Genomic DNA, 144179 nt, shown 5'->3' on the forward strand with positions numbered 1-144179 from the left:
GAGTTGCTTCACACACATTCTGTGTTGTGTCAGGCCTGCTAGTGGTGTCTCTAGGTACTGGAAAAATATTATGGGCCTGATTTTAAGGACATTTTAGGAAAAACACAAACTTAAAGGTCAAACAACTGACACTCCCTTTAAGAAAACAATAGCCCTGATGTGCAAAAATCTGCTCTTTACTGCTATAGAACTATTTGCTAATGCAGTATTTAGAAGAATTAACTTAAATCACATAATTTTTCCTATATTTAACCAATTTTCTTAATACAGAAATGTTAATAAAAACATTCCTATACCTTTTAAAATTTCTACTTTCAGATATCATTTATAAATATTGAAAATGCTTATTACAAATTCAACATTTAAAATCCATATGAGAAGTAAATCTGGAAAAAATGCTTCAGTCTTTACATCTTTTCTTACACTTGGAATCAACATTTAGCTAACAGATAAATCTGAAATACCTCTTTGTGATTAGCAATTCAATCTGGAAAAATAAATATTTTTTCAAAATAAATAATTATTTTCCAAGCTAAATCTGAAGCTAACATGCAAATAAGTCCCCACATTTAAACATCTGATGCAGGCAAACGAATATCCTCTAGAAACTGCCCTCTGTGCATTAGATGACTCTAGGGCAACTGTCCCACCTTTTACTTCCCGATCTCTGCTCCTCTACGACATCAATCCACCCTGACCCTAACCCAACCCCATCCCCATCCCTAACCCTTTAGAATCAGCTAATGCCCTGAGGACAGTTTCTCGTTGATATTCATTTGCGCTGCTTCCCTGCCTACTTTATGTGTAAAATGCCTATGTCAAACAGTAAAAATACATCTTAAAAAAGGCAATTTTAAAGGGCATTAACATTTTAACTTAAAAGGAATTAAATCTAAAAAGAAGATAAAATAAAATGAGAAAAAAAAGATCTTTTCTGTTGAAAAGGTCTAGGTCAAAGCTGTGCAGGAACAGTACTCTCGTAATTAATTTATTCAAACTTTTGGCCACCCAGAAGGATAAAACTATAAACTTTTATTTTATTTTATTTTTTTAAAGATTTCAATCCTTTGTTAAAGGATGCTAAAACATATTCATCTTTACTCTGGAATTGCAATGAGTTGTAAAGTAACATCTTTACTTAAGTTGTTTATAAAGTTGCACATAGTTACTGGTACACCTGTTGGTCCCTGCTGGAAACACTGCTACTTGAGGTGAAAAGGAAAAAAAAACACTGCTTTAGTAGACAAAAGTTATAAACCTGTTCGATGCGTCTGATAGATATGAATGGGCCATGCTCAAGTTTGGGAAAGGAAAGCTGCCGTTGCTGTGGCCAGTTGTCTGAATGGTGTAGGCCTTCAAGGTTGTTTGTCCAGATAGGACAGATAGATGGATGACGGCCATGCTCGCTTCATCATCATGAGCTCCAGGTAGCCTTTGCCGTCCAAGTTCAATAGCTTTAGTGAAATCTGCATACCTGTTACGGTACGAGACAGTGAGTCTTTCCAGTCTTTGTACAGTGAAGTAATCGTATTGAATTGGTTTCCAACCAGTGGAATCGCATTTGACAAGAGACAAGTGGTGCACTTCAGAATTGTTGAGGAGGAGAGCCACGTTGCCAGGGGAAGTGTACCAGACCGTGATGCACTTCTCGTTCAGGACGCTGCCACTGTTAGAACGGTGCAGCACGGAAAACGGGAAAGCATTGCAGTCACATTCTCCAGGGTCAATGCGGCCACACAATGACAGGGACCTAATGCAGGTGCAGTTGTAGAGACTGAAGTCTGTCACATAGGCCAGTTTGAACTCGCTCAACAGCAGAGCAGGTATTGATATCCATATAAGACACAGCAGGACTGACTTGCTGATTTTAACAGTGGGATGCATTCTGCTTTACGGTGTTTTTAAAAACTTTGTTCCAGGCAACCAGTCCGCATCCTGTCTAGAATTGTCTTTCTGTGATTTCATCAATGTTTTAATTCAACAGCATAACAAAGATGTTTGACTACAATAATAGAGTAAGTATGGAAGATGTTTAGATCACTTGTAGTTGCTCCAAACCAGCTTCTGTGATAAATGGCTCCATATGTCCAACAGGATCCTTGGCATAAGAATACTGCTGATTCTTTACTGTAAGGATAGTCTGAAAACCATATAAAAATAAACAGTGTTATTTTTTGCGCATAATGAACATTTGTTTCTTCTTCAGGAGGACACCATCTCACAAAAATGCTATTGTCACTTAGTTATGTGTTTTCAGTGGTATATCATTGAAGAGGTATGCAACACCTGAGCAAGCAATGCTTCAGAAGAGTGTCTACTTTGATAGAAGGTAGAAAACAAACAGGTAGAAATAAAACAAAACAAGCTATTCACAACACAAGCTGTATTCACTTCAAACTCGAGATCAATGTATTATATACAGAACATATTGTCCCCTGCCATGGATATATTGTGCCTATAACACTTTCCAGGTGAATATTATGAAGTAGTAAGGTACCAAGATATAAATCCACAGTATATAGAATCTGAAACAAAAACACACTGGGAATGTGAAAAAACTCCAAGTTATCAAAAGTGCCCAGCCATTTAAAGTAGAGATATCAAAAACACAAGCCAAGTTGGAAGAAACAATTGGGGCAACCTTGGCCAGCACCAATCAAATAGGCACAACTGTAAAAAGCGGTGCACGGCAAGGTTGTCCCAGTGGTGTCTTGAAACTTGTCTTCTGTTTTTGATCTTCACTTTAAATGGCTGGGCCCTTTTGATAACTTGGTTTTGTTTCAGATATCACTTATTTTTTCACTTGGAGGAGCGGCTGCAATCATTTACCAAGGGGTCATGAGTTAGTAAGGGGTTGAAGCGACGTAATCGGTTGCTTCCTTTTGGTTATTGGTAAAAGAACCTAGAAGGACCTGTATTGTGAATATACGTATCGTGAATGTTTGTTTGTTGTTTGTCTAATTGTTGGTTTTTATTATTAGACAGCTAACACGTTCCGGAGCTGTCACCAGAGGCCAGCACAAACCCGGAACAGCACTGCACTCATATCACCATAAACTGTATTTGCACCACAAGCACTAATTCACACACTAACAGACTTGTGTATGTGTTTTGTGTTTAATGTGGGGATACAATAACAGTTTACTGTTTGTTTTGCACTGGACATAAACTAAATAAAACAAACCTTTGCACCTGGATTATAATTGTCTGTCTGTGCATTGATCACCTGCACCTGCACACTATGAACCACTTTGCCACTATATATATATATATATATATATATATATATATATATATATATATATATATATATATATATATATATATATATATATATATATATACATATACACATACATATATATATATACACACACACAGCTCTGGAAAAAATTAAGAGACCACTGCAAATGTATCAGTTTCTCTGGTTTTACTATTTATAGGTATGTGTTTGGGTAAAATGAACATTTTTGTTTTATTCTATATACGACTGACAACATTTATTTGCAGAAAATGACAACTGGTCAAAATAACAAAAAAGATGCAGTGTTGTCAGACCTCGAATAATGCAAAGAAAATAAGTTCAAATTCATTTTTAAACAACACAATACTAATGTTTTAACTTAGGAAGAGTTCAGAAATCAATATTTGGTGGAATAACCCTGATTTTCAAGCACAGCTTTCATGCGTCTTGGCATGCTCTCCGCCAGTCTTTCACATTGATGTTGGGTGACTTTATGCCACTCCTGGCGCAAAAATTCAAGCAGCTCGGCTTTGTTTGATGGCTTGTGACCATTCATCTTCCTCTTGATCACATTCCAGAGATTTTCAATGGGGTTCAGGTCTGGAGATTGGGATAGCCATGACAAGGTCTTGATCTGGTGGTCCTCCATCCACACCTTGATTGACCTGGCTGTGTGGCATGGAGCATTGTCCTGCTGGAAAAACCAATCCTCAGAATTGGGGAATATTGTCAGAGCAGAAGGAAGCAAGTTTTCTTCCAGGACAACCTTGTACTTGGCTTGATTCATGCGTCCTTCACAAAGACAAATCTGCCCGATTCCAGCCTTGCTGAAGCACCCCCAGATCATCACCGATCCTCCACCACATTTCACAGTGGGTGCGAGACACTGTGGCTTGTAGGCCTCTCCAGGTCTCCGTCTAACCATTAGACGACCAGGTGTTGGGCAAAGCTGAAAATTGGACTCATCAGAGAAGATGACCTTACTCCAGTCCTCTACGGTCCAATCCTTATAGTCTTTTACAAACCTCAGCCTGGCTCTTCTTTGCTTCTCATTGATGAAGGGCTTTTTTCTAGCTTTGCACGACTTCAGCCCTGCCCCTAGGAGCCTGTTTCGAACCGTCCTCGCCGTGCACTTCACCCCAGCTGCCGTTTGCCATTCTTTTTGTAGGTCACTTGATGTCATCCTACGGTTGCTGAGTGACATTCGAGTTGGCGGTCATCCCGGTCAGTGGAGAGTTGTTTTCGCCCTCTGCCGGTCTGTAGCTTTGTTATCCCCAATGTGTGCTGCTTGACCTTGTTCTTATGAACCGCCATCTTTGAAATTTTAAGGATGGAAGCAACCCAACACTCACTGTATCCCTCTGCTAGTAAAGCCAGAATTGAACCCTTCTTTTCCTCACTCAAAACTTTCCTTTTCAACTCTTTGGGCATGGTCAATAGTTATTTTTTGATTCCAATTACTTTTGAGGTACTACTAGCACTGTTTTGCCATCCAGCTGGTTCTATTGCAAGAGGATAGTGATGACCACAGGAGTGGTTTTTATACTTTCCCTCGTTAAATAAGATTTGGTTCAGGTGATCCCCTAATCAGCACCTCATTCAGTAGAATGAGGTGTGCCTGTGTTGGAATTCAACAGACACTGGAATGGAATGGCTGCCATACATGTAGAGATGCTGATTTAAGAAAAATTTTCAGTGGTCTCAATTTTTTCCAGAGCTGTATATATATATATATATATATATATATATATATATATATATATATATATATATATATATATATATATAAATATCTTAGTAATATATATATATATATATAGATATATCTTTTGATCTGTGTATTTTTTGGTAGGGGATACTGAACCATCAGTATGAAAGAGGACTCTTAAGACAGAAAAATGCAGTTTAAGTGGGCACTTTTTATATTTGTGATGTAGCACACAGCAATACTTAATTTAGAAAATGAAAATAAATAAAAGAAAACCTGCCCTGTCTAAACTTCTTGCAGGCCCTATGCTCCACCTTGCATGAACTAATCTCAGTGCAAGTAAAACACAATCATTAAACTGAAATTGTTTGAGACCAGTCCAAGTTTTCCTGGTTGCCACCGGTCCACTGTGAATTCCTAACTAATAAATAAATAACTAAATAAATAAATAAAATAAAACAGTCCGTGTGACGGGGCGACAGGTCCAAGCAACCTGTCCACCTCGCATCTCAGGAACACAGAGACACTTTCTTTGTTTTGTATTTCAGGTACAAGCATTTCTTTTCTTTGAAGTAATATTAAGCACTGGTTCACATACAAAACACAGACATAGTGGAACAATGACATACGTTTACATACAAAACATAGACATAATGATCAAGAGACCATAGCTCTCTCATGAGCATTCGCTCTGGTCAGTCCTCTCAATTGATCGCCCCTCCTTGCACACAGGCTGCCTTTGAAAGAGCTAGCCTTGGCCACATTTTAACAGCCTTAATTAAACAATTTAGTACCGTTTCTTTTTATAACAGAAATATATATCTTTAAATAGTTACATATATAAAACATCACATATGAAACCTTATCATTTAAGTTATTTGTTTCTTTTTGTTTGTACTGTGCACCCACACACACAGTATTTTTAACAATGCATAATAGTACCGACAAACAAGTGTTTCATTTATTTTCTCGACATTAAATATTTACAGTTTTAATTATTACTGTTATTATACAATATACCATTATTGATATAAAATACTGTGGCTAAGCTGCACACAGAATTAAACTAACACGGCTTCATGTTGCAACCATAAAAACACCACCTCACAGTAAGTTATGTAAACAGTCATGCCCAAGTGAGGGTACTGTTGTGATTTTGTGGATACAGTCCATAGAAGTGCTCCAGCACTGCTTAAAATAAACCTGGGCGGTATTTAAAACAGCCCAAAAACTTTAACTGTGTGCGTATTGCAGTGACGTATTTACGACCGTGAGTAAAAACAGTCACCTCTATAGAATGATTTTTTTTTTTCTTTTTTAAATTTAGTCATCTCCAATTTTTTTACCCCAGTTTTCTCCCCAATTTAGTGTGCCCAATTATTATCTGTATCCTCGGCTCATGCTCGCGATTCCCGCCCCCCCCACAGTTGAACGGAGGCTGGAGGACGCGTCCTCCGAAACGTGCTCCTGCCAATCCATCATTTTTAGCACTGTGGATCCACAGCGAGGCCACCAGACCTATAGCGCCAGAGGACAACACAGATCTGGTGGCTCCACTGCAGAACCACAGACGCCCTATCGGCGACAGGGGTCGCTGATGCACGGTAAGCCATGGATTCCCCTGCCGACCTAAGCCCTCCCTACCCGGGCAGCGCTCGGCCAATTGTGCGCCACCCCCTAGGAACTCCCGGTCATGGTTGGCTGTGATATAGCCCGGACTCATTCCTGCGATCCCCAGACTATAGGGCACATCCTGCACTCCATGTGGAGCGCCTATATTGGATGCGCCACTCAGAAGCCCCCAGAATGGTTTTCTTAAAACCTTGTCACACAGAGCTTGGTTTTAATTCCATTTTTAATTAGTTCACGCAGAATAATTGTGGTTAAGTTTTTAGTACTCACAGACAGCTGCTTGCACTTCCTTTTCTGTTGTAAGTCACGAATCCACAGTGAAGGTAACACACCGAGATTCCTTAGGTCAAACTGGAACACAGCACTACCCGCCTTGGTCAAAGTAAATCCACATAGATACCATGGAACAATTAATGTGATGCCACCAACCTCATAACTACAAGTCAACTCAGGATTTTTATGTTCTCTGACTGCTTTTCTGCTTGCTTCGTTGCCTTCCTGCAACCGTGCTGCGATACCATCAATAGCTTGATTAGCCACACACTCCCACTCTATCTGCAGCTACCTTTTTATAAAATAATAATAAAATAATTTTTATTTTTATATAGCTCCTTTCATAGTGGACCACCATCACAAAGCATTTTACAAGATACGAGACTACAGCACAAACCAGGTTACCTGACTTTACAACCCAGTGTGTTCATGGGAATTGAAGTTCCAATATACATTACGTTATATACAATGACAAAATGTAACTCTTCAGTTTGGCAACAAAGGCAAGACATCAGCTCTCCAACTTATCTGATGTCTTCCCTTTGCTTTAAAGCAGGGGTTTCAAACTCGCGGACTGAGGGCCACATGCGGCCTGCACAGCGCTGCAATCCAGCCTGCTAAATAGTTACCCAAAAGTAATTTAATCTGGCCAGCATGGAGCTGCATGAGTAAAACTCGAGTAAGCAGTTGTAAAACGTGTGTAGGCGATGTTGTACATTGTTTATGGTTAGTTCTGTTGTAATACGTTGCTACCACTTATGAAAAATAAGATCGCCTTGGCAGTGCTGTCTATTTATGTCTTGAATTACTCCTCTTTATTTTTAGAATGGCAAAAAATGCCTCTGCACTACAGGTTGTTGGTTTTCTATTTGCTGACCAAGATAGGGAGCCCGAAAGTTGAGATACTCAGGACAGTTTAGCTAGCGAGGTAGGAAGAGACGAGGTAGGAGAGAGGGGAAAAAAACAAAAAACAGTTTGTGCTACAGATCTACCAAATGAAGACAAACAAACTGGGGTTTTCTTGTATTGTTGCATTATATTTGTATGGCTTACACTCACCTATCTACATATCTTTTTAGGCACAGTATTCTTTATGGCCACACTTTCTGTTAGAACTTCTCGAATCTGTAATTTACCCTTCTTCTATTTTATTAAAGTTCAGCAAGCATTTGAATCACTGCTCCCATGTTGTAAATAGTTTTGAGTAACTGCAGAAAATAATGATCAGACTTGTGAAAATTAGGCTACTGACAAGCTCATACTGTCCAAATTGTAATGTACTGACAAGCGCACTGTCCAGCCTGCAACATACTGACAAGCTCATACTGTCCAGACTGCAAAGTACTGTCCAGACTGTAACGTCCCCATTTTTCAGTGTGTGGAGCTTTTTGTGTTGAAAAAAAAAAAAAAGGCCAATTAATTAATGCACTCAAATGTGTCATTGTTAGATAAACTACTAATTTTATTCATTAATTTATTTATTTGTACTGAATGAAGTATGAATTCTATTATAATAGGGGTCTCTACAACATTTAGTGTTTGGGTTGTACAATGAAAACATTAATGCATTTCCTGAATTGTATATAGTACAATAATGTATTGTATATAGTTAATTCAATTATGCATATATATACACACACACACACACACACACACACACACACGCACACACAGTACCAGTTAAAAGTTTAAGTACACCTGCTTGAAACCAGGTTTTTCATGATTATCTATGCTTTTAACTGTATAAACTTGTCTATAAACACTTAATATTTCATTATATGATACGTGTCCTTATATAAGCTAATAATCATAAGTGAATTGCATTCGAAAATTTAATTTTTACATGAAAATGTCAATCTTGTCAATTAAAAGTCTGAAATGTGCACAACACAGTGTTAGAACACTGGCCTAAGTATAAAAGTGTCTTTGTTAGATGTTCTCTGAGTTAACTAGCATGTTACCTAATTTACCGTTTGTCACCAATTACTGTTAACAGGTGAGGGTCCATGATTACTACAGATATAGGTAGCATAGGCACAAGTTTGTCATTCCTGAATGTAAGGGAGCAGAAAATGGCAAAATACCCTCAGGTAAGCAAAGAAAAAAAGACAGTCTGTAATTACTTTAACAAAATGAAGGTCAATCTTTAAGACAGATCGCAAGAACTTTGCAGGTGTCTGTAACTGCTGTGGCAAGACCATCAAACAATTTGAAGAAACTGGCACTGATGAGGACCGAACAAGATCAGGCAGGCAAAGGGTGACCTCAGAAACAGAGAACAAGTTCATTCGAGTCACAAGTCTACGAAACCGGCGATTAACTGTCCCTGAAATACAAGCTCAGCTAAATGCTACTAGAAGTACAGATGTTTCAACATCAACTGTTCAGAGGAGATTGCGTGAAGCTGGCTTAACTGGAAGAATTGCTGCAAAGAAACCATTGTTAAGAGTGCAGAACAAGAGGAAGAGACTTGCCTGGGGCAAAAAACACAGAAACTGGACGTTTGAGGAGTGGAAGTCGGTCTTATGGACCGATGAGTCAAAATTTGAAATATTTGGGTCCAACCGCCGAGTATTTGTAAGACGCAGAGAGGGAGAGCGCATGAGTTCTGCATGTGTGGTTCCCACTGTCAAGCATGTAGGAGGCAGTGTCATGGTCTGGGGTTGCTTTGCTGGTGACAGAGTTGGTGATCTTTACCAAGTCCATGGCAAGCTAGGCGATCATAGCATACTTCAGAGGCATGCCATTCCATCAGGATTACAGCTAGTTGGGCAGTCCTTCATTCTTCAGCAAGATAATGACCTGAAACACACCTCAAAGTTGTGCAAGAACTATCTGGTGAAGAAAGTGAAGGACAACTCAATCTAATGACCTGGCCTGCCCAGTCTCCAGACCTCAATCCAGAGGAGTCAAAGCAAAGCTACCCACAAGTGCCCTACATCTCTGGGAATTGCTGCAGAAGAGCTGGGAAGACATGTCGGGAGATTTCCTGCTGAAACTTGATAACCGAATGCCTCGTGTTTGTGAGGCTGTTATTAAGGCAAAGGGTGGTTATTTTGAGGAATCCAAGATTTAGAGACAATTTTCAATTTTCTTGAAGATTGCTTTGATACTCCTTGTTTTGTGTTGTATATTCTAACATGTGTTTTCATTTTCAAGTATTTACAGAAATTCTCTCTTTACAGACCAATTCTCTCATATTACCGAATTACAAATGGTACATTTAAATTTCGTTCCGTTTGATATTTTATTTTAAAACACTTCAACTCAAAATCAATTACTGTAAGGTGACATTGGTTTTATGTTGGGAAATATTTTTAAGAAAAATAAAAAAAACTGAAATATCTTGCTTGCATAAGTATTCCACCCCCCCACACATTAATATTTGGTAGAGCCACCTTTCACTGCAATAACAGCTTTAAGTCTTTTGGGGTAAGTATGTACCAGCTTTGCACACAGTGTAGGAGTGCTTTTGGCCCATTCTTCTTGGCAGATTTGCTCCAGGTTGTTCAGGTTGGTTGGACGACGCTTGTGGACCGCAATTTTCAAATAGTGCCACAGATTCTCAATGGGATTGAGATCAGGACTTTGACTGGGCTACTGTAGGACATTCACTTTTTTGTTCTTGAGCCACTCCAATGTTGCTTTGGCCTTGTGCTTGGGATCATTGTCCTGCTGAAAGGTGAATTTCCTCCCAAGCTTCAGTTTTTTAGCGGACTGAAGCAGATTCTCTTCCAGTATTTTCCTGTATTTTGCTTCATCCATTCTTCCTTCAATTGTAACAAGATGCCCAGTCCCTGTTGATGAGAAGCATCCCCACAGAATGATGCTGCCACCACCATACTTCACTGTAGGGATGGTGTGTCTTGAGGCATGGGCAGTGTTAGGTTTGCGCCACACATAGCGCTTTGAGTTTTGGCCAAAAAGCTCTATCTTGGTCTCATCTGACCATAAAACCTTTTCCCACATCGCAGCTGGGTCACTCTCATGCTTTCTGGAAAACTCCAGACGTGCTTTCAGATGGTACTTTTTGAGTAACAGCTTCTTTCTTGCCACCCTCTAATACAGGCCAGCATTATGCAGAGCTCTTGATATGGTTGACTGGTGCACCATTACTCCACTCCCAGCCACTGAACTCTGTAGCTCCTTCAAAGTGATTGTTGGCCTCTCTGTGGCTTCTCTCACAAGTCTCCTTCTTGTTTGAGCACCGAGTTTTGAGGGAGGGCCTTTTCTGGGCAGTGCCTGGGTGGTGTGATGCAGCTTCCACTTCCTGATTATTGATCCAGCTGTGCTCACTGGGATATCCAAACACTTGGATATTACTTTGTACCCTTTCCCTAATCTATGAATTTGTATTACTTTATCTAACTTCTGAAGGAAAATGAAGACCAAAGAGCATTCTACAGATTCACAGCCTTACCAATGATCCTTCAACAGTGGGGTTTTTATCCAGAAAATGTGACAGCAACTTTAATGGTTCACAGGTGGAGGCCAATGGTAAGGTCATTGTGTCCTCGTTAGGGGATTTTTTATTTTTCTTAAAAATATTTCCCAACATAAAACCAATGTCACCTTACAATAATTGATTCTGAGTTTCAGAGTTTAAAAATAAAATATCAAACAGAATGAAATTTCAATGTACCATTTGTAATTCAGTAATCTGACAGAATTGGTCAGGTCAGGGATTTGCAAGGTATATATATACACACACACAGTGCCTTGCAAAAGTATTCAGACCCCTCACTGAAAGTGTAACCAGTTGGTCACTTCAAAATTTAAATATGTCGTTGACAAACGGTCCAACATGTTATATATGTTATAATAATAATAATATAATAATAATAAATAATAATAATTATTATTATTATGCTACAATATTTTTTTTAAATATAGCATAGCACATCCAATATTTTCTGTAACAATAACAACAACAACAACAACAACAACAATAAGAATAATAAGAATATTTTGTTTGCTACAAACTCTGAAAAAGGGATTCAAATGATTGCTAGTAAACTATAATGTAACCACGTCAAATAAAGTAAACTCTTATTTGGTATTTAAGATTAACTTTGGGGAATTTACTATTTACTGGAATCAACTGTATCTTGAACTGACTTGTTTTAAAGCTTGAAAAAACACACTAAGCTAATGCTTAATTGAAAACGATTGAGTGCAAACAGCCAACCAGCTTCCAGATCCAGCGGAGCATCTATTTTGCATAGATGCCCGCTGGAACATGGAAGTGCTTAACTGTGAATTAAATTTTAAATAAATCTGCGCAAAAAAACTGGATTTTTCCCTTAACATTCTAATCTAAAACTAATCTGATAACATAAAAACCTACCGTACTTAAACATACTTTCTGACATAATGAAGGCTCCATTTGCAGTTACTGGACAGCAAATCAACAGGGAAGACAAGATTGGTCCACAATTCTGTCATCAGCTTGATCCAAACAGCACCCTGACTCAAAACCAGCCAGTCAAGCTGCCAACCCTGTTTCAGTTCTTTCCGCACCAGCCAATCCACTCCTTGCCTGCTTGAATGATGCCCCGCCTCCAACAACAAGTTTTGAGTCTGACTCAATACTACACGGACTATTCAACAATTGTACATAAATTATAATAAGAAAGAGTACGACCACATTAAATAAATGTTAGCCAAATAATAATAATTTTAATAAATAATAATAATAATAATATAATAATAATAATAATAATAATAATAATAATTTTTTTAATAATAATTTTTGACTTTATGTGTATGTCGTTTTTCTATTCTAATTATGTTAGAGATTATTTCCTCAGCGGAAGGTTACCCGGCAAAATATCAGAAGTTCAAGGTAAATATAAGTTTTCAATTTTTGTTTAAAGACAAAATAAAGAAATAAAGTTTTCTAATAGCAACAGAGCTCTGTTGATGTAGGCTCTGCCACGTGGTAGATGACCTTGACTTTCGTTAGCGCCCATAACTCCAGTCGCGGTCATCTACCACGGCAGAGCCCGCATCAACGCTTAAGCAGATCCTCAGTCAGAAAGTGTGACAACAGAAAATAGGATTTTATTTATTTTTTTAATTATTTTTAATACAGGGTTGATGAACAGACCAGGCTAAATCTAGGAATGACAAACAAGCAAGAGTATTTATGCACTACATTGCTGAGGTAGAAAGAAGGCAAGAGAAAATAAAAGGTGCAAAGATCCTGTCAGTGATGTCAAATGGTTCAACCAGTGCTGTCATAGAAGAGGAGCTAGTATATGTTTATGATTCTGCCAGAAAGGGCTGGTGACTGTGCAGTTTGTGTGCATGCAGTCTGTGGACAGGGCAGATGCCCAACACATCTCAGAAGCTATATCTTCACTCATGAGGCAGATTGTTTCAGACCCTGTTGAGACTGCTCATAAATGTTGCTTGTTTTTGCATTTTCTTTTGTCGGAACGATGTTGGTTGGTAAAATGTCTGTGTGGCCGGCGGATTTTTCCATCCACTAGCCATGGTGTCTAGTGCAAGGAAAAGTTCATTTCAAGCCCTGGCTTGGTGATTCCCAGTCCTTACATAAAACATGCCTTTACTGTTAACAGAATGTTTACTGAACTAATATGAAATCACAGAAACATCATAATTTATAACACATCTGAAAGCACAACAATTGCAAACAACATGCATCTACCTGTAATTTTAGGCAACTTTAAAACTGAACAGGACTCGTTATGCACGAACCTTACATATTGTTAATGCTGTGCTCCTTTTTGCACAGCACATTCTTTTTAGTACAGCCTCCTTAGCTTAACCGTTTACTGTCACTCGCTGATGTTGATTTTACTGGAAATCTACAGATTCTAGTTACTGACGCTTCGTAGAACAGCAGGGGTCACAAATTCTAGCACATCATAAATGATATATTTCTAATTCCTCTGACTGCAGGTAAGAAGTATGCTCTGTGGTTGCAAATACATTACATTTTGCTGTGGAAGATAGCACTAGCCGCCATGGTTGTTTTGACCACCAGCATGTAGCCTGCTGGGGTCACGTGACTGCAACCCCTCACTTGGATTGTTTACATCACCTGGATATATTTGTTGTCCTCAGCATTATTCAAATGCTAGGGACAAAGTAGAATGTACAGATCAGTACTAAACAGTACATTTCTAATAAGACAGTGGGAATCGTTTAAGCAACTAATGTATGTAAAAAACGGAGATGATGGTGTCCGGGCTTGTTAATTCCTCCCACTCGGACACAGATGCCAATTCCCAGACTCTCCAGTCAAACACAGACAGGTGGCAACCGTAACTCAGGGAGACGGTGTTGAATTCTCAAAATGTTCTGCAACCCCTGTAAACAACAACACATTCTCCTTCACTCACTCTTTGTTCTCATGCTAACGGCGTGGCTCAGCCCTCTTACAATACACGTAACATATATTAAAGACTGACGAGACAAACAGAAAAGACAACAAGTCTGCAACATAGCAATTGTCTGCGTCATTACAATATATTTTTTAATTGGAAAGTAAAAATATATGAAAGCATGACAACCTTTATGTACAAAAGTCTTCACTAATATACAATTGAACAAGTGAGTATTTATTTTCGTTTCATACAGTATTAAATGGCAGTGTTTATATGACAGTGAAAAGTAAAATAAATAAATAAATGTTTTTATTTATGTGTTCATTTATTTCAATATTTATATGAATGTATTTATTTATTTATGTTTTACTTTTACCAAATATATAGGCTATCCTTCAACATAGCTAATTCTCAGAAATTTTTGTCCAGTGGGAACCAAAAATAGCATTACTCTCATCAACCATATCGAGAGAGGAAACCATACTTCCTTGTGCCAACAGGGACCACAATGAGCGTTACACTGACAGGAAACCAAAAAATTTCAGAGCTCAAGATCAGAATCTCAGAATGATGATGATGATGATGATGATGATGATGATGATGATGATGATGATGATTCGAGAATCTCAAAAATATAACTAAGTCCCGAGAATTCTCTGCTGGCTGACTTCATCTTTCAAAATACTACTTCCTTCAACTAACCGTTTTACACTGGCAGTAACAAAACACGCTTGCAAACTGAAGGCTACAGGTTCAAATTCCACGTATACTTAACCTTTTATATATTTATATAAAGAAAGATTTGTTTGCAGACACATGTTCCATTTTAAAATATAAATAAACCATTTAATATAAATTATACAGATGTAACAATCAGTGCATTCCCTACTACAGTTCCGTGTTGACAAAGCAAGTTATTGTCATTAAAATCACCCCCTTAGACTCAACAACTGGTTACGTAACCTTTAGCAGCAATAACTGCAACCAAACCCTCCCTGTAGTTATTGATCAGTCTCTCAGCGCCGTGGATGAATTTTGGCCCACTCCTTCATGCAGAACTGCTTCAACTCAGTGACATTTGTGGGTTTTCGAGCATAAACTGCTCGTTTCAGGTCCTGCCACAACATCTCAATGGGGTTTAGGTCTGGACTTTGATTAGACCATTCCAAAACTTTAAATTTCTTTTTCTTCAACCATTCTGATGTAGGACTCGTTCTTATTTCTCCAGGGAACATTTATTAAAATATCCTTGGGAGGGAGGGGGGAGAAGAGCGGGGAACCCTTATTACCATTATTCCATTTTTTCCAAAACTTTATTACGAGTTCTGTCACGTCAACCCATTCTAATTGTTTTATCACGTGTGTTCCTTGTAGAATCTCAGATTTACACTTTGAGACTTTCCTCCCGGGCGCTTAAAACTGCTTATTCATTCAGGGTCTTCATGTCACCCCTCCATTGTGTCTGTGCTCAGGTGGTTGGTAGATCATCACAAATTCTGCTGTATGTCCCCTTTCTGACACGAGCTCTTATTCGGTACGGGGACCCGGAATGGCCTTCCGACAAACTTTAAATTTCTTGTTCTTCAACCATTCTGATGTAGACTTGCATGTGTGTTTCGGATCATTGTCTTGCTGTATGACCCAGTTCTGATTCAACTTGAGCTCACGGACGGATGGCCTGACATTGTCCTGTAGAATTCTCCTATACAGAGCAGAATTCATGGTTCCTTAAACGGTGGCAAGTCGTCCAGGTCCTGATGCAGCAAAGCATCCACAAATCGTGACACTGCCACCACCATGCTTGACCGTTGCTATGAGGTTCTTGCTGTGGAATGCTGTGTCTGGTTTTCACCAGACATAACGGAGCCCATGTTGGCCAAAAAGTTCCACTTTGGACTCATCTGTCCATAGAACACTGTTCCAGAACTCTTGAGGATCATCCAGGTGCTTTTTGGCAAACTTGAGACAATCATTCATGTTTTTCTTAGTGAGCAGTGGTTTCCGCCTTGCTTCTCTGCCATGAATCCCATTTTTGCCTTTTGCCCAGTGTCTTTCTGATGGTGGAATCATGAGTACTGACCTTAGCCAAGGCGAGAGAGGCCTGCAGATCCCTGGATGTTGTTCTAGGGTTCTTTGTGACTTCCTGGATGACTTTACACCTTGCTTTTGGAGAGATTTTGGCAGGACGGCCACTCCTGGGAAGATTCACTACTGTCATAAACTTTCTCCATTTGGACAATATGGCTCTGACTGTGGTTTGGTGGAGACCCAGAGCCTTAGAAATGGCTTTGTAACCCTTTCCAGACTGATAGGCATCAACAACTTTTTTTTTTTTTTTTTTTTTTTTTATTATCGGAGGTCTTCACACATTTCTTTTGAACGTGGCATGATGTGCCTCTAGAACCTGTGTGCTGACAACTTCACTCTGATGGTAAGGGCCAAAGTTCGTCAGATTTATATTCGGCAGGGCTGGCCTAAATCAGGTCTGATTGTTAACCAAAGTATTCAAACAGCTGACCGTAACTATCCCTTTAATTGGGTTGAGTTAACTAGGGAGGAAATAACTTTTTCACACCTGAAGATTGCATGTGTGATTACATTGCACACCAAACAAAAGAAAGAAGCACCAAACTTTGGTGTCATTTTTTCTCTCGGACTCCCTCTATATACTACTACAACCCACAAAAAATCTGACCAAATTCAATAGGAAAAATTTGCAAAAATGCATAAAATCAGACATGGGGCAAATACTTTTTCACGGTACTGTACATATGCATGGATTAAATCTCCCTGGGGTCTTCAAAATGATTTATTTGCCTGCGATGCGTGTGACTAGTCAATTTTAAAATATCAATAAATTGTTTAATATAAATAATACAGACGTCAAAATAAATGCGTTCCCTAGTAAATTTTCTTGTTGATAAAACAAGTTAATTGTCATTAAACTTGGATGCCCTGTAATATACATATGCGTGAATAAATGTGCCTGGGGTCTGCAAAAACATACGCTGGGAGAAAAAGAAGTAGAAGGAGAAGGGCATTTTTACCTTAATTTAGCAACTTATTTCTCTTACTGTATGACAGGTATTGACTTTTTTCTACATTTCATCTAAGAGTGTTGGGAACTATAAATTAAAACTGAAATGGTGCTTTTGGCTGATTAAATTTTGTTGTGCCAATACCCTGAAAACACATAAACTGTCCTTGCTATATAGAGTCAGGCAGTTCTCACACTTTGCTGATTACTTGGCACAAGGAACTACCATTCCTCTCAATAGCATCTTGTACAAAATTGCTAAAGTTGCATAAACATTGGACAACTGGTTCCAAAAATATAGCTTTCCAGTGTCAGAACTGTAAAAAAAAGGGCACGTCACAAATGTCAATGCAGAGTTTTATCAAATTCACCATGTCACCAACACCAGCTCCTACAAAAACAAACCATGGTAAATCTGCACAGTAACTTTGCAGTTTTGTATACTTTATCATTATTGTGCCACGTACTGTGTTTACCAAGTTTTACCATTACTGTAGCTTACCATGTTTTTAAACAAAGTTACCTGTCCTGCTTCATTGTGCTTTCCCTACAACTAGGATTCGCAAACTTTCTTGACTCAAAGCCTCCCCCCTTGCAATAAACCCTTATATAATAATGGCACATGGCTTTCGGAATGAAGATTATGGATATATGATAGAGGTGACGTCAATGTAGTTCCATTCAAATTAACCCAAAGTACCTAACAGTAGAATCATATAAATACATTGATCTCCCAGCCTGAAATACAGCTTTACTGCGCTTTGCTGTTCATTCACTATGATATAGCGCAGTAAACGTTTAGAATGGTACATTTACAGTAAATGTTAAGAACATCTTGCAACAAATGCTCAAGACAGTTTCATTCAGGATAAAATAAGTATCTATTTCAAAAGCTTATTGTAGCCATGAGATTGCTTTTTTGTTTCAAGCCATTGGGACTTCAGGGTAGAGGCAGCTATGAAGCAGAAACTTTCTGATGATGTTCTTTCAAAGATGTATTGTAACACACTGAGTGACTGCCACATCTCAGTTGAGCTGCTATCATGGGCATCTTGCTATACGCAGCATGCACAGAAGGCCAAACAGTTCAAGTCAAGACTCAATGGTGGCAATGTATATACCCTTATATTTTCAAGCACTGGTAATTACTAAAGACTTACTTTATACTTTCTGATATGTCTTTTTATGTTTTTATTATCTAATTATGTTTCCTAATGGATTTTTATTACTCTGTCTACATTCAGGAATTGTCTCGACTGACAGATTCATCAACATTATTTTTAGTCAGAAAGTAGGCCAAAGTCATAAAAAAAGGAAGTTGTCCCTGCCACTAGGTGGCAGACCTACCGAATTTTCAAGTACAAAAGCTTGTTGTAACTGACTTGAACACCAGAGAACCTTAAAAATATTATTTTACATCCTAACATAAGAAAACTGATGAACAGAAGAAATACTCCAGAATTGTTGAGTTATTAGATGAATAAGTAAATTATCCTTATACATTAACCTTCCAAAGTAAAAAAAAAAAAAAAAGTGACTTGTGAAATACTGACTGAACTTACTAGAGAGCACTGTATTTGTCTGTAGAATGATTATTGCATTGAACAGAGATTCAGGCTACTAGAGAGTTACAGAATGGTGGAATATAGTAGATACTCCACAAGCATTCATTGGGTACAGTGGTTATTAATGAAGCATCAGGTAACTATCCATTAATAGCCTGAGACCACATTATGAAATGCAAACAATTATTTATTTAATTTCCTCACTGCCAGTCCTAAGTTGCTGCTTGCATCCCTGCCCTAACACTCTCAGCTCCTGAACTGGCACCCTCAGTCTGGCTCCTCCCCTCTAGCTGTAGCCCAAGCCCTGTTTCCAAAATGAACCCCTTTGCACAGACACACTCATAGTCCTTGTAGTCCTGAACCAGGGGGCTCACCAAAACTAGCCCAACTGGTGATGAAGCCAGTCTACATGGATCTGTCAACCCTTCACCATTTGGAGACACTACATTAACAAGTGTGAGGATGGCTAAATAACACACCAAACGGCTGTCCGAGGACTCAACTGTCATCTTGTCTGTTTGTTTGAAACACAATCAGGCACTGCCTGCACTGTGATCAAGCAACACATCCTAGCACAGATTGTAAATGAGCAGAGCCATTTTTAAATTATCTGTTTTAAGAAACAATTAAATAACAAGCAAAACAAGTAAAATTGATTGATCTGTGTCAACATTCATAGGGTCTTGTTTATAACTTCTGTTGACATGTACTCAAAGCCCATGCTTATGTTTGATGCCTGTGTTATCTAGCTATGTTTAATAAGAGATTGGTGACTGCTGTATGAGAATCACAGCTGCCCACATTAGAGCTGTTTTGCCTTGGTAAAACAAATTTCATCTTTAGGAATGTATCCTAAATCCTACAGTTACTCTACTTGTATGCAAACCTACAGCATAACTATAGATGATACCACTCCTGACACAGGATTATGTACAGTAAAGGACATCAACTGCTGGACATCTTGGCTGAGCTTGATTCTGAACTCTTGCTTGTTAACATCTTTTTTTTTTCCTCCTAACAAAACAAGGTCTAAAATAGAATATATGCAACAATTAAGCAAGACTATGTAAATATGTAAGAACTGGCACGTGTTCCTATCAGCTTGTGCAATGCAGTTGGTATTTTTTTTTTTTTTTAATGCATCTTACTAGCAATGGTTTGCAAATGTAGTTTGTTTAGGGTTTTCTGAACACATTAAAACAAACAAACACCTGCAAATGAGGTTACAATATTTGATAAGGCCTGACAATAAGTTGTTTTACAGTTATTATGTCACTACAATGTCTGTTTAGTTGTTTAAAATATGGAAATGCTGCTGTGCTGTATTTTTTGTATTTGGTGGCCCCATGGTTTTTTTTTTTTTTTTTTTTTTTTACTTAAATATACCGTTTACACGACAGGCTGCACTAATTCTTGGCTGCTGATTTGCAATTTTAAATGAATTTAAGCATTACCTGGCCAGTCTATATTGACGAAATTATCCTGTGGAAAAAAATGCTGAACAGTTCCTACCCTGGTATCACCTCTGCCAACACCTATAGATTACAGCATAAAAATATTTATTTTATTTTATTTTTAAAGAATGCTTTTTCTTACGATTGTTTTGTAAACAAAACACATTCCTATATATATATATATATATATATATATATATATATATATATATATATCTTGCTGTGTAGTTGGCATGTGATACGTATGACAATGATTGTTAACTACATTTAGAAATAAAATTAAAATCTCACGTGTTAACTATGACGAGCCAACGTTAATTAGTTTAGCATTAGTAAAGTATTTGCTTGAAATCAGCTGCATTTCACTGTAGCGCTGTTAAATTGCATGACCGTATAAATTCCAAATATAAACTTATAGATAAACTGTATATCTCGAGGAAGAGCTTATTTTGCTGGAAAATAGAAGTAAAAAAAATAAATAAAAAAAAACTAGTAGAAAATGACTGGCGTAGGCAGTAATTTTAGACTGAGACCAGCTTCCTCAAACAAACTGTTCTGCCGAATTAAAAGGCACACGTGGCAGCAAGAGAGGTGTCCCGTAAACAGTTTAAAATTCATGCTATCACTCAATAACACTTGCTCTTTATAAAGTTTAAATACAACGTAATTATACTTTTATAATAAACCTACACAAGCACAAATCTCAGAGCACATTAAAACGTTCAGTTAAACCCGCGCTTGTCGGTTCTTGTACTAAACTGTGTGTGTGTGTGTGTGTGTCTCATATATATATATATATATATATATATATATATATATATATATAAAAAGATGCATCTGTGTATGGCTACACTTACCAGGATTTGCCGTCAGCACAGCTGCAGAAAAGGTGTGGCATGTCGACGATTTTGGTATTTGAAGTTCGACAGACCTTATTCATTTCTCACTGGAGTTTAAAAATAAAATGAACTACTAGCCCCATAGCGCTGTGCAGCGCTTGCTCGTGGAGATGCATTAAAAAATGCGATCAAATTGCGCAATGAAGTATGGGACTTGTAGTTTTTATTTAAAAAAAAAAAAAATGATTTAAAGAAAAAATACAAAAATCCATCCAGTCTGCAGCAAGAAACGTATCACAATAATTACTAACGTTTTTCCAAATGTAGTACAGTTATTTATGTGTCACCCTGTTGTCCATAGCCTGCTTAGGCAATACAGTTCCCAGCTTTGTGTCATTGCGCAAGAATTTGTAAATACAGCTGAATTAAAATCCTAGTCTCTGAGTAAGTGCTTGTTTGGAAGGTGCTCTCATATCAGCTTTCATATATGACACATTTTTCATGAGGAACAATAAGACTTCCCCCAAGGAAGCTGTAAAGCTCTCATTTAGGAATGGTTACTTCTCCAGATCAATATAAAAGAAGATTTGAATCAGTGCCGTCCAGCTATCTTTGAAGGCCCTAATGCATCATATTGACAATGCTATGGTAAGTGTTTCCATGCGTTTGTCTTATACTTGCATATTTTAACTTGAACACTTTTTAAAAATAATTTTAAAGTACATGATGAAGTAATGAATAATTAAATATAATGCTGACATACATTACACAATGGTTTACAGCAGGTGATGCATTATTATGAGTAAGAGCCCAAGCAATTCTAAAGGTAGGGGGGTCAAGGTCAGTGTGTACTATGACCACTAGAAAACGTTTGCTAATTTATGAAAAAGACATGCTGATACACAAAGGGGGGAGGGTGGGTTGCCTGCTTTTTTTTCATATGCTGGTTTGTGTTTTTGTGTATTTGTTGATCATATATATGAAGACATTTAAAAAATAAGCGCTTTACAACCTGTACTATATACACATATATATATATATATATATATATATGATATATATATATATATATATATATAATATATATCTATATATATATATATGCACGTATGCTAGTTTTACAACCACATTTCAAGCCTGCATGCAGAAAATCACGTAGCAGTTATACCAAAACCATACCCCCCACCCCCCTTTCTCCCATCTTAGCTCTTTCAAAAAGAAATCTTTGAATTGGATCACTCTGCTCCCCATGTCTCCTCACTATCTACTTTACGAGTTGAGTGTCACAAAATTCAAACAGCCATCTTGCCCCTTTTACACACACAAGTCATGACATGTTATGCATTGTAGGGCATGTGCTGAATTGATGCTGATTAGAAATAGTGAATGCCTCCCGGTACGGGAGCGTACAGAAACAGCAACACGTGCCCTCAATTCCAAAATATCAGAATGTAGAGCAACTACGCCAGCTCAGTGCGATGAGGCACAGAACACAATAATTATGAAAGAATTTTGTTTTAAGAATACTGTAAAAATCGCGGTATTAGGCTAATTTCACGAGTTCCGCGCAGCCTGTGAAATCACGATTTCAAAACCAAGCGAAGGAAAAGATTTACGATTCTCCGGCCCCTTTATGCTATTACTCATGACCCCTTGGTAAACGATTGCAGCTGTCTCTATTGCCTGCAGCTACTACATCATTTACCTTCCGGGTCAATACGTTCCTGCAACGGAATCTCGCCTTCTTCCAGGCTGACTGACTTCCCGACCCAGGAAATGAACTGTCAGGCCAGCCCTTCCAAAGAATTCCTCTTTCTCTACTTTCCCTCCTGACCTGTGCCCTCACAGGTCGGGAGGGAGATTTACCACCAGACCTCATTATATTTCTGTCACAGGAAGAAATAATTGTCTAAATATAACTGGTGAAGTATCTGTTGCTGGTAATAGGTATTCAGAGATGATTAGAATTAGCAAAAAAAAGAAAAGCAAATAGCGAAGCTCTTTGGCCCAATGGAAGTATACATCTTTTGTTATCCATCTAAGTAAGCAATCATGAAAACAGAAAATTGTTATATGTTACACAACTTGTTCATAAAAGGCATTATTATTAGGCTTCCAAGTTGGCTTAGGAAGCTTATTGTTATTGTAAAAATGTATTTATTTATTTATTTATTTATGTATTTGTTATTGTCATTTTTCTCCCTAAACTTTAAACTGCTCCTGTGACAGTTATCATCCTGTGTAGACTGCAGTTCAGATGCAAATAGAATTGCACTCCAGCGTCAACCAAGATGGTGGCCTGATGCATTTTTTTGGAAGTTGCTGAAATACATTTTACTATCAAAATGGCTGCCACCAAATTCACCAAAACCCACCCAAACATCAAACTGCTTCTGTTTGTAAAACAAGATGGCAGCCAGAACTACATTTAGTTCTTAAAATTAAAACCGCTTCAGTTAAAAAATGGTTTATTTTATTAACTCCAAAGTTGACAAACATGATCCCTGTGACAATATAATTTGCTTTTTCAAAAATTGTGTTTGTGTGTAAACCTATATGGCAACCTGACGCATTTCTTTAAACACCTTTTAAAATCTTCGGTCAAATGTAAAACTAGCTTATAACTTCTTATAGTGCACATAGGGTTACTGTACAACACATTTAGGAGCCCATATATGCTCGATTCAAAAAGGACCTTGATCCTGACCTTTGACCTCTCCTTAAGGTTAAATGTAAAATTAGCTTATAACTCCTTACTGTGTGTAGATAGGGTCATGGTTACTGTGGTGTTTAAAGTTATAAAGCATCATGAGATAATGAACTAATACAGTATTCTGAATTGAAACCTCATGGAGGTGTATTATTATTATTATTATTATTATTGTTATATTATTATTATTATTATTATTATTATTATTATTATTATCTTACCCACTGTCATCAAATATCTCATCACCAATTTCTCCACTGGCAAAGCAATTGGCAAATATCACAATTTGCCCAAATAAAACTGCTGTTTGTACTCCCAGGTTATTAAACGACAGCATTTAACAGACATTTGGCATCTGAGATGGCTTGAATATTAACAGAATTAAAACCTTTCCTGCATACGCACAGGTGCTCTTTCAAAGCAGGGGGCTGTGATGGAAATAAAATGAATTCTGGTTGGAAATCTCCCTCCCGACCTGTGAGGGCACGAAGTAGCGAAAGGGAAAATCTTTGGACGGGCTGGCCAAACAGTTAATTTCCAAGGTCGGAAAGTCAGTCAGCCTTTAAGAAGGGGAGACTCCGTTGCTGGAATGTGTTGACCTGGAAGGTAAACGAGGTACCAGCAGCAACAATAAAGGCAGCTGCAATCGTTTACCAAGGGGTCATGCGTGATAGCATAAAGGGGTCAAAGAATCATTAATCTTTTCCTTCACTTGGGTTTTGTTCATTGACCTGTAGTTACTGCCTGTGAATTGTCATTTGTGAAAAGAGTATTCATGAGTGTTTGTTTGTTTTTACGTGTTGTTAGTAATTGTCTTGTTTGTTAAATCACCAGACAGTTAAACACGTTTCCGGAGCTGTCGCTATCGGGCCAGCACAAGCCAGAACAGCACTTCACAACAGTCACTAAAATTACCTGTTATCACCTACCACAAGCACTATTACTCACACCCATGTTTTAGTATTGTGGGGCGGATAAGGATTATTGTTTGGGACTGTAACCCCGTTTTCTAAATGGCTCCGCACAATACACATTGTTGTGTATTGTTGGGGCATTTTCTTTTGATCACCAGACCCAGATTAAAAAAATAAAGCTTTCCAAACCGGATTACAATTGTCTGTGAGTACTCCTGCACTGCCTCACCTCTACACCTGTGCACAATCGCCAGTCACTTTGACACAGGAGAAAAAATTGGTATTTAAGATCCTTCTATGGCAGATTTCTTGATCTAATTAATCGCACAGATTACAAATGCAGCACATGTACATTTTTTTATTTATATTTAAACATGAACTAATTTCGACACAGTGAAAACAAAGTTTGCTTGTGCGTACTGTCAGTGCTGCAAACCTGAGGGGGATACATGTATAGGTGTCTCACATGTAGGGCTATGTGTTTAAATCAACCTGGAAACAAACACAAATAAATGCATTTCAAGCCATATATCGTCCTTGCCTCTTGCGATGCTCAACTACATCTACAAGATAAATTTGCTGGACCTATATCCTAACCTCAGTAGTATTGACTTGTGTCTGCTTTTGGAAAAAACTTTTGGCATTTTTTTTCCCCCAATAAATACACGTGGAGGCTATTGCGGCAAAATGGTTAACAGTGTGCAGGTGCAGGAATGCAGCAGTGATCAATGAACAGACAGACAATGGTAATCCAGGTGCAATGATATTTTATTTGTAAATCCAAAGTCCGATGACAAAACAGTAGTAAACAACAACAATGAGAACAGGCAATACAGGCGTGTATGCTCTGTTAATCCCCGGGTTGTTCCCTGTGACAGAGAAAAAATGATTCTTGGTGATTAAATCTCCCTTCCATCCTGTGAGGGAACTGTGTAAAGGCAACAGAGTACCGTGGACTGGATGGCCCAACAATTCATTACCAGGGTTAGAAGGAAGTCGGCCATCTAGAAAGGGAGTGGAGCGACAGTACACTAAATCATCGACCCAGAAGGGAAACAATGTAGCAGCCTCGGATTGGAGGAGCGGTTGCACTCGTTAACCAAGAGGTCATGGTTAACAGCATATAAGGAGATACAGAGAGGTTATCTGTTCCTTTATTGTGGTTACACTAAACCAGAAGGACCTCTGATTTTGTAAACAACCGTGAGTGTTTTGTTTGTTTTGTCTGTCTGTCAAAAACCCTGTTATTTGTTCACTAAGACTATACAGCTAACACGATCCGGAGCTGTTGGTGATGGCCAGCACAAAACCTGGACAACAACACTATTGTACACATAGATAATTGTATTTCACCACTTGCACTTAAACCACTCACTCATGGGTGTATTTGTGTATGTAAATTGACTGTGTGTATTATTTGGGACTGTAAACCCTTTATTTAGAACAGTGCAATACACATTGCTGTGTATTGCCTGGGATTATTATTTGGATTTATGGATTATCGTTGTCTGTCTGTTGTCATGTAACAAAAAACACAAACAGTGATATATCCGGTTAAGTGCTGGCCTTTAGTGACAGCTCTGGGTCGTGTTTCAGCCGTCTAATAACAACAAACAGTATTTAGACACGACAAAAACAAACAAAACACTCACGATAACAACACAGGTTCTCCAGTTCAACATAACCGTACAAAGGAAAAGATCACTTCTCTTCGCCCCCTTTTCTACCTTCAATCATGACCCCTTGGTTAACTAGTGCAACCACTCCTCCAATCCGCAGCTGCCACATTGTTTCCCTTCCGGGAAATTCTAGATGACCGACTTCCTTCTAACCCTAGGAATGATTTGTCTGGCCATCCAGTCCAATGCATTCTGTTCCCTTTACATAGCGCCCTCACAGAATCATTCTGCCTATGTCATAGCTATGTACAACATTTTCGTGCAGACAGTGTTTGTTGGATTAGATGCACTGTTCAAGTCTGCTGTAGTTAGGTGCGCGTTATCATATTGCAGCATCAAATCCTGGTGCCAGCAAGTCTGTCAGCTTTTGCTACAAGATCTACAAGCTCTAATAGCTCCCTATTTGTATGGAAATGAACTGACTACATCTGTGGTGGTTGACTGTCTATGCGCAAACTTATAAAATATGTAATTTTGGTAGAGCATAAACCTTTAGACATTTTTTTTTCTTTTCTAATTACAACGAATTGGAAAAGGATGTAGCAAAACAATCTACATCTGGCATTCCACCTTAGAAAAAAAGTAGCACATCCACCTCGCCCCCTCTACCAGACAGAGTGTGTCCATCCCACCTCTAGCAGACATCCACCCCCACATCATCTACCTTTGTGGAGGTGGCAACTGTTCCTACAGAGAAGTGGAAAACAGAAGCAGAGGCAGGTGAAGCACCAAAGCAGCCAAACTTTGCTCTAGCAAGAACCCCAGGTGTTAAGCAATGCTACCAGCACATATTCAAGATCTAATCTGTTTCAGTTTGTTTTTCCAAAAGACACCCTCTGTGCCAATACAAATAAACAGGGTGAAAAACTTTTTTTTTCCTGGAACCCAGTGGGGCTGAATGAGTTCTACACATATCTGGCCATCATTTTATTCATGGGGATTGTTGGACTACGCAGTGTCAAAAGCTACTGGACAGGCAATGACTACTTTGGAATGCCATTCTGCAAACAATTCATGAGCAGAAACAGGTTTCTACCCATCATGTGGAATCTGCCCATGAGCAACCTTGAAGAAGATGATGAAAAAAATGACACTGTAGAGTATGATCGACTGTTCAGACTTCGCCCCCTTCTTAATGACTTACTAACCTCCTGTAAAGCATTTTATCAGCCAAGACAGAATGTCTCCATTGATGACGGATGGTTGCATCCAAAGCAAGAATTTTATTAAAACAGTATATGAAAGACAAGCCAACTAGAAATAATTTGTTTTGGCTGACTCTAATAATGGCTACACTTGTCAGTTCAACATTTATACAGGAAAGAGCACAAGTGTTACAGGGAATGTACTGAGTTCTGACTCAGTAATGTCCCTGATGCAAACATAATTTTTCGGACAAGGTTACAGATTATACCGTGATAACTTTTAAACAAGCCCACAGCTCTTACAGACATTTATCAACATCACTTTGTTGCTTGAGAAACCATCAGGGAAAACAGAAAAGGCTTTCCCCAGACAAAAATAATGCTCTAAAAAGGAAATCAGACAGAGGAAGCATTAGGTGGATCAGTGAAGTCAATCTCTTATTTGTGATGGATGGATTAGATGGATGCCAGAGAGGTGTCTTTGTGTTCCACAATTAATAAAGCCTTTTCTGGGGAGACAGTACAAGAAGGGTACAATCCAGAGCTGGCACCTGGCAATCCAAACATATCAGTACACCTACTGCCTTCAAGAAGCATAACAAATTCATGGGGGGTGTGGACTTATCTGACCAGCTAATTCACTGTGCCATGTGCTGCACAAAACACAAACATGGTATAAATCCTTCTTTTACTATTTCATAGACATTGTGCACAGCTTTTTGCTGCACAAGAAAATCAGTGAGCTAACAGGAATGCAACAGGATACCCAAAAGGTGTTCTGCCAGAAGTTGTGTTTTGAACACTGTGGGGAGCAGTTGGCAATGCAAGGCATGTGATGTCTCACTGTACATGAACTGTTTTATGGACTGGCACAAATAATTTGAATGTGTTTTTATTTTTTCTTATTTCTTTCACATGTTGTTGATATTTTGCACCTGGTTCAATTTTACAGGTTTTTTTTTTTTTATTTCGTGTTTTTGGTATATTTTGTATATATGGTCATAATTCCTTTATTTTTTTTTTTTAGCCAATGTTCAGTTCATGTTGAAGTTTCACTGTACACCGGTTTTGATGTCAGTTTTTACCTGGCAATGCTAAAATATTTTTTATTGAAATTAAAAATCATTGAATTTGTTTTGTGTTTTTTTTATCTGTACTAAACAGAGTGAGACTCAGACAATTTAAATTTCTGAACCCCCAGTGTATGCACATTCATTTCATGTGTAACATGTACCTATAACCTTTATAGTTAGAGTTATAACCGCAAATTTGTAAAAGCTATAAAAAAACAGGCGAAAATAGCTTGGACCCTAAAGGGTTAAAGGCATTAGAGGCTAGCACATTATCCTGCTTAGCCGCATAGCCCTCCTAAATTATTTGAACATTTCTCAACCCACCCTTTTGGTTATACCTTGCAACAAGATATGTTGTTCTCTTAATGACTTGCAACACACTTTATCTGTTGTACTTTCATTGTTCCTAATTTCTGGAAGTCAGGACTCCACTTCTCTTAAAATTTAACCCATATTGTTGAAATGTAATTTGAATGTGCACTTTTTATGTTTGAATCCAGTATGCAATGTTTCCCATCTAGGGGTTTTGGCTGGTTAGTAGCAATTTGCATTTTGATCCTTCCAAACCTTAAATCTGGAATATCCTGTTATTGCTAAGATAAAACATCCAGTCAAGGACATGTTCTTATCACACCCACGCTGAAAGGTTTATCATAGGCGTCATAATGTTCAATAAACAGATTTTTAAATTATCCCGCATAGGGGATGAAATCTCTGATAACAAAGATTTACTAGTGGAGACAGTTGAGTCACTACATTTTTCATATATCTGAAAAAACCTTTATCTAGTTGTGATGAAACTTGGCTTTAACATTATTTAGTTATTGGAAGTATCAGATTGTGGCAATGTATGGAGGGGTCTCTCTTTACATCTGTCTGTCCCTATCAGTCTGTTTTAAATGCTGTCATTTGAATACGATACAAAGGTCTTAAATACCACTTTTTCAATTTTCGTTCACTTATATGGCTGGAGGTCTTTGCTTATACTTACTTTCCTTAAATTGATAAATTGTTTCAAACTTGTTAATGCTAAAACTTTATAATATGCATCCTTTTGTTTTTCCATGCTTCCCTTCGACTCAGGTAAGGTCAGTTTTTTTATGACAATACTATAATCCACTTCCTGTGTTACAAGAAGTAAGGCTAAACCTCATCTTAACCCGTGTGGGGTCAGGTGGATTAGTAAACAATGGGAAACAATATCAGAAATCTAGTCATGTAAAAGGCTTTGGATTGAGGATTCAGGCTTGTTTGATCTAAGGACATGGATTACCCATTTTCCTATATCAAACATATTTCACAGTTGATATAAAAGCTATACACATTATCTTAGAGGATGGATGAAATATTTTATTAGGATTTTAACATGAAAGAGTTTAATACAATTGATATTGACTGCAATTTTCACCTTATAGTGAAAATCTGTTCAACCTGGGTTTGAGAAAGTGACCTCCAGTTTCAGGCAATATTATCCATTGTCTTTTCCTCTTTCAAATCCTTGTGGCAACAGTTTTCTAGTACATTATATCTGTATAATATACACTGTATATAAAAGAAGGAGACAAGCCTTATACTGTGTTTATTTTCTTTTTGCCCACTGCCTTCCCATCACACGCAATGAATCATTTCCTGTGTGGGTGCATCTCTCTTGTGTGCCGCTCCCTACTGAGACAAGAACGGAACACCTGGACCAAAGCTATAAGATTATTGTACAGTTTATAACTGTAGCCTGTTCCAAGAATGATGTGCTACAAGGCAGAAGAAACTGATTCAACACTTAAAAAAAAACTATAAAGAAACTATTCACACAATGCTTTAACTGCTCCTACCCACAACCAACATGTTCATCGACAGTTTTATGCAGTTATATTGGTTTTATAATGGATATCTTTCAGGATTATCAGTAATCCTGAGAGAAGTTCCAGCTCTTAGCAGCACAGTTTTAAACTGGTTCATTGCTGAACATGGAGGTTATTACACAACAAGTATTTTAGTCTTTCCTTGTTTTAAGGTGTTGTTTTTTAATTTGAAAAAAGTCAGTTTATTTCAGCTAAGTGACGTGCTGTTGCTATGCCTTCACTGGACTCTGTATGACCTTTACAGCAATGGCATAACTGGTTTCAAAAGTGGGGGGACAGTTTCTGTAGCTGGGGCATTATGACAAAGAAAGAATGAATCTTGGTTATAAATCTCCCTCCCAACCTGTGAGGGCATTGTGTATAGGGAACAGTGTGCCCCAGATTGGATGGCCTATCAATTAATTCCCATGGAAAGGTGGCAGTCTGCCATCTAGAAAGGGGGCAGAGCTACAGTACACCAGATTGAAGGAGAAACTATTGCACTCGCCAACCAAGGTGACGTGGCTAGGTGATTTGTTCCTTTTGTTATGGTTAAACTGAACTGAGAAAGGAGTACTATGAGTTACTTTGAGTGTTTTGTTTGTTTTGTCGTGTCTAAAATCTACTTGTTTGTTCTTATTAGATGCTAAAAGCCAGCACTAAACCTAGACAACACTATTGTACATAAATCAATTGTATTTCACCACAAGCACTATGGCACTCACTCTGGACTTGTGATCCAGTATGTGTCTTTGTGTGTGTTCTACTATGTTTAATCTTTGAAACTGTGTATTATTATTTCAGGACTGCAACCTGTTGTTTAGACAATATTGCCTGGGATTATTCTTTGTGGTTTACAGACCAGGATTATACCATAAAACCTGTTTGGATCGTGAACTTTGTTGTCTGTCTTCTGTTTCGTAATCACATCATCACTACACCTGCACACTGCAAACCACTTTGCCACAGGCATGCATGGAGATTATTCTATCTGAAATAATAAAATATGTTCAATGAGGAGAATCTTGCATTAAATAACCACCTTTATTATAATACAAAATCTTAAAGATTTCCAAAAACATTTAACCCAAATAATGGGTGAATAAAAATAAAAATAGTTGGAGGACAGCCAAAAAAACAAACAATAAAATAAAACATCTATGTGATGTGTTAATCCCAGTGAACAAATACGATTAGGCAGAGGGAGCATTGTATACCCCCCCCCCCCCCCCCCCCCCCCTCCCAGGACGAGGCTGGGAGTGAGGTGGTGGTGGTTGGGGTGGATGTGGTCATTCAAAAGCACTGCAAGACTGAGTTTCTGAAATAAGTATGTATAAATATATATTATAGGAGCATCGTATACTTCTCCCCAAAGGAACAGAGAGGCTGAGAGGTTCGCGGAAAATCCCTATTCCCTCAGAATTGGTGCGATGTGTTCTTCCCTGTGAACAAAAAACAAAAGCAAACCAAAAATGAAAGATAATATATGTGGGCAGAGTTCCACATACAACTAAAAACATCCCATGGGTAAGTAATTATTTCTTCTATTTTTCTTTAAATTATTTTAAGGAAGGCTGTCTCCCCCAGCCAGGCTTGCCGGGTCCTTATTTCAAACTGACGTCTTCTGTCAGTATCACTGTGTCTTCCCAAACACAGCCACCTGAATGCACAACCAAGCACAGTTCTTATGGGCCGAGCAATCTCCCAAGGCCTGCCTCTCAGCCACTCAGAGAGAGGGAAAGCCGCACACCCTCTTCCCAACCTCTTTGTTTCATCGCCATGACTGACAGGCGGATCCTACGAGACTGCTGCCCTCTATCTGCAGTACCATGCATGTGCCAGATAGTCTGTCCAGATCTCTCCTGTTACAATATGTAAATACATATATAATTATGGCCACCTACACCACTTCACACATTTTGCCGAATGTGAAAACTAAAAACTAAAAAATGTTATCACATAATGTGAGATCTGCTTTTGTGTGACTGAAGGCAATGGAAGGAAGACGAAACATACTAAAAAAGGAAAAAAATCTCCCCTCCAGGACTAAAAAAATTGCATAATTATGTATAATAGATGGCACCATATAACAAAATGCAGTTTGTTTTGTTTTTCTTTCAATATATACAAAGGGTATGGTAGGGTTGGATGCTGGAATAAAGTCCTTCTTAGGATGTTGGTTCCAGATGTTGTTGGGCAACGAGAATATCTTTAATACTGTTCCTTGTGCATATCGCATAAGCCTCTGAAGACCACCGACCAAGCTTTATGACATGCGCAGGAATATTTCGCTGAGCAGCTGTGGCTGCAGCTCCAATCCTGAAGGAATGCCATGAATAGTTTAAGAAAGAAAGAACACCTTTTTGTAGATCTTGGAGTGTTGCAGAAACCAGGACCTGGAGGCTGCCGGGTTATGCAGAGTTAGGATGGTGTGGATTGGGGTCTGGAGACCAGATATCAGCATGGAAGTGTGGGGACAAAAAATAAAATAAAAAATGGAATTAGTGTGAGAAATGTGAAGTTTCTCTTTCCCTTAATTTATCAGATTTATGACACTCTACATGCTCCAAATGCACAGAATATGACAACTGAGACTGAAGTTCAAGGTGAACACGAACTGCGGAAAAACACCTCGTCAGGCAGCTAGAAGCAGAAAGAACAATGAATATGATTAGTATGATATTTTTTATGTGTTTTAAAATGTGCAATTGAAGTTTAAGGTCTCCAATGTAGAAGTCCGATAATGGATCAAGGAACAGGTTTCGGTGGGGATTTTGCCATGCCGGAGGAACCCACAATAGCAGAGGTGACATAGTTTCTAGAAGGACATCCTTGAATGGGGAGAAGCATCTGGAGCGCAGAATGTTGACAGATCTCCAGAACTTCTTTGTGATGGGTGATTTGGAAGATGGTTAGAGTAGATCTTAGATGTCCTGCGGCGGTATTTGTAACCTGAATGTTGGAGCATATCCTTGAATGTCTTGCAGCGTTATTTCAAAATTAAAATAGATTTTCTATTGGATCCATTGGAGGATTGGTGTGTGAGTGAGTGATAGAACATCCAGTTTATCAGGCATTAGAGAAGCAAGTATAATGCATACAAAGGTTTTGTAATATAACTGTAGTAATTACCTTCTGGTAAGTTAGTCTAGTCTGTGGTTAGAAAAATAATACGAATGACGAAATTCAATGTCCCAGGAAAATTACTGTTTGAATTGTTTTTGATCTTGACTAATTGGCTGTGTGACTTACTTAGAAATCTGGCACATGGAACGAAATGATCACAGCATGATAAAACTGCCCTTTTTATGTGTTTATAGCTGAACATTATTGTAGTTAAATACTGGGAACACCTGTGTTATAAATGAATCATGATAGAAACATTTTTGATTAACTATGAATTGGAAATTTCAGACTCATGGTCCACTTCATATCAAACACGCAAAATATACTTTATACCCCAATCAACGTAATACAATTATGCCCTCTGCAGATCTGATTGGCAGCAACTCTGGCAAGCAGAACACAATTATTATTATTTTTATATATATTCCAAGGCTATATTTTAAGCAACAATCACCTACCACAAGATACCAGGCTGAATCAAGCGACACGCTCCAAAGTCTTGACCATCGTCAGTCAAGTTCAGCCCACTCTCACTCTGAGACAACACCAGGAGCTAGCTTGACTGCCAGCGCCAAGAAGGCGTTAACCAGTGGGAAGCAGCAATCCACCCCCCTGTGCAGATCTAGAAGTTGATCCCAACAACAATACAGACAAATGAAAGTCAAACCAGAGGTATCATTAACCAATGGGGTAATGAGTATTTCAAACGTAATATATGCTTATATAAATCAAATGAAACTCGAGATGCATAAAAGGCACATTTCTTTACCCCTTGCAAGCAGACAAGTGAGTGCAGCAATGGTAGAGACGACATGACTACGCAAACAGAGCGGCCGAGACAGACTGTGCACACACCAACAAGGCCAGAAGCAGACACAATTCATGAGGGATCCAATTATTGAATTATGCTAGACCACTTAAATGCATTGATTAAATGCACAATATTTAGTCTAAATCGGACCACATCTTCATATTACTTTATATAGACAGTCACATTTCCTGCCCCTCCCGTGGCAAATGCACGAATCCCATCCTGTAGAACAATGTTCCTCACAAACTGTCAATAAGCACAACATTGGTGTTATTTTGACCCCAAAAAATACCAGAAAACATTATACCAATAAATTATCGTGAAATAAAAGTTTTATTATTGTAATGTGAGGGGGACATTTCCCCATCATTGAAAAAGAGATCTGGACGTGTGCCCTGCGTTCCCTGTATAAATTACGCCTATGCTTTACAACATTTGAAATCCCAATGAAAGTGAGAGGCAGATAGAGCCCACTTGTCATATAATGCTGGTTAAAGAGCTACTTATGGTTGTTTAGTCCCTTTACTATAATATTCTGCATAAACAAAGTAGTAAACCTTTCTTAGGGTTTAAAAATACAATCTGAGTATCCAGTAAGAAACTAGAAACCATGCTTGTTCAAATTCCCCACTCTTGATGGTCACTACAGTCACCAGCAGTTGCTGGAATTTTCAGCTGGGTTTTTAATAAACCAGCTTTGTGACCACTAGTAACAAAACCAAAAACCAGACGTAAGTCCCCGTCAGATTGAATTCCCATAAGAAAAAGAGGAACTTTTTGTCAGGTGGCTTGTTTTTGACTCAAAATATTTCTTATTGTTTCTTAAAAAAATACTTTTACATAAATATTCAGAAGCAACCCTTGAGTGTTAGAGCTCACTTAAGTCTCAGTATTAGCAAGCATTAGCTCGATGCACTTAAGTGAGCACTGACACTGAAAGGTTTGTTTCTGTTGTCTCTTTTGAAAACATTAAAAAGTCGAAACTAGCCAAATGCACATGGCTGTATAACTGTATACATTTTCGTAGCATTACAGTACATTATATTTGCAAAGCACAGAAAATTTAAATTGACCAAGCAATTTTACCATTGCAAACTTTTTATTATAGGACAGTGTAATGTCCAGCACCAGCACTCGTCCAACCTGGTCAGAACTGGTAGCTTGCAGATTGAAGATATTTATGGCCATATTCAGAAACAACACTTGAATGTAGTGCTCACTTACAATAAACTGCTTTCTCAATATAAGCATCCAACAACTTGGTACAAGTGTTGTTTCTGAATATGACTGCAAATGCTGGTGGAAAGTTAAATAGGTTCAAGAGATATAACAGGGCAATAACTAAAATATTCACCATAGGAGAAGCAGTAAATAAAGTTAATTCTTAAATCTCACTGTCCAGGACATTGGCAGTTGTTGAAATTTCCAGCAGTAGCTATTCATAATTATCATTATATATATAGTACTGTGCAAAAGTTTTAGGCAGGTGTGAAAAAATGCTGTAAAGTAAGAATGCTTTCAAAAATAGACATGTTAATAGATTATATTTATCAATTAACTAAATGCAAAGCGAATCTACAGAAGAAAAATCTAAATCAAATCCATATTTGGTGTGACCACCCTTTGCCTTCAAAACAGCATGAATTCTTCTAGGTACACTTGCACAAAGTCAGGGATTTTGTAGGCATATAGTCAGGTGTATGATTAAACAATTATACCAAACAGGTTCTAATGATCATCAATTCAATATGTAGGTTGAAACACAATCATTAACTGAAACAGAAACAGCTGTGTAGGAGGAATAAAACTGGTTGAGGAAAAGCCAAACTCAGTTAACAAGGTGAGGTTGCAGAAGACAGTATACTGTCAAAAGTCATACACCATGGCAAGGCTGAGCACAGCAACAAGACACAAGGTAGTTATACTGCATCAGCAAGGTCTCTCCCAGGCAGAAATTTCAAGGCAGACAGGGGTTTCCAGATGTGCTGTCCAAGCTCTTTTGAAGAAGCACAAAGAAACAGGCAATGTTGAGGACTGTAGACGCAGTGGTCAGCCAAGGAAACTTACTGCAACAGATGAACGACACATCATACTTACTTCCCTTCGCAATCGGAAGATGTCCAGCAGTGCCATCAGCTCAGAATTGGCAGAAAACAGTGGGACCCTGGTACACCCATCTACTGTCCGGAGAAGTCTGGTCAGAAGTGGCCTTCATGGAAAACTTGTGGCCAAAAAGCCATACCTGCGACGTGGAAACAAGGCCAAGCGACTCAACTATGCACGAAAACACAGGAACTGGGGTTCAGAAAAATGGAAGCAGGTGCTCTGGACTGATGAGTCAAAATCTGAAATGTTTGGCTGTAGCAGAAGGCAGTTTGTTCGCCGAAGGGCTGGAGAACGGTACACGAATGAGTGTCTGCAGGCAACAGTGAAGCATGGTGGAGGTTCCTTGCAAGTTTGGGGCAAATGAAGTTGGGGATTTGGTCAGAATTAATGGTCTCCTCAATGCTGAGAAGTATAGGCAGATACTTATCCATCATGCAATACCATCAGGGAGGCATCTTATTGGCCCCAAATTTATTCTGCAGCATGACAACAACCCCAAACATACAGCAAAAGTCATTAAGAACTATCTTCAGCGTAAAGAAGAACAAGGAGTCCTGGAAGTGATGGTATGGCCCCCAGAGAGCCCTGATCTCAACATCAACGAGTGTGTCTGGGATTACATGAAGAGAGAGAAGCAACTGAGGCTGCCTAAATCCACAAAAGAATTGTGGTTAGTTCTCCAAGATGTTTGGGCCAACCTACCTGCCGAGTTCCTTCAAAAACTGTGTGCAAGTGTACCTAGAAGAGTTGATGCTGTTTTGAAGGCAAAGGGTGGTCACACCAAACCAAACACAGATTTTTCTTCTGTTAATATAATCTATTAACATGTCTATTTTTGAAAACATTCTTACTTTACAGCATTTTTTCACACCTGGCTAAAACTTTTGCAGTGTACTATATATATATATATATATATATATATATATATATATATATATATATATATATATATATATATATTTGCATCTGTTAGCACCTCATATTGGAATGTCTACTGCAAAGATAGATTTAGACATATCTCAAATTAATTTATAGATATCTCTAAATATTTTAAGATTTCTCTAAATCCTTTCCAGTTATCTAATTTTAAGATTTCTAAAATACATTTCGAGATATCACAAAATCATTTTCAGATATCTTTAAATCATTTCAAGATATCTTAAAATGAAATCTGAGATATCTCTAAATGATACTTTGGCTTGCCATACATGTCTGTTAACAGTACAGCAGAGCGCTGTGCTACCAAGCTACTCTTCTGTGATTTGTGCTCTACCTCTCTGGGAAAACTCCCACTCGCAGATGCGTGTTTAGCACGGGGATCTTTTATGTGTAATGTAGGAAGTGATCAGCCAGTTTCATCAGGCCTGCCGTTGTTTAATGGTCGTTTACTTACAGTTGTTTTCTGACTTGCTGGCAAAATATTTTTTCGTTGGCCGACGGAAAAACTGTTTCTGAATTCCGAGTGTGATAAAAATGCAAATTAAGGGAGCTGTGTTTTGGGGATTTGCGGTATTGTCCATAACTCTGGAGAAAGATGTTTCCGGTGGTAAGTTAAACAAAAATGCAGCTATTGTTAATCAGTGAAAATAATGTCTAGAACTAGTGACACTAGCATGTAGGTAGTCGGAATACTGCCGTAACGTGTATGTATAATTTGTAGTTTTATGAAGGTACATCAGCGAATTACCGTTTTTTTTTCGTTTGATCTGACATTTTTACAAGGTCAATGTAATTAATTTACTGTAATGTTACGATTATTTTAATTACATTATTTTCACAGATTAACATCAGCTTTATTTGTATTTGTTTTTACGACCTGTGTAATTAAATAACTGTATTACGATTGTTTTAATTAAATCAATTTCACAGGTTAACATCAGCTTTACTTTCAAAGACGTGTTTGTTTGACTATAACCAGGGGGTTCGCATTTGCGGTTAGTACAGCATGTTTTTGCTTGCCGGTACAGGTTAGGTGTACTGAATGCATATTTACGTTTGACGCGAAATGGGAATTTGGGCAAATATTTACAACTAGACAGCAAAAAATGGTCTATTAAACGTTGATGCATTGAATGTACACGAAATAGAACAGACTGTCAGATTGGAATGAAAAACAAGCACAGAAACTGGTCGTTTCCCTTTATGCCGAGACTTTGGACAAATTCAGCTTAACCCACTAGAGTTCCCGCTACAGACTCATAACCACAGACAAGATTATAGTTTTTAGAACTCATCAAGTAAAATAATTCTCTAAAATTATCCATTTTCGTATGTATGTAAAATCAGTAGTTGTTACATATACTGGTGTCCAAATGATTTTGACATTCTAGATGTTTGTTAATAGCGCTATATAGTAAATAGCTTTGATTTAAAAAAAGAAACCCAGCTAATTTATTAATTTATCTGAATTTATATAAATCATTAATCATTATTAATTTTATGTTTGGAATAATATTTGTAACTGAATTAATAATTTTAGTTGAATCTTCAATAAATTGTAATAAAAATCTTTGAAATACACCTCAAGGAGGTATAATTATTTAAAAGGTTGAACCAGGAAAGCAACATTATTAAAATGTCCTGCAGAATCAGACAATAATATTTTCTATCAGTACCATCTTGTTATGGTTGTGTACCTATGACCATTATATCATTTATAAATGTATCACATGGTGAACAAATATTACATTTTTCAAGCTTAGGAATCATGGCTTTGTTTGGGCTGAACAGATATCACTAGAAACAGTAGCTGAGGTTGTTTACATGCTCCAGGGGTGTGCATTAGGATCAGGCAAACTGAGAGAGATGAGGAATTGAGCAGCATATAGTTTTCTATATTTTAGACATGCTCAGACCAGGTCTAAAGATATGTGGTAAATAATTGATTAAACCAGCATTTACAGAAGGAAAGAGCAAGTGCATCCATTTAATATCCCTGCACGCAGTATCCATTTTGATATCAGGCTTCTTTATTTTACTTCGACAGAAACATGCAAAGCATCAGGCTGCTGCATCTCAACCTGGATTCTGTGCTGCACTGAGTGATACACATGCAAGAGCAAGCATATGTTACTTTTGTTTTAAATTATAAACTACTTTTGTTTTTACAGTTTTGTATGTATTATGCCTGCTTACATACTAGTTTCTTTGGAAATGTTTATTTTATTATATGTTTATTTAAATACAGCATTTCAGCTATGCAGATGTTTGATATGATGTGCTAGAATAAAACGTTTGAGTTGTATCTGATAGTTTCTTTCATTTTAGTATTGATGTTTAAAATATACAGTATTTTTCATGACAGCATCCAGTCTATTCTTGAAGCATCCAATAAAGTCTCTGCTTCAACAACTCTGTCCGGCAGCCTGTTTCAGTGGTTCACCACCCTTTCTGTGAAAAAGCTCCTTCTCCCCTCAGTTTTGAATATGCCCATCAGCTTCCACCCGTGGCCCCTGGTTCTGTTCTCTGTGACGTGAAAAATAATTCTCAGCAGTTATTTTGTTAAACCCCTTAACAATTTGAAATACCTCTATTAAGTTGCCTGACTCGTCTTCTTTCTAGGCTATATAGATTCAGCTCTTTCAGTCTCTCTTCATGTGACATACCCTTCAACCTGGAATTAATCATGTTGCTCTCTTCTGTACTCTCTCCAATGCCTCAATGTCTTTCTTATGATATGGGGACCAGAACTGGACACAATATTGTAGGTGTGGTCGGGTACCAGTGTATTGTATAATTTTAATGTAACTTCTCTTGATTTGAATTCAACTATCTTGGCTATATAACCCAACATTCTATTTGCCTTTTTTATAGCATGTCCGCACTGTCTAGTTGACTTAAGAGATTCATCCACTACTACTCCCAAGTGCAAGACTTTGCATTTATTTACGTTAAATTTCATCTGCCTTGCCCAAGTCTAAATCTTTTTGCATTATTAAAAGTTGTTGATTGGGAGTTGGCTACCCCTCCCAGTTTTGTGTCTTCTACAAATTTGTGTAGTTTACTGATTATGTCTTGGTCCAAGTCATTTATATAGATTATGAATAACAATGGTCCCAGTATTGATCCCTACGGTACCCCACTTGTTACAGTACTCCAGTTTGATACCTGGCCTCTAATTATAACTCTCTGCTTACTATTTTGTAACCAGTTATAAACCCATGCTGCTACTTTACCATTTATTCCTATTGATTTAATCTTTAGATATAATCTTTCGTGCAGTACTTTGTCAAATGCTTTTTGAAAATCTAAGTAGATGATGTCATACGCACTATCCTTGTCAACTCTAGTAGTCACCTCCTGAAAGAAATCTTGTAAATTAGTGAAACAAACTCTACTTTCCTAAAGACATGTTGGCTGTTACCTATAATGTTGTTGCTATATTTAATATTCTTCTGTTTTATACTTATTATAAAAAATAAAAAAAATCTAGTTTCCCTGAGGACTCCTGGATAGATTCCATTTAGGCCCTGAAGATTTGTTTATTTTAAGTGCTTACACTTAGTACTTCATTCTCTTTTGTAACAAACTGATAATTATGTTTGTGTACATTCTGTTAACTTTGGTGTATTGTAAATCCTCCTTTGTAAATACTTGTCTCTCTAATTTCTGTTTCTTTCTCTTAGTCTGCTTTTTAAGGTGTCTACAGGCTTCTCTATTTTATTTGTGAGGCTGCTCCCTTTGATTTAATAGAAATATGTTATTTTATTTTTAATACCCAGCTTAATAGATTGATTTATCCATAGTGGTTTATTCTATCGCACTTGACAGAGTTTTCTATGGTGCTTTTGTATATCTAGGTAAATTATAGCAAAGTGTAGTAAGGCATATAGTAAAATCACAAAGAAGTATGTAAAAATGACCCAGTAAATTTGTGTTTGAATACTTTTATAAGGGTATCTGGTGTTTGTCTAGTCATTGGCTGTGTGCTTACTGTCAGTGTGCAATGCTAAAGTACAAGTTTGTGCTTTAGTGAAGAGATGTGTAATCTTAGTCAATTTTGCAGATACACTTAATTTGCTATCATTTTAACTAAATAAGGACCTGACTTACTGTTTCCTGTGAACCTATAATATATCTGCTGTAGTTACAACAATCCAGCAGTACAGCACATAATGTGTACAGCTATGGCCAAAGGTTTTGCATCACCTTATAGAATTAACAAATTTTACTTTATAAAGTTGAATGAAACCTGCTGAATAATGTTACGTTAACATTATTGAATTACATACTGGTTTGTAGTTTTCCATATACTGTACTTAATGAAAAACTAACAAATTTAAAAGTGACATTTCAAAGTCTATGCTGTACTACTATTATGGCTTCCGGTAGACTTTAGCAATATCATTTTGTAGTTTCTTTGATTACATAATGTTAAATAAAAGAGCTAAATGATTTTCGTATAGTTATTTTTTATCTCAATTCTAAAATTCTAGGTGATGCTAAATTTTGGCCACAGCTGTACAACCTCTGGGTTACATTACTGGGCTGCCTCAGGGCGGGCGCATATTTAGGTGTGCAACCCCCTTCTCGTATGCAGTTTAAGTCACCTTTGCATGTTCACATATGTGACTGAAAAGCAGGCCTAAAATGTGGCGAATTGCTTGTTGGCAAGTATACGTGTGTGTGTGTATGTGTGTATATATATATATAGATATAGATATAGATATAATATAAAATTAAGTAATATCCTGTGAAGTAGTTTTTTAAAAGTAGTGAGTAGTTGTTTCTTGATGATTTCTTGGTGGCTTATTCATTATATACAGGTTTAATTCCCGAAACAAAAGGAATGCTCAAAGCAAAAGTCAGATCACGCTTTCATATGCAAACTGCACGGTACAAAACAAAACAGAACAGAACAGAACAAAATAATACAATTCCATTCTGTGGGTTTGATCCTCCAGGACTTTCTTGATCGACAAGTTTCCAAAACTATTCTTAATGAAAGAGAGAAGTGAGATGAGCTGAATGCACCTTGTAGCCACTGACCTCAGACCCCTCCTTCCGTCTTCATGAGGAGAGTCTCACAGTGCCTAAGATGGTGTTATCTTGGTGTGGCCCTTTGTTCCTTTATGCTTAACCTATGTTATCTCTTGAGCACAACAGTTCCTCCAGCAATGTGCGATTGTTTGTTTTTGTTCCAGCAGTCAGACAGTTATCGTCAGTGCAATGAAATGCAATCTCGCATTTACCAGTTACTATACCTCCTCTGATAATCTCCTTTTAAAACTAACAGAGTGTACAAATCTGCAAACAGGTAACTTATATTGCATTCAAATTTCTTTCCATGTTATCCAGTATATGACACTTTTAGAAATAAAGATGGGGGGTCCTACCGCGACAGGGTCGCCCACGAGGTACCCCGAGCCTCCTGCTGACTACTTCACTGGGTATGAATTCCGTATATGCGCAAGTCTAAACTATCATACTATGCTCATTACAGTATGTGTAAGTGTTTATCATGCTTTGTAGTTATGTGTCTCTTGTGTCTCAAGTTACAAAAGTTATCTTAAAAGTGCATGTTTCGTGACACGAGTGGCTGGTGGTGACGTCAGACCGGAAAGACAGTGAACACAGACAGCAGTGCTGGGGTAATGAAAGTGCTGCTTGCGCGTTTAATAAAGGAACAAAATAAAAGGTTGAACAAAACAAATACTTAACAAAACAAAACAGTGGCCAAAAGAAACGGATACAACAGAACTGAAACCAAACAAGTATCGTGATCAATCAATCAATCTGGAGATGGTCACATTCTGCAGTGGGTTTGCATGGATGGGGAAGTATAACAACAAAACATTGTAGTTTATACGAATTTGTATAAAGAGGCGGGGGAATACCCCGTCACATACCCCAAACATAAAAGCCAAAGATGGTTGCATGGTTGTTACTACTCCGATTTGGCTTGCTAAATTATTAGTATAATTATTATTTATTACTATTTGTCAGATAAAATAAAACACTAAACACTATCTATCTATATATATATATATATATATATATATATATATATATATATATATATATATATATATATATATATAACGATATCGCTATGGGATAGCAGCCTATATGTCATAGGAACTAAAGCAGATCGTCTACAAAATATCATTATACATAAAAAGGTTCAACGCAATCGTTCATCGTTAAAATACCATATATAATATTTTCCAATATCATAACTGAAAACTGTTACAATGTTATGATGTATGGAAAAAGGAAGTTAGAAAGACCAAGAGAGAAATAGAAATGAGCATTGCCAAGGGGGCTACAACCAATTCCAAAAAGCTTTTTCCAATATTATAACAGCAAAAGAAATTAAAGGAGGAAGTCAAATGTCGTAAGAAATACAAATGGCAACATCTAGATGAGAAAAAAAAAGAAGTTTTTACAAAGGAGGATACGGACAACATGCCCCACATGTCGACCTGTTCCTATCCAGTTTTAAATAATTTTAGCATAACCGAGGCAGAAGTGTTAAAGGAACTAGGAGCTCTTAAAATAAACAAATCCCCTGGGCCAGATGAGATCTTCCCGATAGTACTCAAGGAAATGAAATAAGTTATTTAAAACCACTAACCAAGATCATGCAACAGTCTCTTGACACAGGGGTTGTACCAACAGACTGGAAAATTGCAAACGTAATACCGATCCACAAAAAGGGAGACAAAACAGAACCAGGTAACTACAGACCAATAAGCCTGACTTCTATAATATGTAAAGTAATGAAAACTTTAAGATCCAAAATGGAAAATTACCTGTATGGTAACAGTATCCTGGGAGACAGTCAGTATGGAAAGGGAGATTGTGTCTAACTAACCTGCTTGGTTTTTTTGAGGTTGCAACATTGATAATGGACACTTGCAAAGCGTATGACATGAAAAAAGAAACAAGGACCAGGGGTCACAAATGGAGAATAGGTAAAGGGGCATTCAGAGCAGAAAATTGGAGGCACTTTTTTACACAGAGAATTGTGGGAGTCTGGAACCAACTCCCCAGTAATGTTGAAGCTGACACCCTGGGATCCTTCAAGAAGCTGCTTGATGAGATTCTGGGATAAATAAGCTACTAACAACCAAACGAGCAAGATGGGCCGAATGGCATCTTGTTTGTAAACTTTCTTATGTTCTTGTATATCAACGATCTTAATATTTGTGGATGAGAACAGTATTTTAAGTGTGTGCAGCTAAAAAGAAATGATCAGCATTTTAATGTAGGCACAGACTTCTGTAGCTGTGTATTTCGTTGCATGCAAAATAAACAATGGAGGCTGAATATGCCAAGTACCCACATTATTGATCATTATTGAGATCCACAATTCTGCAGTTTTTATATTTATCGCTTAGTTACTAAATAACAGGAAGAAAAGGTAATTATTACAAATTAAGCTTAATTATGATTGCATAAAATATCTTCTTATATTTTTGTGCATGAGTATGGGGATGGCTCTATGTACGTTTCTTAAGTATGGGAGTGTCTACTGAGCTACGTAACCAAATTGGTCGTGTGATACAAAAAGGCAGCCCTAAGTCTGCTTTGCATTCATATATATATGCAACGAATGGGCCTGGACCTGCAACGAATGGCCCTGAGCCACATTGAGGCGGTGGCCTAAATCTAGGGCTGCCTTTTCTTTTTTGGAGTGTTCACATATGAAAAAAGGCTGCCCTGAGGTGGCCCGGGCCGCCTTAAATCCTAAGTGTGAATGGGGTCTTAGTCTAGTTCCTTTATCACCACCATTGTCTCATAAAGCTGTTAAAAGATGATATTTAGAACACACATGTTCAACATAATTTAATGAGCATGATGATGTTCATATAAATTACACCGGAATACGAAGACGAGGTGGGTGGGAAGCAATTAGAAAAATAAAACATTTGGAGTGTACAAGATGTTACCACTTCTGATGGGCTGTGTTGTGTAAATTAAACAGGATTGGTAGCAAAAACAGTTGATAGGATTCATAGCATTTTGGTTAAATATGACAGTGTCAAGAACAGACTACACATTATTTCCAGAAGTAGTGTTAATGGAATTAACTTTTGGTATATAGTCTTGTGATATATTAAACCTGGCTGAATATCCCCATATAATAAGATGGAGCTGAAATTGTTCATTCACACTACAAATATAACCGTTTTGTTTCACATTTATTTCTGTTGCTGTATGCAGCTAACCTCTCCAAAAACACATATTGAAGTAATGGTATATTCCTATACCTTTGGCAACACTGTAGCACATATATTGTTGAAAATGAAAAGTACTAAAACTGTGGTTTTCATGTTTTTTTTTTTTTTTTAAATTTAGTTATTCAAACAGAGTAAGGAATATTCAATGTAGTGCACTACTTTTATGCAGAGCAAAAAGGTTGAGACAGCCAGATTCCTTTTTTTAAAAAATTTTCCTCAAGTTTAGTGAACACAAGCAGTAGAATGAGCACAGATCAGAAAGCGGTGCATTTATTTATTTTCAAATAATGCTGACTTAAAAAAAAGTCTAATTTTTAGAGATGTTTAGTATTTGTTTCACATTAGACAGCTGTTTCGGTTAATGGCAGCTTTGAAAGCGATGCTTTGTTTTGTAATAAAAGAAAACAGATAAATGTGAAAAATGCAGACTACATACATTTGGGAGTTGTTTGCATGCCACCTGGAGTTTACTCGCGGACTGCGGGTTGGGAACAATTGAGATAGATGCTTTCAGATATTGGCTTTCTACTTGGTACACGGCCATATTCTGTGGTTGACTGTGGGTATTGTAAAGAAAAAGTGTACCTTTTTGTGCCAGTTATTTTATAAAGCTACTGCCACAGTGGCCTCATATCGCACAAACCGCTCAAGGTAGTAACTTCATATTTGCAGGGTTTTACATACCCTCCATGTTAAATGTTTTGGTGACCATTGTAGTGACCCAATGTTTTCCACATTGAGGCCATGTGACATTTGAAGTTTCTTTTGTATAGTGACAGTACACTTTGAGATATTATCTTAATGTTTTGTACACATTGGATTTGTTTCACAAAAACTACCATTTCTAGTTTTGTTAAAGCGTCATTGACTGTCTTTACATTACTAGTTAATACGTTGTCTGTATGTACAGTAGAGTGTTGTTTATTTTTTCAAGAGATGTCTTGTTATAAAGAATTGTTCTGGCTGCTCAAACTGTGTGAAATGACTTATAAGAATAGGCAGCCTACACATGATGCATTAACTACTGTGTCAATTACAAAACAAATATTGTATTCAGGAGCTACTATAAAACATAAATAAATTGTATGTTTTATGCACATGATGGCATTAACAGAATAAGATTTTTGATAATCCTTAACAATGATTTCTCATATTTAATTTATACTCTGGACTGATAGGACAATTCGGAACAAAAGTATTTTATTGCTTGAGATTAAGGTCCCACTATTTACCCCCATTATCGTGACCAAGTCCATTTTTAAAAGAACAGAGTAAAGTTTGAAAACATTTCATCATCCATTCAACAGGCATGATATGTTTTTATAGATAGATTCAAGATTTCTTTTTGGACTACAGTTATTCCATTGTTATGAAATTGCTTAGGTTGCTCAACCATATACTGGATATTACAGTGCTGTAGCATAGAGTTGTTTTGTAAAGGAATGTGATGGAAGGAAATTATTGGCACTGAAAGACATTAAATCACAGTGCAGTCATTGTTCAAAACAGATGCTAATGTGGAGAGTCACTCAAATAGAACACAAACAAATGTTACGGTTGGCGGAGTGGTGCAGCAGGCCTGGGTTTAAATCTGCCTTGACTGTCTGTATCACAAAACCACCAAATGTCAGTTGTGTTTTTGCAGAGATGTGAGAGTGAGCTTGCATGTAGCCTGTCTCCCACTCACAAGCACCATGTACCTATTAGTGTGCATGTCCATTGAGAGTGAAAATACCATATATTGTGTTGGATGTAGATGTAGATGTACCCTGTGGAAGGGTAGCCTTGAGGCTAAGGCTGGCAAGTGTCAGAAATAGCAAATGCAAGTCAGGAATCAGGTACACTTTTAGCACACTTTTTTATAAATGACAAAATAAATCAAAACAATTCAGTAAAATCCAAAGCAAGGATCACTCAAGTATAGCTGTCTCAGTGCAGAGATAAGGAGCACAGTGACCTGCTACTCTTAATTCTAACTGCTTTTAACCTAGGAACTGTTTTCCAGTATATGTGGTCATGTCAGATTAGTTAACCAATTTGATTTGATTGTCACACACGTTTTTAAAGTACCCTTCCAATCAGGTCAGGCTAATCAGTCCAGCCACATTCTGACATGGCTGTCTTGTCTGCCTGTTCGAGGGGATTTAAAAAAAGACACTGTTTTAAAACACCAATATATTATTTATTAATTACAAGTGCATCTGTATATGTACATAGTGACAGAAAGGCAGACCTCCTTTTATCCTCAGGTTTTATGTCAATTAGATTCCAGTTATCTAGATGTACTGCATGTAAAAGTGTATCTACGTACATACATACATACAACACCTGAACTATATCTCTGTTGCCTGTGTAATGTCATTAGATTGTGCTGCAGAGATGATTTCTTTTTTCAGTTAGCAATATTATTATATATAGATTATCGATTCAGTACTTGAAAATAATCCTGATGACGATTATGATTATTGGTTATTCTAATAACAGGGCTCTATGTTTAGATTTTTAACTAGTGGCCCCTCGGGCCACTGAGCTAGTGTTTTTACTGGCCCGGATGCAATTTTACCTGGCCCGGTATATTTATATATTTTTTCATGATGGTTTTTATTTTCAGTATGTTTCTAACTGTGTGTGGTAACCAAAAAGCCCATGTCCCAAAAGAAAGCGGCTAAACAAAGCCTTTCAATATATGTTACTTCAGCCATTAAACGTGTATATAGCAAGTGCTAAAAGAAGTACAGTAATCTAAACTTGAGTAACATTGAAATTAGAAAGGTAATTTAACATTATGATGAATATAAAGACTAAATGTTATACACAAAATGCAGTGACTATAAGAACATGCAAGATACTTGAGTTGGAAAGGAGTTGTTTTTTTTAACTCTGGACTGCTGTTCAGTGTAAAACATCTACTGTTGATTTTCTGTGAATGGATGGAGCAACGGCAACATTTGTACAGACCGTTAAAAGTACAACCAGGTATCCTTGTTTTGAATTATTTACAGGTTATTAAATAATCAAAGTAACTTGACTTTGATTCATCTGATGTCAGTACTTGATGGCTACTTGTAATTAGTAATGTTAAACTATTGTAATGTTGGAATGTATTTTCTGTTTTGGCCAGGTTACAATATTTACACTAAGATTATGTTATAAATATTATTTGTTAGAATTAAACCGATGTAGAATATTTAGGTTGCTATATGACAGTTGTTATTTTATTCTGAATACACTACAGCAAAAATTATTATTTGGTGGTTTGCACAGTATTCTGCTACTGTTGCTTTAATTGGAAGGGATACGCGCTGTGACATTGCTGCTCACTGAGTTCTATGTATTTTAATTCAGTAAACAAAAGAAAATAACTTGCACTTAAGGAAATCTTGTCTTGTACATTGTTTGAACACTTTGTGAACCTGGCTAAACTTTACCGGCTTACACTGTTATGCTGTCTGCTTGTGCACACGCATTTGCCTTTTACCCTTAGTGGTGTAAGGGACCAGAGTTCGGGTAATCGAATACACAAAAAGGTTGCACCCTGTGTATTCAAATAGGAAACTATTTGAAATTCCCTCCTGTAATCCTAATAATAAACACTATTAAAACAATATTCATAATACAAAATAATAGCAGTCCAATATGGAGCGTTGACTCTTATGTAGCCTCTCCAAAGATTGCGAATGGCATTTTTGACCTGAACACATCACATCCCAAATCAAAAAGTTAGACAATTCAGTGTGTATCTGGGTATCCATCGGGACATCTTACTGTGAGACTGGATATGATGTCAACACAATGTTGAATTCACAACAAATAAAGCTGCTGTTTTATCTGCAAGTCTGGGAAACTGATGCCAAATGAGTCAAAACGTTACTTTTTTTTCGTCTTCATTTTTTTCATAATTACATTCTTTATGATTTTTTGATTTCAGCACTTTCCTTTTGGCTTATTGGTTGATTAGTTGAAGAAAACCCGATTTGTAAAAGATTTGCCGCGGAAACGAGTATCAACATAGCACTACGTTGTCTCAGATTCTGACTACAACAAATGTGACACACAGCGGGAAAGTTAGGATTAGTTCGTAGTTATGTTTGTAAAAAATGGTTTGTAAATTAATTTTCAGCATTTTGACACACTGGCATATTTTCCTGGATTCATGAAACGGAAGCATTATGCACTATAATGCATTATACTAGTTAAATGTAACCAGTCGGGCCTGTGGTGCTTCATAACTACCGGCCAAACTGCGGTCTCTACCGGCCCTGGGCCACCGGGCCATGGTTAATGCTGAACCTTGAATAACATCATTCTTAGGGGAAAACAGCCACAAAAAGGTTCTGATTTAATTTTTTTTTTATTTCTAATTAAAAACTACAATAAAACATCAATAACTTTTTTTCAGCAGCACTTTCAAATCTACAAAACATACAGTATGCATTAGAACATAAGACCATAAGAAAGTTTACAAACGAGAGGAGGCCATTCGGCCCGTCTTGCTTGTTTGGCTGTTAGTAGCTTATTTATCCCAGAATCTCATCAAGCAGCTTCTTGAAGGATCCCAGGGTGTCAGCTTCAACAACATTACTGGGGAGTTGATTCCAGACCCTCACGATTTTCTGTGTAAAAAAAGTGCCTCCTATTTTCTGTCTGAATGCCCCTTTGTCTAATCTCCATTTGTGACCCCTGGTCCTTGTTTCTTTTTTCAGGACGAAAAAGTCCCTTGGGTCGACATTGTCAATACCTTTTAGAATTTTGAATGCTTGAATTAGGTCGCCACATAGTCGTCTTTGTTCAAGACTGAACAGATTCAATTCTTTTAGCCTGTCTGCATATGACATGCCTTTTAAGCCCGAAATAATTCTGGTCGCTCTTCTTTGCACTCTTCCCAGAGCAGCAATATCTTTTTTATAACGAGGTGACCAGAACTGCACACAATATTCAAGATGAGGTCTTACTAGTGCATTGTACAGTTTTAACATTACTTCCCTTGATTTAAATTCAACACTTTTCACAATGTATCCGAGCATCTTGTTAGCCTTTTTTATAGCTTCCCCACGTTGTCTAGCTGAAGACATTTCTGAGTCAACAAAAACTCCTAGGTCTTTTTCATAGATTCCTTCTCCAATTTCAGTATCTCCCATATGATATTTATAATGTACATTTTTATTTCCTGCGTGCAGTACCTTACACTTTTCTCTATTAAATGTCATTTGCCATGTGTCTGCCCAGTTCTGAATCTTGTCTAGATCATTTTGAATGACCTTTGCTGCTGCAACAGTGTTTGCCACTCCTCCTTTTTTTGTGTCGTCTGCAAATTTAACAAGTTTGCGTACTATACCAGAATCTGAATCATTAATGTAGATTAGGAATAGCAGAGGGCCTAATACTGATCCCTGTGGTACACCACTGGTTACCACACTCCATTCTGAGGTTTTTCCTCTAATTAGTACTTTCTGTTTTCTACATGTTAACCACTCCCTAATCCATGTACATGTGTTTCCTTGAATCCCTACTGAGTTCAGTGTGAGAATTAAAATTGTAAACCTTAGCTTTAGTCATTACTTTTGGGATTTTAAAAAACACTTCAAATGAGACCATGTTGTGGTCTGAGTTTGCTAGTGGTTCTCTGACCTCAGTTTTAGTTATTCTGTCTTCGTTATTTGAAAAGACTAAATCAAGGCATGCCTCCCCTGTAGTCGGTGCCTTGACAAATTGTGTTAGGAAGCAGTCATTTGTCATTTCCACCATTTCAATTTCATCCATCGTGCTACCCACCAGGTTTTCCCATTTTATATGGGGGAAGTTGAAATCCCCCATTAGTATGGCTTCTCCTTTGCTACACGCATTTCTGATGTCATTGTATAACAGATTATTTTGCTCACCGTCTGAATCTGGCAGTCTATAGCATGCTCCTATTATTATGCCCTTTGAATTTTTGTCCGTTATTCTGACCCATATTGATTCGGCTTTATTTTCTTTGTCCAGGTTTAACACCTGGGCTTCAAGACTGTTTCTTATGTATAGCGCTACCCCTCCTCCTGTTCTGTCCTGCCTGTCTTTCCTATACAGTGTATACCCACAAATATTATATTCGTCCCCATCACTCTCAGACAACCGAGTTTCTGTAACACCTATCACATCAAAGTAGATTCAAGTACTAAAATTTTGTTTCTGATACTTCTTGCATTTAGATAAATACATTTAATGGTTGTCTTACCTGAGTTGTTGTCCTTGTTTTGATGCGGTCTCCCTTCTGTTTTTTTGTTGATTTCTCCCCCCTTCCTTTCTAGTTTAAATGCTTCTGAACCTGTTCGAGGATCTTTTCTCCAAGTAGACTGGTTCCCTTGTTATTTAAGTGCAGTCCGTCCCGTCTATACAGATAGTCCTCGTTGTAGAATGTGGTCCAATGATCAAGATAAGTGAAGCCTTCCTGTGTGCACCACGTCTTCAGCCATGCGTTTAGATTAATTATTTCCAGCTGTCCATATGGTCCTTTGCAAGGTGCCGGTAGTATACCAGAAAATACGACAGTTTTGGTTTTCTCTTTTAATTTCCTTCCTAGCTCTCTGAATTTGTTTTGCAGGGATTTTGGTCTGTCTCTTCCAATGTTGTTTGTACCGATGTGGACGACTACTACCGGGTCGTCTCCTGTTCGTTCTAGGAGCCTGTCCACGTTCTCAGTGATGTGCTTGACCGAGGCTCCCGGAAGGCAGCACACTGTTGTAGTAAGGGGGTCCAAACTGCGAATTGAACTTCCTGTGTTTCTCAATATGGAGTCTCCAACAATCATGACCTCCCTTCTTTTTGCTGTCTGGTCACCACTGTCAATAGAGTCCTGGATGTTGTTCCTTTCGCTCTCTTGTTGTTGGTTTTGCTCATCAGAATTTTGAAGTGACTCAAATTTGTTGGTTGTTTTGATTTCTGGTGGTTGTGTTTGACAAAGTTTCTTTTTTTCCCTGCTTCTGCCTACCTGAACCCAACTGTTCTGACCTTCTATCTCTCTGGTGGCTTTCATTCTGTGAGGGGTGATGCAGACTTCCATGAATTGTGGGTGTGCCAGCTCCTCAAGATCCTGTTGCTGACTCATTTCTTCCAGCTTCATTTCTAGCATACTTACTGGTTTATGCAAGTCCTGGATCGCGCGACACTTTACGCACACTTGGTTTAGCTCTGCTGGGTTTTCTTGGATTTCTCACATCATGCAGGTATCACAGATTACTGGCTTGAAGACCATGTTGATGTTTTTTTTTTTTTTTTTTGAAGTTTAGTTTCTTCTGCAGCCGTCAACCTGCTTTCAAACTGCTTCTAAACTGCTCTGCACTTTTCCACGCCTGTACTTTTCCCACGCTGTCGCTTCCACTCGCTGTCGCTGGGAAGACTGCCTCGTTATTAGCTGCGTTGTTCTGCTGTGCTGTTGGCTCCTCCCCTCGCCCATGTCTCAGAACAGAGCTGAATTTGAATCAGCTGCTCCGAGTTTCAGCTTGTTTGTTATCAGATAAACACACGCGGCTGTTTGTCTTTGAGCTGCAGTGTTTCCCCAATGTCCTGTGTTTTCTGATTAAAGCAATTAAAGATGCAATTTCTCCTTACTGCTTCTAAACTTCTCAGCACTTTTCCACGCCTGTACTTCTCCCACGCTGTCGCTTCCACTCGCTGTCGCTGGGAAGACATTATATTGAAGTCAGTAATAATTAATACATGGCTGACAGTTTATGACAGTTTATGAAATCATTAAATGTAACAGAATACAAGAAAGATGGCAACCTGAAACTAAATATTATAAAAAAAAGAATTGTAATTAGTAATTACACTTTTTATAATATTTAGTTTCAGGTTGCCATTCTTATATTATGTTTCATTTAATAATTACTAATTATTAAATGAAACGGAATATAAGAAATAGTCATTTGAAACATTTAATCTGCCTCTCTGACCAAAATAAAATGAGAAACCAAGTCATCATAACAGACACATACAAGTGAAAGTCCTAGTAAAACAATACAATAACTTTGAGCAGCTCACTTATAAATACATATTTATATCAAAATCCACGAACCTTTGGTTTCAAGGGTGATTGATCTGACATGGACTAACCCTATATTTTATATAATTTAATATCCACCTCTTTTCTCTTGTGGAATGAAATGTCATTGATAAGATTGTTGATTAATGTATAAATAAAATAAAAATAACTTGTATTTATGAACTTATAGTATTTAAACACTCGCTCACCTTCATTCTCTGACAAGTATTTATCATGAAGAGTTCTAATACTATGCTACACTCCCTGTATGTTTTTGTTTGTGACACCGTTTTGTAAGCATTATGGGAGCTTTAACAGAAGGACGGGTCTCGAGGTTCCCTTGGACTACAGATCCCAGAGTGAGAGCAGCTTCAGTGGTTTCCTGACACGAACCGCTAGAATCAAAAATGGTTGGAGTGTAGAAGTAACTTTTATAACGAGTGACCATAACGAAGAATTTTACAGTAGAATAATCGATTAAAATTGTGCAGTATATTAATTGTTCGAAGTCTGTTTCGGTGTTTCATTTAAAATTAACCGTATTTTACATTAATCGCTCATCACTAACGTTCTTCTGAATTAAAATTAAAAGAAAAAAATCGTCCAAGCATATTCATGCTTTGTTTATTTTTATTATTATTATTATTATAATGTACTGGATTGTGTTTATTTAAAACAGTATTGTTGGTTTACAGCATGGATGAGTTTTCAGTTCCCTGTGCAGAATGTGGTCAAGGGATAAACTAGGTAATTATTAGGCAGTTAATCCCGCGACCACGATATAAATTTTTTTTGCGTGGCTTTTTTTTTTTTTTTTTGGAAAGAAAAGGAAATGGTCTGGGCAAAAGGACTGGAGGAGCAGTACTATTGTGAATACTGCAGGAAGGAGAATCACCACCACTGGCAGGACTGCCCAGAGGTCCAGTATTGGCCATGTATGGCAGGAGTGCCTGCAGCCCGATGGGGGGTTCTTAGAGCTGGAGGAGGAAGTCCCTGTTCCGGAGCAAGTGCTTCCATGGTGCCTCGCCTGTGCTGAGCCTGGGCACTCCACCATGTGCTGCCTCATTCATGCCCCCCATTCAGCCACCTGCGCAGAAGAGGAAGAAGGGAAAGAGCGGCCATCCTCGGAGGAAGGCGAAGAAGCTGGTGTGAGCTCCAGCGCCCACGAGGAGGGAGCCTGAGTGTCCAGTGCACAAGCGTCCATTGCCCAAGAGGGTGGGGGCTGAGCGTCCTGTCGCCGCTGCCACTGCCGGAGTGTCCCGCACCAAGGGCAGCATTGATGCAGCCAGCGCCACTGCCACGTTCAGAGTGTGCCGCACCACTGTCGGCATTTCCACTGCCAGCACTGCCACTGCTGGCTACACGTCCGGAGGTGCCAGCATTTCCACTGTCTGAATTGCCTGGGCTAGAGTGTGCCGTCCCACTAGCAGCATTTCTGTGATACCTGTTTGCTTCAGTGTTTGGTGTCTGTTTTTGTCTGCTTATTTGTTTGGGTCAACATGCCATTTGTTTTGTGTATCATTGTTTTGTTTTGTATAAACTTTTATTTGTATTTAATAAATAAGCACTCAGCGTTTCAACTTGTAGTACTGATGACTGTGGTTCTTCCTGGTCTGACATCACCACCAAGCCATCTGCCACAGTGGAATAAAAAGCAAATACTGTACTGTGAAAAAAAAAGAAAGAAAGCTCTTGATGTTATTACATATATACACAAATGTAATAATCTTATTGGAATGTAGTGTGGTTTAAGAGGGCGAGCTGATTGCCATATAGTAGGTATCATAATAAATAAGATAAAACACAGAGCACTATTAAGCTGTGGAGTCACTAAAGTTTGTTCACTAATGTATACAGTACATGGTACATTAGGAACATACTGGCAGTGTATTTTAATATAATGCAGTTATAGTCCAAGCTACAGTACTTCAGTTTCATTATCGATTTTATGTGCCTGTCGAATGTGTGTGTGCCATGTGTCATCTTGTTTCGCTATTGCTCAATAACCTACTTGCAGTACTGGGAAGGTGGCGGAAATCTAAAGCAGATGTGTATTCTGTGTCTGCAAGTAGTGCACTAGTGGTCTGATCTCAGGCTTTTGAAGTCACAAGAAGCAAGATGAAGCTTTCAGTACAAACAACAGAGTACATTGAGTTAACACACACTTTGTAATACTGTATACCGTGTTTTTGAATGATTTCTGCTTGTTCTGAATGTGAAGCAAAGTGGAGCAGATGGAGGGGGAGGAGGGGTGGTCGTGTTGAAACCATGTCGGTTGATGTTGCATGTATTTTATTAGCTTTTTTTAGAATTTTGTATTTTATCATTCATCTTAATTTAATGTTTTCTTCAGTAGTCATTTAGATTTTTTCTGTATTATTATTATTATTATTATTATTATTATTATTATTATTATTATTATTATTATTATTATTATTTAACTCTTAGCTGATGCCCTTATCCAGGGCGATTTTACAATTGTTATAAAACATCACAGTACAACTCATCATTGTACAAAGTATCACATTACAAAATATCACACTATAAAATATCACTTTACACAATATCACATTACAGATAAGCAATAGTAAGGTACAGTGAAATAAGTAGGAAATAAGATAAAATTAAAATAAGAGCAAAATAAACAATACAGTAAACAATTACGTTTAAGAGCGAGTTCGATAACAACAGTTAAACTTATAGTTAAAATATTTGCTTATACGAGTAAAGTCCATTAAGAGCATGTAGAAATTACAATAAGTGGAGGAGAACGATTTCAGAGAACAGCAATTACAAAAACGTGAACATGGAAGTACCCATCAAGTACACAAATCAAGTGCCAGATACAGGAAGTAGTTATAATTAAGAGCAGTAGTAGAAAACAGCAAATTATGCAGCAGTTCAGTGAATGTACAAGCTGATGCAAGTACTGGAACACTTGGGTGCCATATAGTCGAGAGTTTAGTGAGGTTTACAGATGCTTTCTGAACAGGTGTGTCTTGAGGAGTCGCCAGAAGATGGTCAGGGACTGAGCAGTCCTGAGGTCCATGGGTAGGTCGTTCCACCACTAAGGGGCAAGTGTGGAGAAGGAGCGGGATCTGGAAGCGAGGGGGGGGGGTACAGCGAATCTGCCAGTAGCGGAGGGGGCAAGAGGGAGTGTAGGGAGAAATGATAGTCTGGAGATAGGAAGGAACAGAAAGGTTGAGACAACACTAGCTTCTTAATATTGCATACTTCTTTCTGTTTTAACCAAAACGAAAAGTTCTTTGAGTTCACGGGGCAGAACAAGGCCACCTGCTGTGTTGTTTTAAGACATAAAGTTAGTAACGTATAACATATCATATAAAGAGAGGCTCCGTCCTTCAAAAAGCCCTACGCATATAAAAAGGGTTTCCATCATTGAGGAAACACGACAAACAGGAGGGGGATCACCGTCTCTGAGATGATCCGACATAAGAAGAGGGGTCACCGTCACTGAGATGAGCCGACATACGAAGAGGCTCGCGAACCAGAAAGTAAAACAGTGATTAGTAATATTAACACATAAGAGGATCAGAATCTTCAATGGCCCAGCATATGCAATAGGGGGGTTTCATCGTTAAGGATACCTGACATGCAAGAGGGGGGCCACCGTCTTTTAGGTGACACAACATACAAAGAGGGGCACTGTCTCTGAGGTTACCCAACATACGAAGAGGTAGATGTTAGAACATGTAGAGCAGGGTGTTCTGCCTCTTCAAAAACCCAACATAATAGAAGGGGGGTGCCGTAGCTGAGGAGACCTGAAAAACGAGAGGTTCCGCCGCTTGGGGCCCTCACATAAATAGGGGCATGTTGCAAAGTGGCTGCTGATTGTAATTCAATGTGTAAAGCACGGAGGAAAATGATATAAATGGTTTTGCAAACCAAATAATAACACACGCTAAATAATTAAATAGCACACGTTTTCTGTCACAAGGCATCAGAACCTGAAAGAGAAGACAAAGGGTCGTGTTTGCTAAATGTGTTTTTTTTTTGGCCGGGGTACCCTCTAACTCAGGGAACCCTCCGTGAGTTAGGTAAATGAAGCGACGCTTAACAAAGGGTTGGAGAATGAGGAATCGCTAACCTCCCAGAGGAGACCGATGCAAGGGTAATTTGAGATTCTAGAGGAGAAGGAAACGAAAAAACACAAGACAACTAGGTGTGGGTGACAAAAGTTTAAATGGAATAGATTTAATTGGTGGAAGAAGATGATAGGGCGCAGGGGCCTAGTACCCCTGAACCACACATAAAGGTTAACACATACTGTGGTATGAAAGGTGCTATATAAATAAAATACTTTGAAATTTAAATAAATTAAGTGTATTCAAAGGTAAAAATGTAGATGTCTGTGTTTTGTGTAACATCATTTATATAGGGCTCTACCTGTCAGTATTCATAAAAGTTTTAAGGACAGTTTTTTTCAACTGTGTTTTAAAAAGCTTAGATTAAACAGTGCTTTGAAAATTAAAAAATAATGTTTTAATCCTCTCTCAAACATTTAAGAAAAGGCTTCATGAACTGTAAACTGTATTTTTTTTTAATCAATATGATCTTTGAAAAACAGTCCTAAAGAAAAAAACATTTTAAACAGTCCTTAGAATTTTATGATAAGGGACGGTAGTATATAAAAAGATGCCATAAAATAAAAAGGTAACTTAATTGTCCCCCACAGACGGAGGTGTCTGTTATTCGAATGTCACACTTTAGATTCGCATGTATTTAGAGAACCACGTTTTTAACAATATGTTCATTCTATACCCATTCTTTACCAATATTTGAAAGTGACTGGTTTCGAAAGCTTAGTCACACATTTGAAAGCAAGTGGTAAAATAATTTGCTGCTGGTTTCAAATGTGTTAAGTCAAAACCACACATTTAAAATACACACACTGATCTTTATACTTGAGTCAAGACTATGGTGCTAAAGAATCGTAGCTGGCACAAATACCATTTTAGACGGTGGATCACGCCAGTTGTCAGCATGTTTTGAAAACCCTGGCTACAGACTGCGACTAAAATTATCTCAAAGCAACAAAACATTTTTTTTGGCAATTGTCTTTTTTGGAGTTAGGTGCCATTGTCGCCTGCAACCCCAAAAAATGCTGCCTGCCCCTGTAAAAACATGTCAGTATTTATGACTTTTCTATGATGTCGGTCTGTTAATAATAATAATAATTATTATTATTATTATTATTATTATTATTATTATTATTATAAAAGCTTGCATATCACATGTTTTAAACTGCAGTGCGAGAAGAACGATAACAATCTGATCTAATACAAATGTATTGGACTTGGCAACATATTTTTTGGCCTAGGAGCCATTGGCCTAAGTCAAATAGAAATACATCTGAAATAACCAAAAAGTACATCATCATATTACAATATGAATCTTGATGTGAATTGTTTGCTGTTACACCCTGTGACAGGATGTGAGTGGTGTGGTGGACAAATTGACTGTCTATACAGTACTTTTCAATTCAAACGTCTGTGCTTATTGACAAATACTAAATAATAAAGCTGCCACTTTACCAGCGATGGTATTGGGGGTGGGTACAGAGCGGGTTACAGTCCCAAACAAAACAAACACTTCACAGCCACAATCCTCCATGCATGAAACTGTGCACTTCCCCACCCGGGAAAGTGGTGCGTGTCCGTGCCGTGCTGTGCAGTGAGGGTAGTGCTCTGGGGTTTGTGCTGGCTCCGTGACGGCAGCACCTGACTCCTAATCCTCTTGTGCAACAAGATGACAAAACAAAAACACAGTAACACAGCGCTCCAGCCAAGTATCACTTCCAGCATAAAGATGTTACTGCCCGAATACACAAACTGGAACTGACTGGTTGTCTGAGTGGCTGCCTGTATGTCATTTTTGAGATCAGGCAGTAATTTTCAAAGAAGTGACATTAGCTTCCTGAGGAATTAGAAAAAAAGCTTTTACAATTTCAGGGTTTTGTTGTTAGGGTCAGTTCTAACATATAGTACCAGCTTGGATAGATCCAAAATGCTGATCAGAGCTCCGTATTTTTCGACTTTACAGTAATTTAGTTTTAGCCCGTGTGAATAATGAAGTTCTACTTCAGGCTGGGTTGAAACAGTTTCCTTTCTGGTGTTCACAAGTCAGCCACAATGTTGCAATAGTGAGCGATGACATTTGTGGTTTGCATAATGTACTAAAACACTACAATGGTGTTTCCTGTGTTCCTGAGAGTATATGTGGCAAATGCTTTGAGTAAAGTAACACCTAAGCCCACCAACTTGCAGCAAGATCAAATCTTGGACCTGCTTAGTAATGTGCTGTAATTTTTAACAATGCAATTTGCTCTGGTATTCTGTCCTTGGATTCGATAGCTGGGAAAAAATATTTGCTCTGTAGTAATGAATGTGAAAAATAGTTGAAAGTAACAATGGATAAATGTTTTATCGTATACTTTTGTATCTGAACTGCCCCATATGTTGCCGTATTCTACTACTGCTCTTAATTATTAACTATTTTCTGTATCTTGTAGTTCATTTTACTTTTAAAAGTATCCGTATCCACGGTTTTTGTAATTGCTTTTATTTGAAATTGTTCTTATCCATTTATCGTCCTTAAAACATGCTCTTTATAGAATTTACTCTAATAAGCAAATATCTTCACTATAACTTTAACTCCTCTTAGTCAAATTTGCTCTGTTCTTATCTGTAAGGTGATATTGTGTAATGTGATACTTTGTAATAACTGTAAGTAGCCCTGGATAAGGGTGTAGGCTAAGAAATGAAGAATAATAATAATAATAATAATAATAATAATAATAAATAATAATAAAGTCATTAATAAGACCACATCTGAAATCTTGCGTTTGTGGTGCATTTTGTTATTTTGGTGATAGATTTCAGCTTTGCTGCAGAGTTGAAAAATCACATCTTACATGACTTGACTGGAATGATGAAGTACGGAAAACCCCAGGCTGCTTGGCAACTACAGAATTATCCAAGCAAGTTCAAACATCAAACAAGAAAAAATAAGAGATTGTGTAAAAAATCAAGTGGGATGAGGTATTTTGTACACATTAGAATTAAAAAAAAAAAAAAAAATTTACACAATGTTCATCGTAATTGCTGTTATTAAGCAGTCTATCTACAGTCTACTAATAATCCAAGTCAAGAGGAAGGATGTGGGTTTTAGCATCATCTGCTCAGCCAGATACCTGACCTGGATTCCAAAAAGGTAAACCAGCACAGCAGCGGATATCCCTCTTCTTTTTTGGTGCAGCACTGAGCTAGTCGCATTAAAACAACTATTTACAATTCTAAAATGTAGACTTTCATTTTGCTATTTTGTAACATCAAAAACAATGGTACTGTAGAATTAAAAATGTTGTCATGATTTTATGGGCACTGGAAAGGAGGACTTGTTTATGCATGTGTTTACTGGACTAATCTAAGAATACAGCTTTGACTGTTACTTTCCAGTATTTGCTACGGTGCTTTTCATTAAAATTTCCAGAAACATACCACAAAGACACAGCTGCATTAGCAATTTCAAAAGTTATTGCAAAATGGACTCATACTTCTATGACTATTAGGATAGTCCCAGTTGAAAAAAAACAAAACCATAGAAGGATGTCTACCACAATTTCTGATTGCTTCATTTGAATCAAACGCTACCTATCCTATTATAGGTACACAAAGTGCAAAATATGGTATATAACAAAGACATTCGTTCTACTGTATTATCCAGTTAGTACCGCAAGTCTCATAAATTAATTTTATTAGAGCTAAACACACATACACATTTTTAAGCATTTGTGGGTCAATAAAATATTTTTGTGATTTGTTACATTTGTAATTTGTTTAAAGTAGGTAGGGGGAAAAAAAGAATTTAAACAATCCAGTAAATTTTATCTTGCACCAGTATGTATTTCTATCACATGATACTGCAATTGGTTCAGGAAATCCCGCTCTTAATGGATTCTTTACGATCATTAACCAACCAGGTGCTTCCCCAATTAACTGACATGTTTAGAGCCAGTAAAATACTTTGACCCAGAAGACACTACTGAGGTGAAATGATCCAGGAAGTGTAAGTGCAAACGAACAAACCGAGAACAACTCATATAAACAGAGAGATTCGTTTTACCATAAGTAGTAGAATATACCGTGTTTTAAAATAAAATACAGTGTGCTGTAACGTGTTTCTTTCAGAACTGCACTTTTTAAAAAATCTATTTAGCTAATATAAATGCAAAACAGCGATAATATATGGAATTATTTTGTTTGCCACAGTTTACTTTGAATTTTCTTTACTAATTCTTTAATGGTATATTGTTGTATGAACATTGAAAACGGTCGTGAGAAGTTAGCAGTTAACTGAGGAGTTTCTTCTGGCAGTTTGTAAACAACTACCAGAAACACTTTAGCTTTCTGAAACCACTTTTAATAGGAGTTATTCCTTCATGTGACCTTGAGAGGTAGAACACAGGGATGTGTACAGAATTGAGATATCTTGAAGTGCGATCAGTACACTGTGTTCATAAAAAATATACAATTAAAAAAAGAAATACATTATGTACTATAATGGGGAAATATGAAACCAATGAGGCGATTCCCATACACATGAGGTTGGATGGTGTATAAAGTAGCTCTAAACTGCATGAAAAAAGACTTTTGCTTTACCAGATATTTTAGTTCCTTAAAATAACAGCTTAGAAAAACAAGAGCAGATGGCATTGATCGCCTGACCTTATCTTGAGTTTTAGTTCCCCAAACAAGAAAAACATCTTTTTTTTTTTAATGAAAGTTGAAAAATAAAGATGTTTGTCGTTCAGTCTGCAGCTTGTCATCTGATCAGTGCTTTTGGAGTTTCTAAAAGGACATGTTGCAAGACTACAGCCAACAACAGTTATGTGCTATTATCTGTACCCTATTTGTGATGTATATGTTCCAGCTCTCAAATTCAAGGCCTCAGTTTATGTGGAAAGAACAGTAGAAAATTGTGAAAATATGCAGAAAGTTTAAAAAAAAAAAAAAAAAACTACATGCAGTCTTCATGCAATAACATTTGCATAAAATAATAACACTGAAAGATTTAATAATCCGGACCACATACTGTATGAATTTGAAGTTATTGTTTTAAGAAAATAAAGGACATATTTTTAAAGCCAGTCTATAATTAACTCCTGTGAAAGGGGGGGTGGGGTGCTTTTAATTTGAAGCATTGTATAACAATAACATATACTTTTTGCCATTCGAAAATGGAGTTAATAAAATAACTGATTAATTTACCGTGTTATTCAATTGATCAAAATGACTGCAGCCCTTAAACGAGGTCGCTGATTATACGAGGACAGCCTTTATTAATAATACTATGCTTCATAAATGCTGCAATATTTTCTTACATGATTTAAGGCATTTTAGAAGTGACACTGTCAGACGCTCCGATCTGCAGCACTATACTCCTGTGTGTTTTGGGGCTTCTATACAGTACATTTACTGACAGTTAACGAGAGCCTATTAGGTGGGAGTTGGGAGGTCAGGGGAGTACTGTACCAGCGAATCAGGAGTGTGTATTGGTTGCTATGGGGCGGGACAAGAAGAGGAGAAAGAACGGTATTACCTCCGAATATTACCTCCGAATATATTGGTTTGATTTCTGTTAAAACTAAAATATGTCTTACTCAGTTATTTTTTTTTTTCTCACTGTAATTTACCTGCTTGTTTGTGATTTCTCTGTAAGAGAAACCAAACTAAATCTTCCCATAGATAGTAAGCACATTTTTTTTTTTTTTTTTTAAATATAATTGTACAGGACAGAGTAAAATTCCAATTCAATAACAAACAAAACAACTAAACCCCCTACAAGAAGATATCTTTGGCCAACTTTCAGATATCGCTAGAGTGACCGGCAAAGCTCTCTAAGTTCCTCTGAGTTTAAGTTTTCACCATCCAAGCTGAGGACTAGGCAAGGTAAACAGACAGCCCTTATTTTATCCCCTGCTGTGTTGGCTGACATGAAGGACTGTGGTGCTGTGAGTAATTCATCTTGGGTTGTCTGTCTGGACTGTACCATAAAAAAGAAAATTTGCTTACTAAGGTATGTGTACATTAGTTTGTATTACAGGGTGGATTGAGGCTGCAGTCTCTTAGGGGCATCACATGTACATAGCCTGAGTTGCGCGTTTCTATATTTTTTGAGCAGGTGTAGAAAAAAGATACCATTACGTTTCTTTATTGAGAGCGCTGTTTATTTGATCAGGTCGCCCTCTCAAACTGAGCAGCCGGGCAAGCAGGAAACTGGTTTGGGATGTCACTCTGAAGCCAACAGTGACCTTGAGAGATCTGCAAAGTTCTGTGTCTGAGATGGGAGTTAGTGTTCACACATCAAATAAGCCAGTCCTTACACAAAGCTGGCTTATATGGACGGGTGACAAGAAAGAAACCATTACTCAAAAAGCCTGCAGAAAAGTATGAAGATACTGCAGACATGTGGAAAAAAGGTTTTGTGGTCACACAAGACAAAAATTTAACTTTTTGGCCTAAATTCCAAGCGTTACATCTGGCACAAACCCAATACTGCACATCACCCAGTCAACACAATACCAAATGTCAAGAATGATGGTGGCAGCATCATGTTATGGGGATGCTTCTCTTTAGCAGGGACTGTGAAGTTTGTCAGGATAGAGGAGAGAATGGATGGTGCAAAATACAGGCAAATCCTTGAGTAAAACTTATTTGAGTCAGCCCAGACTCTGAAACTGGGGAGGAAATGAACATTTCAGCAGGACAATGACAAAAGCACAAAGCCACACTTGAGTTGTTGAACAAGAAGAGAAGTAACGTTCTTGAGTGGCCCAGTCAAAGTCCTGACATGAATCTAATTGAAAATTTATGGCAAGACTTGAAGATTGTAGTCCATCGACAATCCCCAACAAACTTGTCAGAACTAGAGCAATTTTCTGTGAAGAATGGGCAAAAGTTTTACCATCCTACGTGCAAAGCTAGTAGAGACATATCCAAAAAGACATAGCGGTAATTGCTGCAAAAGGTGCTTCTACCAAGTACTGACTTAAGGGGCTGATTACTTATGCAACCAGTAAATTTTCATTTTGTGCATTTTCTTTGCAAGTTTTGCTGACATTTAACCTCCTCCTCATATAACAGTGTTCAGTTAAACCACTACAGTGTTGAATAAAAATAAGTTTGTTTGAAAAACTGTGCACACATTATTTAGAATTCAGCAAGATGTGAAAACTTTGCAGGGCATACTTCTGCAAAACACTTATGTGTGCATACTGCAGTGAATGTACATCATGGTGATTTTATCTCTAATTTTCTCTTTACAGCCATGTTCTAGCTGATCTAGAGGAGACAAAATGTTAAAATTCGGGCTGAAAACAACATGGTTGGTTATTGAGACAGTCGCAAATGGCATGCAACCAATTTCAATTGTTGATTACAGAAAGCTATGTTGATTTTTTTTTTTTTTTTCACTGCTGCCAGTCAGAAGTACAAACTATTGCTATTAGTAAATTTTAAACAGAATATTGATTCTTTGAATTAACGTGATACTGTACTTGGAATAAAGTCAGTTTGGTGTGAAAATAACTAGTTCTTGTCTCGTTTATATACAGTAAGTAGGATAAATTAGCGATTTCAATTTTAGCACTGTTTGATTAATTAGATTGCATAACATATGTGTGATAATGCAATTAGTGATCACCCTCTAATAAAAACAGACCATTATTATACCGCTGATGCTGTTATTTTTTCATATTGCTTCACTGGTTTTACATATATATATATATATATATATATATATATATATATATATATATATATATATATATATATATATATATATATATATATATATATATATATATATATATATTACGTTAATTTAGAAATTAAAAAAACTTAAATTTGATTAAAAAAGGACAGTTTTTGAATTTACCCGAAATGACCGGTTAAAATAATGTAGCCAAGCCTTCATTTTTCATGTACAAATGAGATTGTAACTAATCGACTAATCTTTATTAAAGCTATAATGAAAAATAGTGTTTTGCTGGACACACTATTACAATCGTTATGACAACTAACTGTATTTAAATTAATAAAGATGAATCGCTTTGGCATTTAAATGAAAAAGTAAGACTTAAAAAAGCCCATTTAGTGGTTTCACAGAAAAAAAAAAACTAAAATTAAACCAATTTTACTAAATGCTTTTCTCAGTTATGTCTGAGATACACAAACAAGTATCAATTGCATTTAAGGAAAGTAGAAACACCTATTTATAGACATATACGCAGTAATTTATAGAAGGCTATTTATTTTAAAATGCTCAGAGCCCGTGAAGCGACGTGCTTCCCCCAAGATGGCCGACTTTCGTTTTTCTCCTGCTGTCGAGACTGCACATCGAGGGGGGCACATACTACCCCTCTTACACAGCGTCTTTTCAAAATGTTTTTATTTTAACATTTTAAAGTATATATTTTTTAAAGTTTAAACTTTTTTATATTAAATGGAATCTAGTACCCCTACTCTGCATATAGGAACTCCTCCTAAGAGAACACTTTGCCTAGCAGCACAAAGGAATATCCACTAGAAAGTGTCCTGAGGGTATCAGATTATTTTTAATGGTTAGGTTTAGGGTTAGGTATTCGGTTAGTGTTAGGTTTTAGGGCAGGGGTTGCTTTAGGTAGGGTTTGGGTAGGGTTAGTGTCAGGATGGTTTGATTCCAGAGTTGCCCAGCTCTGAGAGTGAAAGGTGGGAGTGGTTGGCAAATGTCGTAGAATCATCTGATGCCCTCAGGACACTTTCTAGCGGATATTCCTTTACCCTACCTTCATGTAACTTTGTTGTCGTTAAACGGATTGCGAGAGTGTCTTGAGGGACACTGTGGTTTATTCAATCTTTCCAGAACCAGTGTCATATTATTGCCTCATTTTTGTATTCTGATTTCCAAGAGTGCACCTCATCGCTACAAAGTGGCATGTAAACAAATAGCGAAATGCGTCGCTGTTTCTGTTGCTACAAAAAGTTGGAAATTGTTCAAGCTCCTGAAAAAAACCTGAACCAGACAGTCGCCAAGCAATCCGGTGTCTTGTTCTTGTGAGTTGCTTCACCATTCTGTTAAATAATTTTGTGCATGACTTAAATATTGCTCCTGTACAGGTTCATAATGAATCTAGAGCTGCTTCTGCATTTTTTAACATGTGCAGGGGTGTGTAGTAGTGTATAATGACTTTGGTATACAATTTATTTATATATAAATTAGTCTCTTAGGCGCACTGTTTAATAACGTCCACATGTTAGTAACTGAGACATACCATAATAGTTCGGGGATATCGTGTAGAACTCTGATTCCCTTGACAACAAAAATACAAAACAATTTATTTTATTTTGTTTATTTAAGGGAAAAAGGGGTGCACAACTAATCTAATATTACAGAAAGGAAAGGCTATTGGTTAGAGATATGCATGAATAGTAGTATGCAGTTCATTGATTCCATAGTCAAACGATTACAATGACCATAACATCATTAGCATACATGGTTAATGTCCTAATACCCGTTTCTTGTTGTAATCGATCGTGTCAATATGCACGAGAATTCAACTTCCCATTCAGAACGGAATCCAACATTCCAGTACCTAATTTAGCAAATTAGTTTTACCATTTTAATTTAGTTTAGTCGTGATATATCAAACTAATAACATTTTATCAAGCTCAGTTGATTATATATTCAAATTAACTCAAATGGGGCAATGATGAAATTCTATTGATTTATGAGGCAACTTCTTTTGAGTTGCACATTTCAAAAAAACATAATACATTTCTTACACACTCTAAAATGTGAAGTTATATTCTATTTCTAGAACAGTTTCCACTTGATAGCAGTTGCTTCAGTTACTTTCTCATAAAGTATTTAATATTAGACATGTTGAATACTTATCTATTTCCATATACAGACATCAATCTGTGTCGATGAATGCTGCTGCAATGCAGATCCGCAGTTCCAATGTAGACGGTACTTTGCAGTACGCATTGTATTGCGTAGGCTCGCAATAAACAATAGTTCCTTTTCAAATGGAGATCAGCTTGTTGATCTCCAAGGCTTGCAACATTATCTTTGTTGTTGGCAGACTGGGAGTAGTTCCGTTGATCAGACGTAACTCAGTTCAGCTAATGCGTTGCAATTGAAAAGTTATATAGTTTGTAAAAGTATTCTTGTGGCAATTCATCTATATGGCTTTGCTTCAGTTCGTTTCGTGCAGAGACGTGGAAACAACGACCCACTTTCCGATTAATGCAGTATCCCGTCAGTGATCCAGTCTCTTGTAGGACAGACGGCAAGGCCCTTCCTCAGAAGATGATTCTAGCCATTATTCAGAATATCGGTTCTTCCTTGCCTTCTGCAAATTCGATCATCTGTGTAGCATCCATTTCGTCCCTCCGAAGTTCAAGACAACTCTAGCAGTAGGACATTACTTGTGCACATTTCCTTTGCGATCAGCACACATGTCTAGGCACAGCAGCTCGACTGGAAGCAGCAGCACGCAGCAGAAGCTCGCTCACACAGCAGAAGCTCGCTCCAGTTCGAAAGTCGGCGGGTTTTGTGATTCTTCAACTCTGTGATTGGCAAGTTTGGTTATTTTGGGCAGTGCCTGAGTCCACGTGAAGTGTCTTTCATTGGTTGTTCTCGTACCAACGTGGCCTTGTTCTCCATTGGTCTGCTATTTCGACCCCTGTCGGCTGGATTTACGACAAGGACTGTTTCTCCTCCAGGTGTCAGGGTACTCAGAATTGTCTGGAAGTTGCCCTCAGCAAAATATTACTGGCGCCGAAATGACTCATTCAGTAATAGGTAGAGATAAGAGATTGTCCAGCAGTTTATGACACTTTCTAAAAACAACTCTCCCACTGACAAAGAATGGAGACCTGAAACCAAGAAGACACAGAGAATGGTTTAAGATTCCCCCCTGTGTATTCCAATTCTGTTATTTTCATGCACAAAATGATATGATGACCCCTCTTCTGACGCTACAGTGGCAGGGTAGGGGGTTAAATTTCTCCTTGTCAAAAAACATTGGAATGTGGCTGGAGCCATGAATTGAAGAAGTGATTAAATAATTAAGGCCACAGGTGTATAAATAGGGTGATAGGGTGTTAGGTGATGATTTGAGTTGATGTTGGTGAAAGGTGAAGGTGTTTTGTGTTCCATGCTGTCCCGTCTCGTTTTTTTGTTTCCAATTGTTGTTTTTTGTAGACCTTTTGTTTTTCCCATGTTATTTTTGTTTTTTTGTTGATTTTAATAAGTGCGTTCGCACATTTAACCTTGCAGTGTCTGAGTCTCTGTCCCTGCCATTACCATCTAGGCTGGGAGGCTACTGCGCCACAGGGTGCTGTGTTAATTTAGTTTGCCAGTCAGTTTATTAACGTTAGTTTGTTATTTTATTATTATAGTTTAATAACATACATGTACCTATTGCTTTTCTCTTATTGTGTTCATTTAATATGTTGAAGTACGTGTGTCATGACAAGTAATAAATATTTATTTATTTATTGATTCATATTGTGTCTGGTGGTCAACTCCTTCTTAAAGAACACTTCGGCAAAGGGAACACCTCACTTGTTTCCTAAGGGGTGTTCTTTAACCAGAGACCACTGTACTTCTCACATGGATGTCCAAATATTACATATTCAAGTTGCTTAGCCTCCCTGGGGTTACACATCACCAATGGCAAAATATAGTGGAAGCACTCAACATACACTTACATTTTTACTCCTGCAGTATCTACTGTACAGAACCATTAATCCAATTGTAATCAAAGCACTGTAGTACCTGAATCTGGCGCAATATGGAGGAACCTGTCCATTTGTCCCACTTCAGTTTCTATATGTACATACAGTGGATGTGAGAGAATTTTTCGTAAAACAGATAGCTCTAATTTTGTATTTCATCTGTGACGGAATGTGACCTGCTGTTCCCTGTGTATGTACAGTAAGTTTACTTAAATGAGAGGGGGACTGTGGTCAAACAGGGTATTGCTTGTAAACAAGTCAGTTATTGGTATTTTTTTTCTGATTTGAGGGAAAAATGGACGTCCAAGTAAATAACTTTTTTTTTGTTTCTTTGTAATTTTCTGTGTAATATGTCTTTTGTTTGTGCATCTGTGTTCCTTTTTAGTTTATAAATTCAAAATTAAGTAACAGTGGCAAATCTATTTATTTAGCTTATTGAAGTTTGTGAGTTTATGTTTTCATTCTTGTAGGTTCTGTTCCTCAACTAACCAACCCGTCACTGTCATGTAGGAATTTTGAGACATTTCTTTATTGGAACTACAGCGACACCTCTCTAAAACCAACATTCACTGTGGAGGTGGCACAGTATACGTAAGTGGATTCAAGCATCACTCTTTACCTTTCATAGCACTACAATATTCTATAACTGTTAATCTGCTCATGTTGCTGTAGCCCTTGCTATAAAATAGAATGTGATGGTTTTATCATTTGTAAAGCTATGTTTACTGATCTGTTTAACTACATACCTTCAAAATTATTACTGTTTTGTTTCCCTTTAGTAGAGCATACAACTACATAGCATCCAATTTACAGTACTCTGAAATCTTTGAAATCTTATTTTACAGCTCGAACGTTACTAATTCTGTTGAGAATATCCCACATCGTTATTGCAATGTCTCCTTCTTCGTCGATGATATTGAAGAACATTATTATTTGACCATAAAAGCTTTTGCCGGAGAGGAACATATCACCCTTTCTCTCCAAAGGTTTTCTTTAAAGGATATCTGTAAGTTAAGTGCATTGTAATGTAATTTCTTATCTTCAGCTGTTTCTAAAGCAGAACATAATGCATCGTGCACAAAGAATGTTTTGGTTTGAAGTAGCATAAGTGCTCTGTAGGGAAGTTTCTTATAGTAACTACAAAGTGGCACACTTCATGTATAGAACGGTACAGTGAAAAAAAGTAATTCAACCCTCAATGTACTGTATTTTCTCTGTGGAGGTTGCTGATATAGTATAAACCATTACTGGTACTGCACTATTTCAGATACAGGCATCTGTCTTGCAACGTTAGGTAAACACCTCAAGCTAACTGTTTAAATGACCTTCACCTCCAATTTTAATTAACTGTCAAGTGTGTTTTTTTGTTCTCTAGATGAGAATCTTAAGAGCTTTGTGATACTGGCTTCTAATTTAGTACACTGCATTTTATGATTCAAGTTTGCTCGTGGGTATCCTCCAGTAAAAACTGTATTGTACACCAGTGATGCTCGGTGCTACTTTACTAAATGGTTGTTTTATACTAATAATGACCAATTTGGTATTTCAGGCATGTTAGATTTTCCCCATGTGAATCTGACAACTAAAGGAAGAACAGTCAAGACACTATTTGAACATCCTTTTTTTTTGTACAAAAAAAAGAACCCATCTCTGAAACGAAAATTCAGCATTGACTATGAGTATACGGTTGAATACAGGAAGAAAGATGAGCCAGATCAGGTAAGCCAGTCTGGAAATGTATTTGGTTTTTCTTGAAGTTGTGCTGTAACTTTTTAATTAACATATGAGTCCTGACTAGTAGCCGCGAGATGTGTCCGGGAGCTCCACACACACCAGCTGGTTAAGAAATCACAAACAACCAATCTTCTGTTCCGATCCCCTGCAGTGGCGGCTTGCCAGAGGATGCAATGCTTTTTTACGTATTAATATGTAATATAACAATATATACATAAATTTAAAACAGAGGTATCCATCCTATCCAAATTATCCACTCAGTGACTGCTGTACGTTTGGAGGAGGCAGATGCACTCTTGTCTCCTCTGTAGCTATGATTTAACACGTTATTAGCCAATCATATTCTTCCATTTCTTCAGCTGGCTTGCATGGAATGCTGAGTAAAGTTGTCTAAAAAATAGCCAAGGGAGGCTTGACTGCCCTCCCCATTTGCCTGTTTTAGGCAATCGCTGGACATGAGCCCTCCCCCATTGATGACCTCGGATGCTAATACTAACGAGAGTGAAAGGAACAAAGTGTGTAAAGGACGAAGCGAATGCCTATAGATTGATTCATTCAAATTGTAATATACCTTGCTCTGGAATTAAAGTTTGTTTGAATTGCTTCCTTTTTTAAAAATAGATACGTTTTATTTGTACAGAAAAGTATATCATTATTTTGTTGGTCATTTATTTAAGTTTAGCAAATTAAGTCGATAGGATGTGCTTGATTTTTCTCTGCCTTTCTCCTGCTTTAACAACATTGTTTAGAAAATATTTTGTGCAAAGTATGTTGAAGTCACATGGTCTTGAAATTTAAATGCTGTAGTAATGTTATATACAGTGCATTTTTAAACATACATTGGCAGTGTGTAACATTTGAGAATAAACTATGATGAGATACTTTTTTCTTTTTTCTGCTAGCTAGTGGAGAAAATGCATTTAACAGCCAAATTGGGGAAAAACTTTAAGGAGATATGAAAACTGTTGTCAGTCAGAATAGAATAATAACATTCTACTGCTGCTGGGGGCTGAAGGGGACCCCTAGCCCTCTGCCGTTTTCTTTGCCCGTAAACAAAACTTAGCTTACAGTACGACACAGGCGGATCGTCTGTCTCTCTCCTGAAAACACACACATGCATTCGAGAAGCTATCCATGTTACACCAAGGTTATGTTTATTTCTAATTTGAAACATTATTGGCTTTTTATTCCACCTGTAAAAGTAGACAGAAGCAAAATCATTGTAAGGCCAACCCATTTTCTTCATACTACTTTAAAAAATTGTACTAGCAGACTAAAGCAGAGGACAGAGGTTGTTTTTAGTTTAGAGGATTTGGTATTGGAGATACATTAAATCATCTACAATTGATGTAATAATCATTTTTAGTGGCTGTGATTGACATGAAATTCATTTGCCTTTTTGCAGACATCCTCAAAACATTTTACATGCAAGAAGAGAGAATGTGAAAGCGATTTTTTGTTGCCAAAAGATGAAGATTATTGCCTGTCATTTAGTGGCAGCATGTCTGGGATACAAGTAATCAGCACAGATGAAAGCTGCACAGGAAACCATCCCAAACAAAAACCTCTGGGTATGTTCTATAAATAAACACTATGATGTTTCTAGTAGTTATTATTTGTGATGATGTAGGTTGCAAATAACTGCACAAACAAAAGTGTATTACAGCAGTAAAAGTAATACTTATGTTTGTTAACTTGGTAAGAACAAGGTGCATCTCTCAGCATGTAAACAAGTAATGTTCTGTTCCTGGTTCATGCAATTTGTAACATCCAGTTCAATACCAGCTATAGCATTTCTTGCGAGCAAAGGATAAACCACCCTTTTCTTCACTAAGCCTTAGGGGAATATTTTGCCCCTATGTTGAAAGGCTTTTTCCATGTCTAACAAATTAAAGGAGCCAAATATTTTCGTTTCTTGTTTTAAACAAAACTTAACTAATGCAGGACAATAAACTTTAACTAAGTCATACAGCATAAATATCCACTGTAATTACAGGTTAAGCTTCTGTGGTCAGATGCCCAGTCTTCCTGATCTGGTTGTCAACTCCTAGCTCGGCACAGGTTGAGTTGGAGTGTCCATATGCATTGCTGCAGGATTGCATGCTGATGAATGCCCAGGTTGTACTAGTGTTGCCACTGGAACACTGTTCTGAAGATTAGCATCAGGGGTTGCACAAGTACTGGCATCTGGTGCTAAAGGGCTTATTGGCAACAAGTTATGTCGATCACGGCACATCTACAATGTATGATTGAGGAGCAGAATGACTACGAACCACAGTTCCTGGTAACTTGACATCAGTCACTGTCGTCAGGTGCAAGTGGTGTGGGAAACAAAGATGTCCAGACAGCAATTTCTCCCAAAAGCAATCCGTGTTTTATTAAATGGAACAAAAGAAGTCATCCCTCTACCAGCAATGTTATTGGAGGGTACAAAGTGGGCTTGCAAACCCAAAATAATAACAACACAAATAATAACAAAAGGACTTTGTTCGTGTGTGTTGTGCCGTGAAAGGTAGTGCTCAGGGTTGAATGCTGGCTGTGTAGCGACAGCTCCTGGGTGGTCACTCCTATCCTAAAAAACACAAAAAATACATAACAAAAACAAACAATACAGGCTCCGGCTTTCTGTTTATATTTTCAGCGCACGGGGCCGTACTCACGCAAATGCATCCCCTTTGTATCACCAAACTCCTCCCTCCAATCAGCACGTTGCTATGGTTTATCCAATCACTGCCTGACTTGTATCTGACAGCAATGGAGTTGTTTAAAGTACCTTGCAGTTACGCACTTTCCCCAAGATGTCCCACTTCCGCTTTCCGCCCACCGTCGACCCGTCTATTGGGAAGTGTACTACCAACCTTACCCAGCGCCCTTTCCCATTTGGAGGGAGATTTACAGCATCAGTTCTTTCTCTCTTTATCACATATCTCACTCCTCACAGTGATGTCAAAGGAACACTCGGCCAACTCTACATCCCCCCCCCCCCCCCACTCCCCGTTGAATTAAAAAAAAACAGCTTTTTGATGCTCCGTGCACGATGTTTCACAGTGTAGTGGATGGGTTGCAATGCCAGATACCACAGAGTTATCCGGGCGATGTTGTCCTTCATTATGTATAACCACCTTAACTCTTTTCAGTCCTGTGTCAGACCAGATGTAGGACCCTGTCCGACATCATCAAAAAGACATAAAGCACATGTCTCTAGTTGTTTTTTCTCCGGAAAAAGATGAGAAACCTTTCAATGGCCGAGTGAGACAGATAGGAGCCGATTGAAACCGAAAAAAAGGCCGTATCTCGTAGACCTATGCACTACAGAGATAACATGGAAATAACAAAGGAGGTAGCTGCTTCTGCATCCAGCTTTTTGGAGACGTTATAGTAATAAAATAATTACTTGGATCGCATTATTGAGGAGTTTGGTGATAAAACAAGTGATCAGGAGAGGATTTAACAGTATGCACGTCTATAAAGAGGTATGTGAAAAATACAGTGAACAAGTGGTGAGGCTTGGCTGGAGATGCAATACTGAGTGTCCTTTTGCGATTCAATGCATTTTAAACCTGTTTTACTCTGAAAAAATATATATTTTAAACCGTGCATGTAAAATAAACAGTGAGTGTGAAAATAAATCGGACCTGACGCGCCTGACAAGCGCTGAATAAATGGACTGCAAAGGGTTAAAGGAGCATGATCAGTGACAAGAGAGAACGTCCCAACAAGTAATATAGAAGAGTGTGAGTAGCCCATTTGATGGCTAAACGCTCCTTCTCAATGACGGAGTAGTTAATCTCCCTAGGAGCCATTTGCTCAAGTAAATGATAGGGTGTTCTGCCCCGTCAACTTGTTGGGACAGGACCAACCCCCGACCATTCTGGGAGGCATCAGTCTGAAGGATGCGCTCTTTGCTGAAATCTGGGTGGGAGCTTGATAGAGTAGTTTCTTAGTCATATCAAATGCCTCCTGACACTGCCCTGTCCATTTAACTAATTTTGGTGCAGCCTTTTGGGCGAGATCGACCAGGGGGTTGACTATGGTGGCATACTCTGTGATGAAACAGCGATGATAGCTGGCTAACCCCAGTAGTGATCTCACCTGGGACTTGGTTCATGGATCACTCCAACAGCGCCTGGGCTTTGGAGACGATCGACTTTACCCAGCCATTACCCATAATACAGCCAAAATATTGGGTCTCTTGTTTGCCAAATACACACTTGCCCAGTTTGGCTGTTAGACCCGCCTCCCTTTAGAGACTGTAGGATGGCTGAAAGCCTAATAATATGCTATTTCCAGGTGGAGCTAAAAATCTCCACATCATCAATGTATATGTGTCTTTCAACTGAACGCCAAATAGTAATTAATTGTGAGATAATAGGGCCAAAACAAATTCTACAATGCTTGAGAGGAATGTTAGAGTGAATCAGATCTTGTAATCTGTATGGAAGTACCAGTTTTTCTTCCAGTAACCGACATGAAACAGAAGCATCGGGCTCAAGCCAAACAGTAAGTGGCCATAATATAAGTACCAAGAGTATAATTTAAAGTTTGGCAGTGATAAACCTCCTGAGATTTTCTCATGCTGTAAAGTCGAAAATTTTATTTGTGGATGTTTCCATATAAATTTAGAAATCATAGTATGCAGTTTACCCCAGTATCCAGGAGGGGGAAAAAGAAGCAGCATTGAACTAAAAAAGTGTATGTGAGGGTGTGGCAGAGCAAAGCTGTGCCCTTTTTAAATTGGCAGGGATGGGGTTAATTTCCCCTACCTGCCTGGGTTTATTATGTTCAGGTGGCTGGGGTTGATTAGTTGATTAGATTAATTAACGATCAATCAGCTCCCAGCCACCTGACATAAAAGGAGGCCTCTGCTTCTCATTTGGGAGGAGGGAGCTGAGGAAGCAGGTTGGTGGGGTTTTTTTTGGTGGTTTGTGGTTTTGAAATTTTGAATCCAGTGAGCATTGCCCAGCCTGGAAACCTTATTTTTGTAAGTTTTCTTTTCTTTGTTTAGGTATTTGTGTTTAAACATCTTTGTTTTGCCCTTGTGCACATTTATTTTGCGTTAATTTATAATAAAAGTATATATTTTTTGAACTGCAGTCTGTCTCTGGGCCTCTGTCCACTTGCCAGCCTGCCACAGAGGGAGTAAATTAATTTTAATTCTAGAGATTACGGGCCTGTAGCAAATTAGGAAGATGCTACCATCTGTCTAAATCCGCCTTCACCTGAGCAAAAATGTTGGTTGTTCGATACGGTGGATTGTAAGGATGGGACAATGCCTGTTTGGTATGTCAGGAGGCAGGGTTACACCGCTCATCGCAGAATAGAAGGGCATGAGATCAGACTTGGACCAGTTAATTTTGTAGCCCGATATTAAAGTAAAGTGATGAAAAATATTTAAAAGGAGGGGAAGTGAGCAGAAAACATTTTCAACAAATAATAATACATCATCCACATAACGAGATATGATTTTGGGTAGTATTGAGAGTGATAGGGTCCGAAAGCTCTGACTGGCGGAAAGCTTGGGCTAATGGTAATGCGAACTACAAGGGTGACGGGACAGCCCTGGTGGGTGCATCTGGAGATGATGAACTGGGAAGAACATTTATTTCTTATTAGCATATAAAACTTTAATCATATCAATGAATTCTGAACCCAATCCCATATGCTCCAAAACAGACCAAAGAAAATCCTATTCTAAGCTATCAAAGGCTTTCTCTGCATCAAATGAGAGTACTGCACAGGGAGCAGGGATTAATTACTGCAAATTACTGCAGACTCATCCACGCATTCTTAACGTGTACCTATCAAACATAATTGACACGCCCACAGCCGACAGTTGCTGAGCGATTCATTAATTAAAATTGTGCTAATTAACTACTGTTATATGATTGATGAATAACTTCTATGAAATCCACCACATATTTGCCGCTACAAGTCTTTTTCCGAGCATCAGTTTGTTTCATAGGGACAGTACATCGCTGCTATTATGACTGGTCACGGCCAGCGAAGAAAACAACACTTCCGAGACAGATTGTATTATATGAGACTTACAGATGAAGAAATAAAAAAGAGGTTCCGCTTGAGCCGAGGCAGAATATTGGAATTGTACAGGGATCTTGAGCCAGATATTCACTGTAAAACAAGGAGCCAATCCATTCCTGCGATTAATAGCTTGCTAGCTGCATTAATGTTTTATAGTTCAGGATCATTCCAAAGAAACAACAGTGATGCATTTGGATTCAGTCAGTCCACAATGGGTAGGATTGTAGAACAAGTTACCAATGCATTACTATCTAGAGTATATACTTGTATCTCCTTCCCACTTAATGCAAGGGAACACCATTCTATAAAGCTGGATTCTACGATATTGGAGGCAAGCCTAATGTTTTAGGGGCAATCGATTGCTCACATATAGCCGTAAGGGCACCATCTAACAATGGTAACGTGTTCATTAATAGAAAGGAAGACTGTGTTTTAATTGCACAGCTTTTTTTTAAATGGTGCCTGTCAAGTCTTGCCAACACTTTTGTACATCGACGGCACTGCGATGGTACACACTAAAGGCGCATATTTTATTTGTTATGGAATTCCAGATTGTTTTTCTTCTAACAGGTGATAGTTTGGTCCAAATAAAACGGAACAGTGTTTTACTACCTCCTCTATCAAAACATTGTTTTCATTTGACCTGCATTTTGGTTTTCTAGATATGGTTTTAGTTGTTTTTGGATCACTGTCAGATTCTTTCGGGAGCGTTTCCTTCAATTGAGGTGTGTGGGCTCTTTTAATAGAGCTTCTCCCATGTTAATTAGCCTTGGATTGGACGTTCCCATGCGGTGAAAGATGATTTACACAACACTGTTCACATAGGCGTTAATTTACTATTTCAATTAATGAATCACGAGTAAAGAGATTTGCGAAGTGATATCGCAAACCCTGATAATGAACTCTTGTTAATAATGAATAGGGCCCATTATCATATGCCAGACGGGTCTTTAATAAAGCCTGTCTGATCATGATGGATTAATTTAGTCATGTATGTCTCAAGACACTGTGATAAAACCTTAATATAATTTAGCATCCAAATTAATCAGAGAAAGGGGACAATAGCTCATGCAAAGAGAGGGGTCTTTTTTAAGTAAGAGAGAAATAAAGAAGTATTTACGTCTCTCTGAAAGGAAGCTTTATCTATAGCAGTTTGCATCATATTAAGCATCGGGTCCCAGTTGGGTCCAGTAAGTTAGAAAAAATTCAGGAGGAATACCGTTAATGCCTGAGGATTTCTCTTGCTCACGTCTTCCAGTTCACCTGAGGATAGGGGAGCGTCTAGTGCTGCAGATTCAGAGGCTGAGAGGCATGGCATTTGGAGATTTTGCAGAAATTGGATGCATGTCCTTATAAAGGTTGGAATAGAAGGATCGGAATGTAGAGTTTATTTGAGAAAGATCTGTTAGGCTATCTCCCAGTGTGGATTTTGACAGCTAAAATATCTGCAAAGCGTTCGTTTTTACATCTCGTCTCAGAGCAAGCAAGTGGGAGGGTCTGCTGCCATTTTTCTGCTTGTCCTGTGTATAAGAAACTTGGCCCGTTGTCTGAGCAACATATTAAATTCTTTCTTAATAAGGTTAAGTTCAAACTCAGTTGTTTCGGATGAGCATATTCTAAAAAGGCCAATTTAGTCTCCTGTTCAGAAATTATGCGAAGATGCGTTTTATTATGGTTGGAAACAAATAAAATAGTTTCTGATAAATCTTTGAACTGAATCCCATAAAATCTAGTGATCATTAACAGAGTCAATGTTAAACTGAAGGAATTTGTCAAGTTTACATTGAAACTGTGTACAAAAAGATTAGTTTTGTAGCAAAGTAGTGTTAAAGCGCCACCTAGAGGCCCGTCTTAATGTGTTTGCTAACATAAATTTACAGTAGGTCCCGCTATGATCAGACAAGGACATCAGTATTATCTCAGCATTATATACTTCCGAGATGAAAGGAAATAAAATCAATCCTCGAGAAAGATTTGTATCTTGATGAGATACGGGAACGAGTAAAAACCACCGGAGTGGCTTAAGGTCTTGCGGTGCTGTGCAGCTTGCAATATGACCTGATGGTCAGAGTACTTTAAGAGATTGAAGATAATAGTGCAGAGCTTATCTCTTGTTTTAGCTTAATTGGAGTATATGCGATGCACACACATTACCTCAATAGCCCTGCCGGATAGGCACAGGAATCACAGTGGCAGAAATTTTGTCAGAAACTCGATGGGATCAGAACCCTCCTCCCCCTCCTTCAGTCCATCCAGGCGAAGGTTGTTCCATCAGCTTCTGTCTGCGAGGTCCGCTAACTTCGATTCCAAACAATCAGTCCTAACTTCACAAGATGTAATCACTCTTATTGTGGTTTACAGAGGAGCGGAGAGCTATTGTGTCCGTGTTGAGGGCCGTGAATTCCTGGGTGAAAGTTAGGAAATCATTTTGCATGGTGGTAATTTTGGCAGCGGTTTCAAGACCTGTGTTTTCGATGTGTGAAAACAGGTGCTCATAGTACCGCTGAGTAGAGGCCTGTATGATCTCATATGGGTCAGACTTTTTCTTATACACCCCAGACACATACAACAGAGTTGGGCCTGGACCCAGTAAAACTTATTTGGCTTTCGTAAGGACCCTGGTCAATTTGCAACTCGCTGATTTTTTATATCTTCTGGTACCACCGTTATGCCTGCTTCAGTGTCGATTTTAAAATGAACAGCTGTTGTTTGCTTACTCTTCTGTGGGTCATCTCCAGTGCCAAAGAAAATACAGTCCTCAACAACGTGTGTATCTCACCAGATAAACAAGCATCGTCAGCTTCCTGGCTTGTGCAATATACATCTGGTTTAATACCAGCAGTAGCATAACACTACATTATTTACCTATTTAATATCCTACTGCAATATGTGTGTTCTCTGTCATTTTCTATTCCGGAAACACCATGAACAATCGCGTACTGTTAATTATCCCATGAATGAGAATGGCCAACTAACCAACGTCTCCTGAAAGGGTGAGGGCATTAATAAAATAATAACAAAAGCACTCCATTCTTTTTCTACCATGTATGGCAACAAAACTATGTTTACACATCTACAGCTTAATTCTAAAAATGACTTTCCTTAGATCAAGCTCTACATTTTCTTACTAACAAAGTATAGTTTGGAACAGTGCAACTGGCCAGGTCATTATGTTGTTGGAACAGTTAGTCATTGCTAGATTTTCAAACGATTATGAGCCCTGTAATCTATCTATCTATGATTAAAATGCAACATAAAAGCAAAGGAATAGACTGAAAAAGTTAATAACTGGTAAGAAATATTAATTGTAACTGTGACATTTGGTTGATCTAAACCAGGGTAATATAATGGCAATATATTTTAACAATATTTTTTAATTATTTATTCTAACCATGTAAATCAACACAAATGTTATTTCTCAGATTTCATGTTCATTTTTGTGATTGATTCTGTTATCCACATTAACTGGGTTTTTTTTGTGTTTTTTAGATAAATACATGATTATCATCCTAACAGTTATTGTCTGTGTGATTGCTATTGGTTCCAGTCTCACTGGGCTTGTCTGTAGCATAATGTGGAAGAAGAACATTCCTTTGCCAAGCTCTTTGGTAAGTACAGAACACCAAACAGATCTTCATCTAGGTAATCATGAACAGGAGACTTGAACTATATATACAGCTCTGGAAAAAATTAAGAGACCACTGCAAATTTTTCTTAAATCAGCATCTCTACATGTATGGCAGCCATTCCATTCCAGTGTCTGTTGAATTCTAACACAGGCACACCTCATTCTACTGAATGAGGAACTGAATAGGGGATCACCTGAACCAAATCTTATTTAACGAGGAAAAGTATAAAAACCACTCCTGTGGTTATCACTATCCTCTTGCAGTATGACCAGCTGGATGGCAGTAGTAGCACTAGTAGTACCTCAAAAGTAATTGGAATCAAAAAATAACTATTGACCATGGCCAAAGAGTTGAAAAGGACAGTTTTGAGTGAGGAAAAGAAGGGTTCAATTCTGCCTTTACTGGCAGAGGGATACAGTGAGCGTCGGGTTGCTTCCATCCTTAAAATTTCAAAGACGGCAGTTGACAAGAACAAGGTCAAGCAGCACACATTGGGGATAACAAAGCTACAGACCGGCAGAGTGCGAAAACGACTCTTCACTGACTGGGATGACCGCCAACTCATTCGAATGTCCAACCGTAGGATGACATCAAGTGACCTACAAAAGGAATGGCAAACAGCAGCTGGGGTGAAGTGCACGGCGAGGACGGTTCGAAACAAGCTCCTAGGGGCAGGGCTGAAGTCGTGCAAAGCTAGAAAAAAGCCCTTCATCAATGAGAAGAAAAGAAGAGCCAGGCTGAGGTTTGCAAAAGACCATAAGGATTGGACCGTAGAGGACTGGAGTAAGGTCGTCTTCTCTGATGAGTCCAGTTTTCAGCTTTGCCAAACACTTGGTCATCTAATGGTTAGACGGAGACCTGGAGAGGCCTACAAGCCACAGTGTCTCACACCCACTATGAAATGTGGTGGAGGATCGGTGATGATCTGGGGGTGCTTCAGCAAGGCTGGAATCGGGCAGATTTGTCTTTGTGAAGGACGCATGAATCAAGCCAAGTACAAGGTTGTCCTGGAAGAAAATTTGCTTCCTTCTGCTCTGACAATGTTCCCCAACTCTGAGGATTGGTTTTTCCAGCAGGACAATGCTCCATGCCACACAGCCAGGTCAGTCAAGGTGTGGATGGAGGACCACCAGATCAAGACCCTGTCATGGCTAGCCCAATCTCCAGACATGAACCTCATTGAAAACCTCTGGAATGTGATCAAGAGGAAGATGAATGGTCACAAGCCATCAAACAAAGCCGAGCTGCTTGAATTTTTACGCCAGGAGTGGCATAAAGTCACCCAACATCAATGTGAAAGACTGGTGGAGAGCATGCCAAGATGCATGAAAGCTGTGCTTGAAAATCAGGGTTATTCCACCAAATATTGATTTCTGAACTCTTCCTAAGTTAAAACATTAGTACTGTGTTGTTTAAAAATGAATATGAACTTATTTTCTTTGCATTATTCGAGGTCTGACAACACTGCATCTTTTTTGTTATTTTGACCAGTTATCATTTTCTGCAAATAAATGCTCTAAATGACAATATTTTTATTTGGAATTTGGGAGAAATGTTGTCAGTAGTTTATAGAATAAAACAAAGATGTTCATTTGACCCAAACACATACCTATAAATAGTAAAACCAGAGAAGCTGATAATTTTCCAGTGGTCTCTTAATTTTTTCCTGTATGTTATGTGTGTGTGTGTGTGTATGTATAATGTTTATTAAACATTCTTGAACATTTACTGATCCCCTTCTCAATAATATTAATAAAAACATATTTTAATAAGCAAGACTTCCTACTATTGAACCCCAGTCTGTGTGGGATATTTATTCTCCATCTAACCATATGAAAAATAGTTTTGGTAATTGAATGCTTTACCAGTCTATCAGTAAACTTTCAATGTTTTCAAATGTCGGAATGGTTTGAGATTCACTATACTGTATATACTATTTTGTTTTGTTGTTTTTAGAATTTTTACTTGGTGAACAGTGCCATCTGGCGTCCAGATGTTTAAACTGCAGTTGGCGTTGTCCAAAGTGAATTGATTGAGTAGGTTGTCTGGTACTTCAAGGGAAGAATTAGCCTACTGTACACAGTAGCAACTCATGAACAGCACCTACAGGTGCAAGGCAGGATAAGAATTCAAAGAACAAATGTTATCGTTTAAATACAATTTGGAAAGGGTCATGTATTCATTTTGATAAACAACTTTTTTTTTTGTCAAGTACCACAGTATAGACTTTGAAAACTGCTGTTTCTTGATACATTGTTAATTCCTGTGCTTCAAGTTAATAGAACTGTAATGTGCTGAAGAGCATTTGTTTCTTCCCACAGAGAAGTCAGGTTCCAATTTAGTAATTTGTTCTGATTGTAATCTGTTTTAAATGCAATTCTGTAGATGTTGCATTTCTTATGGACTGATTGCAGATAGACTAGTGGAGTTTGCACTGCAATACCTGAGGTGCTTTAAAAGCAGCATAAAGTTGTATTGCATTATCTTCAAAATATATGACTGATCTAGTGACTGGTTCTAACATAGAGTTCATGGCACTGATATGTATGTTTATGTTTTCTTAAACAGGCCTCAATGCTGACAGGAATGAAACCCTACATGAGCGTAAAAAAAGAGGACAGCACCTTTTCTGTTGCAAAACATGTCGAAACCCCAAATCAGGTAGTGGAAGAGGAGAACAGGGTGATGGAACAAATAAAAAACCTTGCTCCTGAACATGAAACCCCCCGCTTTAAAATAGGGTTAAATAATATTGACAGAGATGACATCATCATCCAACCAGAAGTCTGTGACCTTGTCTTGAACGTCAGCCTCAGTGACCAGACTGATGTGAAGGAAAATACAGAGCTTTTAACCAACGAACCGGACAACAAATCGGAAAACAGCTTCTCAACGTGGCCTAGTTGCATTTCTGGATATGACAAGCCTCATGTTTTAGTAGAGATGAGCACCGATGATACGGTTCAGGGATATAGGCCTACACAACTGGACTGAGACCATAAGAGTGATTGGATTAGATTTATCTGAATGTTTATTATGTGTTGGCCAAGGAGCAAAAGCACTAGTCGCTAGGATCACGAAAAACATTCTTTAGATGAGATAGTTAAAACATATGTAAAACTTTTAAGCAATTAAACCCATTTCCAAACCCCTTGAACTTATTAGTACACAAACATACTTCCCACAATGAGTAGCTCGATGTGCATTGTTTTTTTATTCATTTTGCATGGTTGATGGGTACGGGTTAGGTCGAGTTCCTTTTGTTAACCCTTTCGTGCACAATGTCCTCATTTGAGGACAGATACAAAATTGTGTTTTTCTTCATTCACAAATGTATCTTTTCTGCTATTCTCGTTCTTTGTGCTTACTCACAACCTCAGAAAGCGGTTTTCTGCCCCCTTGTGTTTAACATGCCTCATTGCTTTCCAGGATGTGTATTAGCTATTCAGTTGCCATTGTTTTGTACGTAAGCTTGTGATGCTGGTATTGTGTCATAAATCAAACAGCTTTCCATACAACACAGTCTTCAATTTGAATTACGAGTAACAAACGTATTCATATGTGTCCTCGTTTACAAACATTGCGCGATAGTGGGTATAAATACATGAAGCCTGGAAGCTATACGCTTTTGTTTGTGGTCTCCATCATAATTATTATATGCACGAAAATTGTGAATAGGTATTAAATTGTCAGGGAAATATGGTAATGCCATGTATTTTAAATATTAAACATTTTGTAAATCACCTGGAGATGCTGTACACTGGGTGGCCACTTTGTTAGGAAATAACTGTGTTTAGTGCAGAGGTGTCAAACATACGGCCCCTGGAGTGATGTCATCCGGGCCATAGAATATTATTTTTTTATTCACTAGAATACAGGTAAAAAAAAAAAAATAGTGCTGGGACAAACATAAAAGAACTGACGTTTTTTTACATCTATTCAAAGGCAAACAACAAATGTCTGTATCCGTCAGAAATTATTTTATCTGTGTGATTTGGGGAGCATTAGGGGCGTTCCCCTGGTGCGCTCTGACTGTCAGCTGAGATCAGCCCGTGCGTTGCTGTTCACTCTTATTTGCTAAATAAAATAGCTTTCTGTTTTGGAAGATACAAGTTGCAGGCTTGGATTCTTACCACCGCTACAGCCGGGGTCCATTTCTGTCTGCAATACTATGATACAGGTCATACTTGCAAAACTTGTATATTAAATCAACGTTTTAATTTTCTTTCATGATGCAGTCCTAGCAATCCTAAAAACAGTGAGTAAATATTGTTTATATTCTACAACACCGTCATTTTAATGTCTGTTTTATTTGAAGTGTTTATTCAAGTTAAAAACCAATGTTATTACTTTATAAAATTGCATTTATGACTACTTTCACTTTGTTTATTGCCAAGACGCAAGGGCAGTGATTTTTTTTTTTTTTAAATGTGTTTTTACTTGAAATAGACACAAAATTTAACTACTGTATTGCATTCTTTGTTTTGTAGTTAATTCACGAGGGTAAAGTAAGACCATTCTTAATTCTGGAATATTTTTCAACTTTAATACAGTGCTACATATAATGGCTTTGATAATGTTTTTAAAACGAATATCCGAACAAATATCTAAATCATGAACGAATATCCAAACATGAAAATTCATGTTCGTCCCAGTACAAAAAAAAAAAAAACTATAAATAGATACTGATCATTTTTTATTTTTTTTATTTTAGCACTCAGCAAAAAGATAAAGGCAAAGAACATTAGTGACTGCTACTGCTGCTCCTGATAACTGGAACCAGCAACCGAATTACAGCACAATCCCTTTATTGAAATACTAATGCTTGTACTGTATCCTAAACAATATTGCAAACATGAAAACAGTTCAATCTTTTAAAGTTATACCACTAATCTAATAACATTATCAACCCGTGACTCCTTAATATTTCCCGCGGCTGTGTTTTTGAAGTAGCTTAATTCGGACCTGGCAACACTGGATCCTGTGGATAACACAAATGGTTCTTAATACAACATTCCTCTGAATACTTCACATAACAACAAACAGTACTAGCTGCATCAGTACAAGAAACAGTGCACAGCACAGATCAAGTTCAAAAGTATGCAACACAGATTTGTTCAGTGAAATATATTTAGCTTAAAAAAGAATCCTCTTTTGAAATTACTTTTAAAGGCTAGATTAAAATTAATGCAGTGCTTCCCTCCCTTGTCATCCCCTTTTTTTTTTTTTTTTTTTTTTTTTTTTTTTTTAAATGTTGAATTAAGTGTTTGATGAAAAATACTAATTTGGTTAAATGTTGTGTTCTCACATTTGAAACCAAGTAAAATACCATCAATATACTGTATTTGGAAAGGGCTAATACATTTCGGTGGTACTGTGTTGATATGTTGCAGAATTCTTAACAAAAGCTTGTTAAAAATAAGTCTTGTGTTTTAAAGATCGGGGTCATCTGCAAAATGCTTTTTTATTATGTATAACATTTTATACAAATCTTACATTGTGTTGTTACATTATGCATTTTATTTACAGACAATTTACTACTGTTTACTTCCTGCAAATTCTATACCGTGAAATATGTTTTAGGTCATGCATTTCAATTTAGCATAGCTTGTTTTATGTAAAATAAACCTATACTGTAAATCACATGTTGCTAGTGTTACTACTATGATTCACGTGACAGAAATGGTAAATAAAGTGATCTTATTAGCAAATATAAAACAGCACACAACGTGCACCTCTCCATCATCCTCAATAATATGTAAAAGGGAGAATGTTACTCTGAAAACAATCAGTTCTGCTGCTTTCAATTTTAGTATTTAGCATTGTGAGTTAGTACTCTTTATGTGGAACCATTTAGACAGAATTAGCAATAACAGAAATCACCTAATATTATTCCATTCCTGAGTTAAAAGGAATTTAAATTTGGGGTTGTGATCATGCGCAGTACAGCTCATCAAGTTAGGTGTTTGTCCACATTAGGTGTTTTATCACATCTGCAATAATTACACCCAATGTTTTACTTTTAAATTACTGTTAGGTTATTATTATTATACAGTTATTTTAACTGCTTCAGAGTTGCTATGGAGTCAATGAATTGAAGAAAAAAACATGTTCTGGTTTTTCACTCTGGAAATCTGGTAGCCCTATGCCGGCTTCTTGACACCTGTGTCCGGCACATTCAACAAATATATATATATATATATATATATATATACACATACATTCATCTTACATATGATTTCCATAGACCTGGTTAGTCTTATGTATTTTATCATACACAAAATTATTTTACATTTACTTGATGCGTAAAAGATGTATCTCCGACAGTAAAAACGTCATCGTGGATGCATCACCGACCTAGTAGTGGCTGGTAAATCGTGGATAGCACCTATGCAGGGGGTGTCATTTTCCTTTTTTTTTTAATTTTTTTATTTCATACATGAAATACGCTTAAGAATAAGGAAAATAGCAAATCAGCAAATCTTCTACTGTGCAAATATAGATTTGCTGAGTGCTGCCGACTTCTTGAGACAGACAATGTTGACCGTGACACAATTCAGTTTGTATTAAAAATGTACACAGTCGTTTTTTCTAATTATATTTATTTCAGTTTTACACTAAAATACTTAGTTTTCATAGCTAATATTAGATTCAATGTCAGATCCTTTCAACACCTGTTCAAAATTATAGCATAGCGTAGATCAGGGGGGCATGTACCTGGGGATCTCTAATTAGACTCTAATTCCCTATTTAAGCCCTGATCACTTGCACTCAAGCTGTATAGTGTTCCTGTTGTAGCAAACGCTCAGAGGCTGACATTCATGCTTCAGCTTAAATGTTTTTGCTAATATCTAAACTTCGTTGCCTTGCTCCTTTCACTTCAGGTCACTTCTCTGCACAGTGGTGCCAAGATTGTGTAGCATGCAGACATAAGCCTGATATACGCTCCTTGCAAAGGAGCCGTCTCTTTTGTACAGCATTATGCTTTAGTGTGTGGATTGCCTCGCCCTGTGTGAGGCACCAGCCTGCAGGAACCGATTTCACTACAATATTATCAATTATTTTCCTACCAACACCTGTGATTTATTCTCATCATTCAGCATCACTGTTTGGCTGCAGGAATTCCAGCAACAACCATCCAGAATCCAGCCGGCAACAGCGCCGTTCAAAGCACAGCTCCATTACTCCACTTGCTCCGCCGATAAGACATCGACATTCCCTCGTCAGTGATTGCCTTGCCTTAGCTCTATTTAAATCCACCACAAAGCTTTGTCTGCTGAATCTCTCTATACTCTTTGCCTACAATCAAGCGCCACTCCCCCACTCCCCACTCAGCACACGCTTCCACAGAGCCAGCACAATTTACCTTTCCATCAGAAGTTCCGGTCCTGGAACTTACCTTGCCCATAACAAACTCTATTCAACCAGTGGCAGCTCATGACATTGACGGGTCTCATAACATAGTCCAACAACACTGCTGTACTGCAACTCTTCCACCGGCGCCTCAGACCATGGTTACCACCGCAACGCCCTCATAGAGTGTCTACAGGAGTGGTAAGTTGCCATGGTGACCAGACAGCTTCATCAGGCAATGCCTGTACCTCAGTACTGAAATCTGGCTCCTGCTGCAGCACTTTTACTACGTGAGAGCGCGTTCATCTCGCTGAATTGTGACATCTAAATACTGCAAGCTCCTCTTGTAGACCTACATTAACTTATTTATATACATCACTAACTGTTCTAAAACATGTATCGAATATATGTATGATTCAAAACTATATAGACAAGGATTTTAATTGCAATAACCAAATATATTCTACCCTGCTTCACTGAAGCCAGTGGTTTCAATTCAATCACAACCTCTAGACGGCAGCATAACCCTACAAGTTCTACATAATTTAAGCTGGTTTGCTATCACTGTGAATCTCTCGCACTCCAACCTTTCTATCCATTCTTGCAGTTTGTTCTCACTCTGAGGGATTCTAAGGAGTCCCCTCTTGCCTCAAGCTTTTGCCCACCTGTATTAACTGACATGCTTCTCTTCCCCTCCTCTTCAAGGACCTGGTCATGAAGCCATGCACTTACCGGCTTTCTGAGATGCTCAGAATCCACCGTCCCATTAACTTCCAGCTTCCCTGCATCAGGCATCCATTGCTGGAGCCTCTTCCTGTTTCGCACTTTCTCATCTGGCTCCGCTCTTCCAAAACGACCACGTCATCAAGATACTTTATACAACTTCAAAGTCACCATTTCATTCAATGTGAGCTGCCAGTCAGATACGGAAGCCTGTTTTGCAGCAGCCTCAGAGCAATGCATTCTCATCCTCTGAGGTTCTGCAGCGGCCTCAGATCTATGCATTCCTCATCTCTGCCCAAAGACAGCCCCACCTCTGGCACCATCTAAAACCGCCTCAACTCTCAAACACCAATATCCATCGCATTCAGCAGATCTCTGGTCTCTACAGCAGGCCACTGCACACTACTGACAGCATTCCATCGCTTACTTCCTCCGATCTCTGCCTGATCAGGAGATGGGGGCTTCCTGTCTGCTGGGGCCACCAGAGGTTTTCCCCTAATCAGCCTAAAGGGTTTTTTCCTCTCCACTGAGCGGCAAGTATACACAGTCACACCTATTAATAATTCCTAACCACCTGTTTGTCCTTCTAGTCTTTTGTATATGTTATGCATCAGCATGTGTCCTTTGTCATTGTCTCATGGTGCAGGTGTTTCCTTTGGGGGCAAGTGAATCTCACTTCCCTATCCTCAGGTTCAGGCATCCACCTACCTTCCTTCTAATAGGGGTGTGTGGAAGGGTGGTGAGCAATTCACTGACACAGGAGACAAAGTTTGCAGTGCGAAACAAGACTTTGGGGCACTATTTATTTATGTCCACAAGGTGGTACTGTTGTCCTGTTATTACTCGCAATGGTAAGGCTTCACAGAGTACCTTGGGTACACAAGCAGGTGCACAAAACAAAAATCAAAAGAGAAGGCACAAAGAAAAAGAGAAAATAAAACTTAACAAAATTACAAAATAAAGGTGCTGCACTCTGCAGCATTTCTCCAACCGCCGCTACCCCCACGGCCCAAGACTCCATCCTACGCTCTCCAGTTCCCTCAACTGCGTAGTTTAGAAGTATACTTTCGGGGTCTATCCAAAGTCTCCCTGCTACTGCTATATTTCTTTTTTTTTTTTTTTTGTTCCTGGGTTGTCTCCCAGTGTTTCTCCGTCTAGCTGCCAAGCTTCCACTGGCTTGTTTACGTCCTATAGGTGCAGCCCGCAGGAACACAGAGTGTAGTCTTTATAGGGCCAGCAATCCCCCCAAGGCCCGCCTCTCAGCCACTCGGAGAGAGGGAAAGCCCACACACCCTCCTTCCCACCTCTCCGTGTCACTGCCATGACCCACAGGTGGGTATTGGACGACTGCTGCCCACTTCCTGCAGCACTGTGTACACGCCAGCAGAGTCAGCACAGATCTCCCCTCTGTTGCAAGGGGTTCTCACCCCCATGAGTCAGAGTGGACCCCCGGCCACACTCTATCCTATCACAGCTCATGCGCTTATCTTACCTCACCTAGTGAGGCTCTGTTCTATCCATTTCTCTCTTCGGGACGTGACCGTTTTATTCTTCCAGTGCTCGAGTCCCGTACTAACCTGCATACTTTCTCTTTACTTACGATCACAGGCAGCGCAGTCTCTGCCAATCAAGGGGTTTAATGAGCATCCCTTTACAGAAGCCTCAGATACTGGGAACCCTACTCTCCCGAAGGGTGACTCCCACGTACTTCCATTCGTGTCCTAGTGCCCAACGGCACTCTGTCCTACTAACTGTTCTTTCTACTTCCTCTGCCCTAGCCTTACGCACCCAGCTCACACCCTTTGAAATATTAGTAGGGTTAGTGACAAGATGGCTTTGTGGTGACGTCAGACCCAAAAGAAGTAACACACACAGACAGCACTGCTGTATGAATTAATGTGCTGGTGTGCAGATTTATTGAAAAACAAAAACGGTTTAAACAAAACTCAAACAAACACTGAACTCAAAACAAAATAGCATGGTGGCCAAAACAAAACATACAGATACAAAAACAGACACAAAACGAAACAAAACAAGTATTGTGCTGGTGTATAATTAGCATACATAGCAATTGTTGTTTTAAACTTTTAGTTTCTCTTTCAATCCTGTCTCATTCCGCCTCTGAACACAGCCAAGGCTGCAGGTTTTTATACTATGGCAGAGGGATTATCTGGTTATCATTTACCTAGTTTATTCCTTTGACACATTCGGCACAGGTTTTTCTCATCTGCGTGGTTAACAGCCAGTTTGTCAATAATCACTCACTGTTGATCATGCATTCTCACGATTTTATTTGGATGGGGCATTTTAACCCCATCCAGGTTGTAAACAAAAATAAAACGACATGTTTTCATACACAAACAATTCCTTTTTTAATAATAATTCAACAAATAATATAATACACACAGGGGTGGGGTGTACCCTGTCACACTTCTCCCCCCTTGTGCGTAGCACAAATGTCCTCACAGGTCACCTCCCTCCTTAAAAGCTCAAAAGTCACTGGGCCCATAGGTGGCTGTTGAATTTAAGGCATAAAAGAAAAAAAAGGAAAAGAGAAGTCGCAAGCCGCTTCTTTTGGCTTTCAGATAAGTATAGTTTATTGAAGATAATAGTTCTGAGTTGCAAAGTTACAACCAGACATCTTAAAGGTTACATGGTGACAACAGTTTGCAGGTATCCTCTTTCCAAGCAGGGACTAGAGCAACACAAAGAACATTTCAGTATTCTCAGTTTAAATGCAGTCTCTCAGTGACATCATGATTTTCCTTAAACCAATCAGAAAGACACAAATCTCTTCTCACTTGGTTAATTGCCCATTTGTCCTAACCCTAGCTTCAAAGCATCTGGTTTAATCCAGTTTATCTTTGAAGTAGCCAGTTTTTATAACCCTCATAAAATCAACTGTAATTTCCTAAGAAAACCTGTATTATTTCTAGTTTGTACTGTCTAAGTAGGAATTTAACCAGAATCTGGCTTAATCTTTAAACCACTCTGTGAGTTGTATTCTAAGACAAAAAATTCATTTATATCTAAATAAAATGTTCCAACAGCTGCAGATAGTCTCCCTCTAGCTGTGGAGGTGGTAGCAGCAGTGAGTCTCCCTCTAGTGATGGAGGCAGGAGCTGCAGTGAGTCTCCCTCTAGCGATGGAGTCGGTAGCAGCAGGTAGTCTCTCTCTAGGGGTGGAGACGGGAGCAGCAGGGAGTCTCCTATCTCTGGAGACTGGTGTGGCTGTCCCTCAGTCACTGGAGACTTTGTCCATTGCAATTGACTCCACACGTTTTGATTTGTTTTTTTGTAGATTGAAAAAGTTAAGCTTCGATGCCTGTGAATTTATCAATTATAAACAGAAACAGATGGAGACTGTGCTCAGGTATCGTGGGGAGTGGCCTCCAAATGACTTTCTTTGTGCTGTGGGCTTTTTGTATTTGTTTTCTGTTCTTGTATTTGTGTTTCCTGCTTTTGCCTTTTTGTTTTTGCTTTTGTTTTCAGTTTTTTTGCATTTGTGTTTTTCAATTTGTATTTGTTTTTCGATTTCTCTATGTGAGAATGCAAGACAGCTTAATTGATAATTAGTTCATCACTACATATAGCTCTGTGCTTTCTATTACAGTTTTTTACAATTGCTTTGACTCATTTTTCAGTACAGCGTTCCAATGTGCACAACTCTTAACACAAGATGCTGAACTGCTTATTTTGGGATCAAAATCCCATGCAGAGTGCAAAATAAACACTACTGTGTCAAATGAGATAAATACATCATGCAAAAGCAAACCATAGCACCAAAACATCAGCTGCTTTTATCACTGAAGTTTAGTCATTGAAGCATTTCTAAACAAACACCCATTAGCAAATAATGCTGTCAAACACAAAATAATTCAAATCAAAACAAAGTCTAAAAGTGTCATTTGCTCATATTCAAATGATTAACATTACATTGAGCAAAACTATAGCAACCTACAGAATAAAACATACTCTAAATAAAGTACAGTAAGCATTCAGTGATATTCTTCACAATTGTATCAGATATCATGTAGCAGTCCAAAGATGACCAAAACCCAAACTACTGATCAAAATCCTGTATACATTGCAAACTGAATGCAGTGGAGAAAACCATGCAGCAATAAAGACACCAAAAGCAAATAATGTGTCCAAAACATCAAGAAACTTTGTTTGAACATTTTCTTTTTAATCTTTGAAACACAATGACATAAATGAGTCTTACATAACAATCACGAATACTGCTGTTGGGGGTCAAAAAAAAAAAACACAGTAATAGAAAGCTCAGAGCTTCGTATAGTGATGAACTAATCATCAATTAAGCTGTTTTGCATTCGCACAGAGAAATCCATTTGCAATTATGACCCTTAATTGTTACTAGGTGATCAAACAGTTAAGAACTCTACCAGATAAGTGTTAGCATTTGACATACGTCCTAATGGTTGACAGGGCAACTTTGTGATTGGAAGAGGTGATTTACAGTTATGCATGTTGTATGTTAGCATGGAAAAATGTGTCTAAACGGTTTTACCACTCAGTTTATCATTATGTGTTAAGAGTTGTGCACATTGGGTCACTGTATTGAAAAATTAGTCAAAACAATTGTAAAAAACTGTAATTAAACTGTAACGAATTAAACTGTATTCTAGATGTTTTCAAGGCATCTAGAGAACAGTTTTGTAAATATTTTTTTGAACTGCTGACAGGGCACAAAGAATCACTAGCAGAGATTAAAGTAATTAATTTCTGAATGGTACTTTATTGAATAGCTGTAAGCCTTAGTCTTATGTAGGTATTTACTTCAATTCAGGTCACCAAGATTTTAGTTTACAAAAACTGCAAGGAGGATTTTCTTTTTTAGCTTTTCAGGAATGGTTTGTATTTGTGTTTTTCAATTTCTGTTTATGTTATTTTATTTGTATTTGTGTTTTTTAATTTGTATTTGTGTTTTTTGATTTGCATTTGTGTTTTTTAATTTGCATTTGTGTTTTGCACTTCAGGGCCACTGTATTATCTGTGTGAAATGAGTTATTTCTTAGCATAGCCCCTCCTTAATTACCATAAAATGACACCCACTGGTATAGCACTTAGAAATTTGTTGTAAACCCTTGTCTAAATAAAAAAAAAGTACAAGGTAAGGGAATTTTTGTTCCGGAATAATAGTGCGACAGTCATATCATACTACCTCTGTTTTTGTTGGCATTATCCACACTTGCTGCAGGTCAAAAATACTCTGTGTTTTCAGAAAAGCACTTAACATTTTTTTTATTGTTGATTAATTTTATGACCTGTAATCCACTGTATAAGATCAATAGCTGTACAAGTCCTTTCCCACGCATTGCAATGAATTGTACTATTTCTATTATCTGCCAAGTATATAATTTTGAAATGAATGTAAGCATGCAGTTCATGCATAAATATAAGCTAAATTGAATCATAAGATATTAGTACTAAAACTTAACTTTCGTAGAATTGACAGGGAAGTAAACATTCAGCTACACAAAAGAATACACCAACTGGTTAGGAAGTGTTGTTTCCTAAAACAAATAAAGGGAAGTAAGGCCATTATTTACTTTTACAAGGTGACATTTATTTTGCACGTTCATCCTGATCGCAGTTCTGCAATTTCTGTAATGTGTGTTTGTTTTGAAATCAACATATTCCTAGGACCATATTTAGACTTGCCATCAACTGATGGTTGTTCCAGTACTTTTAAAATGCACAATTGGTCTGAATTTCCACTGTGGGCAAATTGCCCTTATCCTTACTAAGTCAATAAATGCAATATATACTTCATGGATAGTAAAACAAAATTTTATTGCCTTAAATCATGCTTTTTAAGCTGGGCTGGTATTTATAAAATTGATACGCTCTCTCGAAAATGTGATATTTTAGTAGGAACAGATTTTTTTTAAGTTAACTCATGCAATTTAAGTTTACCTGTCATACTTAAAACAACCTTACCTAAATAATTTCAGTAAATAAAAAAAAAAAAAAAAACTAAATTTGACAAAGTCAGATAGAACCAATGTCTAGATTTACAGTGAAAAAAAAACAAATAAAAAGAATTGCAGTCTGAGTGGCCGTCTGTTAAGTGCTCATTTATAATCTTGTTTTTAGAACATTAGCTCATGCTGAGAGGATCCACTAACATTTAGAAGATATTTTTTAATGAGGAGCTTTATGTTATAATAGGCAAGACTAGAATGTCTAAGATTTTACATTGCATAATCTTTAGCCAGTATATACACATTTGCAAGGGTGAGTTGTTATAAAGATTTCAAAAGCACTGTAACATTTTGATTACCGGTATTATTTATATTACATAATCCAATAACAGAAGGATTTCCACCACAATACCTGATATTTTGACTCACTAGGATCACGAAATGAGAAACATTGTGTATGTAACAAAGACAACTCTTCAGTCACTTCCCAGTATCATTTCTTTCTCTGATGTTAGACAAAGAGAAGGAGATGTGATACCTTTTAACTAAACAAAAAAAAAATAATCACAAGCTTTCAAGACAAAGGTCTCTTCTTCAGGTGAAAGTAGAAAAGAAAGATTGATGTTTACATTCAATAGTGGCATCAGAACTTTAAACTTGAATACATATATATATATATATATATATATATATATATATATATATATATATATATATATATATATAATAATGTATACAGTGCTCCCCTTTTATAACACTGTGGTCAAGAGCCATAGTTAAGTGACCGTGCTGAATACCAGTGTTAATGTAATGGCATTATGGGGCAAATGGGAGCCATGACCGTACCGCCTTATAACTTGTGACATAGTATAAAGGGCTGCCTTATAAAGGGGGGAGTTATTTATATACACATATACACATATACATACATACACATACCTCATATGCATGCATACCTACACATGCACACACACACACACACACATATATATATATTCCTTGTCCGAAGATGTTTCTCATATGTAGGTCCCATCGGACCATTTGCTACATGTAATCATGTAGACTACATTTTTGGATCTGCAGGTGAATGATCCTTTTATCTTCAGTTTCCCTTGCGCTGTGAGGATGGTATTCTGCATAGAGATATGGGGACAGGTTTTGCATCTGTTGATATTGCAGGGTTTAGTTCCATTGTGTGCATTGTTTAGGTCAGCTGGTAGTTTGCTCCAGATGATAAGCTGGGACAGGTTAGGTGGTTGTCTGTAGGATAGGAGAGGTGTCTCCAAGAAAATATTGGAGAGGGTGAAATCTATAGCTAAAACTGGGTTTAATTCTCAGATGTTTTTGCAGAGAAGTCATAAGGATGGATTATATGTAAGAGTACTCTATTAGACACAGGTTTTATTTTTTAGTCAAACAATTTTTCTCTTAGTATCGTGGTGGCCCGTTCCATTTCTCTGTCAATCTGTTTTGGAGAATATCCTTGTTGGATGAAAGCATCACAAAGTCTGCAAAGATGTTTGTTTCTGTCAGTAGTTTCAGAACAGTTCCGGTGGTAACGAATAGCTGAACAGATTTCTTTATGTGATGTGGATGGAAACTAGAGATGTGGAAGTATTTTTTGCTTTCAGTAGGTTTTCTACAAATAGATGAAGTCATATTGCCGTTTTGATTGTTATTGTCGTGTCTAAGAATGGTATCATTTCTTTTAAATAATTCATTGTCAGTTCAATAGTGGGATTATTGAGAGCATGGTTGAATTGGTGTAATGAGGCCTTACTTAATAAAGATTTTTGTCTCTGCATATTATGTAAAATTGTGGTTTGTAGGGATGTTGCTCTAGAAATAATTTTTTCGAAATTGGCCATAAAGAGATAGTATAGAATTGTGGGGTGGCTGGCCAAATCCCTTAAGCTTTTTTTTTTAGGTAGTGTGTGGTGTCCTGGATGAAACTATTTTTTTTTTGTCACCAATGGCTTAAGTAAGGATTCTATAAATTCAGAGATTCATTCTGTGAGTGTTCCTATGCCAGACACAATGGGTCGTCCAGGATTACTGGGCTTGTGGATTTTGGGAAGTAAATAAAAAGTACCTGCCCTCTCTGATTAAAACCTATTATAACGCCTTCCCTTTTTGAGATAGTCTTTCTTTTGTGACTAATGCTTTAAATGTGTATGTAGTAAATTGAGGATAGTATGAAGTTCACACTGATGTCAACTGGAAATATTAACCAAATGTTGAGTTTTTTACATTTCTGATGCTTTTCCAAAATGTCCCTGAAAAAAACTGTAGGACTGTTTACAATAATATTTACAATGATACAGTAAAATAATGTAATAACAAAATGTACAGGCCAAAATGAATTATGTGTTTTAAAGACATTAGAACAACAACAACAAGTATAATTTGTTTTCAAGAATGCTGTTTTAAGATACAAAAATATAGATTTTCAAAACTTTACACACTTACAGACCCCTTAAATATTACACACATGAAGTTTTGCCAGAATTTCACAGCACTTTTTATTTGTAGTGTTTTTGTACAGCTTTTATTTAGCCTTTTGCACATTTTAATGTATGTCCTCCATGTACTATCATTGCTGGTAGTGTCACGTGAGGCGTGTTTGTCTTTGTGAATAAAACCTACACTCCTGGGGGGTGTGTCAACTCCAACCTCCGTCTCCACATCTCCTGCCTGTCAATCAGCAGTGAACACACATCCACGTCACTCCGCTGTTACAAGCACTTAATTAAATACATTTGGTCTGCTTGTTAGGTAGTTCAAAATTTTTATAACATACCAACATTTCATTAGAGATAAATGGACTATGGTTACACCTTACGAATATCTATAACAACCTATTGAGAATACTAAATCAGGAGTAAATTATCCAATTTGAAATATTACAACTACTTTTTGCATACTGTACTTGTGAGAATATTTCTCTAGATGCCTTGTAGTGTTCTTGAAACGTATGAGAAGATTCTCCTGATTACTGGGCCAGTTTACAACAGACAATAAATAAATCATGAAACTATATTTGCTGCATGTGAATTGCTACACAATTGCCTAGTGTAAAATATTTCGCAAGATTCAGAAGTCATTGACTCAAACATATTGCTGGCATTTTGTCTAGCTGTGATGTTCTGTCATTTTCACCATTTCAAGACGTCAGGTGCAAAAGCAGGAGGAGAGGATCAGATGTATAAAGGACATTTCCCAGGCCAAGCAGAGAGAATGGATGAGATAGGAAAGTGTGGAACAACGCAAGATCAGCTGGCAAAACCTATGGACAATGGAACAGAGCAAGATCACTTTCCTCATCAGATCAGCATATGATGTTCTCCCATCACCACAGAACCTAAACCTCTGGGTGGGTGAGGATCCCTCATGTCCTTTGTGTTCATCACCTGCAACATTTAAGGCACATTTTGACAGGATGTAAGGTGGGTCTTAGCCAAGGACAGTTTACTTGGTGCCATGACCAGGTGCTGCGATGTTTGGTCTTAGCATTGGAAGACAAGCCAACCTGACCAATAAGTTGCCACCAGTTCCATCAAAGCATTACACGCAAAAGACAATATTTCTCCGTCCAGGAGAGTAACCACCAAGAAAAGATGTTAAACCAAGCCTCGCCCAGGACAACTGGAAGCTGCTAGAGACTGGAAGATGCTGGCAGATGTTGGTCAATGGCTTATTTTTCCAACTGAGATTGCCACCACTAACCTTCGACCAGACATTGTCTTGTGGTCTGGATCAGCATGCCTTGTTATTCTGGTAGAGTTAACAATGCCATGGGAAGATACTGTGGATGAGGCGTATGAGAGGAAGAAACTTCGATATGCTCAATTAGCTGCTGAAGATGAACAGTGAGAATGGAGAGTCCGAGTTTACCCAGTGGAGGTGGGTTGTTGAGGATTTGTGGCACATTCTACAACCTGGTTTCTTAGAGAGGTCGGGTTCAGTGGCCAAGAGTTGCGTCGGATCTCAAGCACAATAGAAAGAAAGCAACGCTGATGTACAGGTAAGTAAGCTGGGCTGAGCTGAGTGGGGGATGGAGGGGGGTGATGCTGGGATGCCAGAATCAATGTTGAGCCCTGTTGAGGTGTCGTGGGCTAGTCAACGAAACACTGAGGATGGAAGATGCCCACTTGAAGACCCCAGAGATGTACCCTACTTAGCTCAATCCAGATGGTTGTCATGCTGATTCTCTGGGGAGACTGCACTGGGTTGATCGCCGGAGCCAGCAACACAGCCGTTGTGTGTGCTGATGCGCTGGGGAGGCAAAATGAGTTGATCCCTGGAGCCAGCATTATACTTCAACAATCAACACCAGACAGAAGGATATCTACATCATCAGATGGAAAACAATGCAAATGGATGGAGATGCAGATGGATCACATTAGTTAACTGCAAAGCTTAGTTGGTGCTTATCTTGGCGAGAGCCGAGTTCAAATCAGCATGAAGTTCAACATCTACTCTCATGTAATGGAAATCTTAAAACCTGCATTTACATTGAACTTGTAATGATTTGTCAGGTATCGTTCTGCTGAGAAACGTTTTAGGAAAATAGACTCAAAAGTGTTCATAAAAGATCACATACATAATTAGAGAGAGTGAAAAAAACTTTATGAAATAACTTTTTTTACTTGTCAGCTGCTTGTAGTTTATCTGGACAGTGCCAGATATCTAAACAGAGCAATATTAACAACATTCAGTGGGCTTGTACAAGAACAGATATTTTCTTTCATCAAGCAGAAAAAAGGTAAAATACACAAATACTGTATTTACGTATTTTCGGGCGGCTTGAATTGGAACAGTGATTAAACATAGTTTGAAAGATAACATTCAAGGTCCTTTACCAGAGATCAATACCCTTGTATTGATCAATCAGGTTAAGGGAATGTCTATTAATGTCCGCTATAGCTGGAAGCTAGTTGTGTGATGATCCTGAATCGTTTTCTAATAACGGTTAACAGCTGTCTGATAATGTACACCTGCAGAATATAAAAAAAGGATATGCTATATGTTCAACATGTCACAAAATTCAACAGAGCAGGTTACCTTTTTATTGCAGAAGTGGATCCTCTATCTCATAAAAGTTTTATATTCTGTTTTGTGCCAATTTTATTGAATACAATATACAAGAATCTCAAAAGCAAGAACCATCTTGGTGTGTTGAATACATATACAGTTGTTAGTAATATTGTCAACAGTCCTGGCTATGTCACAAAATTTTATTTCAGTACAGAATGGTATACACACACACATTATATATATATATGCACACACAATCCTCATGTGACTTTATAACCAGTAAGATGTACAATAATGCAATTAGAGTTCTGTATCAACAATAGTCTTCCTATTTCTGACCTTTCAAAGAATGCACTGTCAGCATGCATAGAGACTATTTACTTCCAATTATTGCCTCATCGTATTGTGTTTTTATCAGATTGGGACGGAGAGTGTCTAGATCTGAATAATCACATTCCTGAATTTAGAATGCTGTAAATGTGGTAATACTCTAGATTTTCAATAACATTTCTAGTTTATAGACACAATAGTTTTTCTCCATGCATTCTAATCTGGTTGGAGTCACTGCCTAGACCCAAATGGTACAGGAGTCTTTGTTATAGTCAGTAGCAGACTAAATTGCTACTTACAATGAACTGTTGGACTTTTGAATTGTAATGTTGGAAATCTTCCATGTTTACACAGTATAATCCTCATACTAATAGCTTAAACATTAAACACTCAATATATTGATGATATTGTTAAAACAACATGACTCTGTTTAATTTTATTGTGATTAATGTCACCTGTATTTTGAGTATTTTAATATGTATTAATTACAAATATTTTCCGAGCATAACCTCTATGAGATGATACCTTTTCAGAATAAACCGACAGACATTAAAAGGCAATGAACATTTTAAATTCCACACATTTATATACTGGTAATGTAGTAAGAAAAGATATTTTCAAAAGTACTGTAGATGTTGTAAAAGTCCATAACAATGTATTAAAAAAAAGTAGAGTAATATAGAAGTATATTTTTGTAAGGGTGAAATAAACAATATTTCACATAATATGTCCAGCTAAAAAAAGAATGCATATTCGTTAAAGTATGAGCTTGTAATAAATTAAATGATGGTCAACACGATACCCCAATGAAGCTTCCTGATTCTGCATTTGAACGAAGTTATGGATAAAAGATTTGCTTGTCACAACAAGAATATGTAAGTACTTTGAACACAGCTAGCTGACCTGCCTGTAATAAGTTTATATGATCTAAAATAAATAAAATTCAAAATGTATTTTTTTTGTAAATTCTTGCTAAAATGTAAAGTGCTTCCCAACCTCATTTCCTCATACTCAGCATTGAGGAGCATGTTTTATTGAATATTTGCATATGAATCTGCCAAAAAATATACTACTACTATGATAACTGATAATTAACTAATCATTAACCTCTTAGTCCTTTACAGGGTTGCGGTGAGCCGGAGCCTAACCCAGCAGACACAGGCAGGACTACACCCTGCAAGGGCAGGACTACACCCTGGACAGGGAGGAAACCCACACGAACATGGGGAGAACATGCAAACTCCACATAATAATAATAATAACAATAATAATAATAATAATAATAATTATCATCATCATCATGGGAAATAATGACAGAAACAGCAGTTCCAACAATAGAGAATCATCCAGAACACACAGTCTAATAGGATGTTAAGCAGATATCAAAGATAAAAATACACTGGCAAAATGTAAATGATATAACGTTAGTATTGTAATGAATATCAATTTTAAATCAAAGCAACACATAGCTGAATTACCACCTCTGCTAACAAAACTCAACTAGAACACAACAGGCGTAAGACAAATTAACCTCAATTGGCCTCGGCGCTAATAGTTTTCTGTAAAAAAGAAGTGAAAGCGTAAATGCTAATTCTAATTGTTAATAAATAAAGACAGAGGAACAACTTTACAGGTACTTAGTTAGCTTTTTTATTTCATGGCGTTAGTAGTTGCTGATATGTACGGTACATGAAAACATTATATACTTGTCAAATAAATGTTTGTATTAATCAGGTGCCACTCTTAAGGTCAAAGCTTTCACACAGGGGAGGATGGAACGTAAACACTCACAGCGTACATCAAAATACATGGTTATGTTCTGTACCTCAACGTGCAAACAGTGAGACATTCGTAAATAAATCATATTTACAAAAAATAGGAAATATCAGTATATATACAGTTGCAGACAAAAATATTTGGGCAAAAAAATTAGAAAAACCACAAAGAAAGTGATTGGTATAATTTCTAATTGTTCTTTTGAAAGACATAAATGAAAGTAGAGATTCAGCTTTATAATTAAACAACAAATTATTACATAACATGCATAAAATAAAAAATAACATGCAAAAACGAATTTCATACTTTGACAAAAGTATTTGGGCACCCTTACATTAGTATTTTGTGTGCCCACCCTTTGCTTCCTTTACAGCTTGCCCAAATACTTTTGCCTGCGACTGTAAATTGTCACATCTCTGCATAATTATCTTGAGCCAGTAGTTTTTTCTTGGTTTCTGTGCAATTGGTTTTATTTTTAATTTGCCACTTGGTAAAACAAATATTCACATTGGCTTACATGTAACATATGTATTGGTAATGGCTTAAATCATGACCTGAACACCCCCTGCCATTCGGGCCAGAAAAAACAGGTAGGCCTAGTTGCAGCAGAAAGGAATATCTACTAGAAACTATCCTCTGGGCATCAAGTATTTATCCTGTATGCCCATCGTTCACTTTCCGAGCTCTACCCCTCTCCAACATCAACTCACCTTGACCCTAACCCAACCCCAACCCTAACCCTAACCGTTTAGAATCATCTAATGCCCTGAGGACAGTTTCTAGTGGATATTTATTTGTGTTGCTGGCATACTTACAGAGTTAACATTTAAAAAAACAGTAATATTATTATGATTCACTCACTGGCATTATGTCGCTCACAATGTCGTCGCTTTACTGGTAAAGAGAATGAGATGTGATATCTTTTATTGGACTAACTAAACAATAATAAATCACACCCTTTTAGATCTCTTTTCTATTTTCACCTGAAAAAAAAAGCTTTAAGGTTTTGAAAGCTCATGATTAATTAGTGTTAGTTAGTCCAATAACAGATATCACGTCTCCATCTCTTTGTCTATCATCTCTGGACAGAAAGGGCTACCATTTCAAGTATCACTGACTGGTAAATGCAGGTAGTTTTACATAGTGTCGTCACATCCTATTTCCTCTTTTTGCACTTATATATATAAATATATATATGCATTGCAATGCTGCACTGTTTAGCTTGTTCCTTGTTTTTATCATACAGTAGCACTGTAGCACAGTAGTTGCGTTGATATGGTTTTAAAAGAGCTCCTGCTTGTATGTTTGTTGCATGTCTGTTATTCAAATGCTGGGGGTAAGTACAAATTATTATTTTTTATACAGTTTATTGGAAAAATGCAAAAATATAAGTCACATTTAGTTTCTATTGAAAGTTAATTGATGTGTAAAATGTATTGTGAATGAAAGCTTCCTAGTGATGAATGTTTTCAGTTACATGATATAAAACACAATGTTAACTGCTAATGCTAAATAAATAGATACAACAAAATACTTAAAGGCAATACAGATAAAACAATATAATGGAAGGTGAAGGGGAAAGGAAGCCAAGGTAAGTGACAAAGAGAGAGCATTAAACCACATTTAGCCCACCCAAATTCCTTTAACAAACACAGTTCCTAACAAAAAAGGCCTCTCCTTGTCTTCAATGATGACAATTTATTGTAATTTGTCTCCAAAAAACGAAAACAATACAACACAAACTGTTACCCTGTCTACTTTGTACTGAGCTTCCACAAGCTTTTGTTTGAAACCTAATACATTTTCCCTTACCTAGATACCAAATTGATCCTGTGTGGCAAACTTTGTATTCTGAAAACTATAAAACCTATCTCATGGTTTTAGCATTATCAAAGATACACGTGCTTGTAACCTTAGTCGTATTGCCAGTAAGCTGTTTTATATTCAATTTCAGGTGGCCCAGCAGTACACAAGGTAATAGAACCAAAAAGAGTAGAGTTTCGCTCTCTAAACTATAACAATGTCTTGCATTGGAAATCGGGGAAGCGACTGGACATCAAACCTCTTTACTTTGTACAGTATAAAATGTAAGTACATGTAATCAAAAAAGATGAAGATAATATTGTTAAAATCCTACATATACTTGTAGTCTGTTGGGACACATCTAAGCAGGTCTGGTTACATTGTAAAGATCAGTTAAGTTCCACAGTACAATGTAAAATACCAAAATAAATGTGCCATGAATCATTTAAGATATTTCTGTATTATACATAACCTTGAGACTGTTAGTATTTCACAAATGTAAAACTACTGTGGTATGTTATCATTCTACCACAGACTGGTCCCATTGTAGCAGCCATAGTACTGAACAATTGAATGGAGAAAATATGCAATAATACTCTATTGTAACCATCACAATAACACTAAATATACCTCTGTGATTGTTTCCTTAACAGCTATGGTGACACACGATGGTCCAATAAGACAGCCTGTTGGGGGATCAATGAAAAGTTCTGTGACCTCAGCAAGGAGACTTCAGATAACAGAGAGTGGTACTATGCCAGAGTGTGTGCAGCTACGCCTGATGTGCAGTCAGACTGGGTTTTCAGCCAGAAATTCATTCCATATTTAACAAGTAAGTACAGTTTACTATAAAGGGAAATGTAAGCAAGCTATTTGGTGCTCTTATCCAATTTGATAGATTGTAGGTATGTTGTATTATATTGTATGTTGGCCTGCTTTATTAACCTCACAGGTGTTCAATGTAGATATAGTGAGGGAAACCTGAGCTTATCTTCATAAAACATTTGTTTAAAAAAAATATATAGATATTCCCTTCATCACTACATATATAACCGTACCATGTTAAATTTAATATCTTGGCAGAACAATTTCTCAAGCCCCATAGAGGTCACAAAAAACAGGTTTTAACATTTCCAAAAATGTAACAAAAAAACTGGGACTGGGATATGCTGTCTAAGGGAAGCATATACTACAATAGTCAAAATAGGAAACAAACAAATCAGAATGTAACTGTCTTATTTTATAAAATAGGAAACAAACAAATCAGTCTGTCTTGTTTTATAATTGAATGATATACAGAGGATGTCATGATGGTCATTCTGTTGTTGGATTAGTATGAATGTAAAATAGAATTTAAAAAAAGAGTTGTTGTTAAAAAAAAAGAAATCTCATCAGAATTGAATATGAAATAGTTATAGATCTTTCAATACTTGTACAATGTTATTGATTTTAATGAACACCAGACCTTATGTTATAAACAGACACATAAAAAGTAAAATGCATTATTAATTATGAAACACACGTCTATATTAAAAGTAGTCTTTGTTTAGTCATCAACCATGTTGAGTAAAAGACAAACCAAAGACCACTTGTTAGTTGTTTGCAGGACTGGGTTGCATGCTCAGGATGGCTCGATTGTATCCTTAATTCATTTTAAACTTGATGTTCAAGAGAGTAAAAAGCAAGTGACAACGTTTTACATCTAAAAAACGAGAGAGAGAGAGAGAGAGAGAGAGAGAGAGTTAATCAGGTTAATAAGAATCCAGGCTCTCCAAAGCAACTTTGGCTTCTACATGTTTCAGTTTTCCCATTTCATAGCTGATAACAACAGGTGGTTGCTTTTGCACTTTGGTATTTGTGGAACTCATTATGATTGAATTTGATTGGTCGTTCATTCAAATGCACATACAATTAACATGACTGTTCAATTATTAGGTCAAGCGTGACAATGGTGTGAATCATAAACACTTAAGGGCCAATGCACACACGAACGTAATGAAAAAAATGGAAGCTTCTATACAGAATTCAGATTTAGCATTGTTCACTTTGCCTGCTGTGTACATTAGTTCAACAGGGTTATTTTATTTATTTTTCTAGTGTCTCGTGGTCCTATTTTTTATTTTCACTGAAATGTCCTGACAATTTCTGTCAGTGTAGTTACCGTATTTTAAATCTCGATGATATACTTACAACCTGTTGTAGCCATGTTTAAAATTAAACATTCACAGCAGCTGATGGTATTGAGATCAAATGTGATACCTGTGTGTGAGTGATTTAGTGTTTAACTTTAGGAATGAATATAATGTGGAGTTCAGGATTCATCCACTGTAAAAGATACAAGTAAATTAAATATTGAAGCCCGGTCGTGTAGACTGCTGTGGAATATATAAGATATACAAGAGTGCTTCTGGAGTTGTACGAATCCTGTGGAAATTGATGAAAGTGGCATGGGAATAACAGGTTGTATCAAGAGATTGGCGCCGAGCAGGTGGAGTCTTTATACCAAAAGCAAAGGATTCTACAAGCATCGATCAGTTTTGTCCTATTTCCCTATTAAACGTAGAAGGCAAGATTTTCTTCAGCATTATTGCTCAGAAATTGTCAACCTACCTATTAAAGAACTGCTTCATTGACACTTCAGTACAAAAAGCAGGCATTCCAGGTTTCCCAGGATGCTTAGAACACATCAGCGTAATCTGGCAACAAATTCAATCGGCAAAAAAGGCGAGGAAGGCGCTCCATGTGACATTCCTGGATTTGACTAATGCATATGGTTCAGTGCCACATGAACTTCTTTGGGCAGCATTTGATTTTTTCAGCGTACCAATGACAATACAAATTTAGTGAAAGCCTATTTTGGAGATTTGTAATTTAGTTTTTCAACTTCAGAATTCAGCACTACATGGCAATGCCTAGAAGTTGGAATAATGGCAGGATGTACCATTTCTCCACTGGCTTTTACCATGGCAATGGAAGTAATTATCAGGGCATCAAAATGGGTAGTGGGAGGAGAGCGCTTAGCTTCTGGAATGTGACTACCACCAATTCGAGCATACAAGGATGACATGACAACAATGACTACAACAGTAGCCTGCACTAATTGGTTATTGGGCAAATTAACCAATAACATTGAATGGGCATGAATGCAATTCAAGCCCACTAAATCAAGGAGCATCTCTATAATTAAAGGTAAAGTAATAGATAAAAGGTTCTACAGTCATTGTGAGGTAATACCAACAATGTCCGAGAAGCCAGTGAAAAGTCTAGGGAGATGGTACGACGGGAATCTAAAGGACACAGTTCGTGTGGGAGAAGTTAGACAACAAGCAGTGGAAGGGTTGAAGAGCATAGACAGCAGCGCTTTACCAGGTAAACTGAAACTCTGGTGCTTTCAGTTTGGTCTACTGCCAAGACTGCTGTGGCCACTGACTGTGTAGGTTTCCTTGACAACAGTTGAGAAGCTGGAAGCTTCAATCAGTTCATACATCAGGAAATGGTTGGGAGTTCCACACTGCCTCAGCAGAGTGGGACTTTATGGTAAAGGAATATTGCACCTACCAATCTCTACTTTAACCGAGGAGTTTAAGTGCGCCAAAGTCCGACTGGAAATTACATTAGTAGATTCACATGACATGCATAAGGGAGGCAGCACCTGTGTTGAAAACTGGAAGAAAATGGGCGGCAAAAAAAGCTGTGGAAGATGCTAAGGCTGCCCATCGAAATGGAGATATTATAGGGCAAGTTCAGCATGGAAAAGGAGGTTTTGGTCTCAGTTCAGCTCCTCCTACATGGCACAAGGCAACCCCGGCTCAACGGAGGAAGCTGGTAGTCAACAAGGTGCAAAAGCAGGAGGAGAGGATCAGGTGTGTAAAGGCCGTTTCCCAGGCCAAGCAGGGAGAATGGATGAGATGGGAAAGTGTGGAACAACTCAAGATCTGTTGGCAAGATCTACGGACAATGTAACAGAGCAGGATCAGTTTCCTCATCAGATCAGCATATGATGTTCTCCCATCACCACATAACCTAAGCCTCTGGGTGGGTGAGGATCCCTCATGTCCTTTGTGTTCATCACCTGCAACATTAAGGCACATTTTGACAGGATGTAAGGTGGGTCTTAGCCAAAGACGGTTTACTTGGTGCCATGACCAGGTGCTGCGATGTTTGCCCTTAGCATTGGAAGACAAGCGTAACCTGAGCAATAAGTTGCCACCAGTTCCATCAAAGCATTACACACAAAAAACAATATTCCTCCGTCCAGGAGAGCAACCACCAAGAAAAGGTGTTAAAATCAACCCTTGCTCCCTTGCTCAGGACAACTGGAATATGCTGGCAGATGCTGGTCAACAGCTTATTTTTCCACCTGAGAGTGCCACCACTAACCTTTGACCAGACATTGTCATGTGGTCTGGATCAGCATACTTTGTCATTCTGGTAGAGTTAACAGTGCCATGGGAAGATGTTGTGGATGAGGCATATGAGAGGAAGAAACTTCGATATGCTCAACTAGCTGCTGAAGTGGAACAAGGAGGATGGAGAGTTCGAGTTTACTCAGTGGAGGTGGGTTGTTGAGGATTTGTGGCACACTCTACAACCCGGTTTCTCAGAGACATCAGATTCAGTGGCGTTGCACAGTGAAGAACTTATCTGAAGCAGCAGAAAGGAGCAGCAACTGGCTTTTTGGTTGAGACGGAAAGATTCTGGATGGGGATCTCAAGCACAATAGAAAGAAAGCAGCGCTGATGTACAGGTAAGTAAGCTGGGCTGAGCTGAGTGGGGGATGGAAAGGTGTGATGCAGGGACACCAGAAGCACTGTTGAGCCCTCTTAAGGTGTTGTGGGCTAGTCAACGAAACACCAAGGATTGAAGGTGCCCACTTGAAGACCCCAGAGATATACCCTACTTAGCTCAATCTAAACGGTTGTCATGCTGATGAGCTGGGGAGATCACACTGGGTTGATCCCCAGAGCCACTATCGCAGCTGTTGTGTGTGCTGATGCGCTGGGGAGGCAAAATGGGCTGAGCCCTGGAGCCAGCATTACACTTCAGCCATCAGCACCAGGCAGAAGGATATCTACATCATCAGATGGAAAACAACGCAAATGGATGGAGGTGCAGATGGATCACATTAGTTTACTGCAAAGCTACGTCTTAGTTGGTGCTTATCTTGGCGAGAGCCGAGTTCAAATCAGCATGAAGTTCAACATCTACTATCATATATATATATATATATATATATATATATATATATATATATATATATATTATATATATTGCAAACTCCATCAAATTTACGTCATCACCCTGAGCGTCCTTCCTCTCTTCACACAACAAAGCAAAATGGTGGACCTCCTGGACAACGATTTTGTGACATAACAAAATATTCTACAAAACAAAAATGCTGCAAACACTAAAATCTTATAAATACTTTTGCTTTCAGTGAATTCAAACAAATCCAATTCGACCATGTAAATAAATACAACGTTCACAAACTCAATGGACTCTCCCTGCAGCTTCGGGCATTATAGTCCCGTTGGTAACTATAAATCTTACCTTGGGGGGGGGCATAGTTTCCCACTATTAGCCTCCTCATCAGTCCATATTTTCTTTCTTTCTTTCTTTTTTTTTTTTCTTTCTTTTTCTTTCTTTCTTTCTTTCTTTCTTTCTTTCTTTCTCTCTCTCTCTTTGGACTGAAGAGACTACCATTTCATGTATCAATGACTGATAAATGCAGTTAGTTATGCATAGTGTCATCACATCCTATTTCCTCTTTTTGTGCTTATATATGTACCTGACAAATCCTGGACTAGAAAACCAAAATATATATAGAACCCAAGTGGTGCTGCATTGATTTCACAGTGGCCAATTAGTGTCTACTCTCTAACAGGCGCCCTTATTCAAATAACCGCCCAGGTAAAGAGAAGATTGAGAAAATAAGCACCCAGGCACTATTTCAAGCGATTACGGTATAAATGGTAATACGTTGTCTTCACAAAGTCTCTTGAACCATTATTATTCTTTTTTGCCATTTTTGTTCAGCTGTTATTGGTCCCCCTGAGACCAAACTCTGGGCCAGGGAGACTTCCATACTGGTCCAACTCAAACCTCCACATTCTCCATTCAAAAGAAGGAACGGTTCCTGGATTTCAATGAAGAGACTTCATGATTTGAAATACAGAATATACATCACCAACAACGAACTGGATCAGGTAAACACAACACAATAGTTTGTAGATAGTTTGTTTGCCTTTTAAATTAGTTTTTGTATTGAGTGGCATGCAGTATGTACACTTTAGATGTTCCTACTTCTATGATACATACAGTAAATCAGTATTTCAGCATTAATGTCTGATGTAGCTATCCAGAGTATTTATTTTTTAATGTATTAGATTTAAATCTGCAAACATCAATTTGGAGCTTAAATTAATTATCTGCCAAATTTGTTAATAAGGTGTGTAAGCTGTGCATGTAAAGACACATTTTTAAGGGTGGTAATGACATATTTATATCTAACGCCATTTAGATTATTTGAAAAGATCCCAGTACAGTAAATCGCAAAGAACGAAACACACTAACTAAAGTGTACTGTATGTGCAGTAACCCAATCTTGAAGGACTCAACAGCAAAAATCTGTACCCCAACGTATTTATTTATTAATGGATTTATAGAAGTTGTCGCTCATTTTTTCTGCATTCCTGGTACAGTTAAAGCATGTTCTTGAAGGATGGAACAGAACAGTACAGATAGAAAATCTGACACCTAGAACAACCTACTGTGTGGTGACTGAGATCATCATGGTTTCGCAGGCAAGAAAAAGTCAGCCGAGTGAGAAAAAGTGTATAAAAACACTTTGAGGTAAGAAAATTGGGCAAATAGCTTAATTCTGTCAAGGTTTTAAATCCTCAGGATTCATGAAACTATTGTAGACAACCATTGGTTTCCTTAACATAATTTAGTCACTTGTTAAGAGAACCAACAACCACCTAGAACCAGATCACAAGGATTAATCTTTAAATATGGTCTTAAAATATCAGTTCTTTTAACTAAGGTATCCTTCCTGATTAAGTTCAGTTTGTATCATCTTATGTTTCAGTCATCACATCCTGGTGACTTAAAAAAAACAAAAAAAAAAAACATTTAAAGCATCACTGTGGTCTCCAAAATGCTCTCATAATCATCTCTAGCCTTCAGTACTTCTAATGCCACCTGTAACACTCTGCACCCAGTGGATAAAAGAAATTGCACATTCTATGCATCTTCTTTTATTTGGAGCAGCCTAAATAAATGACCTGTACCTGAAATGTAACTTAAAGGGTATAAAGGTGTTATGCATCATACATACCTGTAGTGTTCAAGTAAAATAGAGAGTAACCATTTATTTTAATTTACTTAAGTATGTATATTATTTTGGATATGACACGATTCTCTCATTTCTCTTTTTTTTTTTTTTTTTTTTTTTTTTTTTAGTTTTCAAGGCGTCTCCATCTCCACTTTAAAACTGCTGAGAATGCTCTAACTTACTGATGCATCTATCCATTTAAGGATTTTTTTTTTCTTTTTTCTTTTTTTAGAATCAGTATTATGTATTATTTAAGTATTATAATATTGGGGTTATTTAAGCAAATTAATGTATTCCTGTTTTTTTTCATCAATGGCGACTTCAGGAGTCTGGAAGAGCGGCGAAGGAGCGGCTGACAGGTGGGCTTAGAAGGCAGAGTTTTTTTTTTAAAAGGGGAGATCCTTGGAAGATAAATTAAGAAGCTCTAAGAAAGGACTGTAGGGGTATTTTTGCTGCAGAATGTTTTTACTTATTTTACCGTACACAAACAGGGAGAATGCCACATTCAAATGTGATGAAAGAAGGTGGAAAACAACACTGGGCAGGATGTGGACTTTCTGAATAATCGTTCTGTATGATACATAGATCTATTACTTACTGTAATATACAAGAAAATGTAATATTAATGCAATAAGCTTTTAAAATAGTTTCACCTTACAGATAACAGAGAGCCAACACTTCTCCAAATGTACTGCATGCTGAAGTAGAACATTTTCTTTCCATGCCTTTCCTTTAAACTTGCAATCAAGGTGTCATTCCACATTTTCAAGAATGGACAAATAATACTTATTTAAGATTCAGGGAAAGTTTGCTTTTACATGTGGTTAATATCTACATTGAAGCTGAGATATCACTATTATTGCTTACTGAGATTAACGTGCCGATTTATGCTATTCTTATATTAACCTTGTTTTCTACTTTGGTCCATTACTTTATGTTTGAAGTTTTGATAAAATGTATAAAAGATATAAAGGTGTTGCATGTTTCCTTTGCGCTTTTGAAGTTGTTTGGGAGAAATCTGTAACTGAGCGCTAAGTGAATTAAACCATTACACACATTAATTATCTTTAATTGGATATCTAAACACCAGTTCTCCCAACAATTCCATGCACTGTGCAGTTTTCAATGTTTATAAAAACGTTTATTTTAATTTTAAAACATGACATCTGGTACTACAGTAGGTTAAAGAAATCGGCCCTCCTTTCAGGAAGTCTTGCACTTTATTGATTATTTAAACCGGGAGAGTGAAATTGTCTCCACTTCTTAACGGCCTTCTTTCTTGTAACCTTGATGTGTGGTTTAGGTGGGTGGAGCTATTTTCAACTAAAGCAGCCTTTTGTCTTGCATTGGAAAATACCTCTTACAGACTGGTCCCAGCTTGATCCTGATCAGTTCAATAGGTTCTTCAGTGGCCTTCGAGCAAACACATCTCTCTGCCCCAAATCTGCTTCCACATCGGCTTCAACTTACTCCTCGTCTGTTCTTAACAACGCCCCCCCCCCCCCAACTCCCCATCTTCAAGAACTGCCTCTCTGCCACCATTTATATCAGCGCTTCAGCCCCTCCTTCTTCATCTTTCAAAGATGTCCACGGCATACTATAGCAAAGTGTGCAGGGGCAGGTGTGCAGGGGCAGGTGTGCAGCGGTGATCAATAAACTGACAGACAATGATCATCCAGGTGCAATGGTGTTTTATGTTAAATCGAAGTGTCTGATGACACAAAACACACAGTAAATAATAACAATGATAAGCAATACAGCGGTGTGTATTGCTTTACTGTAATCCGCGGGTTGGTCCCGAAATAATAATAGCCCAATCTTTTACACCCACACATAACACAAACACAAACACAAGTCCACAGTGCGTGCTCTAGTGCTCGTAGTGCAAATACAGCTAAGTGTGCAAACAAGGTGAAGTGTTGTCCGGGTTTAGTGCTGGCCTTTGTCGACAGCTCCGGATTGTATTTTCAGACAGGACAAGAAACAAAGAAAACACTCACAATAACAACACAGGTTTCTCCTTCCAGTTCATATTTAACCATTACAAAAGGAACAGATCACCTTGTTCCGTCCCCTTTTGTATCGTTTATCATGACCCCTCGGTTAACGAGTGCAAAAGCTCCTCCAATCCGTGGCTACCACAGTGTTTCTCTTCCGGGTTGATGATTTACTGTACTGGAGTTGGAATATAGTGTTCTCTAGTAGAAAAAAAAACTGTCTATGCAACTTTGTGAATATTAATTCTAATTCAGATAACTATACCCTGAGGGGCATGCATATCCCTACTGGATACTATAGTGGAAGCAGCCATGCCATACAGTATATCAAGAGAACGGCTTGTATAATTGTCATCAAACTTGCTAAGGACTTTAGTACACATTATATAATGTACCAAAACATGGGGTATATGGAGTTGTAACAGGGAGAGGAGCCCTGTACATGTATTTGTTTGTTTTAGAATGGGGTACCCCTCTGCCCCTGTGCAATTTATTGTTTTGTATTTGTTTTGGTGTATGATTTATTATGTATATAAAGGACAGCGAATAGCTTAGTGTGTTGTTATTGTTGATTTGAATGGATGTTGTGTTATTTAAAAATACAATGTTTTCTTTGTTATTGTTTGGTTTGGATGTGGTCTGGCAGATGCGTTGGTAGAGAAGAGAGAGGAGAGAGAGAATAGAGAGGAGAGTGAGAGGAAAGAGAAGAGAGATGAGAGAGAGAAGAGAGAGTGTGTGAGTTTTAATTCCCTTTACTGAATCAATAACAAGATTACAAAAAACAACATAGCCACAAAACAAAACCATCACAGCACAAAATGCAAAAACACATAAATATAGTTTAGTGTGACAGGGTTAAAATAGCAAAATGAGCTCCCCCTCTTCACTCACATCACACAGCCCACCCCCCTCACACCACTGCTGTGTAAACTTGTCCAAGTCCTTTGCCAAACAATAGTAGAAAAAGTCCACCTGAATTCTACTAACAAACAGGACTCTAAAAACACTCCAGGCATCAGTAAAACCAGTGGCTAAAATCTTGTTTTTTCGAGATTTAAAAATGATTAACTTCGCTTGACCAAGGATAAAATTAACAAGGACACAATTTTGTCGTTGTTTTGAATTATAGGGGATACTAAAAATAAATAATGTTTTAGTAAAAACAACACCAAGAGATACCAGCAGGTCCTTTAAAAGCTGGAAGAAGGGCAGCAGTCCGGGGCAGTCAGTGAACAGGTGATACACAGTCTCTGAAGCAGGACAGAAGGGACACTGCAGGTCTCCTGAGCGTTTGGGCAGGGGTAGTTTGTACAGAGAGCGCCAGCTGGGTATCACTGCCTCGCTCACCCCCAGGTGTGCCTCCACTTATTTTCCACTAGGTCTCTCAACTGGTGGGAGCAGTGAGATTTGACACACAGGTGGTACAACTGTTTCTTCTCTGTGATGCCCCTCCTCTACCAGGGGGCCAGAGGGGGAGACAAGCACTGTGGGGAACAGAGGATCAGGTTTGAGGGCCACATGCTGCATTAGACATCCCTCCACATACCCAGAGAGAGCAGGGCTTAAGGAGGCCTTCAAGTCAATCAGCATCTTCTCCAGTAACCTCTCTAATCTGATACCCAGCAGCACGCTTAGTTCCCTGCTGGACCTCCACCTAAAATCTGTGAATTAAAAAAATGGCCCAGTTTTGTAAAACCAGCATTTAAAAACACACCACAAAAAGTGACAGAATTAAAATGGGAACAATTAAAAATAGGATTAAAAAAGGGGTTCTTCAAAGATCCATTGGCTGCATAGAGAGGAATCAGCCCTGCTAGTGTGGAGAAGGTGCCAGGCATTGAACATAGAATTGTAGAATGTTTCCAGTCCGGAGTTGTGGAATCTGTCAGGGGAAATGAGAAAAAGATGTTTGTCTAAACCCAGCCTGCCTGCCCTGTGCAGCAGAGAGAAAGCCAGCCTCTGCCAACACAGTCCTGTGCAATACAGCAGCCTCTGAGCCACCTGCAGTCAGAAAGCAGCCACCCTGCAGGAGAGGTTAATCAATCCCAGGCCCCCTTCACATGGGGGAAGGTACAGCACCACTGGGAGCAGCCAGTGATGCCTGTTCCAGAAAAAGCAATCAGGTATCATTAATGATGAGAACCCTCCCCTTGAAAGACAACTGGGAAAGCAGCCACTGCCAGCTCTGCAGCCTCCCCTGGACTTTCTCCAGCAGCCCCTCCCAGTTCTGTTGCATGAATTGTTCATTTCCCAGGAACACACCCAGGATCTTAAGACCAACTGTATTCCAGGACAGGGTCTGGGGTAAGGAGGGAGGGGTGACACCCTGCCAGCTGCCTGCCAGGTACGCCCCAGTCTTTGCTCAGTTAACCCGGGCAGATGAGGCTCTCTCAAAAGTATGGATGCTATCCTGCAGGGTGGCTACATCTTTGTCTCCAGTGACAAAGACATTTGAGATCATCAGCGTATGCAGATAGCTGTATGGGCAGGGCATGGGACTGGGCAGGCACTGCCAAGCCAGTCAGGCGCAAATGGAGCTGATGCAGCAGGGGCTCTATGGAGAGGGAGTACAGAATTCCAGAGAGAGCACATCCCTGCCGAATTCCCCTCTGCACTGGGAAAGGCCGGTTCAGACTGTTGTTCACCTTGACTGTACTAAAGACGGTAAAATATAAAAGATTAATGTAAGAATTAAAACAGGACCAAAACCAAAAGCTTCCAATGTGGGTAATAAGTATTTGTGATCAACCCTGTCAAAAGCTTTCTCTTGATCAAGCGAAATTAACCGTTTCATAACCACTTTAGAAAGCTCTTGGAAAGCAAGCGAGGAATCCAGTTGTCCTCTTCTCCAGGCCAAAGAAAAAGTCTGTAGGGGCGTCCATTTCTCTGAGCCAAGTGAAGCGGGCCCTGAGCAGCGAACCTTACACCCTCTCCTCTAGCAGCCTGCCCAGGCACTGCCTCCATTCCCGCAGGCTCTGACATGCCATCTCACTGCTCTGGCCATCCAGCTGCCTCTCCAACTCCAATATCTCTCTCTCTAGCTCACTGACTGCTGCTGTCATACACCTAGTGGAATAGTGAGTGTATTGTTGACACTTTAATCTGTATTTTACCAAAGTCCCACCACTGTCTCAAACTGTCAAACCGGTGCATCTGTTTCTGCCAATTAGCCCAAAAATATGTAAAATGTAAAACTGAATATCTTGCAGGAGTTTGATGTAAAATTGCCAATAAGATTTGCCAGGAATTTCAGAGGGTAAAGAAACAGAGATGGACACAAAGTGGTGATCAGATAATGAAAAAGGTGAAAACTGGCAGCCTATAAACGAGTAAATGCACCGGGTCACACTTTCCCAATACCTCTGATAATTTATTAAAAAATAAAATACTTTCTTCCCCTAGATTAGGAGCATAAATATTAATAAGATCAATAAAATCCCCCCCAAGTTTAACGTGCACTATTAAAAGTTTACCTGGTAAAATATCATGAATTGATAAAATCTCCGCACCTAGTCCAGGAGAAAATAAAACAGCAACCCCCCCCCACTGAGATTCGAGCCATGGCTTAAAATACAATCACCTTTCCACTCAGACAGCCAGTGAGCCTTGTTAGCGATATCTGAGTGTGTCTCTTGTAAAAACACAATATCTGCCCACTTTTGAGTAATAAAGTCACATAATTGGGCTCTTTTTTTAAAACCTCTACAACCATTAATATTAACAGTTGCTAAAAAATAGTTTCTCCATAGATAGCAAAGTGAGGCACACATTTAAAAAAATAAAACAAGCAAGGGTAAAATTATGCAATGTAAAATAATAATCCATTTTAATGCTTAGCTTTTGTTAAACATTTGCAAGAAACACTAACAGATTTTTTCAAGCGATAATGTTTTTTCTGATCAAATTCAGCCAAAGTTGCTTTCCTGAGAATAGTATTGGCAGAAAGTAAAAACAATTTCAAGTCAATGTCAATGTCCCCCCCCCCCCCTTACCTTTTGTCTTACCTAAAAAATCATTGATCTGAGCAAGTGTATAGTTTTCGCTTAGAGGTTTGGCTGACCGGGAGGTCGGAGAGCTGGAAGAAATCAGAAATCTCTCCATCATCATCATCTTCCTTTCTGCACTCAGACATTCCCCATTCTGCAACCTCTGATTCTACAGTTGCTTCTTCAGTCTCCTGATCTGCAACTAATGTTTTCTCTGCAGCTCCAATCGACTCAAAAGGAGCGTCCGGGGTTAAGGCTGCAACATTGCCAATGTGAGAACTGGCGCTCATGTCCTCAGCCCTCCCCGAACAGCAGGGTTTGCCCCAGGTAAGCCTAGACTCACTCACGGCGCTCCCTCCAGGCTGCGTATCACCTCGAGCGGCAGTACTAGGCGGATCCACATGACTGCCGCTATGCACGGCAAAAGAGCTTGGCCCCGCTGCACGCAGGACTCAAATAGACTCCTCCCCTTTTCCCCAAAGCCATTTTAGAAATCCTTTTTTCCATTTTTCGTTTTTTAATTTTCCCCGTTAACATACCACCTTGCTCAGTCACAGCCGTATTCTCAGAAGAAGGCCCCAGTACGGTATTCTGCACTGCGGGCTCCTGTACTTCAGCTTGTCTCAGTCGTCGGAGTGGGGGTACAGGTCGTTCTCTCACCGGTTCTTCCTCCTATGCTCCCCGAGCCTCTCCGACCGCCTCCCCATCACCAGCGTCAGTACCAGCAGAAGGGTCTGGTTGTAGTTTGGGACAAGTATGTTTAAGTCGCCCCTGTGCTCCACAATTAAAACATGTCATGGTGTCTGTAGTGGCAAACACAACATAATCTCTGCCTTCAACATTAAATTTCCATGCAGCATCTAGCACAGTATCGGGGTTGTGCAGCAACACAAACACTTGCCGCCTGAAAGACATTACATGTTTGATTTCCTCTGCTTTACAGCCCAGAGGAATCATTTTAATAGGGGACATTATCTTTCCATAGCGAGACAATGCTCTTTCCAACACTATAAAAGGAGGAACATATGAAATAACAACTCTAGCATCGCTGTAATCAGGGAATTATGAACTGAAAACCCCTCCTCTACTATGCAATTTACCAATCGCTCCTTACTCAGGAAAACAACAAGGGCCTTATTCATCCTCGAAGCAGATTTAACATTATCAAACCCGACCATTTCTCCCAGTGCTAACAGTACCTCTTCCACAGAGACAAAGCTATTAGGAATACACCTGAAGCTGTGTCTCCGGGTTAAACCACTCATGTCGCCCATCGGGTTCCGCAAGCCTATTAATTTATGATATAAATAAATAAATAAATAACAAAAGAGAAAGATTCAAAACTCAAAATAATGCAATGAGTGCCGACTGGCAACAATTCACACGCCCCTCCCACGAGAGAAATAGAAAGGAAATCGAAAGAAAATCAAACATTCTAGGAACAGTGACAGCAACTGCCCAGTCTGACCTAGGATTGTATTGTATTTTGTGTTTGTGACTTGTTTTGGTTTTTGGCTTGTTTTATTTTGCTCTGTGAGCACTGTTTTTGTTAAAATATTCTATTTATTTTTTGTGGTAAAAATAAACTGCGCCGTAGCATGTTTTTGCCCTGCAGTACCGCCTGTTTTACTTCCTGCTTCTGGCCTGATGTCACAACTCTGCCACACCTGTCTTTCTGTCTCTCTGTGTTTGTCATGCTAAGTTTTATGAATAGTGCTTATTCAATTATGATGAAAATTGGTCTGAACATACTTCAGCACAAGTTATTGAAAACTCATCAGTATATGAAGGCATCTGTCATCTGTATGTCAAATGTTTTACATATGAGCCTATAGCAGTGCAGTAAATATATGTAATGTTGATCAACTTTTTCATGTTACTGATAGCTCTAATTTGAATTTACAGCACAGGCAAACTTGTTCAAGGTCAACTTGTTTAGGGATGCACCTGTTTCATTATTTTCTACACATGGAGAACCTCCCTGGTATTTGATCAGCCACCTGGTTAATGAAATCCAGGGTATTATAAAATGTCCTAGTAAAATTCAGCTATCGCTTTTTAAACATTTGAAACACTTTTCTTAAGATGTATCTAAATATAATAACAACTTGTGCTAGCTAGGTGGTGCAGTGATTAATGAAAGTGGCCACATCTCCGGGGGTAGCTCACAGGGGGTGGTAATCATCATCCCAAATCCACCACAGAAGAGTAATGAGCTAGTTGGAACATCGTTTTTACAAATGTTCCAACTAGAAGTATTTCTCAGTATCTGCAATTGCTTCAAATATGTGACAAGTACCAAATCTAAAGCAGACCTTTGCACAGTCCACTGTAAAGGAAAGGCATCCTGATGGAATAGTTTGTAAACTATAGAGGTGTGTGAAAGAGATCTGTATCACTGATATTACTGGGTAACTACAGTAATGGAACTTGACTGAAAGAATCATTGAAAACTGCAGTGTACCAGCAGTCAAGACAGTGGGGTCTATTCAATCGATCTAAACGTTGGTTGGATCCACCCTTATTAAGGTTTATTATAGTAAAGCATAGCAAAGTGTAATAAAGCAAGGTGAAAGCTTGCAAAAGCAGAGTGGCAAAGCATATTAAAACATGGAAAACTATGGTAAATACATACTGCAGTGTCTACAACAATTACTATGGCAGTATCCCATTTTTATTTTGTAATCTTGTTTATTGAATTTGAATGTTGCAAGGAAAAAAGCTACCTATTTGGATTTAGTATATATTCAGGCAATTTATAAATAAATGTAAACACTTTTTGTTCTGCAATACATTTTTAACTACATGTATACTGATGACTCTGTGACCTACATAGTTATTCTTGTGTTTGCTTACCTATTATATTTATGTATTATGTATTTATTTATATATTTTATGTCATGGAGGGAGAGTAGGGATTAATGGCTAGGTCCAAAAAAAAAGTAAAATCAACAAATGTAAATGTAAAATCAATAACAATAATAACTATGCTGTATTGTTCAATCCCACTCAGTACATTGTTTCCTGCTTACATGTATTATGATCTCTATGAACAATTGTTTTCCCAACAAAACAAAGCTAAAAAATAAAAAAATAAAAAAAATTATGTTCAGGCAAATAAACGTTCAAATGTATAATTATTTTTCAATATTTAGTGGGACCTCTGCTTTAATAACAGCTCACAATCTTTTAGTCATACTGAACACCAACTTCTTGCAAAAGTTTGTTTCAGTGCTGTTCCATGTTTCCTGCAGGTTTTTCCATAATCATCCTTAGATTTAACAATTCTTTCCATGGTTCATCCCACAAATGTTCAATAGCACTGAAATCTGGTGACTGTGAGGACCAGTCTTTCATCCAGTCCACTTTCTTTTCCACCTGCCAGCCTTGTATAAGGTGTATGTTTGAGATACCCATTTTGTTGGAACAGGAACTATCATACATTTAAAGCGGACTTCATCAGATTCCCCTGTAAAACACTCCTGTACATTTAATGCATGTTCTATTAGTACAAGTTCACCAGCAGCTGAAGCTGCCTTATAACCCTGAAAATGAATGTTTCCTACTCATTGTTTCATGGTGGGCTGCATTCTTGATGGCTTTCTCCACATCACTCTCCCATCAGAGCCAAATAAATTGCATTTGGACACATTTGACCAAATGACTTTGCTGAAAAAAAAAAACCCTCTGGCTTCTGGAAGTACTTTTTGTCAAATGCTAATCTTTTCATCTTGTTGATTGCACTGCTTAAGGGCTTGCTAGCAACCCAACCATTACATCTCTTTTCTTTCATTCCATTTCTTAGTGTTTGTGCTGACATCTTAACACCATATTCTTCAGCTAGCTCCTGCACAGTATCTGAAACACTCACTTTGTGGTTCTCCTGACCTTGGCAGCACTGGCACTGCCGTGTCGCTGTGTTGATTCTTTTCTTTCCTCTGCCTTTCAAGTTGTCTCGTTTTTGCATGTACTTCTGTAGTACAGAGTGCACTGTCTGGGTATTTTAATCTTTTTTCCCCTTCGTGCTCGTCGACATCATCAGAGTACTCTGCTCTTTTCACCATTTTGAGGCAAAATGACAATTCTTAAAACAATGACTTTTCTACTAACCTGTAAGCTTTTTATTTGCATAATTTCAATTAACACCTGGTAACAATATTTCCAAGAAATTGTATTTAAGAACATAAGAACATAAAAAAGTTTACAAATGAGAGGAGGCCATTCGGCCCATCTTGCTCGTTTGGTTGTTAGTAGCTTATTGATCCCAAAATCTCATCAAGCAGCTTCTTGAAGGATCCAGGGTGTCAGCTTCAACAACATTACTGGGGAGTTGATTCCAGACCCTCACAATTCTCTGTGTAAAAAAGTGCCTCCTATTTTCTGTTCTGAATGCCCCTTTGTCTAATCTCCATTTGTGACCCCTGGTCCTTGTTTCTTTTTTCAGGCTGAAAAAGTCCCTTGGGTCGACACTGTCAATACCTTTTAGAATTCTGAATGCTTGAATTAGGTCGCCACGTAGTCTTCTTTGTTCAAGACTGAACAAATTCAATTATTTTAGCCTGTCTGCATATGACATGCCTTTTAAGCCCGGGATAATTCTGGTCGCTCTTCTTTGCATTCTTTCTAGAGCAGCAATGTCTTTTTTATAGCGAGGTGACCAGAACTGAACACAATATTCAAGATGAGGTCTTACTAGTGCATTGTACAGTTTTAACATTACTTCCCTTGATTTAAATTCAACACTTTTCACAATGTATCCAAACATCTTGTTAGCCTTTTTTATAGCTTCCCCACATTGTCTAGATGAAGACATTTCTGAGTCAACAAAAACTCCTAGGTCTTTTTCATAGATTCCTTCTCCAATTTCAGTATCTCCCATATGAGAGTTATAATGTACATTTTTATTTCCTGCGTGCAGTACCTTACACTTTTCTCTATTAAATGTCATTTGCCATGTGTCTGCCCAGTTCTGAATCTTGTCTAGATCATTTTGAATGACCTTTGCTGCTGCAACAGTGTTTGCCACTCCTCCTACTTTTGTGTCGTCTGCAAATTTAACAAGTTTGCTTACTATACCAGAATCTAAATCATTAATGTAGATTAGGAATAGCAGAGGACCTAATACTGATCCCCGTGGTACACCACTGGTTACCACACTCCATTCTGAGGTTTTTCCTCTAGTAAGTACTTTCTGTTTTCTACATGTTAACCACTCCCTAATCCATGTACATGTGTTTCCTTGAATCCCTACTGCGTTCAGTTTGAGAATTATTCTTTTGTGCGGGACTTTGTCAAAAGCTTTCTGGAAATCTAAATAAACCATGTCATATGCTTTGCAATTATCCATTATCGATGTTGCATCCTCAAAAAAATCAAGCAAGTTACGATCTCCCTTTCCTAAAACCATGTTGACTGTCTCCCAGGACCCTGTTACCATATAGGTAATTTTCCATTTTGGATCTTATTATAGTTTCCATAAGTTTGCATATAATAGAAGTCAGGCTTACTGGTCTGTAGTTACCTGGTTCAGTTTTGTTTCCCTTTTTGTGGATTGGTATTACGTTTGCGTTTAAACCCCTGCCTGATTGTTTTAAAACTGCCTGAATAATTGTTCAAGCATATTTGGTATACAATGTTTGTTTAAATTATATTTACAAATTGCCTGAATATATACTTAATACAAAAAGGTATAAGAAATGTGGCACTGCTTGAATTGTTGCTGACACAGTACATGGGACAACTGCAAAATTACCATGCACATTTACTGTGGTAAACTTTTATAAAGGTAAATAACATTGTCTTTTAAATCACTCCAACTGAACCCGATCTGGCATTTTACATACTTTTGCAGTCATAAATAAACTATCAAACATGTCCCTGTTCAGACCCTAGTATCTAAAAGTGTTTGGTCTGTATCATTAATATGGCCAGAGGTTAGCATATAGTGGCAGTGAAACACATTTTGGTAATCAAACTTAATTGAAAAAAAATTATATAATGTGCCACACTTTCATACAATAACTCAAAATGCTGTCTATATTCCCCAAAATCTTAAAAGTCGTATTTGGTCAGAGGTCACTGACATAGGCACAAACACATTTAGCAGTGTTTATAAAACACACGGACAGGCTGTATACAGTAAATTACTGGACCTTGCATTCCCTATCACAATGTACTGAGCAAAAGTCATTTTAAATGTTGCATAATAGTGACGTCACTTAAGTAAAGTTAAGTACTTATATACGAACACAATAGAGAAAGGCCAATCAGGATTTTACTTTTTGTACTTAAATGTCACAATGCATACTTTTGAAAAACACTTTTGAAGGCAAAGGCAAGGTCCCATAATTTAAATGCAACCGATTTAACACTGCAAATATGAAGTTCAAGGCAGTGTGGTGGTGGCAGCTGCTTTATAAAATTTGTGTAACAAAAAGGGTTTCTTTTTCTAATATAATACCCACATCAGTATAAAGTCATCTTAGGTCAAAGGTCAATGTGACATTTTAGAGTTTCCATAACATTGAAAATATGAAGTTGACAGCTCAAAGAGAAATTAACAGTTGAAGTAGCAATAGCAGAATGGTAATTACATGTAATCTCCCCTGAGGATGCTGAATAAATAGCATATTTCAGCTTTAACTTACCAGTACTGGTTTAATTTAGGACCAATTTGAATTCCTAGCCTAGAGTACAGTTTTTTATTTTTTTATTTTATACACGTAAGATATTGACAACTGGAAATAAATGTACTGGAGTTTTGGTACAGTTGAAAAACATGTGAATGTGCTGTGTTGTTTAAAGCCTGTGACTATACCTTGACCTTTATTATTACGTATGAACTGAAAACATACACTGTAGCAAAATAAGGGAGTAAAAACTGTTTTCATATTCCCAGATGATTTTTAAAATCAATTTCATAATATACAGAATGCTGGATGGAGTGAACTTTTTTACAGTATATGTTTAAATACAGTAATTCCTAATGCAGCAATTATAAAGTTTAACAAGAAAAAGCATTATTACTCTAGGGTGGAATGCACACACCAAGGCTATTTGTTATTCTAAATATGCACAATTGTGTTCCAGTACGAGGAGTAAACAGTTCTGTCATATACTGCAAGTCCAGGGATGTTATACTGTTGGGGCAAGCAAGTCAACACCCAAATAAAATAGTATAATTGATACAATGCCTGCATAATGAGTAAATCATTATGATTTAATGTAATAGGGTCTAATAAAAAAAAAAAAAAAAAAAAAAAAAAATTAAATAAACGTTTTTGCAAAATCAACTTCTACACTGGATGCTTTTTTGGTGATCCCACAAATCTGTCTCAAAGCTGGTACTGTCAGCATTTTAAAAAGGAATATACAGTAAAAGTCTAGTGAAAAACAAACTCGCCCTTTTTTGTAATTTCCAGGTTCTGCTAATTAAGTGTAAAAACTCCCAAGCATGGATAAACCCATTACAGCTTTTAATGGATGACATCCGGAAAACAAAAGATTCTGTAACAGTTAACACCAATATCAGACTTAGCCAGCTACTCTTTTTCCAATTTAGATGCAAGACTAAGGTATTAGCTACTGCTTAGAATTTGTGAACAAGTTACCAAAAAATTAGGATGTAGTGATACAATTATAAACCATTAAAATAAAACAACAAGATCATGCATGTATTCTACTGGAAGCAATGTGGATTTTTACAGTATTGCAACATATACTGATCTCAGCAATATTTCCTTGTTTTCAAGGATATTATATTGTGTTTTCATCATAATGATAACATGTGTTTGACAGAAAGTCCTCTAAAAGACGGACAAAGCCAGCTTGGTATTATACAGGTACTGTGGGCAGTTTTTTTTTTTTTTTGTTCACATAAAAAATGCAAGCAACCTTCCTAACTACATTTATAAAGCAGCAGGTCACGTGAGTAGACCTTTGATTGGTACAGTAAAAATAGCTCACATTTCTTTACTAGCAATTATTTTTATATAAATATTCAAATCTAAAACATTTTCTGGAACACAAATTAGATACAGCAGTGGGGCTTCGCTACAAATACCACAGACCTTAAACAAAAAAGAAATGAAGTGAATTTAACATACAATACATTTACAATATCATACAGTATACATGAGCCGAGACCAAGTATTTAACAGTGTTTTGGCATATTCTCAGGAGAAAGGCAGAAACTGGTCACGGACAACGGTCAAAGTGAAAGGATTAAGACTGGAACAGACAGTAATGGCCTTGATCATGAAGGGTAGGTCTTCCTGTCCAAGTATGAAGGAGTTTTCAAGTCTTAAAGGTCTACCTGAGAAAGCCATTGTGCTAAAAAAGCAGATTATTTTTGTTGTTGAGATAACAGGCAGCTGGTGTTTGACAGAGGTAATACAGCTCATACAGGTAGAGAGCTTGTGGGTCCACACAAAATCAAGTTGATGAATTGCACTAATCTAGCATACTATAAAAAGTTATCTACAACCTGAGTATTTTTATGGACAGTATTTTATCAGCTATGTATTTGATAGCAAATAATCACCTTTTTTTAAAGTTGTTTTTTTTACTCACAAACTTCCAGGACTGGTTTTCTGTTTTCAAAACTGAACCTAAACCACAGGGGTTAAACCAAAGACAATACATCGACAGTAAATTAAGATATAGTTTCATTCAATCAGACTTATTTTTCTTTTCAAAAGTTAGCCATTTAGCTATGGAAAACTCAAGATAAGAAAGCCTTAAACGGACATGCCTGGTAACTCCATATCATAACGAATCTACTATTTGTATGAAATATAAACTATTGAGACCCGTTTTCAATTGTTTTGTGCTATACCATCTCAAGATGAAAAGTATATTGTGAGTAGAAACCATTGGAAAAGGATGGGTTTTACCTCCTCCTAGATCCATCTCAATCTCCCACACTGTTCTGGAAAGGTCCCAAAAATTAGAGGGGAGCACATTTTGTTGTGATTTCTGATACTTCTAAGTGCTTATCATGATTTTGTATGGGTTATACTGTACAACAACTGCAGTGTCAAACAAAATCTAGCAATGTTCCATTTAAAAAGTCAATACTGTACTACCTTATAAAATTAGTAAATTGTAAAAAAAAAATAGATTACTATGGGAAATCAGGGAACACCGTATTTCCTTCGAATTTAAGACACAGCCCAAATTTCCCACCTTCAATTTAAGGAAAAAATAAAACATCAAATAAATATGCATTTACAGAGATACAACCTCAATTACGCATATGGAGGCAGTTTACAGTCGTTTGCTTCACACAGAGCTTACAGTTATGTGCTGCTTCTCTTTTCCAATTGCAATTACTCACACCTGGTATTGCTTGGCATGTCGAAAAATATTAGCATTTCCGATCTGTCCAAGCTGGTACTGATAGTTAGAAATGCTGAAATTGTATTTCCTGATCTGTGGATGCCAAGCTGGTACTGATAGTTAGAAATGCTGAAATTGTATTTCATGAAGCTGATGACGCTTAATTGAAAATGGATGCTTGTATGTCATGGTTGATTCGAGATCGGGCAGTAACAGTTTGTTTTGTCTTTTCTCGGCAGTCAGTCACGTTGTTTTGCGTACTCTGGTAGTCACGTCTTTTTTTGGAAATTTTAATAGCCGCATCACTACTGCACTCAAATTTAAGATGCAGGCTATTTTTGAGAAGCAAAAAATGGTAACAAATTCTTGTCTTAAATTCGAAGTAATGCGGTCATTTACAAAGAGTAATGGATTTATATATATATATATATATACACATTTACTATTTTGTATTATGACCTCATTATATATATATAATATATATATATATATATATATATATATATATATATATATATATATATATATATATATATATATATAATACATGGATGAAGACTATATTGACTTCCTATATTTGCTTCCTGAGCCAGTCTAAAAAAAAAAAAAGGCATAATACCACAGTAGTCAGTAGTGACATCAAAAAGTGATCATTTCTCTAGTAAAATATAAATTGAACTTTGACCCATCACTTTCAATTCAAACACAAAATGTCTCATTTTCAATCACTCGACAGCACCCACAGAGCAGAAATGTTCATTAATGAGCAACAAAATGAGAATATATAAAAAAATATGTAACGCTGGTACATTTGTATCTCAGAGAAACTGATAACGACCTAGAACGTCTGTACAGCACTGAAACAATACTTTAAAAAAAAACCCAGCGTACTGCTGAACCTCGTCTTCTTTAATATTAGCATCACAAGGGTATCCATGTATTATAAAAAAATAACAGATGGGCCTCTTAAATGAGTTACAGGAAAACAATTCCATCTCGGGTCTTTGGTCTCGTAATTTACGGCATCACAGAAACCCTAAATGGAATTATTTTCCTGTAACTCACTAAAGCATATATATAACTAATGAGCAAAAAGTCTTGCCAGTAGTCTGATATTATATTGATGACTCCAACAAGTGTTACATATTCATGAAATGGCAAAAATTATTATGTAAAATCAACAACCGCAAGTAAAATTAAGCTTACCTAAGTTGAAATGCCAGATTGCCTTTACTTTTAAATGTAACATTCCAGAATAGATTTTGTATGTCCACCTTACAACAGAAGGTAATTTCTCCCCTTATTTATAGGAGTTATCGATTCAACACGTTTTATGCAATGAGAACACCTTGCATATAAATCATCCACCTAAATATTATAATAGAAATGGTTTCTAATCCAAATGCCAGGGATACCTTTATATTTAATATTATATCAGGGATACAATATGCCCTGACAACAATGAACACTGTAAAAAGCAATAGTGGCATTTTTAACAATAGATCCGATTCACAAACGCAACCATTGGATGACAAAAAAAATCACCAATACATTCAATTATGGATAATTCTCTAAATTTAAGAACATTTCTACATGCAGAATTACTGTACATTACCAATGCTTTAGAATCAATTAGGACAATTCAGTTCAGCAATTTCAAAAAACAACACAACTGAATCCTGGTGCCTTTGCTGTTGGACACACAGTCTGAACGACAACACATGAAGTGATTAGGTACCAGAAAGCAGCATCAACTTCTCATAAATAGCCTGGCTTTTTAAAAATCTGCATATTCTAAAGTGGTGTAACAAATTCTAGCACCAAAAGAGTTTCAACAGGAGAACAGTGTTAAAACCTTAGTTGAACTACTAAACCACACTGCAGAAGGAATCCTTGTTGGCTTGAATATTAACATTGACCAGTTTACACTGGAATATGTTGCTCTTTGTAAAAAAAAAAACAAAAAAAAACAAATAAAAAACCATACAAATTCAGCAAATAACACTCCAACAACCTACAATTTAACCCTATCAGAATGTATAGAGATAAATAACCTTTATGAAGTACCTGTAAGAACTGAAAGCAGCCTCAGCCCAAGTGGATTAAATGGCAACCTGCTGCCTGGTGACACAAAGGTTCTAGTTTAGTAGCAGAACGTCTTCATTACTTCATTACGAAAACGTTGATGTGCTAGAACAAACATGTTTGTTTAAACAGAAATTGCTAAGACAAGGACTCCTTTTCCAGTTCATATACAGTAGATCTGGCAGGTTTGCTCTGAATTCTACAAAGGGGTACAGTGCAGTCCCCTTTCTGTCCTTCCATATCAATATCCAGTAAAGAGCAGGCAGCAGGGGCAACGTGACAGCCAGCCTTTGCTTCAGCTGCAAGCAAATAGTTTAGATTTTGTGCTGTTTTCTCTCCCGAGAAAGGTCCTGCGGATGAGCTCTTGTTTCGGCCTTGCATGAGATGCCAGGGGTGGGCTTTACTTTTAAGGGACAGAGGCCGAGGCCTAGAGGCATAGTCTCCAGAGAGGTGCCTTTCGGGGGATACGTCTTGGTCGTGGGTTCTTCTCAGCACAGAGGCTGGATATGCTGCTTCAGGATTGGGAGTCTGGGGCAATACTGTTGGATCAATTTGCGAGGTGGATGTGCCATTAGCTGTTGAAAAATAAAAAAAATGTTATCTGAATCCAAGTTTAAATTGTGGATTTTTTTGTGTTACTTCAATGTGAGCCAATTATATCTTTGTCGTGTATAAAATGTGAAGATTCTCTGAAGCAGAATTATGACTATGGCCTAGATTCTAATATACCAGATATATTTTTTCTAATGAAAGTCCATTCAATTTGAAGTGTGACATAAAGACAATATAATCAAACGGACAAAACATATATCCCTGTGTGGCAGGGCAGGGCCCTGTCTGTAAATATTGTTGTGTGGTGATTTGGTGGTGGTTGGCAGAGATGGGGTTAATTTCCTATCCCTGCCAAAATACATGTGAGAATGTGGCTGGAGCTAATTGAGTAATTGATAATTAGGCTCCAGCCACATGCTATAAAAAAGGGGGAAATTCCTTTGTTTGTGGGAGGTGTTTTGGGGTGAGTGTTTCTAAATTTGTTTTGTGTTACAAAGTTCCGTGAAGGCTCTGCCCAGCCTGAACAGTTTTTGTTTGACCTTTTATTTTTGGCTCTGTGAACAGTGTTTTGTTTGACTTTTTGATTTATTTTTGTTGATTAAAACAGCGGAGCAGCGCTTTAACTGCAGTTACTGTCTTCGAGTCTCTGTCCTCCCGGCTATCCTGTCACACCCTGTCAGCAACTGGTTGAAGAAGTTTCTTTAGTCCTATAAATCAACATTTTCACAGTGCCCCAAGAGAAATTCTATAAATAACAAAACTATCTCACCTGTTCTTAAACCTCCAAAGTGAACCACTCCTTCCTATAAATCTAGATGATGCCGGGCCTAGCTGTGGTACACTGAGGTTTGTTGAAATAACTTGACATTAGCAAGTAGCAGGTGACAGATTTTGACAAAGTAGGTAAGCAATGGAGACAATGTAAAGCAAACCCCACAGGTGATGTCTCAAAGCTCACAGGTCATGGTGGAACAAATTAGTTTGTAGGCTGGTGGTCATTTGGCCACTAGCTTTCAAAACCTGGCGGCCAACATTTTCAAATGAGGACAATATGAAGAGACATGTATATTTAGCAAACGCATTGGTTTGCATGCTTTGTTTTCATGCATTTTTTTTTTTTTTTTTTTTTATTAACTTTAAATTGTGGGAGGGGAACTATATATAATAGACGTGCCAGGGAACTATATTCTGTGCAAAATATGCCAGGGAACTATTTGCATTAAACGCCAGATAACTATCTACTGTGTGCATAAAATGCCAGTGAGTGAAATATATTTATTTAAAAAAAAAAAAAAAAAAACTGCAAAAACAAAAACGTAGGTTTTTTACATTTTTCGTAATCTGATCAATCGTACTGCTGCTCACAGCAAATAGGGCTGTATTTTTTCACAGTAAAAAATTGCTTATTCATGGCATTTGTCTGTCTAAAAATAAGCTTCTAAAATATTTCACGATTAAACTATTTATTAAAGCAGAAAAAATAGCTTCACATTCGAAATGCAGAATTTCTCTAGTTATTATGCAACAAACGTTCCTAAATATTTAAATGCTTACCTGAAAAACAGTACATGCTTTATGCTTTTTATGTCAACCTTTTAAAGACATTCTATTTTCACCCTTCAATTATTAAACAAAATAAAAACATACATAAAATTTTAAATAACTACAGATACATGAAATGACCCCTTCTTGTACTGGACATAGTGATCTTTACCAGATCTTTAAGTATTTCCGATCTTTGATGCAGCTGGTGTATTTTTGGTTGAAGACATTTTAAAGAAATCGTGCAGTGTGTTCAATCATTAACCAGAAGCAAACTGAACTGGCTGCCTAAATGCAATCTAACAGGTAGTGCATAAATAAAGAAAATGTTTGTTGTATTTAGTGAAGTATAAAAAAATTTATATTTTCTTTATACTTATTTAAGAAATGGTCATTTTCACAGGGAAATACACAATACACGGCAACGGGAACATTTCACAGAAATCACTACAGTTGGCAATGGCCATCTCTTCTGAACTGCAGACAAAATAGAATTTGGAACGATCATTTCCGCTGTTCTACCCTAACTTGACTGGTTGGTGCAAGTTACTATGGAAACAAGAAAAGGGGGTTAAAATTGAAGGTCACATTTTGCAATCTGATTTGAACCGCCCTGCCACTGGTGTTACTGTACACAGCTGTACCTTGTAAAGCGCTTTGTGATGGTGGTACACTATGAAAGGAGCTATATAAAAATAAAGATTATTATTATTATTATTATTATTATTATTATTATTATTATTATTATTATTTATCTTTTATATTTTAGTTCCTGAGGTAAAAAAAAAAAAAAAAAAAAGACAAACTGAAGATGGCTGGCAAGTTTAAACAAAATACTTACTGTAATTCTGAACTGCATCTCCCACCAACATGGTTTGCTTGTGTTGCAAAACACTGTTGTTCTCAGAGCCACATGACTGCAGGTCAGAATCCCATTTTGACATGCTACTGAAGGCCCCATTGTTCAAAACCTTGGGTGCACAGGACTCCTTGTACTTGTGTTCACTGTTGCCATTTTCATTTGACGACCCTGCCTTCAAATAGCAGCTGTATGTGCTTGCTTCTTCTGAATTATCCTGAATCAAACATTTTGTGAAGTTGCATTCAGAAATGGAAGACATGGAAATGTGATCTGAACCAGAGGGATGGCCCAGCGAAGGAATGTTGCCGTCATCTTTTTTCAAACTCATTCTTTTGGGAGGACTTGTGCTCCGACGGAACCGAGTGGCTCTCTGGAATATCCCCTCCCTCTTTTTCTTTTCTTCCTTGACCACGGGCTCTTCCATGGACTGGGGCCTACTGTTCACGTCGCGGATATCGAATCCCAAGCCAACTGAAGCGAGGAGCATGGCGCACCCGTACAGCACACTGTCCGTTTTCTTTCTCAGCGTCACTCGTTTCAAACTGTTGGTTGGAGTGACTTGAGGTGTGCTGCTTGCTGAGCTGGAAGGAGTTGCTTCTTCCAAGCCTTCGCTCCCTCCCGTGCCCTCCCCCTGTTCGTCTTTCCAAAGAGGTAGATCGATATACACCTGATTAGGAAACTTCAGTTGTTTTGGTCGGCTGTTATCAACACTTTCAGATGAACAAATCTCTTCTAGAGATGTCCCTACAAACCAGAAAAGTTTGGTTACAAGTCATTTAGGCTTATTTTCTCTTATAGCAAGGGAGCACTGTATCGTTGTATTTATACAAGGTAGCACTTTATGCTTACAGTACGTGTTTGTTTCAAAAGAGGCCCTTTATTGCACACCCAAGGCTTCTTGTGGAAAACTGGGCATGAGGCCAAGGAAAACACAGACAGCACTCTCTCAACCTTTGACAGTGAACTAATCTGGGGAGTGTATTTTTGTTCACAGAACCGATGTGTACTGTCTAAATTACACAGAGGAAGACATTACTTCAATATCAATCTGCTTGACTTCAGGTTATTGCTGAAACACTAACATAAAGTGCCTGTAGAAATTCTACACCCCCTTGAACTTTTTTCACATTTTGTTGTGTCAGTGCCTCAGAATTTCTTGTATTTAAATGAAGATTTTTTTTCCACTTATCTATACACCATACTCCACACTGTTATTGAGGAAAAAAATATATATTAAAAATACCAAACAAGAAAGATCATAATTGGGTAAGTCTTCACCCACCTGAGTTAATACTTGGTGGAAGCACCTTTTGCAGCAATTACAGCTGGGAGTCTGTTGGGATAGGTCTCTACCAACTTTGCACATCTAGATTTGGCAACATTTGACCATTATTCTTTACAAAACTGTTCAAGCTCTGTCAAGTTCCTTGAGGAGAGTTGATGGACAGCAATCTTCAAGTCATGCCACAAATTTTCGATTGGATTTAGGTCAGGGCTCTGACTGGGTCACTCAAGGACATTTACCTTTTTGTTCCTTAGACACTCCAGTGTAGCTTTGGCTGTGTGCTTTGGGTCGTTGTCATGCTGAAAGGTAAACTTCTGTCAACTTCCCTTCTATCCTGACAAGTGCCCCAGTCCCTGCCGATGAGAAACATACCCATAACATGATGCTGGATCTTTGGGTGATGTGCTGTGTGGGGTTTGCGCCAAACATAATGCTTTGCATTTAGGCCAAAAAGTTCAATTTTAGTTTCGTCAGACCACAAAACTTTTTGCCACATGGCTACAGAACCTCCTGAGTGTTTTTTTGCATACTTCAAAATGGGATTCAAGGTGGGCTTTCTTGAGTGATGGCTTCCTTCTTGCCACCCTACCATACTGGCCAGATTTGTGGAGTGCTTGGGATATTGTTGTCACATGCACACTTTGACCAGTCTTGACCATAAAAGCCTGTAGCTCTTGCAAAGTTGCCATTGGCCTCTTGGTAGCCTCTCTGATCATTCTCTTTCTTCCTCGGTCATCCAGTTTGGAGGGACGGCCTGATCTAGGCAGGGTCTTGGTGGTGCCATACATCTTCCACTTCTTAATAATCGTCTTGACCGTGCTCCAAGGGATATTCAAGGCCTTTGATATTTTTTAATACCCATCCCCTGATCTGTGCCTTTCAACAATCTTTTGAAAGCGCCTTGGTGCTCATGGTTGAGTTTGCTTTGAAATGCACCACCCAGTAGAGGGAACCTACAGGAACTGCTGAATTTATCCTGAAATCATGTGAATCGCTACAATTTAACACAGGTGGACGCCACTTAACTTGATGTGTGATTTTGAAGGCAATTAGTTACACCTGAGCTAATTTAGGATTGCTAAGGGGGGTGGACACTTATCCAACCAAGCTATTTCAGTTTTTATTTTTAATTAATTTTCTACAAATGTCTAGAATATTTGGAAGTTGTGAGGTAGGATGTGTAGACAAATGAAAAAAAAACACAATTTTAATGCATTTTAATCCCAGGCTATAAGGCAACAAAAGATGAAAATTCTGAAAGGGCGTGTAGACTTTCTATAGGCACTGTAGCTGAAGTAACACCACATGTATTTGCTCAGGTGAAGCCACATTTAAATGACTTGATGAAGTTGTGATTTTACCAACATATTCTTCCCACCTAAGTAATTAGTCATACCCTGATCAACAAACAATGCAGCTAAAGGAACAGACTTCTGGGTTTTCATCAAACTGGTGGACCAGGGGTTGCTGCCATCTGAAAGTGGTCTTATCCTGTAAATAAAACAGGACATAACTTTAGATGCCTAAACTTAATAAAACAGACATAGCTTGACAACTAACAGATATAGGAAACATTCATTTAGCTTTATGAAATGTACAATGTACAATGATGGTCTTAAATCATGATTTAACTCCCATTAAGGGATTGAATTCAAGCAATTTTCTTAACACCCCACCAGAATCTATATGGACAAATTAGTTGTCCTAAAAAGAGAGGAACAAAGCATAATGGTCAGTGTTGCTGATACTTTCTAACTTTAGACGACTGTCAGAAATATGATTATATATTGACGAAAGACAATGTGCCAGGATTATCCATACCTTTCTGCACTATTGGCCCGGTCCTTTGTTTGAACAGAGCTTGGGCCCCATGTACGCCCCTTCTTTTTAAAGCCTTTTTGGACATCTTCAAATTCTTCCGGTTTGTAAATTGTACTCCTTCCCCATGTTCTATTGCTTTCATCCAAAGTTACTATTTAAAGAAAAGGACTGTGTTGATAAATCAGCTCTGCTCAATCATAAAAACACAATTATGTGAAACAAATTCAATCCTCTGAAGAGGTTCAATTGATCCTTCCAAGTTCATATCCATAACAAATGTACAATACACCACAATTTAGAAGCAGGAGCAGAAAGCCCATATCACAGAAACCCAATCACTGGAAGCTGACAACTAAGAAATTAGGGGGAAAAAAGTCAGCCAAGATGCATGCTTACTACCTTGAGATATGTGAAGTTTGCAAAGTTCCTCCTCCTATTTAAATCTAAATGTGTATTATTTTGTGGAGTTTAATACTTTTGTATCATATGTTTTCCAATTTTCTATCTTTTTAGCTGTTGTTTACAAAAACAAAATCTTTTATTTTATTTTTCCTTTCTTTTGGCCATTCTTTGGCCATGGACTCTAGAACATTTTGTTTGCAGTTTGTAACAGGGTCAAATTCTGACAGTGTGCATCCCCTCAGTTCAGTTCCAAGGTAAAATAATTGCTGCACTGTGGCAGAGCAGAGCTCTGCCCTATATAAATTGGCAGGGATGGGGTTAAATTCCCCTACCTGCCTGGGTTAATTGTATTCAGGTGGCTGGGGTTGATTAGAGTAATTAACGATCAATCAGCACCCAGCCACCTGACATAAAAGGAGGTCTCAGCTTCCCATTAGGGAGAGGAGAGAGCTGAGGAAGCTAGCAGACTGTTGTGCGTGCTGTTTTTGTTTTTGTGATTTTTGAACTTTCTAATCCAGTGAAGGCATCGCCCAGCCTAGAAACCTTTATTTTTGTAAGTTTTGCTTTGTGTTTAAATATCTTTGTTTTCGCGCTTATTTATAATTAAAGCATTATTTTTTTTGAACTGCAGTCTGTCTCTGGGCCTCTATCCACTCGCCAGCCTGTCACATGCACATTGAAAAGTTAAAGGCACACACAACAAAATTCTCCACAACCAAACACAATCTTGTAACAACAAAGTAACTGTTACAAACTGAGTTCAACAAGTTTAGCCACATGCTGTGCTCATGAAGACCAATTCAATAAAATCTGCTTATTCAAGTGCAGAGGCTACGGCATTAACTACATAAATTTACAGTATAATTGTAAATCTCGAAAAACTACTCACTTCTAAATCTTTTGTAGTCATTTTTGTATTACTTTAGTATAAATACATGTTAATTTGGATTCATATGTTGTTTTTTTCTGATTTTATGTGAACGAAAAGGCACAAATTTACCCGTTTTCTCATTGGAAATAGCTATATTTTGAAATTTACCTGTCCTGGTCACAAAAGCAAAGTTTGTGGGGAGCCATTTTCTATACTTCTGAGGCATAAGCAATTAGGAAATAACACTTACTACCCAGGAACAAAAAAATAATATTAATTTGTTACACGGTGTTATCATGCAATGCTGGCTCTGATGATCAGCCTTGATTTGGCCTCCCCAGCGCATCAGCATGCACAACTTTTGAATTAATTTTGTTTATTTATTTAAATGTTATATATTTATTGGAGTTAATTAGTTCATTCTTTTCTGTTGAGTCCCACTGGCATAATTGTTTTCAGTCTATTTATCCATTTGCTTTCTTTTATTCTTCTATATGTCACATTGTCTAATTTTAGCTGTTCGAATTAAGCGATAAATCCCGTCGAGGCTCTACCGTGTGGTAGATGACCGCGACTGGAGTTATGCGTCTCGAGCCGTAGGCGAGGACGCTAACTAAAGTCAAGGTCATCTATCACACAGTAGAGCATGCATCGAGAGGGCTCTATCGCTATTAGAAAATGACTTATTTCTTTTTTTAAAGAGAAAATAAACTTTAAAACCTGTATTTACCTTCTGATACTTTACCAGGTAACATTCCGCTGAGAAAAATAGTCCCTAACATAATTACAACATACACGTAAAGAAAACGTTATTATTATTATTATTATTATTATTATTATTATTATTATTACTACTACTAACATATTTATTTATTGGGTCTTACTCTTTCTTATTATAATTTATCTGGACATGTACAATTATTGAATAGTCCGTGTAGTATTGAGCCTCACTCAAAACTTGTTGTTGGAGGCGGGGCGTCATTCAAGCAGGCAGAGAGTGGATTGGATGGTGTGGAAAGAACTGAAACAGGGTTGGGAGTTTGACTGGCTGGTTTTGAGGGAGGTTGTTGTTTGGATCAAGCCGATGACAGAATTGTGGACCAATCGTGTCTTCCCTGTTGATTTGCTGTCCAGTAGCTGCGAATTGAGTCTTCATTATGGTGTCCTGTCACAGACATGGTTTCGCTTGTCTCTAGACCAGCATCAGAAAGTATGTTTAAGGAGCTTTTTATGTTATCAGATTAGTTGTAGATTAGAATGTTAAGGGAAAAAGCTGGTATTTATGCGTGAATTGTTTTTAAAATGTAATTCACAGTTAAGAACTTCAATGTTCCAGCGGGCATCTATGCAAAATAGAAGCCCACTAGATCTGGAAGCTGATTGGCTGTTCTCATTCAATCATTTTCGAACTACAAACTTTACATCATTTATGTCATGTCCTTCACTGGTGAAGTGCTGTTCTATTGGTTCATTCTTTTCTTTTTTTGTATTTCTAATTAATGAAATGTGGTTCTGAATTATTTTATATAAAGTTATTCCAGTCTCTCCAACATATTTTATTTCATCACAATTTTTCGATACTTTGAAATCGATACTTTGCGCAGACGAAAGCAACCAGTCATGTACTGTACCTACCATTGCCACATCAGCCAAACCATAGCCTCAACTGGAGCTCAGAATCTTTCAGCAACAACAAACCGAGACATGGACGATTCAGTGATATTGCTCCATTCAAATACCTGGCACTGTCCAGATAAACTGTAATAAACTCTGACAAGCAAAATGTTATTTATTTAATAAAGGTATTCAAGGTTTTTAAGTGTTGTTTTAAAGAATATCATGAAAAAAGTTAATCTAATGGCGATGTTGCCCTCGCAATGAATGCTCTACCGTGTGGTACAGCCTTCACCGGCCGACACTGTGGCTTAAATATATAATAGTAATATAAATAAATGCATAAATGAGAATGTGCTTGTATTATTATTATTTTGATGCATTTATTTATATAGAGTGCAGAACTAGAGATATGTCCCAGGAATCATCATCTTCCAATATTGTACATAAAATAATTTTTTTTATTTCCAATTTTTGGATATTGGATTTTTTGGTTCTTAGCGCCCATACTGTCTTGCAAACCAGGAGTACTGAACAATGATCAAACAGCACATTGTTCCATGTACTTGGTGACAATATCAGTGGTGTATGGGATATGTAGTTTTTAGAGCCTTGCTAGCAATATAAATATTGGAACACACAGTAATAAAAGCACTTGCATGAGTTAGAATGTATTAGGAAAACTTTGCTTTTGTTTTTCAAATCTGTTTATATTTGTATCTGGGTCATTCTACAAAAATGAGACAAACTGAGTTCCCATCCTTGCGTGGGAGTAGGGGGGAGAGAGTGAAAGGTCTGAGTAGTGAATGCCAAGAGGAACCAAACAATCAGAATTCTAGTGTGAGATAGCCAGTGAGACTGGGCCTGTGAGAGACTGAAGCCTGGGAGTGATGTGGGGAGAGAGCCCGAGGGAGAGCGAGAGCTTGAGAAAGTGAAAGCGCAGGTCAGTGGGTGATGGAAGGAGTCAGGGTCTTTTTAATGGTTTTGTGGTGTGGTCTTGCTCTATTGCTCTATTTAACAATGTCAGGATATTTAGTCAGTAAGGGGGTTATGTAAGGTGGAATGGTCAATAAAGGCCTCAACCCCACCAAATCCAATAGGTTAGAAATGCACACAATAAAGTGGCCAGGCAGTGCATAGCTTAATGCTTTACTGTATTTACACTTTTACTTGAGTAAAGGCCTCTACACACCGGACATGATTTGACAAGCGAATGTGTCTTACGACACACCGCACCACGACAACAACAAAAAAACACTTATTTTCTTTTCCGTGTGCCAACAGGACTTTGCTGCCCTTCCTCCGACATACTGTTTTGTTTGCTTTGATTTTCGTGCTCCACAAATCTCATACAGCGCCCACTGCTCCCTGTACTCTTAAGTAAGTGCGGACGCTAAATACCCAAATGCACAGGCAGTGCTAACTGTGACCCTCATTAGCATTATTGCAGCTCATTATTTGTGAGCGTTGAGTAATGTGTAATGCAAAATAATTACCTGGCTGCTACGCAATTTGGATTTTGCAGCTGCAACTGTTTGCACTACGCCTATCCTTAGCGTGTTTTAAAGTTTTACGATTTTCAATAAAACCTATCTTGGAATGTGTATAGCGTCATTATAAATGGTTTATTTCTTTACATATTTATTTTAAATCACTGTTTAAATCCTTAAGTGTCATTACTGTAATAGGCTGTCATTACTGTAACTGTAATGTCATTACCGTAACAATAGTTATTTTAGTGAATAAAACTGTACCAGCATTGGCTGGAGTGAAAGTTAAGGGGTTCATATTTAAAAAAATAAAGTTTGGTAAACTTTTAATCATTGCTAAGAGATTTTTTAATTAAAAATATCAATACAAAACCTGATAAAAGTGTCAAAACTAAGCTTAATTGTATTATTCAATAAATATGAAAATCAAAGTTTACCTTTTTAAAAACGAAATACATATTTTCACTAATGTGTAATATTATAGCCTAATCGATTTTATGTAAATTTCTCTTACACAACAGTTTTTAGTTGTGTTATGGTAATGACAGATTTATGTGCTAAAACATTTTTGAACAAAAATATTTTAAAAATGCATTACATTTTAGCTCAACTAAGTTATGTTATATGCAGATAAGATTTTTTCTTATCTCAATTTTTTGGAATCTCCAATTTGTCCCCCTTTCTGTAGAATGACCCATCTGACAAAAAATAAAATTTCATATCAGTTTTTTCTGATCATGTGGTCACATGCTCCTAAAACAAAAATGACGGTCACACCAGTAACTTTTTTTTTTTTTTGTTGCATCCAAATTGGCCGCACCGTGGAGCCCTACGATAGATATTGTAGATATATAGTTATAATTAAGAAAGTAAAATACAAATTAAAACGGAGAAGTCTCTGTGTAGATATTAACAAAATATATTATATATTGGTAATCCCATTATGATCAAGAGGGCCTAATTGATAACAAGGAGAAGTAAAAACTTAGCAAATCTGGCACATCTCCAGAAACACAAACACAATTAGTACAGCTGTAAATGCTGTCATTTTAACAACCACCTAACACAATGCAGAGGGATTATTGGAATCGATACAGGTATTTATATCCTTTATTTAATTGTTGATGATTCAGAAAACTAAGGATCCAACTCCAGCATTGTATTATAACCTTTTCCAAAAAGCAGATGAATTTAAGAGACTACAAACCTTCGTCGTTGTAGTTGTTGTTGTTGTTTTTTTTTCAAATAACTAGCAGTAGAAATTTGCAAAATCATGCTATTGATTTTGAGTCACTTGAAACCACACAAAAAGAATCCTCTACGCCAGTTCATAATGTCAGTTTTGCCTTTTTTTTTTTTTTTAACCCTGGCAGGTTCACATTCACTTGTGATATCCACATCTTGATGGTAGACATACATACTGTTCCTCTGACCACTGACACTGTCAATGTCAGTTATTGATTTTACAAGAAAATAATTAATAAAATGCTGTAGACTTTACAATCCTAAATTGTTTGCATGCATATACCATGTAATACCAATTTCATACACAGGAACACTTTTGATGTTGATGAAATTTATTGTAAACAGTTGGGCCATTTCAAGAAACTGGTAAATTTGTTATGCTGATAAGCTGTCAATATTAGATTAATGGCAAGCCTAAGATGTTAATTGCCACCATTTAGATCAATTGAAGATACCCCAGGGCTTGGACTATTAAACCTTACACACTGTAACAACAAAATCATGTCATTTCACAATCTTGTGTATCACCACATGCTACAAGGGGAAAGCTACATCAAGATGTCTTTCATTTAAAGTTCCCTGTAGCCTTTACTGCATTCTGAAAATAAGAAAGTGACAGAAAGCACCTACAAAATCCAACATGAGTCTTCTTTTGTAGTAAGTATATAAAAACAGAGGATATGCATGCATTAAGTGAACATATACTAGTGCAGACAAGCAAATTGCACATCAGCAGGCACTTACACTGTATCGCTCTGAGACGTGGAATGAGTGTGGGGCTGCTTGGCGGGCTAGAACTATTGCTGTTTAAACTTCTTCTCTTGTCCATCGTGGGGGAAGCCTGAACAGTGATTTTGTGCTGAAAATCTGGTTAACAAACAAAAAAGCATGAGTCTGTGGTACAGTACTAATCCGAGCTTTTGAGACGGTTTCAAACTTGTTACTTCACTTCTCACACTATGCAGGGAGGGTATAAAGCCACTTGGCCACTTTGTGCTGCTGTTGTGAAACAAAATGATTCACAGCAGACCGAACCAAACTGTACCACGCCTTACTATAACCGGTACACCTTACAACACTTGGACGGCACCCTGCATGACAAGAAGACTTTTTTTTTTTTCAGAAGCAGCATAATAGACCACCTTGTATATTATCTGTTTCCATATTTTTTTAAAAGCTGCATTATAATAATAATAATAATAATAATAATAATAATAATAATAATAATAATAATAATAATATTTTATATACTGCTTTTCATATAGTACATCTCAAAGCGCTTTCCAAGTAAAAATCAAAACAAACATGTACAACAGTCAGAATTAAAAAAGTAATAATTTAAATAATGTAAGTTATAATTTAAGTAGATAAAAATTCTGGTTTAAAAAGGTACGTTTTCAGTCATGCTTTAAAAACATCAACATTTCCTGCATCCTTAATTTGAAGGGGAACAGCATTCCAGAGTCTAGGTAACTGCAAAATGCCCTGTCATCCACTGGACCACCACCACAAAACGCTTTACAAGATATAAGATATAACGGTGTGTGAACTATGCATCAGCTGCAGAGTCACTTACAACAACGTCACCCGAAAGACAGAGCCCAAGGAGGTTAAGTATAAATGAAATACACAATGAGTCAGTGGCTGAGTTGGGATTTGAACTGGGGACCTCCTGGTTACAAGCCTATTTCTTTATCCACTGGACCACACAGCCTCCTATTAAGATAAGCCTGTTGATAATGGCAGGTAATTCCTAACGCATAACGCAGTAGCAACTGGGGAGTTTATTTTGGCTTACAAAGTAATGGCAGGTACTCTTAAAATATGGAAAAAGAACTGCCATTAGAATTTCAAACTGCTCTGCTGCTGTGGTGTGAGGGCAATGGCTACAAACCAAGGAACTGTGTTAAGTACTGTAAAATTTACCAGGTTTGTGGGATAATGAAGCATTAGTGCATCAACTTGGGACAGTTAAAGCTGAAGAATGCCAACACGTGTGCATGTATAAATATTTAAAAAGTAATAAAAAATAAAAATAAAAAAAAGGGTTCCTATACGTACTTCAAGTAAGACTAAAGAACAATAACTGGTATTGTGTTCCATTACCATGGTTATAATAATCAACTCAGCTTTTAACTTTAAGAAACTTTGGCACCTGTCCAAAACTCAAATCAATAGTTTAGTTTGTTTAGCTCCACAATTTTTTATGGTTTTGTGGTTGGTACAAAGCAAACCGGTCACAAAAAAAAAAAAAAAACGGCCTGTTTATAAAGACCCAAGGCAAGAGGGTGTTTCATTGCAAAGAAAATAAAAGCCTGTATTGGCTTGGATTCAATTTGAGGAGATAAAACCATTATTTGTAGAAAAAAAATTATATGTAATATATATATATATATATATATATATATATATATATATATATATATATATATATATATATATATATATATATATATATATATATATATATATATATATATGTGTGTGGGTGTGCTTACATTCCAAGTGCTTTGACACTATTTTGCAAGACAATAATTAAAATTGAAAAAAAAAATGCTGTCCTTGTATCTATGTTTCTGTTTTTCAGCTGTTCAACACATTTTTTTAAATCTCCCACTTTAACAGCAATTTTTTTTCATTTTTAATTATTGTCTTGCAAAATAGTGTCAAAGCACTTGGAATGTAAGCACACCCAACCAGCCAACTAAGCACAGTAAATAGTATTTCCACGGTTTGCAGTAAAGAGCATACAGAAGCATCTTCAGTTGGAAGGATAGACTTGTTATTGTTCACCTTACTCCTTAACCCTTTGCGGTCCTTTGTCGGACCTGGTCCAACATTGCAAAAATCCTGTTCCAGTTGCAAATAAACCTGTATCACAGGTCATGTGTCAGCTCTGAGCAGAGAAAGCTGACAGAGGGTGTTCCCCAATCGACTCTGATAGGAAAGAAGGTGGAACCAGCTGATTATCTCTTCAAAGACAGAGAAAAACAATTTGAACAGAAAAGTGCAGATAGACGGAGAGAGCTGATGGCAAGAGAAAGACACGGCAGCCTGAAGAACTTGCAGAGATGATGGGGGAAGAAGTCAGTGACTATTAAAGTAGTTTAAATGAAGAATTCGAAGAATCCAGGGAAGAATACATTAATTTTTCTCAAAGTGACGAGCCAGAGGAGGATAGAAAGGTGTCTTACAGATACATCTCTGAATAGCATGTACATAGTTATATTTGTTCTATAATTGTTGTTGGTTCAAATTTGTGCACTTTCTTTTTTTCTCAAATAAACAGTTATAAAATACATAAACTGTTTTATTTATTTTTTCATTTGCTTTCTTTGTTAGGAGTGTCTTATTGATTTACAATAAGTTTGGAACCTAAGTGATTGCTCTAAAGTCACTTTATCTCAACAAAATCAACAACTTTGTGATTTTTTTTAACAGTTTTTTTTTTTGCAATGTTCCCCTCACATAAATAGTAAAAAAGAAAAATGAATACAAACTTGTTTTTGGTTGAAAAAAACTGGTATCATTTTCTTTTCTTTCATGTTTTATGTAATTAAAATCACTTTAATTCAACTTGAAAAGCACACGTTCTAAAGTGTTATTTTGTTACCCAAAATTAAATAATACCTGATCTCCCTGACAGGGTCAAAATAATTGCCTGCAAAGGGTTAAGTAACTTTCCCAGAACAACAAAGTTGTGACAGAATTATTAAGAGGAAGATGATTTTAACGGTGGTAAACAGTGCCAACAAGAATTTAAATGAAGTGTGCAGCACTTTGTACTCGCATATTTCTATTCACACTCAGCAAAATGGAATTTAATGAGCTGTCAAATACTGAAGTCATTGTGTGAGCAAT

General features: G+C 37.6%; 4 protein-coding genes across 5 annotated transcripts in view; 2 read left to right on the forward strand and 2 right to left on the reverse strand.

The window, feature by feature from the left end:
- Positions 1–342: 342 nt before the first annotated feature.
- Positions 343–21392, reverse strand: si:ch73-52p7.1 (uncharacterized protein LOC100321084 homolog). Its single transcript, XM_041252852.1, has 2 exons — positions 21126–21392; positions 343–2140 (listed from the first exon to the last, which is right to left on the reverse strand). Exon 2 carries the CDS (start codon positions 1882–1884, stop codon positions 1237–1239), a length of 648 nt encoding a protein of 215 aa, XP_041108786.1. The 5' UTR covers positions 1885–2140; positions 21126–21392; the 3' UTR covers positions 343–1236.
- A 16438-nt stretch (positions 21393–37830) lies between these two features.
- Positions 37831–85388, forward strand: LOC121317189 (interferon gamma receptor 1-like). Of its 2 annotated transcripts, XM_041252855.1 has the most exons (8): positions 37970–38055; positions 39496–39623; positions 69991–70111; positions 70366–70526; positions 71070–71239; positions 72660–72825; positions 80783–80901; positions 83491–85388. In XM_041252855.1, exons 2-8 carry the CDS (start codon positions 39560–39562, stop codon positions 83914–83916), a joined length of 1227 nt encoding a protein of 408 aa, XP_041108789.1. In that variant the 5' UTR covers positions 37970–38055; positions 39496–39559; the 3' UTR covers positions 83917–85388. The 2 variants fall into 2 exon arrangements, with proteins under 2 accessions (XP_041108788.1, XP_041108789.1); XM_041252854.1 differs by lacking the exon at positions 39496–39623 and having other exon boundaries at positions 37831–38055.
- A 17040-nt stretch (positions 85389–102428) lies between these two features.
- Positions 102429–112960, forward strand: LOC121317190 (interleukin-22 receptor subunit alpha-2-like). Its single transcript, XM_041252856.1, has 6 exons — positions 102429–103424; positions 104043–104175; positions 104545–104723; positions 109928–110097; positions 110593–110743; positions 111553–112960. The coding sequence occupies exons 1-5, from the start codon at positions 103364–103366 to the stop codon at positions 110740–110742; spliced, it is 693 nt and encodes a 230-aa protein (XP_041108790.1). The 5' UTR covers positions 102429–103363; the 3' UTR covers position 110743; positions 111553–112960.
- Positions 112961–127501: 14541 nt separating this feature from the next.
- Positions 127502–144179, reverse strand: part of LOC121317191 (mitogen-activated protein kinase kinase kinase 21-like) — a 51312-nt gene continuing 34634 nt past the window's right edge. Inside the window, exons 6-10 of the mRNA XM_041252857.1 lie at positions 141063–141185; positions 134697–134847; positions 134272–134366; positions 131570–132334; positions 127502–129209 (exon numbers count right to left, since the gene is read on the reverse strand). Of these exons, the coding sequence (XP_041108791.1) occupies positions 128773–129209; positions 131570–132334; positions 134272–134366; positions 134697–134847; positions 141063–141185 (1571 nt within the window). The 3' untranslated portion in view covers positions 127502–128772. The remainder of the gene's footprint in view (positions 129210–131569; positions 132335–134271; positions 134367–134696; positions 134848–141062; positions 141186–144179) is intronic.

This window comes from Polyodon spathula, chromosome 6 (assembly GCF_017654505.1).
Source record: "Polyodon spathula isolate WHYD16114869_AA chromosome 6, ASM1765450v1, whole genome shotgun sequence".
NCBI classification, from domain to species: Eukaryota; Metazoa; Chordata; class Actinopteri; order Acipenseriformes; family Polyodontidae; genus Polyodon; species Polyodon spathula.

What these genes read in the sequence shown, in the direction of transcription:
- si:ch73-52p7.1 (XM_041252852.1), bottom strand. Translation starts at nt 1,884, where the DNA reads ATGCATCCCACTGTTAAAATCAGCAAGTCAGTCCTGCTGTGTCTTATA.
- LOC121317189 (XM_041252854.1), top strand. Translation starts at nt 37,983, where the DNA reads ATGCAAATTAAGGGAGCTGTGTTTTGGGGATTTGCGGTATTGTCCATA. An exon ending in TCCCAAACAAAAACCTCTGG is followed by an intron (nt 72,826 to 80,782) that starts GTATGTTCTATA and finishes TGTGTTTTTTAG; the next exon opens with ATAAATACATGATTATCATC. An exon ending in TTCCTTTGCCAAGCTCTTTG is followed by an intron (nt 80,902 to 83,490) that starts GTAAGTACAGAA and finishes TTTCTTAAACAG; the next exon opens with GCCTCAATGCTGACAGGAAT.
- LOC121317190 (XM_041252856.1), top strand. Translation starts at nt 103,364, where the DNA reads ATGGTTTTAAAAGAGCTCCTGCTTGTATGTTTGTTGCATGTCTGTTAT. An exon ending in CTGTTATTCAAATGCTGGGG is followed by an intron (nt 103,425 to 104,042) that starts GTAAGTACAAAT and finishes ATTCAATTTCAG; the next exon opens with GTGGCCCAGCAGTACACAAG. An exon ending in TACTTTGTACAGTATAAAAT is followed by an intron (nt 104,176 to 104,544) that starts GTAAGTACATGT and finishes TTTCCTTAACAG; the next exon opens with CTATGGTGACACACGATGGT.